This window comes from Cervus canadensis, chromosome 6 (genome assembly GCF_019320065.1).
Source record: "Cervus canadensis isolate Bull #8, Minnesota chromosome 6, ASM1932006v1, whole genome shotgun sequence".
NCBI classification, from domain to species: domain Eukaryota; kingdom Metazoa; phylum Chordata; class Mammalia; order Artiodactyla; family Cervidae; genus Cervus; species Cervus canadensis.
Window position 1 is genome coordinate 62,291,051 of NC_057391.1, and position 126,989 is coordinate 62,418,039.

The window sequence follows — 126,989 nt, forward strand, 5'->3', positions numbered from 1 at the left end:
ATATCACCTTAAAATCCTGCCAAGAGGAAGCCCCACTTTCAAACATCCCCACTGCTCCCGGGCTGCCTTTAAACGATATCGCTCCGCCCCTTTCCCAGCCCCTTCTACGCTTCCAACCGGCGGGAGGAGAGCGCCCTCCCAGCCAATCAACATTCAGCAGGGCCCTCCTCCCGCGCGTCTTTCAAAGGCCTCCTACGAACCAATGAGCGGTTAGAGGCCGAGCCGGGGCGCCCGGGGGCGGGGTAAGAAACAGGAAGTGGGGGTCCGATTGGTTTCAAGAAGACGCCTCGCCCCACCTCACAGAAGGATGTATCAATGAGCTGAGCAGAGGGGCTGGCTCGGCTCGGGGCGGAGGCTGAGATACCGGTGCTGCCTAAGGGAGGTGGTGGCCGATCAGGACGTGGGGTGGCCCGCAATGAAGCCGGTGAGTGGGGCCGGGGATTGGAGGAACGGAGCCGCAGGAATGGGAGCGGTCCTGAGGCCAGTTCTTGAGCCCGGGGACAGCCCGGGCCTGGCCGCCGCACAGCTCGCGCAGTAACTGTCCAGGCTAGGGGAGGCGGCGCTATCCCGGGACCTGCGAGGATGGCAGCAAAGGAACAGGGTAGGTGGCTAGCCAGGGGAAAACGGACATTCGCTACACGCCTGTTGAGGGCTGTGAGCTGTCGCATACAGGGTCTCCTGAGCCTCGCGACAGCCCTGCCAGAAAGGGCTGAGTCCCATTTTAAGAAGGAAACTGAGGCGTAGAGGGCCTGTGTCTACGTGCATCATTCAGCCTGATATCCCAGCTCCAAAGCACACCCCGGGCTGCCTGGGCCCCCTGAGAAGCAGTCCTCACCAATGACGGGGAAAACTTTTTGAAAGATGATTAACAAACCGCGCTTGTGGGTGTGTCACGACTGTCATCATGCCACTGGGCCACCAGGCACTGCTTCCCTTTCCCTGGAGTTCAGAATCTCTGGGCCCAAGGAAGCAGAAACGTCCAGCTCTGTTAGGATTTGTAAACCTGGCTGGAAAAGCCTGAGTGAAAGGGCCACACAAATTGAAACTCAAATCACCAAAACTGCCTTAAAGAGAAAGAAAGAAAAAGCAGGTTTAAGGACCAGAAACCTCACCTGACTCATATCACCTACCACCAGGGTTGACAACCCCCTGAAGGGTCTCCATTTGCGTTGACTTGACAGTAACAATACAGATAGATCCAAAGCAACTCAAATCCACAGCCTAAATTGGCTCTGTAATGTGATCTTGTAGTAACAAACAAGACCATTATAGAATATAGTGGCAGAGCTAGAAAAGACATTAGGCAGTTATACTTGCTAATCCCTGTGTTTCCACGTGGAGGGACATCAGCTGTCACTCGTCCCCAGGAGGGGGAGAGTGAGTGATCTGATTCCTGTGTTTGGGAGGAGCTGAACTCAAGGAACTCATTCTTTCCTTCCCTTCTCTTCACAGATAGTACTCTCTAGGGTGCTGTCTGCCACAGGGTGGGGGAGGGGAGCTGAATTGTCCATCACTGCCTGTGCCTGAGTGGATAAGTCCAATTCTGAAGTGAAGAATTGACAAGCCCACTTGACCTGTTTTAAAGCCGCATCCTCCATCTGACCCTCTGTAATAAAACTGACATATTGATCTCCATGCCTCTTCAGTGTCTCATCTCTCAGTTGGCTCCAACTAGGAAGAAGAAAGGTGTGCTTTTTATTGGTCTTATAACACAACACATCTTCCATATGGAAATTCTTCCCACATGATTGAGTTTTGGCTTCTTAGATTAGCACACAAAGTCCATCTCAATCTCTCTAGTTCAGTCATTCACAAAGTTTGGGGCAGGTTATTGCATCTATACTTCCCACCCTGCTCCCCAATCAAACTACTAGGCTGTATGGGGGTTATCCTTAGAGAAATGAGAATGCTACTTCTTTAGCTTCCTCTCCTCTGCTCTGATGTCACAATTCCTGAATACAGCTGGTCCTTGGTATCCTCAGATGCAGAGGACCAACTGCACCGTTTTGGTTTTTGTAAGGGACTTTACCATCAGGGGATTTTGGTACCCATGGTGTGTGTATGGGTGGGGGGCATTGCTCCTGGAACCAACCAGTCCCCACTCGGATGCTGAGGAACTATACTGTACACAAGCATGTGTGGTTTTAGTTTTTTGTCTTAATTGCCTTAACTTCTCTATCTGCCTGAAAACCTCTTGCTCTTCCATCAAAATCCAACTAATGGATCTCTCCCATGTGAGGCTTTCTCCAGCTCCCTAAACAGTCACTACCTTCTCTGCTCTGAAGGTCATAGTTTATGCTTCCATTTTAGCACTTCTAACTTTCTTGAATCTATTTGCACATTGTCTCTCCAACTATACTGAAGGCAGGCCATTTAGTTTATGGATCTTTGCATCTCCAGAGCTTGGCATATGAAAGTGTCCAAGAAGTGTTTGTGAAGGAATGAATAAATATCCTCACTTTATAGTTTTGGAAAACTGAGATCCAGTAGAAACTGACATCACTTGTCTGAGCTTATACAGTAAGTGGCAGAGTCAAGACCAGAAGACAGGCTTCTTGGTTCCCACTGCAACACTCTTTCCACTGCATAGTCCTGTAATTATTAATAGGATGGTAAACAGCAATAGTTTATTATTGATATTACTGATCTCTGATATTCCAGGTTGAATAAATTGCAAATAAGCCTCAGTGTGTGTTTAAGCAAGGATCAGTTTTGCTAAAACTATATGCAAATATTCTTTAGTTATTTAACATAATTGATTTCTTTTGAAGCCTAGTTCAATGCAAACAAGTGAGTTTGACTCATCAGATGAAGAGCCTATTGAAGATGAACAGACTCCAATTCAGATATCATGGTATGTTAACATTTCTGAGAGTTAATGAGCTAAAATATTTGAGATGTACATCAAAATCTTTGTATAATTTAGTCTATATATTGTAAATGATTCTCTTCTGATGATTATATAATTCTTATCTTTTTATATTTATGACAGCATAAGATTTTTTGGAAGGGGGGGAGGTGGGAGTGGTGGGAGTTCCTTCCTTATTCATTGAGAAAACCATAATAGAAGTGAGTTAAGATTGAAATGACCTCCCATTTAGTACCAAAACCTTCTTATTCTTTCATGACAAAGGAATAGTATATGAAATATAGGATGAGATAGTCTATGTTATCCTTTATTCAAGTCCTAGAACTACTTGCCACAGTAGTGCATCTACCAGCAGACCCTGTTTAAGATAAAAGTCATATTACCATAGATACAATAACAAAGCTAAAGTTTTTATAGAAAATCAGCTTCTAAATCTTGGCAGTAACTTACACCAGATTCTCTACAACCAGCAATCAAATGCTTCCTCTTATTCCTGTAAATGTAATAATCTCTCTCTTTAATCATTTGCCTTGCTGTAGGAAGAGGGGAAAAGTGTTGGCCCTATAGTTATTTTATTCTGCCATCAAATAGCAATTATTTTTCATTTCCCTTTCTAAACCCCCTTTAGACTCAAAAACTTATCAAATTTTCAAAGTCAGGTAGTATTTATATGATGCCCCCTCTTTTCCTCTAAACTCATCTCTTTTGCAGACAAAGTGAGCCTCTGCCTCCTTTGTCCCTGAGTACTACAAACTGGGAATAGGATTCCTTGAAATTATTTCATTTTAACCAAAACCCATTAGAACAAAGAATAGGTGGCCTGTGGTTTTTATTCCATGAAATTGTATCTGTTTAAGGAAGTCCTATACAGAAATCTGGAGATGAAATTGTCAAAATGCTCATTTTCAGCTTATTACCTAAGGTTACTAAATACAAAATATCTCAGTAACATGCTGCAGGGTAACTTAAGTACACTTTATACTAGCTGTAGGTAATCTTGGCATTACTATCTTTAAGTTAGTTTAAATAAGTTTGCCATTTTTAAGACTTAAATTCAACAAAGCAAATGATAAGTCCCTATTTTAAAACTCCTAGTCTTTCCAAGCCTTTTTATGGCAAACACATTGATACTTAACTGTGAATTTTTGTTTTGTGACTGCTATAGAACTTTAAAACACCTTTGTTCAGGGCCCAGCACACATGTTTATGTAAATGTCCATCTATGACTTTAAATTGAACTTGATAAAGTTTTCTTCCTTTCAGGCTACCCCTGTCACGAGTGAATTGTTCTCAGTTTCTTGGTTTATGTGCGCTTCCAGGTAGGTGACACTACTGATCTATTAGAATAATTTTTGTGTCAGCTAGCACATCATTCTCTGTACTGAGGAGTAAGAGAATTTCACAGACTATCAGCATAGGAACTCAGTTCTGGAAACCCTGTTGGTGGGCTATTGATAAAGGAACATACATTATTCTTCAGCCCTCCAAATCCACATTCACAGGTCTACATTTCTGATTTACCTATCTTAAACGTAACATGGGAGTACAATGTGAGGCTAAGGACTACAGCCAGGTTCTTGTGACAGAAATCTGAATCCCTGAAATTATAGTCCTAAGAATATAAGAAACTGAAATTCACATTCAAAATGGAATTGGTGCATATAAGTGATCAGATGTAGCTATATACCGTAGCTATATATGTGTTTAAATATACTTGTTATTTATGATCAAAAACTGACTCTTTGACTTGCCTTGTCATTACTCACAGGTTGTAAATTTAAAGATGTTAGAAGAAATATCCAAAAAGATACAGGTAGGTGTAGTATGAGAAAACCATCTTAACAGGTTTTTAAAAAATACTGAAAATCTCTTTGTCATAAAGAACAAACTGTAGTCTCTTCTGAATTTTCACAAAAATGTTCAGTATTTCATTAAGTCTCAAACTATAGACTTATTCTAATATATGAAGAGGTATTTGTGAATAGCAAAGAGAACTCATCTCTATGTACTAAACATAGTGCTGTTTTCACTAATTGTTGTCGTTTTGTACATATAAACTGTTTTTGAGGTTAGAATGTATAAGTTGAAGAAAAGTAATGTAATAGAAAACTGAAATTGCAATGCCCCAAACTTTGAATAGACTGTTCTTTGCAGACTTGACTGTATTGGAAATTAAGCCTGAGTTGGGAACCCAGAGGCAGTATTGAAATTGTCTATCCCAGATAGAAAATTTCTAGACCCAGGGTATAGGTAGAAAAGATAGAATAGGATCTGATCTCAACATGCATTAAATAAACAATCATTTATCTCATGAGCAAAATAATATTTAAATTTTTAAATCATTTGTTCAAGAAACAATCTTGCACACTTTGGAAAGCCCTATGCATTTAGTCTCTTCTGTGAAAGGAGTTTCCAGTTTTTTACCAAAACTTTTTTTCTTCCAATGAAATCCTGAGTGGAATCCAACATACAAAACAGACAACAGTGTTTGAAGGGGGAGACCTGGACTCTCCTAGCAGCCCTTCCTGTGTCCTTCCTCAGAGTTCTTTCTGGGAAAGTTGAAATCTGCTATAATCCAACCTAAATAATAGAAATTATTCAATGTGTACAGGAGGCAAATAGGAAATTACCTACTCTCCTAAAAATGGTTAAGTATATCAACTACATGTTAAACCCTTTTACAAGTACAGAAGCATAATTGTATTATCTAGAACAGCTGTCCTTAGAAACATCCTGGGAGCCACAAATAGAAGCCATATATGTACTTTGACATTTTCTAGGGGCCATGTTAAAAAAGTAAAAACAGGTAAAATTAACTCATTTCAGTGGGTTTTAAGTATAAAACAAATTACTAATGAGATAGTGGGTTTTTTGTACTATACTTGGTCTTTGAAATCATATATGTATTTTACCTTTACAATACATCTCAATTTGGACTAGCCATAATTCAAGTACAGGTTTAGCGTTTCATGATAAAAGTACTTTGTACTTAAATAGCTAAATGTTCTTGGATTTGGTGGGTGGGGAGAGAAAAAAAGGAATCAGATGAGCCAGAATTATTCATTATGAACCAAATGCTCTGTAGTGAATATTGCCATGAGGAAGCTCCAGTAAACAGAATGATGTGTAGTACTGTTGCTTGGTTCATATCATTACCCTGAAACTAACTAGGTCATATAATTTTCATACAGCTAATGCTTTTATTTCCTTGAAATCCTAGTTCATAAAATTAAATGCATAATTGTGTGGTACAATGCAAATATAAGAGACAATACAGGAGCTCAAAAAAAAAAAAATACAGGAGCTCAGGCACCATGGCTATGCTGGAGATTTTATATAGAATGCTTAGGGTGAAACAAAATAGTCTTAAACATAGCAAACAAGGTTGATTTGGTGAGAAGAAAACGGACAATGTGCTATCATTCCTTCTTATTTTGAAATATTAGACGTTTTAATATTTAAAGCAGTATTTATTATAAAAATTATTTTTCAAAGCAGCAATATAACTGACATTTCAAAATCCAGTAAAAGGTATTTTGACTTATAAAGTCAGATCTCATTTTAATCATGTTTTGGTTCAGATGTTTCTAATTCGCATTTGTGCTTACTTTTTACCCTAGTTTGAAGACAGATCAGCATTGTTTTAGGTTATCAATAAGCACTTCAAAGTTAACAGGTTATCATTTGTTATTTATTTAATTTGTTCAGCTTTAGGGACTTAACTCCATATTTTCCCTCCTGACTGTATTTAAATTTGTAATGTTTTGTCCATGTGTGTCCTTGTGTATCTCGGTCTATTGGCAGAAGAACTAAAGAGCTATGGTATACAAGACATATTTGTTTTCTGCACCAGAGGGGAACTGTCAAAATATAGAGTTCCAAACCTTTTGGATCTCTACCATCAGTATGGAATTATCACTCATCACCATCCAATTCCAGATGGAGGGACTCCTGACATCACCAGCTGCTGTGAAATTATGGAGGAGCTTGAAATTTGCCTTAAAAATAACCGAAAAACCTTAATACAGTATGTTCTCCTTTTCTCCATATAATACGTGAGAAATGTCCCAGTCAAAAATGATTTCTCAAATTATTGAATCTGTATGCACTTATTACCTACCTTATATTTCATTGCAAAGATTTAAAGGAGGTAACACATGAAAAGTCCTGCACAATGCCTGGCACAGAGCAAGCACTCAGATATTTGCCATGATGATTTTTGAAGAGTAAGGACAATGAATGAGTAGATTGGGAAATTTTTAGAATAGGGTAACAGGCTTTTTTTTTTTTTTTTTCCTTTTCCTTTTGTCTTAGACCTTTACTCATAATTTGGGGATACTATCCTTCCCAAAAAGGTCAGGGTGTCATTCTTGTTATATAACACCACCTTAACTATCAGTCGACCTTTCAGTTACTTTCTTCCAACAGCAAGAAAGTCCATTTTTTAAAACATTAGCAGCAAAGGAATCATTCCTAACCCATGAGCAATCCTAAAAACAGGACTTGAAAATTTTATTTGATGATATGAATTTGCTACCTGAAAGAAAGAGAAAAGAGACTCACATTTTTTGTCAGTGGTTGTACATAAGCTACTGGTATCAAAGTTTAAAATAAAACAAAATGATAAGGGAGAAAAAAGGGGAGAGAAGAAAAAAGCTTGGAGAAAGGAAGAGAGTGACAAACAGCAGTAGACAGTAGCACTGCAAAGACTTGAAGTGGTGTCATAAAGTAACGTAGTTATGCAGAGGTGAGCCCCACAAAGCAGAGGGGAACCAGCTACAGAGAGAAAACTAGTCCTTCTTTGCAACTGCTTTTTTGGGGGCAGGAGGGGCGGTATCTTAGTCTGTGTAATCCTTTCTGGAACAACATAGAACGTTAAGTAGTGTGATACCTCAAAAGCTCTAAGATCACTACCATGGACTAGAAAGTATACAAACTATACCAAATAACATAGTCTCAGGGCGCCTATTAAAAGAGCAAGCCCAGCCAGCTTCTCTCACCTTAGATCAAGAGTTCTGGGGCTTCACACCAATAGATTATGTTTTTAAAAACAAACCAGCCTAGTACAGAGGTCTTTGGGAACACACATCTGTTTATGACCAAACTAAACCCTGACGTAGAGAACTGTGAAGCAGGGTAGAAAGAACTAGAAGTCATTTTATATCCTACAGTTTCCAAACTTACTCTGTAGAAAAGCATCATCTCTCATCTAGTTCTAATTGTAGAAACAAAATTTTAGAATAAATACAGTTATCTATGATAAATTTGCTGATACATCTAAGTAAAATAGCATTAGATACATGGAGCTAGTGAAAAAATAATTTACAATTTGGGGACCCATTTTTCAAACAAATTCTGAGATTTTTTTTTTTCCCAAATCTTTGAAAGCTTCTGCCGAAAGATTACTAGAACTCAAACTAGCTCAGTTTAGAGAAGCTTAACAAATTCTACTCTAGCAGGTTCCAGCAAACCAAACGCTGTGATGTTTGAACACAAACAGGATGGAAAGGTGAATGGGCAGTCTTGCTTATGTCGAATGCTTCGGGCTCCCATAAAATAAAGCATCTGATGACTGGAAATTTTCATTATCCTAGACTTTTCAAAGGTGTCCCTACAGTGACTAATGTTTGTTCGGACAAAGATTTTCTATTCATTCTCCCATCCTTGAGTGCCGACATTGCTAGACAGCTCTAGAGTTTATTCCTCAGAAACAGCATCTGGTAAATTTTTTTTTCCTGTTCTATCTGTGCTGCCTGACTGGCTTTCCTGGGACTTTTTTGTTCCTTTTTAAAATCAGTGCCTATTGTAGTATACCATTTCCTGGGGCTGTTATAACAGAGTACCACACACTGGGTAGCTTAAAAAACAGAAATTTATTCCCACCCAGGTCTAGAGGCTTGAAGTCCAAATTCAAGGTGCCAGCAGGGCTATGCTCCCTCTGAGACCCTGGGTAGATTCCTTCCTCTCCTGTTCCTATCTTCTGGTGGTGGCCGGCAATCCTTGGCATACTTTGGCTTGTAACTGCATCACTCCACTCCCTGCCTCTGTCATCACATGATTCTCCCTGGGTGTCTGTTTTCATATGGAGTTTCCTCTTAGAAGGACATCACTCATACTGGACTGGGCTTCCTTGGTGACTCAGACAGTAAAGAATCCGCCTGCAATACAGGACACCCAGGTTCAGTCATTGGGTCAGGAAGATCCCCTGAAGAAGGGAACAGCAACCCACTCCAGTATTCTTGCCTGGAGAATTCCATAGACAGAGGAGCCTGCCAGGCTACAGACCATGGGGTCACAAAGAGTCAGACACAACTGAGCAACTAACAAAATTTTCAAATAAGGTCACATTCATCGTACCAGGGATTAGGTACATATCTTTTCAGGGACACAGTTCAACCCAGTGTATGAAGCATTGTATATGAAATATTATGAATACAAAGCACACACACTGAGATGCAGTTCCCACCCTCAAAGAAACCACAGCTAACGACTCTATCACACAAGTGTAATACTCCTCAAGCAGATGTATGCGGCGGTACACAGGATGGCAGTGGTTTCTGTCGGGGAACAGAGGCACTTCAGGAGGTGAAATTTGAGCTAGATTTTGAAGGATAAGTAGGAATCAACCAAACAGAGGAAGAAAGATAAAGGCAGCAAGAGATATAAGTGGTACGTTTTAATCTTACAGAAAGCCACTGAAATATTCTCTGTCTGTCTTTATACAGTAGAGCCTCATCTCTGAAACAGGCCTATAGCCAGGACACTGTCCAGTCACCCAGGGGTCAGTGCCTGTTTGATCCTGTCTCACATCCTATCACAAGACACATATCTACAGCTCTGTCTACGCATATACACCACTGTAACTGATGCACTTGATGAGTTGTCAGCACCTAAATGGAATCAGTACACTCACTCTCTTAGAAAAGTCAGGAAGTGTCTAATACACTTTTTTAGGATCTTTGAAACCGATTAAAGTGAATGTTTTCATTGCTTTAAGAATTGATCCTCCTTTTCCTAGAAAATCCAGTTATATAGAACTGCTCCTTTCTTCACAATGCTACGTAATAGCAGCTAATGTTCACTTATTTCTTACTCTGTGCCAAGCTCTGTTGTAAGTTTTACAAATGTTACCCCATTCAATCCTCACTATGACATAGATACTGTTGCTGTCCCCATCTTATAGGTGAAAAGCCTGAAGCCCAGAGAGGTTAAATAACTTAGGCTGACACATCTAATAAGTGTCATGGTTCTCAACCCCAGGCGGTGCGGCTCCAGAGCCCAAGCTCTAAACCTGCAGGGTACACTACCTCTGTGCTCTTATTACATGACTGAAGAGTTATTTATGTGAACCTGTCTCACAACTACTAAGGTTTTGTTTAGAGAAAAATAAAGAGGCAGTTGGTAAAACTAGTCTGATTTCTATCAACTTAGTAACATGTTACACTCCTCAGATGTTGAAAGTGAAGGTGGCTCACACTCTGCGACCCCAGGGACTGTAGCCCATGGAATTCTCCAGGCCAGAACACTGGACTGGATAGCCGTTCCCTTCTCCAGGTGATCTTCCCAACCCAGGGATCGAACCAAGGTCTTCCACATTGCAGGCAGATTCTTTACCAGCTGAACTACCGGATGTTGAAAGAGGTCAATAAAAAGGTTTTGCTTTCCTTGGCCTTTTGAGGTATACAGAATACCTCCCAGCAAATAAATAAGCATACTTTGCTCTTGAATGATTCATTCAAAGATACTTATTAATCTCCGTGGGTGCAAGGCACTGTGCTAGGCATTAGACTAGAAATAGAAGGCAGAAAGAACAAGTCTCTGGTTATAATTGTTGGGATGGAATAAAAATGTACAAACTTCAAAACTGTATTTCCCTTTCAGCTGTTATGGAGGACTTGGGAGATCTTGTCTTGGTAAGAAATGTATTTCCATTATTCAGTTTTTGTTTTTTACCTCAAAGTAGGAAAACTCATTTTTCCGGGCCATATGCTCACTTTGTATGAAAATCAGACAAAACATAATATATGTCTACTAAGACCCAAAGGATTATTTAAGGCCCTACATTTAGTGTTCCTTAGAAATCTTGGGTGAGGGTGGAGTGGGAGGTGTTTTCAGCATTGTTTTAGAGGATTCGGTAAAACAAGTTTTATGTCTTAGCACCTGCCTTCTTGTGTTTTATTTTCTAATGTCTTCCCTATGCGGGTATTATGATACAGTAACTTCTAAATATCCATGGGTAACATAAGCATAAAAACCTTAGTTACATATGTTAACTTTAAACTTTTCAAAAATATGTTGGAAAAATAGCTAATGAAATAACACAGTGGGAGTAACAATTATTCCTTTTAGTGTTGGACAGTATCAAAATTACACACTTTTGTGTAAAGATACTATCAGGATGAAAAGACAACCCACAGAATGGGAAAAAATAATTGCAAACCATGTATCTGATAAGGGACTTACCTAGACTACATGAAGAACTCTTACAACTCAATAGAAAGACAGACAACCCAGTTAAAAACTGGGCAAAGGATATGAGCAGACACTTAGCCAAACAAAATACACAAATCACTAATAAGCACACGGAAAAATGCTCAACATCTTAGTCATCGGAGAAATGCAAATCAAAACCACAATGAGATACCACCTAACACCCATTAGGATGGCTATTACCCAAAAAATGGAAAGCAAGAGTTGGCAAGGGTGTGGAGAAACTGGAAACCTAACACTCTATGCCTGGAATGGAAAATGGTGCAGCTGCTTTGGAAAATAGCCAGGCAGTACTTCCTCCTACTTACCCATTGAGTTACCATACGACCCAGCAATTTCACTCCTAGGTATATATCCAAAAGAAATGAAAACATGTTCATACAAAACTTATGAACATTTATAGCCATATTATTTATAACAGCCAAAAAATGGAAAAGCCTAAATGTCCACATCAACTGACAAATGGATAAACAAAATGTATAGCCATACAGTAGAATATTATTCAGCTATAAAAAGGAATGAAGTACATGCCACCATATGTAAATATCTTGAACACATAATGCTAACTGAAAGAAGTCAGTCACAAAAGACAACATATGATTCCATTTATTTGAAATGTCTAGGCAAATCCATAGAGACAGAAAGTAGATTAAATGTTGCTTGGGGGGGGGGGTGACAGGATGATGAGTGATGGGGGATGATAACAAAAGAGTACAGGGTTTCTTCCTGAGATAATGAAAATATTCTAAAAGTGGCGATGGCTGCACTAAAATCCACTAAATTGTACACTTTCGATGAATGAATTGTGGGATATGAATTTTAATCACTCAATAAAGCAGTTTTAATAAAAAAGAATGAAACCAGTGTTAAATTTTAATTCAACTGCAGTCATTTAAAGTCATAATTTAACTGTCAAAAACACACACTAAAAAGTCTTAGTCTTTTAATTCATTTCAAACAATTATAGCAAACTCAGTCTTCTGCACAACAGAAGTCTAAACTAAATATGAATTGTTGTACCCCATCATCAATTTATAATATACATAACATATGCTTTTTCTCTCATGTTCTATTAGTAGCTGCTTGTCTCCTCCTATACCTGTCTGACACAGTGTCACCGCAGCAAGCCATCGACAGCCTGAGGGACCTGAGAGGATCTGGAGCAATACAGACCATAAAGGTAAGAAGGGCGACTGTTCTCATGAGGCTGCGGTTAGGCACGGACTGTCACAGAGCAACACGTCCTCAAAGGGGCCGTGAAAATCCAAAGCATCCTGTTATCCATGTCTCACCTGTTTATATTTTGACTTTTTAAATTTACATTTAAGTAAGTTCCGCTTTTCCAAACAAAATAATGAAAAATTATGAACTTTCCAGTTTATTCTTCTAGGATCCATTCCTTTTCAGTTTTTGCCCATTCAGTTCTGGGAATGAATTCTGTCACCTGGAAAAATGAGGCAATTTTTACTCTAAAATTGGTAGTTTCCTGGGTAGACTTTTGACTGAAAAGTAGCTCATGAAGATCCTCTTATGGTATCATTAAACATTTAACAAACACAGATGAATGACTCTAATAGAAAAAAAAAAAATGTAAAGTCATTCTAGTTATCCTTTGCTGTGACTAACCAAAGTGACATCTTTCCATTTACTTTCTCTTTAAAACCAAAAACACTGGGTAGCAGTGCCCCAAGGATATTACTGATTTGTAGATCTGTACTGCCAACAGAAAAATACCCCCAGCTACAGAGTTCCAGAAAATAGCAAGGAGAGATAAGAAAGCCTTCTTAAGTGACCAATGAAAAGAAATGGCAGAAAACAGTAAGATGGGAAGACTAGAGATCTCTCTTAAGAAAAATTGGAGTTACCAAGGGAACATTTCATTCAAAGATGGGCACAATAAAGGACAGAAATGGTATGGACCTAACAGAAACAAAAGATATTAAGAAGAAGTGGCAAGAATACACAGAAGAACTATACAAAAAAGATATTAATGACCCAGATAACCACGATGGTGTGCTCACCTAGAACCAGACATCCTGGAGTATGAAGTCAAGTGGATCTTTGGAAGCATTACTACAAACAAAACTAGTGGAGGTAATGGAATCCCAGCTGAGCTTTAAAAGATGATGCTGTTAAACTGCTGCACTCATTATGCCAGTAAATTTGGAAAACTCAGCAGTGGCCACAGGACTGGAAAAGGTCAGTTTTCATTTCAATCCCAAAGAAAATCAATGCCAAACAATGTTCAAATTACCATACAATTGCACTCATCTCACATGCCAGCAAGATTTTGCTCAAAACCCTTCAAGCTAGGTTTCAGCAGTATGTGAACCGAGAACCTCCAGATGTACAAGCTGGATTTAGAAAAGGCAGAGGAACCAGAGATCAAATCTCCAACATACACTGGATCATAGAAAAAGCAAGGGAATTCCAAAAAAACATCTACTTCTGCTTCACTGACTATGCTAAAGCCTTTGACTGTGGATCACAAGTAGCTGTGGAAAATTCTTAAAGAGATGGGAGTATCAGGCCACCGTACCTTCCTCCTGAGAAACCTGTATGCTGGAAAGAAGCAAGTTAGAACTGGACATGGAAAAACAGATTGGTTCAAAATTGGGAAAGGAGTACATCAAGGCTGTATGTTGTCACCCTGCTTATTTAACTTATATGCAGAGTACATCATGCAAAATGCTGGGCTAGATGAATCACAAACTGGAACCAAGATTGCCGGGAGAAATATCAGCAACCTCAGATACGCAGGTTATACCACTTTAATGGCAGAAAGTGAAGAGAAACTAAAGAGCCTCTTGATGACGGTGTAAGAGAGCCTATCACTTCCTGGCAAATAGATGGGGAAAATGTGGAGACAGTGTCAGATTTCATTTTCTTGGGCTCCAAAATCAATGCAGATGGTGACTGCAGTCACGAAATTAAAAGATGCTTCCTCTTTGGAAGAATAGCTATGTCAAACCTAGACACAGCTTTTTAAAACTTGGAAAACTCAGCAGTGACAGAGTTTTAAAAAGCAGAGACATCACTTTGCAACAAAGGTCTGTATAGTCAAAGCTATGGTTTTTCCAATAGTCAGGAATGGATGTGAGAGTTGGACCATAAAGAAGACTGAGTGCCAAAGAATTAACACTTTCAAACTGTGGTGCTGGAGAAGACTCTTGAGAGTCCCTTGGACCAGTCAATCCTAAATCAACCCTGAATATTCACTGGAAGGGGTGATGCTGAAGCCGAAGCTCCAATACTTGAGCCACCTGATATGAAAAGCTGGCTCACTGGAAAAGACTCTGATGCTGGGAAAAACTGAGGGCAAGAGAAGGGGGTTACAGAGGATTAGATGGTTGGATGGCATCACTGATTCATGGACATCAGTTTGAGGAAACTCAGGGAGATAGTTATGGACAGAGAAGCACGGCATGCAGCAGTTCACGGGGTTGCAGAGCTGGACACGACTTAGCGACAGAACAACAATGCTAACATGCCTTCCCTTCCCAGTTCCCTGGTCTCAGCTTTAGGACTAAGTCAGAGGAGCAGGTTCTGAAAACAGAAGCTCCCTCTTGTTACCTGTTAAAATCAAATGATGCTTCAAATTTAAGATGTTCCCAAGTGTCTCTTTGACAAGAACAAATTACATGGACAAACATGTATATGTGTGTGTGTATGCGTGTTTTGCATCTTTAACCTTAAGCCCACATTAATATGAGCTGTCCATTTATCACCTCAGCATTCTGGGGCAAACATGTTTTTTCCATCTCTATGCTGATATAAGTTAAGTTAGCAGTATGCAAGCCCAACTTCTCAATAGTAATACAAAATGAGATTTTGGGCAGGGTAAGAATATCCTCTAGGCAGCTGTTAAAACTCCAAATGAATTAATTAAAGAATCTATTTTGCTTATCTGTTGAGATTAGTGATTTTATTTCAGTATTTTCTATTATGGAAATTGTTCCAAAATGATTTTATCATCACAAAAAGCAGACAACGAAGGCTTCTGTAAACCAAGAAATAGATTTTTCTTGAATATACTGTTAGTTGCTGCAGACAGTGCCGTTCCCTGTGGACTTACTCCCCAGGAGAAAATGCATTAGAAATAGAATACCAGGCCTGCTTTCCATGCCTGGGTTGGGACACTCCCCTGGAGAAGGGAACAGCTACCCACTCCAGTATTCTGGCCTAAAGAATTCCACAGGGTAGCAGAGTCAGACACGACTGATTGACTTTCACTTTCACTTCATGTGTTATTTTTAATCTTATTTGCTCCTGCCAGTAAAGGGAGAAATGATTTTACAGACATAAAATGTTCATCTGTATTTCATAATACCTGCTAACTTTTAGAGATTTTTAAAGCAAGTTTTTCACACTATATATAGCTTTTGTTGTTTAGTCACTAAGTCGTGCCCGACTCTTTGCGACCCCATGGACTGTACAGGCTGCTCTGGCCGTGGGATATCCCAGGCAAGAATACTGGAGTGGGCTGCCATGCCCTCCTCCAGGGGATCTTCCTGACCTAGAGATCGACCTCAGGTCTCCTGCATTGTAGGTGGATTCTTAACCACTGAGCCACTAGGGAAGCCTTGTATGTAGCTTCACTGAAAGATAAAACTAACCCAAGATGTAAATACCTCCTTACCCAAAAGGATGTAGAATCATTTTTACCAAGTATTATTTTGATTCCTGATTCCAACTAGTATCATTACTACTCTGGCAATTAGCTTTCTACAATGTATTTCAGTGTATCTTTACTTTTTTCAGCAATATAATTATCTTCATGAGTTCCGGGACAAGCTAGCTGCACACCTTTCATCAAGAGATTCACTATCAAGATCTGTATCTAGATAAAAGAATTTCAAATAGCATATATATATGACCATGTCTGAAATTTGAGTTCTCTAATAGTATTTGTATTGAAACTACTAGTGTTATCAAACTGAATGTAATGAATGTAAATGTACATGTGCAGATATTCCTAAAGCTTTTACTGACAAATTTCATTGTGTCTCTTTCATATCTTATAGGAGATAGAAAAACTGCTAATACTCTTTTCCTTTTAAAAATACACCAGCTGTTCTGCTGTATTTTACCTAGAGGTAATGCTGAAAAAGAGCATATGGGAAAATATGTTTTTATCTTTTTACCACATTCTTACCTCATAGTATTATTGGTAACTGCTGGGTGGCATATGATATAGTAACACGTATGAAAATTGCTACAAGCACCCAGGCTAAAATTATTTAAATAACTCTTACCCTCTATTCCTCTGAAAATTTCTCCCATTGTTTTCTCTACTTCATAGATACAATGAATTGTGAATTTGTCACCTCCCTCCCAATGCCAGATCATCCCCAACATGTGTATTCAGCATTTGCTGGAATTTTCCAAGATGAGGAATTCATTGGTTCAGACAGCTATTTTTTACAGCATTTTTTTTAAACTCTAGGAACTACAATGGAATGAATTTAATACCTCTTTCACATTTATTTTATAAAGCACTTACCTAAAGTTTAAGTCTCCAGTTTTCTCACTCCTTCACTTCACTGTTACCTGTGTCTTTGTCTTTAAATTTCACGCTGAGCTACCAAAAGCAAGCATTTGCAGACAAGGATCATACTGTGAGTCAAAGTTACCTGCTTTAAGAGACGTCAGCAGTTTCAGTGCTGCAGAATCCCACGGCTCACTTGGCTACTGGTAGTCACGAAGGTGACCAACGGAGGAGGAACTTCCACACAAGCAAAGCAGATTTCACCACATCAACCCTTAATTTGTAAATAGTCGTGTAATTACCAAAAGTCTTATTGTCTCTCACCCTTCTTGCCCTGATGAGCTACTTTAATTTCATTAAAGAATACTTTAAAACATTTACTAGCACTGTTTGGGAACTTCAGACCAGAGACTCAGAATGTACCATAATATAAAAATCAGTGTTCTAATACTTTAGAACTTAATGTTTTCACTCTAAGACTCTTAAGGAAGACAGGAGAATCACATATCCTTAAGGATTTCTGACCGAAGATAATAAATGCCAAAAGTTATAACAAGGAAGTTAATTTTTTTAAGTACAGGCCGCAGTAATAGATTGACTTTTCTCATGATTTTGTTGTTATAACCAAGTACACTTTAAAATCACTCCATTAAGCTTTAAACAGTCACTGAAACTGACATTACCAAATCTTATTATCAGCTTTCTCCCAATACATAGCTTACTCATGAATATCTAAGAAGAGCAGAAAAAATATTAACATGGACTAATCAAATCCTTTAATGAACTGAATTTTCAAAGTACATGCATCTCAATTTCCACTGCCAAGTGCTAGTTAAGCCTTCCACAATGAAATGCTTGACTATTTTACTAAGTATAAGGAAAAACATCAATTATTCCATAACAAACATGGGATGTCACTACTCAAATATAATTATCCAATAAAGTTTAACAACATGTAATTCCAACATTCTTGGAAAAGAATTTTCTCTGGTTAATCTACAGGACAGCCCTCAAAACAATGAGGGAAGGGAGGCAGAGAGACCTGCTGGAATCCTGGTCATACACAAGCCAGTTAGTTGCTAAAATAGAATCAACACACAAAACTCAACCATTATCCACAAACTACACAAGGAAACATTTGAGACAGTTTTTATTAAATATACAAAAGCAAAATAAAGCAAGCAAGCTCAAAGAAGGCAGGACAACATAAGGACATTGTCTTTGGATGGTGTACAGCACCATTAAGGTTAACTTAGATTTTAACAAACCATGAACACAGACAGCTAACTACATTCTGTGTTTCCCTTAGTAGTTTTATGATCTACCTAGTCATCAATTTATTATTTAAGAAATTTTTCTTCTCCATAATACAAGAACATTGTAAACAAACAAATGTAAATGTTTAGGAAAAGCACTGTACGATAAGTTAACTTATTCATTCTTTTCTATGTCAAGATGTTCTCTACATCTTCCACAATATACATTAATAAAACTAATGTAGGGTAAAACCTTCACTCCGATCCCACAGATCACCTTAATGGTTAATACTGTTTTTCCAAAACCAAGCAGAACAAGCAGCAGAGTTGTTTACTCTTTTTAAGACATTTAGCTTTAAAACCATTAATTTTAATCAAAGCAAAATTGTTCCAAGAAAGCTGTTCAACATATCCCAAAAGAGAACCCCATTTTCTCTCTTGGCATCATCCTGCAGTATTAGTTCAGAACTATCTGCTGAGCTGTAATACTAGTGCCAGAGACTAATTAGCTAACACAGATCAATGCCTGGTTTGAGCAAAAGAGCTTAAATTATGAGATTAACATTATTAATAGTTTCCTAAAACAATGACTATGAAGTTTCATAGTTTCATGAACAATGCTAGACAAGGTATCAGTATTTCTATCTGTCCCCTTTGAGAAGTGTTGTTTCAAATATTTTGGCTGTCAAAACTTCTGATTTACAATTATACAAGTGATTATCAACAAATGCACATTTGTGAGTGGTGAAAGTGAAAGTCAGTTGCACAGTTGTGTCAGACTGTGTGTGATCCCATGGACTGTAGCCCACCAGGCTCCTCTGTCCTTAAGAGTACTGGAGTGGGTTGCCATTTCCTTCTCCAGGGGATCTTCCTGACCCCGGGATCAAACCCGGGTCTCCTGCATTGCAGGCAGATTCTTTACCAACTGAACTTTAAGTAAATTAGATATGTACTTTTATATAGAGATCATTTTAATGGACTTGATATTATCACACTGCTATGTGACATAGCCACACCCAAAATGAAAGCTGGCCCTCCTGCAGAGTGTAAGAAAAAATCCACAAAGGTCATTCTTTGTACTATGGCAATACTATTCCATAACCTCTGTCTGTAAATATATATTGGAGGAAAAGAGAAGTGTTGTAGCAAGGAAAATAATTTGCTAGTTTCAAACTATATCTACATCTCTATTTCCTTTCTATGCAATTATCTTACATATTTTCAAAATATGTTATCTGCAGAGAGCTCTATGAACACTATAAGCATAAGTGGTCCTCGAGCCAAAAATACTGAAGAGGCTTGAAAAGACACATACTGCAAACTGTTATGCATTCTGTTGCTCTGTGTGAGACTATTACCTGGGTATCTGAACTTGACTATCGGTCTGACCATTCATGGTATGAGGCTTCTCAAATGCTTTAGTACTATCTGATACACATCAAAAGTGGATTATCTGGTCATTTCCTCTCACTACCCTCTTCCCATGAAAAGTAATTCAAACTTCAAACAAATTAGTAGTTTATGTGCAGCCTGTTACCCAACTCTCCTCTACTCTGGGATGGGGAGTGGGGAGTACCAGTTAAATATTGTGAAAATTATCAAATAATAAAATTCAGATTCAGGCATTAGAGAATCTACCCCTATACCTCCTTAGCACTAACAGGACATATTGCCATGATACAGCATTATTACTCAATAGAATAACTGCTAAATAGACTACATTTGTTACATAATATTTTTAATGCAGGGCAATCTGTAGTATCAATAATAGCAAGCTGCTGATATAGATAAAAACCACAGTAAGTTACAGGCATGATTTCAGAGAGTTAGAAAGCTCTTAAAACACAACAGCAAAAGTAATTGTTAACAAAGGAAAAAAGAATTCCTAAATAAACAACTGTGGCTGCACAGGGTACAGTCTTGACTAAAGCTGGAAAGGATTATGAACCCAGACTATGTTTCAGCTGGACATGCAGGAATAACAGAAATATGACCAGGACCACCCAAACCAGATTAACAGGGGAACAAATTAAATTTAGAGCAAAGAAAAGAACCACTGGCATACTGTCAACTGCAAATAGTTTCTGCTTTTTCTTGGTAAGTGACTTAATTTCTTAAAACACTGGTGAAGGTAAAGAGCAGATATTATGAGAGCATCCAGTTACCCAATATTCTAATTATCTACATGCCTAGGACCTAACAACCTACCACAGACTGTCAATCATCCTTGAGGTATCAGCTAAGGACTACATATCTAACTTCTGAAACATGTGAAGGTGGCTTCCACAAATTGCAACCAATAAACCTGGCATTAATCCTGGAGAATACTGTGAAATAATTATTAAAAGGATGTTTGTTAAAATGCATAAAGGAATGTGGTGTTTGCTAAGAGATAGGAAGGGCTCATGAAAATACTTTGATGGGAATACAAAAGTAACTACCCCAGAAAACTTATCTGAAGTACAGAAGACTTGGCTAAGTCTCTCATGATAAAAAGTTCTTGTGAACAAGAAAGAAAAATGAGTGCATGCTGGTACAACTGGGTGGATTAGAAGCTGAATGGTTGCTTATACTCAGATCACAAGTCTACAGTGCCTAACTAGGGCTCAATAAACAATTTACTGCATGAACTAATGAACAGTCAGATCCCCTGAGGTGTGCGCCAGACTACAAAATGCAAGGTCTTTAAGCGTCTCTCGTTATGAAATGGTTTGACTCTCCTCACTCTCTGGTTCTATATCCTTTTCTTCAATGTATTTACCCCTATTACCCAATCTCAAAATAGTAACCTTCTCCCGAAGGTGGGGAAGCATTTCTTCACTAGCAGAGCGTAAAACAGCATCTAATTCAAGCGCTACTTAGAATAAGACTTGCACAAACACATCCATAAATCCCCTTGGTCATTACGTGGAATTTCTACATATGATTTTCTCCCTTGATCCTTTAAGAAACTTTGAACCACTTACACTATTTTCAATTGCCTTAACTTACTCCTCTCAAATAAACCACAAGAATACTTATGAAAATATGCAAGCCATAAATCACCTGCCTTTCAAGCAGCAGCAAAAAAACCCAAACACAAATGTATAACTCATTTCACCTTAAAACCCTGCTGTTTCAAAAAGGAAAAAAATACTTTAAACCTTTTAAGTTTCACAATAATTTTAATTAGTAAGAAAAATGATGATGCTATGCCATCAGTGTTTATGAATCTTGTCAAGTGACAACAGATGGTAATGTACTTAACCATTTAAAAATTGTCCTTTTTAGATCCAAGCATGGTATTAAAAAACAAAAAAGTAATACTCTACTATCTTCTTAAAAAACTGACAGTGATATGTCTTTTATTTGGAATAAGCAAGTTTAAGAAATAGCTATTTATAATCTTTAAAACAATGCACTGAAAATAAGTCTTAATTTCAGAGTTTTATTGTATTGCACTAAAGGAACAGCAGGATGGTTATACAATGTTCTCTCTCATTCGGTTTTGAAAATCTAAAGTACTTGCAAATTCTTAAGAATACCTTTACCACCAGATTAGAACATTTAGTAACCAATTTCTTAATAAGTAAAGTCTCACAAATTAAAACACATTTAAAATAGCTTTAAATGCATTCTTCACAAGTAAGTCAGCGTATATTTTTGTATCATGTTCACTTATGCTTAAGAATCAGAGCAAGTATATTATTCTGGTGGAAATATGGGGAAATCTCTCATTCATGCAATATACAGGGGTAGTATTTCAAGTCCAAGGGGAAAAAATCCCACTCTTATTTTTTTAATGCATCCATATATAATCACCTACATGATAGATAAGGAAACCCATGAAGTTTCCCACAGGTCAGATACATATTTTCAGTTCATCAGAAGCACCTGATATCTACAGCTAATTTATAATTAAATGGCATTTCAATAAAACCAAAATGAGCCCTATAAGTTCCTATAAACGAAAGCTTCCAATGGACTAAGGACAGTCAATAATTAATGCAATCATTCAAGGGATTATGGCTGTTCCTTAAGGAGTGCAAGTTCAAACCTGTCAACACCAGAGGTATCATTTTATATTAATTTATACATAATTCCATTTAAATTCTTTATCCAAGTATAACATATGAAAACAGTCTTTCCACAAGCAAAAAATGTGGAAACATTTAAAAAATAAGGAGTCATTTTTAAAGTAACTGATCAGATTCCATAGGCTACTCTTGGAAACAGGATCTTGCTGGATAGAATCCCTTCGTTGGTGGCTTTTTGCATGCACTTAACTGGACCAATTCTTCTAAGCGTTGTCCTAAGAGCTCACCAAAACATAGATCATGCTGAAAAGAAGAAAAAGGCTACTGTTAATTCAAACATTTCTAACTATAAAAACTAACAGTACCAAAAAGTTGAGTCTGCTTTATATAGTAAACTAGTTTGTGGTATCACAACATCACAGAAAATGTTAAGACCAATGACAAGTTCACGATACGATTTTAATCTGCGTTTATGGACTTTTGCCTAAGGTACGACTGGTTCAGTACATGGGTTGAGTTGTCCCCTATTTCCTTTCCAATTTTAGCAAGTAGAACAGCACAGCTGAAAGTTTAATGGGGGATCAGAGCTTAGAAAAGCAATCCAAAACAGCACACTGCTCCAGAGCTGTATCTAAGAATAGGAGTGAGCACCTCCAAGGGCTCACTTCATGCCAGGCCTTCTGCCAGGTCCTAGGAGGTAGGGTACATACCATTATTATCCCCATTTTACAGACAGGAATGATCAAGGAACTTTCCCATTAGAGAAAGGCTCTAGGCAACAGCAGCAAGTTTAAAAAAGAAAAGGAGACCAAAAAGCAAACTAAAAAGCAATAACCATTTGATCCTGCATGCGGGGCAAAGTGAGAGAGCACGGTTCAAGAGCATGTGTGTCTAAATGGGAACACAGAGCAAGGGGGCGAGCAAGGCTTGACAGACAATTTAAAATAAGTGAGTGGGGCTTGCCTGGTGGCGCAGTGGATGGGAATCCGCCTGCCAGTGCAGAGGACAAGGCTGTGATCCCTAGTCCGGAATCTTAGTTGCCACAGAGCAACTAAGCCCATATGCCACCAACTACTGAACCCATGCTCTAGAGCCCATGAGCCACAACTACTGAAGCCTGCATGCCTCAACAAAGAGTAGGCCCTGCTTGCCAGAACCAGAGAAAGCCCTCACAGAGCAACTAAAACCGAGCGCAGCCAAAGAAAATAGAATTTATAAAAACAAGTAAAACGAACAACATAGTGCCACCATCTCCCGGTGAACATTTTCCCACAACTCTATCATTTATTCATTCATTTGCCTTCTTTCAACAAGTATGTTTTAAGTGTCTACTAAATGCCAGCGCTGTTTCAGACACTTATTATAGAAACTAAAATATGAAAATTAACAGAAATTAAAAGGACACATGGAATTTCACTTTTCAGAACCTCTTCACTCTGTTTCATGTATGAACATCTGCAGACAATCATTTTTCACAAATATAACCTCTAAAGGCATAAAAATTCATTTTCCATAAATTTTAGTCTAGCACTTCACCCTCTTCCATAATGGAAAGTAATATGAACAAGAAATATGACTACATGCCTACCATTTTAATACTAAGCAATTCTTCAAGTAACAAAAAGGAGAGGGAAGAGATAATTTCATCTAATACAATTTGCCTCATATTTTGAAAATCGGGTGGAAATTTCTCTCCAAGTTGAATACATATCAATAAAATATGAGAAAGATGTATTTATATAAAGAAAAATTATAACTGTATTCTAGCCCTAGTTTTATTCTAGTTTTAATAAGCAGCTGTTTTCCTCCACCTACAGGACACCTAGAATGGTGGCTCTCAACCAGGGTGATTTTGCCCCACAGGGAGCATCTGGGAGCATCTAGAGACATTACTGGTTATTATCACTGGGGCAGGGGGTGCTACAGGCATCTACGGTAGAGGCCAGGAATGCTGCCGAACATTCTACAATGCACAGGACAGCTTCTCACAGCAAATTCTGTCTTGCCCAGAATATCAACAGTGCCAAGGTCAAGAAACCCTGATCGAGAGGAATGATATGAGTCCATCTCAGTATAAAAGGATGAAAATCATACTGCACCATCCTGTATGACAGAACTTTTCTTTCCTTCATGCCATACAGAGCATGCAAACCAGAAAATAAAGGGTAGAACATATAGTTAAACGAGAATGATTTTTAAAAAAATTAAACATAATCTTGAGACAGACACTGAGGCAAGCAAAAACTTTTGCAAATGCACACAACCACATGCTCTTGCTCTGCCATGGAAAATGAGGACTATCCTTCACTGGCTGTCTGAGACTCTGGAAGCAGCATCCCCACCCCAGTTTTCTGCCTCTGACTGCACACCAGCTGGCTGCCTTGACAAGCACCAGTTTAGTCAAAGTGCGTGAATTTGTCAGTGTGCACTGCGCCATTACCAGTACCACCATTCAGGACATGAGTTACTCTTCAAGTGGGTTTTAAGGTGTTCAGACCTAACGCCTGCAAATGTTTCAGGCAGCAAAGTAAAATGGTATTTTCATTTTTTAAACTTACCCATATAGGTAGTAAAAAAATGCTAGAAGATAAAAAGCTAACTTGCACCATCCTTCTTTCTGACAATATGCTAGAATATCTGCATTCATGATGGTTGTAGGATCATAGAGTCCTGGTCCACTCATCACTGGTCTACTCATATACCTGTAATAAGCACAATTGATTAGCCACTCAGAATGGAAGCTAACCTTCAAGATGGACAGCAGCATTCTTCTCAAAATAATATTGGTTACAATGAGAGGTGGCCCACATAGAGAAGCATATTTTTAGTTCTAGGTGGAGTTCTTTCCTTTTATCATCTTAATTTTAAAACTAGAGCCCCTAAAGGGGAAAACAGAGCAGTTAAAACAAGGCCTATCTGGTCTCCTCTACACTTTCAGAAATCCCAGAGAATTACAAATAACTGTAAAAAGGAAAGACAATTTTTTTTCCTTTCAACTTTCTACTTTAACATAAAGAAGCCTTCACCAAGATGTTCCAAATGTTCACATTAACCACACGGTTTTGTCCTTCTCTTTCCTTTCTCTAAATACATGAACACTTTTTCCTGAGCCATATCAGAGCCCATTACAGATGTGAAACCATTTTACTTCTAAGTATTTCTTACACATGTACTTCCTAAAGTCAAGGGCAATGACACTTTGCCTATCTGAAACAAAATATGTAGAAGTTATGAAATATGAATCTTTTATAAATAACCAGATTTAGAGTCATAAAGTAAACGAGAAAGAAAGACACACACTGTACAATCTGATTTACGTGAAGTTCAGAAATGGACAAAACTAATCTAAGTGACAAAAGATCACTGGTTCTCCTGAGGAAGTTAGAGCGTAGCTGGGATGGGTCACGAGGGACTCTTCTGGGGGCTGGAGCTAACGTATATCTTGATCTGGGTGGTGGTTTCACAAGTGTACACAGACATAAAAATCCACTGAGTTGAACACTTCAGATTGTGCACACATTACTGTATGTAAGCTATAGCTTAATATTTAAAAACCTTTTAACAAATAGTAACATAAGCTCTGTAAGAGGTATTAAAGCAGTTATTTGTTCATCCATGTGGTTTAAAAAATAAATGCCAACTACTTTCATTTAAGGGGCTTCCCTGGTAGCTCAGTCGGTAAAGAAACTGCCTGCAGTGCAGGAGACCCAGGTTTGATCCCTGGGTCAGAAAGATCCCCTGAAGAAGGAAATGGCAACCCACTCCAGTATTCTTGCCTGGAGAATCCCATGGACAGAGGAGCCTGGTGGGCTACAGTCCATGGGGTCGCAAGAGTCGGACACGACTGAGCGACTAAACCACCACCACTTTCATTTAGGTGACTAGTATGTTAAGATAATCGTATCAACCATAGTATAATTAAAATTTAATTAGGAGAAGTATTAGAAGTGTATCTCAGTATTACCTCCAAATGTGATATGCCAAGAGGGGCATATTGAGACCCAGCGTGAGCCACTCTGCCGCACAAAGAAACATGACGCAGAAGAAGGCGTGGATGAGGTACTCCGGGAGGACGAGCTGCGGGGAGAACACACCCATCACCGGTGATCAAGCACCTTGGCATTTAGTCAACTGCTAATCTGCAGGGCAGGTGGCAACTAAGTTTCCACAGTGAAAAATCACTTGTTTTCTTAGAATCAGAAATGAAAAATGCTACTGAGTTTTATTTTCATATTTAACTTCTGACCAAAAGCAGGATTATATGCAAACTGACCAGAGGTTATAGCTTGCACTAAAACAATAATATGTGACTCAAAATTTAAAACCCAAATTCTTACAACAACAGGTTTAATTATACAAAGTTACCACCCAGATTGTTCAGACACAGCTATTTGCTAATCACTTAGAATAACTTAGAATATTTTTTCTTTCCACTATTTAAAAATGATAAAAATATAAAAATGAAGTATCTGATCACATGCAACATGATATAAAAAAATTCACAACAACAAAGCTCCCTTTAGAAGTTGACACATTAGTGTTTTTGAGCCTTTAACAGAAACCAGGGTGCTACAAATACAATATTTAGCAAAACACACATTACCACAAAAGTAATTTTTCAATGGAAAGCCAACAGCCAATAATCTCAGCACAGTCGGAGTGGAAGAACACTAAAATGCACAGATGCAAACAATGTGCTTTCTGCAATGTAGGAGGGAAAAGACTGGGATCTAAACCATAAAACTGGAATTCTCCCGTTCCTGAGCTCCCATCCCTACACAGCTTTTCTGCTTCTTTCGGCCTGCTTTCTCCAGGGAAGGGCTACAAACACAGCAGACCAGTAGCGGCTCAGAACTCAAAAACAAAATACACCTTTTGATAGCAAGCAGTATTAAGTGAAGAAAAATTAGTCCAAGGAAAATGCTTCTTCTAAACGACCAAGAATTCATGCTTTAAATTATCTTTCTCATCCTAAAGATTTCAGTCTAATGACTCTGTTAAACATGAATACCAAAACCTTTCATTGCAAGTTTCAGCCAGTTTCCCACAATAAGTCACAGCTGCAAAGCCAGTTTCTCAAATATGCCTGTACTCTACCATCAGATCTTTCCTGAGGGAAAACTACAGCTGTAGAAATAATATAATTATATTACTTATTCAAGCCTTATACATTTCAAGTACTTATACATTTCCTAGTACTCCCAAATTATCCTTCCCATTCAAAGCTGTAAAGCAAAGTTTTTAATTAATACTATTTTAAATAAAATTCCAGCAAAACCAATTAATCGTATTTTCCACAAACTTAAGCAATATAATAATAAGATTAAACTCTGCACATATATATAAACATATAAATAACATGAACTGTTAAATCAGCATTGAGTTAAGATCAAAGTTAAACATCTGTAAGAAAACAAGAAAACGTCTACAGGGAAGTCTTTGAAACACAAAGACTACAACCAGGACAAACCAAGAAAAATATACATTTTATTAGGAGTTCCACTAGAGCTGCTGTTTATAATACTAGTTTAAATTACAAGATTTTTCTTTACAATATAATAAGCCTATTTCAGTTCTCTAAAAACCAACTGATCTAACAATACAAATCATCATTCAAGTTTTCATTCTACACTTCCAGACTAATGTATCGGGAGAAAATGACTTTAAAAGCATGCTGCCTACTGCTTTTAAACAGTCTTCTTTAATAAGACTGATAATAAAGGTCATCTGCAATTCTACCAGTTCTAGTATGAAACAAATGCTATACTCCCTCCCTTCTCCTCAAAGCAATCCAGAAACTTGTATTATACATCTCTCATAAAGACTAGCACTCTTCATTCCTCAATAATGAAATTTCCCCATAAGTGGCACAAAATTATTCCATTTAGGAACCAACATTTACACAAAAACTAGTATTCATAAAAAACACCTCATGCAAATATGGCTGAAATGATAGTACTTAAACATGCAAATCATAATATTCTCTAGATAAGATTCACATTCTAAAAAATAATTGTATTTGTCTTCCCCCATACTTTGGCAGAATTGTCAAAACAAATTTTCAATAGGGAAAACTGTCAGATGCACTGCTATTGAGCCAATTATCGGCACCCTATCCAAAACACAACTTAGGCTGATGTAGAAACTTCACTCTGACCCACCTGCAACATTTGGAGGTCCCAAGCACAAAGTGGAAATTTCTTTCCATTAAAAAAAGCTAGAAATCACAAACTATATGTTAAAATGAAATGAGTCCATCTTAGATTTACAGTAAATTAGGAAAACACAAGAATCTGAGGCTAAAAATCAGGCTGTCTGAGTTCCAATTCTGACTCTATGTTAGCATTGTGACCCTGAGCAAAGTGCTAGAACCTCATTAAGCCCCAGTTTATTCTCCTTTAGAGTATGATATACCCACCTCAGGACTGTCATGAAAACTGAATGAAAAAACCCAGGTAAAGATGTTTAGCACAGAGCCTGGCACCCAGGACAGCCCTCATCTGATTTCAGCTATTATTATCTTCATCATCATTTGGTTATTTGAAGTAATGAAAAGCCAATGAAAATAGGAAACTACTAATAAACAACCATCGAAGGAGAAATTTCAGTTCAACTTCTTGGTAACAATTAAAGGTTAAGTTAAGACGTTTTACAATGAACACTACTACTTTCCAATGAGAAAGCAGATTTATCTTATATTTTGTTTCATAAAAGTAGAGAAATGGTTAATACTTTTAACTGTACCTACATCAAGTCTTATTGTATCAGTTCTTTAAAGACAAACTAGGAATGTATTCCATCATGCCTATTTATCTAGGAAACAATGATAAAGAAGCAAATTAACTTCACAGACCCTTTCCAAATAAAATCCCTCTGGCATGCCAGTGTTTCAGTTTTACACAGCTCAAATCTATATATGTTCTCATCTTCATTAAGTAATTTTTAAAGATGAATTAATAGTCTATTTCTTGAAGACATACACACTGCTTTCTTACAAACAACCTTTCGGTTTCTGGCCAGTTCAACAAAAATCAAACCTACAGTCTAAAGGAGAATCTCCCTGAATGAGCAAACTAAATGAAGTAAAAATAAACATATGGCCCCAAGCACAATGGGGCCACATTATAACTAAATCCAGAAGAGCTCAGAACTTAGTGTAAGACAGTTCTGTTTTAGAAATTTAGACTGGAAATACTAGAAATAACTCTGTAGACATTTGTATATAAATTGTTAACCACAAAATTCTGATAGCATGAGTTGGAGGGTAAGCATTACTCCAAGATCTCAGAACCTAAGAACAGGGCTACCCACGTAAAAGGTTCTGAATAAACAGCAGCTGAAAGAGTAAGTAAATTCCAGAACCAAAGACAAAAGTAGATATGGTACTAAAGGCTCCACTTACAGACTATCTCAGAGTAAGTCACAAAAGAATCATCATCTCACCTATTAAAAAGTCATTTCAGGTTAACCAACTTTCAAACACTGCACCTAATAATCTAATATTGAAGTGCCTATAGCTATAACATTTTTTAAAATGCATGAGCATTTAACAGCTTTCCCTACTTGACTGGGCCAGCAAGCAAACATTTGCATAAAATATGAAATTTCATGAAATCAGAAACCTCAACAGGCATATGAACAAGCACACTGAACAGAACAGTTTACAAATACAAATGCCTAGCCCTCCCCATGAAATGAATGCAGCATTAAAACATTAAACTAAAAAGCAGTACACACCTTTAATGCAATTTTGACTCTTTTAATCTTTTTGACCTTTTCAACTGTCTTTGGCCGACAATGTAAAAAGCAGATTGGAAGAATGTTAGTATGACAGCTGACAAGATCACCAGCAGATTAATAATAGTCAGAATAGTCAAGCAGGACAGGAAAAAGAATATTTTTTAAAATTCTGCCTACTTAAAAAAAGTACAAATTTATCATGCTACTGAGAATACTGGCCATTTTCAAATTATATCAAGTTAAAAGCAAAAACAGTTTAAAAATCTAGAGAAATATCCTATATTATAACTTACAGGATTCAGGGTATTACACTGGTCTATAGGATTCTTGTAATCAGTCTTCAGCTCATCAAATGCTATAATCTAAAATAAAAATAAAATAGTTAGGATCTCTCACTTTAACAAAAAGTGGCAACAAACCTGCCCCACCAAGCAATAATTGAATAAAGTTAATGAGGAAGTGTACTAACTTTACATGTACCAGTTTACAGTAAACACAGTATGTGCTCATTAACAAATAACTAGAATCACATTTAAAGAACTGAAAACATGTACATCATTATCACTAAAATGATAAATATCTTCAATTTTCAATTTTTTCAATGCCTCCACTCAAGTTATTTTCTCTGCTTTGAAATGGTCTTTCCTTCAGCCATAATTATTTACGGAAACCCCTCTTTATCATCCTAAAAAACACTCTTCCTGTGTCAACCCCTCCCAGTAGATTTCCCTGACTTCCTCGGGCAGAAATAACTGCATGCCTGTCTATAATCTCCACAGAGCACAGGGCTTTATAAGGCTACCGGGCTGGCATTTCTCATACTAGACGAGAGGATTTAAGTTCAGGTTTATGCCCTCCTCCAGACTCTGTGCCCCTCAGGGTGAAGTGTTTTTACTCATCTGTGCATGTCCACCTCCGTCACAGTGTTCAGTAGGACACCAGAAATGGACTCGCATGCTTCAATTTGTTCCCATTTGTGTCCAAACACATATATTTCAAGGGCCTGCTTTGATTTGGAAATTTCAAGAAATGGCCCCAGAATCACAGCATCTGCACAGGACCAAAGTCCAGGTGGGACACAATGCCATCGCAGGCTCCTGCTGCCAAACACCCTGGCATGGGCTTTGCACCAGGGGTTGTTCAGGAGGGGGGACTTTTCCAGTCCTTCTGCCTCAAGGGGCATCTGATTCTAGTTCACCTTAAGGCACCACACAGGAAAGAGTAGGCCTGTTTAAGGCCACTACAAAAGTGATCAGTCTGACCTTGTTTCATGTCCTCAGTATATTCCTACCACGTGCAGGTCCTTTCATCTGGTCACCAAACGAAAGACTAAAGAAGGGTAAAGCCCAGGTTAAGGCCAGCTTCTCAGGGTGTGATAAGTGAAACCGTTACATACGGGGTAAGGGGGGAAAGAGCTCACTCACTTAAAATACATGGCAAGAGTAAATCAACTAAAATCAACTTTAATATAAATAAATAAATGAACAAATACATTTTTTTAATCATACCATAAAAAAAAAAAAAAACATGGAAAGAATCACAAATTATTCTGTCCAAGAAATAGACTCACAGACTCAAGAGAATGATCTTAAGGTTGCCAGGGGGAAAGGATGGAGGGGAAAAGATAGGGAGTCTGGGATGGACAGGTACACACGGCTATATTTAAAATGGATAACCAACAAAGACCTACTGTATAGCTCAGGGAACACTGCTCAATGTTATGCATCAGCCTGGATGGGAGGAGAGTTTGAGGGAGAATGGATACGTGTATATGTATGACTGAGTCCCTCTGCTGTCCACCTGAAACGACCGTAACATTGTTAACCTGCTATACTCCAATGCAAAATTAAAAGTTTAATTTAAAAAAATACATCAACGGGGGCTAAAAATGTTTCTGTCCAAACTCTGAAAAGAAATGTGGCATTAACATTTAGGGTCAATGAACACAGAATTTCAAAACCAAAATGCACGAAAAATCAAATTGGGGCGACACAACCCTCTGTGGTGTTCCATGTCACAAGAAGAAGCCGAAGGCCCCGAGTTTATGGGGGAGCTATTTTACCTGCTGCCACTAATCACCCAAGGGACAAAGAATTCAATCCGCCCTTCCTCTGGTGCGCTCGAACCAGTATCTTTATATGTGAGACAGTGCTACTCAATATTACCAAAAATCACTTAAGTCATATATTTCTACCTTTTAATATGCTGGTTTAAATCCTTAAACCTTAATCCTTGAATTCTGTTAAAATCCTTAGCTTCATAAAAAGATGAATTTGATTTCTGGAATTTTTATAAAATTCACCAACCTGGCCTAATAAAAATTCTAATGCAAACAGAAATGGAAGGAAATTAATTAAACATTAAAATGTAAGCTCCACGAAAGCAAAGATTTTTGCTGGGTTCACTACTCTGTTCCAGGGCCTAAAATAGCGCCTGGCACATACTTAAGTGTTCAATCAATATTTACTGAATAAAAGCGGGGGAAAGGGGAAAAAATAACCCTATGCTTAAAATACAGAACTCACCAAAAGGCATTTTCCCTTGGGATTCCCTGATAGCCCAAAGAATCCGCCTGTAATGCAGGAGACCCTGGTTCAATTCCTGGGTCGGGAAGATGGGCTGGAGAAGGGATAGGCAACCCACTCCAGTATTCTTGGGCTTCCCTTGTGGCTCAGCTGGTAAAGAATCTCCTGCATGCCTGAGACCTGGGTTTGATCCCTGGGTTGGGAAGATGCCCAGGAGAAGGGAAAGGCTACCCCCTCCAGTATTCTGGCCTAGAGAATTCCATGGACTATACAGTCCATGGCATCACAAAGAGTCCGACACGACTGAGTGACTCACTTTCAATGATCCATAACACACATACATGTTAAAAACACAAGTGTACAATTAAAGATATAAATTTATGATGTTTTATAGATATTATTGATGTTGAAGCCGAAACTCCAATACTTTGGCCACCTGATGCGAAGAGCTGACTCATTGGAAAAGACCCTGATGCTGGGAAAGATGGAGGGCAGGAGGAGAAGGGGACGACAGAGGATGAGATGGTTGGATGGCATCACTGACTCAATGGACATGGGTTTGGGTGGACTCAGGGAGCTGGTGATGGACAGGGAGGCCTGGCGTGCTGCAGCTCATGGGTCGCAAAGTGTCAGACACGACTGAGCAACTGAACTGAACTGATAGATATTATTAGTCAATTATCTGATATCAGCTGTGATATACTCTCAAGAGAAATGGCAACCCATTCCAGAATTCTTGCCTGGAAAATTCCATGGACAGAGGAGCTTGGTGGGCTACAGTCCATGGAGCTGAAAAGACTCGGACCCGACTTACTGACTAAACCACCACCACCATAAGCTTTAAGACAAGGACCATGATCACATTTACAATTACTTCCCTTTAACAAGATCCAATTTAAAGCAAAGTACGACACTTGTGCTTAAACTTTTTTCCCACTGGACATCATCTTCAGGTGATTTCAAAGGATCTTTTAATGAGTTTGCTGCTGAATGGGTTTCTGTTTGAGTGCTATAAGCTAGAGTTGTCAAAACTCTTCTGAAGAGACTCTTAAACTAGTGGTTTTCAAATCTTTTGTGACTGTGGGTCTGGACAAGGATATTCACAAAATTTTCCACAGAAGCTCAAAAACAAAAATAAATAATTTGATGCACATCTTTGGGGAATGACTTCTGTATTTTTAGCTTTCAAACAAGCCTGTGCTCCCCAGCTCTGTTCTCCAAAAAGCATCAAGCACATGAATTGGGACTACACTGACAAATGTAACCATCAGCATTAAAAAAAAATCCTCCATAGAACAGTTAACATAAAGGAGATTTTTTAAATTTATACTTGAAATTTCCAGATGAGTCTTCTCACAGATACTTAAACTACCTAAGAAAACAAACTGAAGGTTACATAGATAACAGAAAAATTAAAACTATGTCTTTATTTAGAATTTTCAATTTGTTCCCAAAGGATGCATAATCCTCTGAACTACTAAGAAATCCCTAAGGACGTAAGCTCTCCACTAATCTGAGTACAAACAAATTTTTAATTCTATAACAAGGCTTAGAACTATCTGTGCGAGCTGCATGCTAAATCACTTCAGTCATATCAGACTCTCTGCGACCCTATGGACCAAAGCTCACCGGCCTCCTCTGTCCTTGGGATTCTCCAGGCAAGAATACTGCAGTGGGTTGCTGTGCCCTCCTCCAGGGGATCTTCCCAACCCAGGGATCAAGCCTGTGTCTCTTATGTCTCCTCTGGTGGGTTCTTTACCATTAGCACCACCTGGGAAATCCACCCCCCCTCCCCAAATACCTATTTCACCCAAACACATATTCATTTAAATTGCCCATTTTTTAAAAGTGCAGTTCCAGGTTTTCTTTAAGTCAAACACAATCTAGTTCAAAATGTAAGCATCCACAGCTCTAAGAATCCTCATCAGCTCATCAGAAAACAAGTGCCCATGAAGCAGGAAGTGATTAAATCCTCATCTACAGATGACAGGGAACCACACATTTCAGTTTCATCAGAGGCTTACTAAGGCAGAGCTAGTTTGCATTCTGAAATATCTTTATTTATTAAGGAAGAGTCAAAGAAGAGTCCAAAATGCTCTTCAAGTTATGGGTTCCTACTGAAAAGCATTTCCAGGGAACAGTTACTTAACAGCCTGCATAAGCATTCCCCACTATACAAGCAGTTGGGTTTCAAATATTTATAAACATAATCACACTCTTTAGCAAAAGGGAATGGATTTAGATTTTTTTTTTTTTTTGGCACACAACACTGCTGCCACTTAAATCACTCTGCTCCTCTGTTCCATAACAAATCCTTTCTATGGACATGATGAAACCTGACTTAAGATTTACATAAGAGTGAACCGGCCCCATCATCCAAATTAAGACCAATATTCCAGAAGGTATGGAGGGCAGAGCAAACATAAGATAAATTTTAAATGAATGCTGATTTCCAAAAGGCTGCTTCTAATCTTATGTTAGAGAAACAGGAATCCTTAAAAAATCTCTTGAAGAGGGCTTCCCTGGTGGTCCAGTTGTTAATAACCTGCCTTGCAATGCAGGAGACACCAGTTGGATCCCTGGTCCAGAGACCCCACATGCGGCAGGGCAACTAAGCCTGCATGCGGCAACTACTGGAACCTGTAAGCCCGAGAGCCCAGGCTCCAAAACAAGAGAAGACACTGCAATGAGAAGCCCACGACCACAACAAAGGGCAGCCAAAAATAAATTAAAATATATATATAACTTGCAGAACTATTTCACAGAAACAAGAATCCGTAAAGATCTCTTGCAGAACTATTTCACAGAAAACTTAACTTGTTCCTTACAGGAACCAGTAAGGATGTGCTTCTGTACTGCAACATGATATGAGTAAAAGAAGGGGGGAAAATTGTCCTAGAGAAGCGTTAAGTTTTCTGAACATTTTCAAAATCAAATTGAAACTATCTCTACTACGTCAAGCTACTCCGAATACAGAAGTGGCTAAGAAGACTTGTCTCTGGAGAAACTCTGTAGGTCAAAGTATGATTTAGAGGAAAAGTTCGGATTTAAGGTCAACAAAGTAATCAATTCAGCCTGCATCAAAGTTCACCGGGCAACAAGAATCCGGGGAGGAAAAAGTGATTTTACTTGAAGTGCTGAAAAGCAGAGTTGGAAATTTATCTAAAGTAGATTACAATTATCTCATTTGGGCCACACTCCTGTGAATACCCGAAAACAAAAGCAATCAGTATTAGATATTAACAATAATTAGACAAACTTCATTACGGCTAAGCACGTAGCACGCCTCTCTGCGCCCTTGACATCCTGCTGGTGATGCGAGCCCTCGGGGATGCGGAGCGGCTTAGCTAAGCGCTATCCCGCAGGGCCCGTCGGCATCGCGGCCGCCCCACCCGGCGCGGGAAGAGCAGCGGCGCGCGCGGCCTGCGCCGGGACACCGCGGGCGCAGCCAGCCAACCGCCCGACGCCTTGACTCCTCCTGGACCTGCAGCTCCCGACCCGGGGACGGAGGGGCGCGTAGAACCCTGGCCGCGCGGCCTGCACCGCCCCGGCCTGGCCCCATCCCCGGCGTGCCGACCTCCGAAGACCGTGGCCGCCCAGACCACGGGCCCGGGGCAAGAAGAGGCTGCGCCGCCACCTCGCCCTCCTTGCCCCGGCCCCGGTTACTCACGTGCCAAATGGCGAAGAAGATGAGTGCGGCGGTGAGCAGCAGCGCCAGCATATAGCAGAAGGCCGCGAACGTGAACGCCATGGCCGGAGAGAAGGCAGCAGCGCCAGTGCCAGCGGAGAAAGGCCGCGCAGGGCCCTCTGGGTAAAACCATTCACTTCCCGCGGCCACAGCCCACACAGCCGCTTGCCACCGCCTCCGCCGCCGCGGCCCCTGCCTTCCCAATGCGCCTGCGCACCGGTCCCGGTGCAAGGCGCCCTCCGGTGGCCGGAGTTCGCCATGCACTTATATTGTTGGCATAGCGGATTGATTTATTTTGTTTACTTCGCTTATTTATTCTTTGAACAAAAATGTTCATTGAATGAGTACCCAGTATCTTCCAAATACTGTGTTTCTCCTTTGAGATACAAAGAAGAGTAAAATAATACTTGCACGGAAAGAAGTTAGTATAATGCCGGAAATGAATATGTAAATAAATCATTACTGTGGCACGTTGTGAAAGGTCAGACCACAGCAACCAGCCCGCCCTGGAGCGTCCAGGAAAGCATTCCTGGAGTAGGCGTTTCTTAAGCTAAAGCTAACATGTTGGGTAGAAGTTGTCCAGGCATATTTGTCCAGGCTATAGAATCAGCCTTCCAAGGAGACGGTTCAACGAAAGCAAAGGCAGAGATGAAAGTAAGAAAAAAAGCTCAATGTCTTAGGTGAAACCACCTTAGCAGTTCTAAATTAGTGGTTAAGACAGTGTTGAGAGTTTGAAAGGGGTCCCCTAGGGTTTAGATCATATCGTACAAGGATATGCCAGTTAAGGAGCTCAGACTTCATATCCCGTAAGCCCATGTTTTTCAATCAGCTCACCATACACAATTTGACTTTTTCACTGCAACACAACAGAACATCACACACGTTGAATTATAGACAGATGGACATCTGGATATAGAGACAAAGAAATTCATATATAACAAAAATTTCACAAAACAAGACTACATATCCACAAGTACCTGTCCTGTTATTCTTTTTTGCTGTTTTGTTTTTAATATTGGTTGAGATCCACAAAATTGGCTCACCCCCCTGCTAAATGATTGCTGCTGATGAAGTGGAAATCACTGAAAGCTTTTAAACAAGAGAGGGACATATCTAGCTTTGCATTAAAAGATCGCTCACACCAGCAAAATGTATAGAGAATGGTTTAGAAGCAGTCTGTCCAGTGCTGTCCACAGAACTTTCTGCAATGGTGGAAGTTTTCTTTATCAGCGCTGTTCAATATAGTGGCTCTTGAGCAGCTGCAATGTAGCTAGTATAACTGAAGAAGTGAACTTTACATTTTACTTATTTTAATTAATTAAAATTTAAAGAACCACATATGGCTAGTGGTTGCTGTCTTGGATAGCCGTCAGGATTATGTGGCACCTTGGTGCAAATTATAAAGGTATTCTCTCCAGATAAACAGAGCTTCATACCTGGGCACAAGAATGCAGGTTATTCTTCAGTCCCACTAACCTCCTTGGCCAGTCACTTCTGGCAGTATACAAATTGCCAACTGACACAATGACCCTAATTAGAGAAGCAAGAGGTTGGAAGCAAGGAGCCCATAAGAATGATCCAGGCAAAAGTTGCTGTGACTCTGACTAAAGTTGTGAAAACTGGGAGAAAAAGGAGTGGATAGATTTAATAATATTTAGGAGAAATGCTCAGTAGGACTTGACTGGATACAGTGGTGAGCGAGAGGAAGGTGTCAAAAAAGATGTATATGGTACTACAGGCCACGGAAGCATGGCAGAATGCAGCACTAGGCAATACTTGTGCCAGGAGAACTCATGATCTAATGAGATCAGACAGTTTCCTGTTGTCAGGGGAAACAAGAGTTGGTGAGGAAAATTGTCCACGCCAAACCATGAGAGCCAGCCATCTTCTTATAAATGAGTTCAATCTACATTTTGGAAAATGATGTTTCATCACCATTTACCTTGAGGATCTACCCTTTGGCAACAAGCTCCCCTGCCCCCTTGGTGAAAAATTAATAAATGGAAACCTGAATTAAACAGGGTCTGGAGACCAGAAGGGGGAGTTCTCCTGCCCTGTGATGACAGCAAAGCCCTACAGGAAGAAGATATCTTCCTCTTCTTTCCTGGCAAGGACTCAGCCAACAAAAAGTCATGGGATCTATGCTTGCCACAGTGCTCCCAAATTCCATTTCCCCCTTTATAAAAGTGTTCTCCCCTTGCCAATTGGACGACTTGCACATGGATACAGATCCTGAATTGTAATTCTTTACTCATCCAGAATAAATCCACCTTTGCTAAAGAAATAGCTGGCAGTCTATTTCAGGTCATGAAGTGAAATGTATCTTTCCCTTGCCTGGTAACTATGTCGAGCACCTTATCACACAAAGTGGGACAGCCTTTCAAGGACCCACCCTCAGTTCTAGAAGGGACGAATCACCCAAGAAGGTAGAAGTCAGATAAAATGCTGACTGATTCACTCAGAGGCTGGGGCAGTGTGAGGATCCCTTCACATTTTAGCAGAGCACACAAGTAAACTTTAGGCCTGTGTTGGCTAATACAGGAGCCATTAGTCATATGTGGCTGTTTAAATTGATTAAAATTGAATAAAACTAAAAACTCAGTTCCTCAGCTCCACTAGCCATATTTCAAGTGATCAATAGCCTGCTGTGGCTTCTGGATACCCTATTGGACAACGTAGATACAGACTATTTCCATCATCACATCAAGTCCTATTGGAGAGCATTGCTTCAGACAATAGTACACAACTGTAATTGCTTAGAAAATATTGAGTTGGCCAAAAAGTTTGTTTGGTTTTCCATAAGCAATTGTGGCAAAACCTGAATAAACTTTTTGACCAACCCAATACACCCATTTTAATGAGGGCAAATGGTTAATTCGATCATCCAACCATAGACAAGGCAGTGTGTGAGGAAAAGATTGGATTTATTTGACATTTTGGAGGACCATTATCAGCAGTAAGTGCAAACAAATCTCAGTATTTTTTTAGACGTTGCATTAACCCTTTTTAGCCCATGGGAATAATTTTGTAGTACGTGGTGAATTAAGTTCTCGCTTCTCCTTACATACATGCATGGGACTGGATGATACTGCAGATTAATCTTCTGCTTGCTCACTCTCTCTCCCCTCCTCCTCTCTCTTTCCCTAACTCACCTTTGTTCAAGTCATCTTTCTATGAGTTTGTGTCCACTCCACCCACTACTGCCTAGGCCCTCAGCCCAGACAGGTAGGTGCAGGTCAGCCACCAGAGAGCTAGAAAATAAAGCCCACAAACACAAAGCATGCAGTCTAAGAAAGTGAAAGTGAAAGTCGCTCAGTCGTGTCCAACTCTTTGCGACCCCATGGATTACACAGTCCATGGAATTCTCCAGGCCAGAATACTGGAGTGGGTAGCCTTTCCCTTCTCCAGGGGATCTGCCCAGCCCAGGGATCAAAATGGATCTCAAAAGTTCAGATACAACCTGAGAGAACTTGCCAGCCCCTTAGACTAAATAAAGCAAGCCAGTGCTGAGGAAGAGGGAAGAGGGGCTGCTGAGCAGTCAGGGGAACGTGAGCTCCTGGAAGCTGCAAGTGTCCATGGGAACCAGCACTACCTTGCCAAACTCTGAAGAGCACTTGGCGGCGGAGCTCAGTTTTCCTTTCCGCTGGTGTCTGTAGAGAACTCTGCCATTCGACAGCAGGCCGTCTCCACACATCCACCAGAGTGGGAGTGATGCCGCTCCGCTCAGCACCACATTCAGTCCTTCCAAGGAGACATTCCTCTTGCCTCAGCCCAGTAGGCTCGCAGACCACACACCTGCTCCGTAAAAAGCAGGCGGGTAGACTCTGCCAAGACATGGCAGTAACGTAAAGAGAAAGCCCCAGCACTATGGTAAGTTGGTCCTCAACCAACTCAAGGTCTCCCACAGGTGGGGAACAAGCCATCCAGGCGACGTACACCATAAGGAACCCACGATGCTGTGGGAGGACCTGGGCCCTTACGTTGAGTAATGAGCATAGGAAATTGTGGGCCCGTAGTTCCAAGTCTTCCAGAAAAGGTTTGTGTATTTGGGGGAAAGCAACTTCACCTGGTGATTGTGGGTAGCACCTGGACCAGGACATGTGACTGAGACATAAGCCTTGGAAAGAATAGCTCCAGAGCTGGGGAGAACAGGAGGTGGAGCAGAAAGTATTGGTTGTCCCTCAAGCCACTCCCACTTCCTTCTTGTTGGCAGAGCTCAGGGTTTGTTCATGGATTCTTCATTTGCTTCAAGGAAGATCCCTTCCCCCAGCTCCAGTTTTGGGGAAATGCAGCTGCTGCCCCTCCAGAATGATGTCTGACTCCCAACTGCTATGTATGAGGCAGAGCTGATGACTGTTCTGTTCTTTTCTGTTTACCACATACATTTCTAAATCATTGGATTAAGGCTACAGACAAATAGACTGCTGGTGGCTCAGCGGTAAAGAATCCGCCTGCAATGTAGGGGATGTGGGTTCAATCCCTGGGTTGGCAATATATCCTGGAGGAGGAAATGGCAACCCACTCCAGTATTCTTGCCTGGTAAATCCCATGGACAGAGGAGCCTGGTGGGCTACAGTCCATGGGGTCGAAGAGTTGGACACAGCTGAGCGACTAAACCACCACACACAAACGGACTGCATTAGACTATCCAGCAAAATGTGGTTTCTCATCCACTTTGCCCTTTGCCCTAGGAGTGCCTATTATACAACCACTATGAGAAGAATCAACGTGCAAAAATGACTCAATCTCATGTATGCAAAATATGTCTATTGTTATTCTTTATTATGTGTGCCTTTTTTAATAAAACCACATGAAGGTAAAATATTAAAACAGTGAAAAACACATGTTTTAAGAGTATAAGGAGTTTTAATACATGTACACGTGCTTGTAATGACCACTCCCAAACAAGATAGAGAACTTGACCATCACCCCACAGAGTTCCCACATGGCCCATCCCAACCCCTTTCCTACTTTCTATGCCTGTAGATTACCTTCATCTGCCCTTGAATTTCATTAAATGGAGTCGTATTATATATATTCTTTGCATCTGGCTGCTTGGACTCAGCATAATATTGGGGGGTTTTCTTTGAGATTCTTCTACAGGAGTTCATTCATTTTTAAAATCAACTTTATTAAAGTTTGCTTTGCATAAAATGAAATATCCCCATTTCAAGTGCACAATCAATGAATTTAGGCAAAATTATTTAACTTATATGCAGAGTACATCATGAGAAACGCTAGGCTGGAGGAAGCACAAGCTGGAATCAAGATTGCCAGGAGAAATATCAATGACCTCAGATATGCAGATGACACCAAACTTATGGCAGAAAGTGAAGAAGAACTAAAGAGCCTCTTGATGAAAGTGAAAGAGGAGAGTGAAAAAGTTGGCTTAAACCTCAACATTCAGAAAACTAAGATCATGGCATCCTGTCCCATCACTTCATGGCAAATAGATGGGGAAACAGTGGCTGACTTTATTTTTGGGGGCTCCAAAATCACTGCAGATGATGATTGCAGTCATGAAATTAAAAGACGCTTACTCCTTGGAAGGAAAGTTATGACCAACCTAGATGGCATATTAAAAAGCAGACATTACTTTACCAACAAAGGTCTGTCTAGTCAAGGCTATGGTTCTTCCAGTGGTCATGTATGGATGTGAGAGTTGGCCTGTGAAGAAATCTGGGCGCCGAAGAATTGATGCTTTTGAACTGTGGTGTTGGAGAAGACTCTTGAGAGTCCCTTGGACTGCAAGGAGATCCAACCAGTCCATCCTAAATGAGATCAGTCCTGGGTGTTCATTGAAAGGACTGATGTTGAAGCTGAAACTCCAGTATTTTGGCCACCTGATGCAAAGAGCTGACTCATTTGAAAAGACCCTGATGGTGGGAAAGATTGAGGGCAGGAGGAGAAGGGGACGACAGAGGATAAGATGGTTGGATGGCATCACCGATTCAATGGACATGGGTTTGGGTGGACTCTGGGAGTTGGTGATAGACAGGGAGGCCTGGCATGCTGCGGTTCATGGGGTCACAAAGAGTCGGACACGACTGAGCGACTGAACTGAACTGAACTGATACACTCAGGTAACCACCCATAATCTGTGTGCTCAACATTTGCAACATCCCCAAAGTTTTCCACTGTGCTTCCTCCCAATGCCTAGCACAAGGCTACTGATGATCTGTCATTACAGATTAGATTTGTCTTTTTTAGAGTACCTTACCATTAAAATTATACAGTATGAAAAAAAAATAAAATTATACAGTATGTATTCTTATGTCTGGATTCTTTCAACATGTTTCTGAGATTCATCAATGTTATTGCTGTGCTACTAGTTCATTCCTTTTTGTTGCTCTGTGTTTATTCCATTATACAAATATATCACAAAGACATCTAGATTATTTCCAGGCTGGGGTTACTATGGATAAATATGCTATATACATTCTTGTACAAGTCTTTCTTTGCAGACATATATTTTCATTTCTCTTAGGTAGATACTTAAGAGTGAAATTGCCAAGTCATAGAGAAGGTGCTGTGTTCTTTATTGCTTTTAAATCACTTAATTCCAACTCCAATTCTGCTTCCACTAAATTAGTGGAAGTTTCTGTACCAGGTGTTACTGGGGATCTTCCTTCCCATTGTCACCCCAGTGTCCTGGAAATGTATGTGGTCACAGCAGCAAAACTGGCAGGTATCAGAATCTTTGCCAATGTTAGAAACTCTGGTCCCTCCGGCATCCTGGGGTCCCCCTTTCTATTACATCACCACCTCCCCAAGGTCCACAGAGCAGGGCGCAGGTCTCCACTCCAACGTTCTATTGACTACGTTCTCTCTAGTGCCTCTCCATTTGCGGACTTGGTGACTCAGATGGTAAAGAATCTGCCTGCAATGAGGGAGACCTGGGTTCGATCCCTGAGTCAGAAAGATCCCATAGGGAAGGGAATGGCAACCCACTCCAGTATTCTTGGAGAATTCCATGGACAGAAGAGCCTGGCAGGCTGCAGTCCATGGGGTCGCAAAGAGTCAGACACAACTGAGCGACGAACCCTTTCACCTCTGTTGCTGAGCGTCCTTATATATCTCACATTCAAACTCCTGAGAGACAGGGCCTGCTTGGGGATGTTGCCCTAGTTGGGCAGAGCAGTGCCTAGGTGCTAGGTACCCACAACTGTGCAAAACCACAGACCTCTGATCGCTTTCCAGTTTAGGAGACTGTCTAGCTATTCTCTCTTCTTTCTCTTCTCGACCCCCAAAATCGTCACGTCACCCTCTCCACCAGGAACACGCAGCAGTTTCTTCAGTGTGATTAGAGCTTTCACAAGGGGTGAGGAGAGGTTGTAATAAGAACACCCTCTGTATTTCCTTCTCCCTATGCGACACATTGCTCTCAAATTTCCTTTACTAGATGTTCTACCAATTGGATCTGTGAATGGTTTTTCAGGCCCATTGGAGTTGCAAGGAACAAGGTCGTGCCCAGGTTGTGTGGGTTTAGGGAGGTTTATTATAGTTAGACTGGCAAGTAGAGGAACCTGGAACTGCTCCACCCAACCAACACCACATCTCCAAGTGTATTACACACACACCCTGTGTCTCTGGGAGTGTGACTGTGAAATATACAAGGGCATTAGGCAACAGAGAGCCAGGCCACAAGTGGAGAGATGCTAAAGAGAAAGCAGTCGACAGAACCCAGAAGTAAGTGGAATCCCAGGGTAAGTTGAAACCATAAATAACACAAGTATGAGTAGACCAAAACCATATCTAAGCAGAAGTAAAGTAGCCACTTTCCCCACTGGAGTCTGTTTCTCTTCCTAAACAAGAATGGCAAGGTTTTCCAACTCAGTAACAGTCAAAAGCTCAGCATGTTCACTGCTTGGCTGCTTGGGTATACATTGTCCATGGCATCCTAAGCCGACCTCATTGGACCCTAAAACATCCCAGCACCTTATGTGGGGAGTCTAGTAACTCCACTGGCTCAGGAGAAAAAAAAAAGAGGAAAAAATAAAGAGAGCAAATCTGCAGATATAACACAGCAAGGCGTGGTGCACAGAGGTACTTTTCAGCTAGTGTGTAGCGCCATTCTCAGGGCTTCTACATGTGGTAATTAGGCTGGCTAATGAGTGCATTGTGTTGTTTAGTTGCTAAGTTGTGTCTGACTCTTTTGCATCCTCATGGACCATAGCCCGCCAGGCTCCTGTGTTGATGGAATTTTCCAGGCAAGAATACTGGAGTAGGTTGCCATTCCCTCCTCCAGGGGACCTCCCTGACCCAGGGATCAAACCCTGGGTTTCCTGCATTGGCAGGCAGATTGTTTACCATTGAGCCACCAGGGAAGCCCGATGAGTGCATTGGTACCTGCTTTATCTGTTAACCTTTGGATTTTACACTCGTGTGGTTAATCTTTAAACTGTACCCTCTCATGATCTTTATACACTTTTGTTAATAGAAATCTTTTGTAATTTTTTAAAAGTAACAAGTTTACAACTTTAAAAGAATTCATTTTCCTCCAGTTCTGTTGGACCAACTCCATTTGTTTCTCAAAGAGAGCCCCAAGCTGAAAGTGAAAGTGCAAGTCACTTAGTTGTGTCTGACTCTTTGCGACCCCATGGATAATCCATGGAATTCTCCAGGCCAGAATCCTGGAGTGGGTAGCCTTTCCCTTCTCCAGGGGATCTTCCCAACCCAGAGACTGAACCCAGCCCAAAGCTGGTAAAACAATAATGAGATTCCACCTCTCACCTCCAGGGTTATAACGACTCTCACCTTTGAAAGTTGGGCTGCAACCTGGTCAGGCCAGGGCAGGTGCCAACCTAGACAGTCACCATGTCGCAATGCACTGGACTGTTTGCAGTGGTGTGGGCAGGGCTGAAGGAGACAAACAGGGGATGTGTCGTACACTGAGGCCAGAAATAGCCAGGAGCCACTACCACTCCCAGGCTGAAAAGGTTGTAATGGGAACTGAATCTGAATTTATCATGAGAGTGGCTCTGAGGCAGGAAGGGCCAAGATGATCCAAGAGAAAGGGGAAGTCTAGTTGGTTTTGAGAACACCAAAGTGGTGAGATTGAGAAAAGACAAACAAAGTCAATGGCTAGGCAGTTCAACTGCGGTAACAGTGCAATAGACAGAGAGGTGTTTTATTACAGTCATGGCAGATGATCAACAAACTTCTGCATTTGATGTGAAAACCAGAAAATTCATCTTGCAGGTCAAACTAGGTGCTTCCAGTTCCTGGGCCATATTCCAGCCCAGTGATACTCACTTGTTCAGCCATCCCTTGGTCAGGCCCTTCTGACAGTGAGCAGTTGGGAGAGATCTCACAATTAATCCTATGACTAGAGATGGATTAAAACAAATACCCAGGACCTTCAACAAGGAATGTGTGCCACCAATATGGAAAACAAAAAAGAAAAAAAACCAAAACGATACCACTTCAGTAAGAAAAGTGGAAGACCTAACTAAAAGATTTTCCTTAATTGAAGTTTAAAGAGATGTCATTTTCTCTCAGATGAATTTATGTTACCACAGTTGTAATGAAATGAGATTTTGAACATTATTTTAAAATTAACCTTAAAGAATACATGAAAATATCAAACTAATATTTGAAGACAAAAGAAGATGAAAAAAAAATTAGCCTTATGAGATTTGAAAACATTTGACAAAGCGGTAATAATCAGAAGTATGATTGAGGCACAAAAATCAACAAACATATCAATATCTTAGAACTCCAGAAAAATATCCAGTCCCACATTATAGTTGAATACTTTTTAAAGGAGGCATCCCAACTTATTGGAAAAAAATATTTTTAGTGATGTTAAAATCATTGTTGAGGTACATTAACAATTTAAATTCTCTCTTGATACCATATGATTAGATAAATTCAAGGCTAACCATTTAAAATAATGAGAGAACAAATAGGCTGTCAAATCTCTGGGCGTTGGTGTATCTTTTAAACCAAAACCAGTCAGTTATATCTCATACACACACACAAATAACTGCACCCAATCAACAAAGTCAATTATAAAATAAAAATGCCAAAATACAAAAAACACCAAAATAAGGAAACTGAAACACTCCCAGCTTAAAAAAAAAAAAAAGACAAAGGATAAATCAGTACATTAAAAACTCTCTAAAATCAGTAATAAACCCCAAACTGATAAATGGAAAAAGGGTAGTATCACACAGTTTACAGCTGCAGTTGATTAACAAACATGAGAAAATAGTCAGCTTTCTCTAGTAATCAAAGAAAAAGCCAGTTTGAAAATAAAGATATCCATTTCATTAAATCAAATTAGGTAGTACTTTAAAGGAAAACATTCTCTATTGGCAAGGGTCCCTTGTCCATAGCCACTGGGATCCCAGCTCAGGATAATAACCCTCTTGAAAATCACCCAAAACATGGGTGCACAAAAAATATCCCTAGCAATGGTATTGGAAACCACCAAAATATCCCAACAATAAAAGAATTGTTAACTAAACCATGACATATGCACTCAGAAAAATATTATAAATGTATCTAATTATATTTATAAATAGTACCTTTTTTAATGGAAAATGTATATATTATATTACTCATAAAATTGGATACATACTATACACAATTATCTTTCTAAAATACATGGGAAATGATTGAAAGGAAACTAATGTATATTAAAATGCTTTTTTCCAGCTTTATTGTGATATTATTGACTTATACATAAGTTTAAGATATACAACATGAATATTTGATGCAAATATATTGCAATACTAACACAATAAGGTTAGTTAACACCTTCGTCACCTCCACATAATTACCATTGTCTCTTAACAGTACATCAATACATTCAAGTACGTAACACAGTACTATTAATTACAGCCACCATGCTGTGCATTAAATCTTAATCATCTTATAGCTGGAAGTTTATATCCTCTGATCAAAATCTGCCCATTTCCCACCACCACCCCACCCCCAGCCCCTGGCAACTTCCATTCTACTCTCTCTGAGTTCAGCTGTTTTAGATTCTACACACAAGTGAAGTCATACACTCTTTGTCTTCCTCTGTCTGATTTCACTTAGCATAATGCCCTCAAGGTCCCTTACTATTGTTGCAAAAGATCAAATTTTCTTCTTTTTTATGGATGAATAATACTCTGCTGGGTGGTGTGATATTTTTTTACCCGTTCATCCAACAGTGGATACTTCGGTGGTTTCCATGCCTTGGCTATTATAAATAATGCTGCAATCAACATGGGCGTGCACATATCTTTTTAGGAAAAAGTAATTTCTTTACCTTTAGATAACTGAAGTGGAATTGCTAAATCATACAGTAATTCTATTTTTAATTTTTTGAAGAATATCCACACTGTTTCCTACAGTAGCTATATCAGTATACATTTCCACCGACAACACACAAGTGTTCCCTTTTCTCCACATCCTTGCTAATGGTTTTTACCTCTGTCTTTTTGATGATAGCTATTCTAACAGGCACCTTCCCAAGTGGCACAGTGGTAAAGAATCTGCCTGCCAATGCAGGAGACCCTGATTCAATCCCTGGGTCAGCAAAATCCCCTGGAGAAATAGCAACCCGCTTCAGTATTCTTACCTGGAAAATCCCATGGACAGAGGAGCCTGACAGGCTAGGCTGGACATGACTGAGCACACACATATTCCGACTGGCACAAGGTGATATCTCATCGTGATTTCTATTTACACTTCCCAGATGACTAGTAATATTGAGCATCTTTTCTTGTACATGTTGGCCATTTGTGTGTCATCTTTGGAGAAATGTCTTTCAAGTCCTTTGCCCATTTTTTAATAGAATTGTTTGAGGATTTTTGTTACTGGGTTGTATAAGTTCCTTATGCATTGGTTGTTGTTCAGTTGCTCAGTTGTGCCCAACTCTTTGCAACCCCATGGACTGCAGCATGCCAGGCTTCCCTGTCCTTCATCATCTCCCAGAGCTTGCCCAAACTCATGTCCATAGAGTCGGTGATGCCATTCAACCATCTCATCTTCTGTTGTCCCCTTCTGCTGCCTTCAATCTTCCCCAGCATCAGGGTCTTTTCTAATGAGTCAGCTCTTTACATCATGTGGCCAAACTATTGGAGCTTCAGCTTCAGCATCAGCCCTTCCAGTGAATACTTGGGATTGATTTCTTTTAGGATTCACTGGTTTGATCTCCTTGCAGTCCAAGGGACTCTCAAGAGTCTTCTCCAACACCACAGTTCAAAAGCATCAATTCTTTGGTGTTCAGCCTTCCTTATGCATACTAGCTACTAATCCCATGTCAGATAGTTGGTTTGCAAATATTTTTTCCCATTCTGTAGGCTGCCATTCCATTTTGCTAATTGTTTCTTTTGCTGTGCAGAAGCTTTTAGCCTGATGTTGACCCTCTTATTTATTTTTTATTTTGTTGCTTGCACTTTTTGGTGTCATATCCAAAAACTGTTGCCAAGACCAAAGTCAAGGAGCTTTTTCTCTGTGTTTTCTTCTAGGAGTTTTATAGTTTCAGGTCTTACATTTAAGTCTTTAACTCACATCAAGTTAATTTTTGTAAGTGGTGTTAGATAGGGGTCCAATGTCATTCCTTTACATGTGAATATCTTGTTTTTCCAACATTATTTATTGAAGAGATTATCCTTTCCTTGTTAATTAATATTTTTGTCAAATATTATACTTCAACAGGCAACAGACTCTTAACAGCACATTGAAGGTAGAAGGTGGAGGAGCAATGACTTTAAAATTCTGAGGGAAAGTGATTTCTACCCTACAATTTAATACCCAGAAAACAGATGGCACTCTAAATTCAAATGACTTGAGGAAGATTTGAAGAAGGACTATTAATTACTAAAGAGTGGGAAGCGATGCTGCAGTCCTAAAAGCTTTGCTGTTCCCACCACCAGGCCCAAGGATGGAGAGGAGGTGGTGGTTATCAGGATTCAGAAAAAAAGCACATCATGTGGCAAGAACTACCATGGAGTACAGGAATGATTTTCTTTCTCTCTTAACTTCTTATTTTATTTTTTGGCCACACAGCGTGTGGAATCTTAGTTCCCTGATCAGGGACAAACCTATGCACCCTGCCTTGGAAGCATGGAGTCATAACCACTGGACAGCCAGGGAAGTCCTAGAAATGATTTTCAATGGAGGTCCATACCCTGGAGAAGAAACCCTAATGGAGTGACTGAGGGAATAAATACCCTTCCTTCACTCTCTATCCTCCTTAAAGACTGCGTGAACTCAAGAATAAACCAGAAGGCAAGGGAACCAGTTGATGTAGTTCCTAAAGATCAGCCTCCTGAGGGCAGAGACCAGGGTGGGGAAAGGAAGAAAGTGGTTCTGGAGAAACAAACAAAAAACATCTGGCACACCAGCCAAACCACAAATCAACTATGAGTATGGAGGAAAAACACTTTCAGAAACATGAAAGCTGTCCTCCCAGGTGCCATGAGCCTCAGCGTAAAGAGTTAATAAGATAAGGAATATGTGGGTTCTAACCAAGGGGCTTAAACTAATGAACAAGAGCAGGAAACTTCCGGACAACAACTGGCCTCATGCCTCCAGAGCATCCAGTGTGTGTGCATATTTAGAGAGAGAATGGGAGGTGGGGAAGTAGGGCTCCAAGGAGAAAAAGGAGAACTGACAGATTTTCTTACGTGCTGAAGCATTTGGAAGCATTGCTCTAGGCATTTTATTAATCCGTTGGGGTATTTGGGGGAGGGGATAGCAATGGATACATTAAAAAAAAAAAAAAAACAAGAAAAATGGGGGAAATGATCATTAATCCAGTAAAAGCAAAAGTTGTAGAAAAAGTTACCATGAAGAAATCCCCAAAAGTCATCTTAAAATCCAAAGGATGACCCCTAGGAAAGAATCATCATCTGAATACTTACCCCGCTCTTGGACCCACAACTAGTTGATGTTAAATAAAGAAGCAATGACATCCAGAAGCAACCTAGCCACCAGCATCACGAGATGCTCAAAGAAAGAAACCCAACCAGGAGGAGAGAGTCAGCTTGATCTGGGCAGGCATGTAAGCTAACATCTTGCCTGTCTCCTCCCTCGGCCATCCGCACACAAGGGGGATAATTGAAAGCAGCAATGCAAAAGGACTGAGGCCAGGTGCTTCCCCCCACCCCCCCCCCACCCCGCCCCCGCCAAGCCCCAGTCACAAGTTTAGCCTGTGCTGGTGCAGAGGTTTAAATTAAATCTGAGATGGAATTTTTAAAAGGAACAGACCTGCATCTTAATATCAGAACAGGCACTTTTAATGACTAAGGGACTGACATATTATGGAAACATTATATCATTAAGGAAGCTTTCTAACCAGGGGGGGGAAAGAGAGGCTTGACAGGGAACAGAGATAACAGTTTTTTAAAAACAACCAAAAATTTGCTATACCATTCCATTTGAGATGCCTTCATCAGACCAGTTACATAAATTAGAAAAATATCAGATGGTGGTTAAGTGCTGGGCGGAGAATGGGAACAGATGGAATGTGAGTGTGAATGTGTTGTCACCTTAGGAAGGGTGATAGGAAAGCCTCGGTGAGGGGCACCATTTAAACTCTGTTCAGAAAAAAAGGGTTCAGCCACAGGAATGTTGCAGGGAATGTGGTGAGGAGTAGACACAGGGAGTAGGCAATCTTCCCAAGAAGAAGCTACAGCAAGTGAGAAAGGCTGAGCTTGCTATTATAGGAGGACAAAAATAAAGCAGCTTGGCTCAGATGGAGCAGGCTAGAACAGGAGAGAATGAGATCAGAGAGGTATGCAGAGCTAGATCTGAGAGCTAACCCTGAGGTCAGAAGCAGCAAATTCTAACCCCCTTCCCGCTTCACCAACGGCAGCAAAGCAAATACACATGTTTTTTATAGGCCAGATATGGGTCTTGAGGAAGGGAACCAAACCAGGGACCCTGCTCAAGATGCCAGACTGGAAAAACAATGGGAGGGTAACATGTTGACTCCTAGAAGCCAAGAGCTGGGAAGGACAGTTGTAAAGTCACCAGCTCTAGGAAGATGACCTGAGTCAAGTATCGTGTAGCCAAAGCCCCCACTGGGGGAATTGGTAAGGAACCCACAAAATCATTTCATGAGGGAAAAGAGTTAGTATTTGACACTGACCACCCCAGAGGGCACCAACTCCAGATTACATCTCTACCAGAAATAAGAAGTCATTTTCTGCTCCCTTATGTTGCCCCTTTCCTCTAATCCCCAAGGGCCCAGAGAGACTAGTCAATGGCGGAGAAAAGCAAGGCAGTAATGAGGGACAGGCCACACCCCAAGCCCCATGGCTGCAGGTTTCCCAGCCTAAAGGAGGTGGAGTGGAGGAAAAGGACAGGGAAGACAGGGAGTTTAAAGAAAGTAAGATGCTGAAGTTTTGACATTAGATTGGAATTTTTATTACCTGAAAAACTGAGCATAATTCTATAATTCTTTTTTTAAAATACTTATTTGGCTGCTCTGTGTCTTAGTTGCCACATGCGGGATTTTTAGTTGCAGCAAGTGGGATCTATTCCCCTGACCAGGGATTGAACCTGAGCCTCCTGCATACATTGGGAAGGGGAAATTTTAGCCTCTGGACTACCAGGGAAGTCCCATTTCCATAATTCTTAAGAGTGACCCGAAATGCTATGGAGTCAGAGAATTCCTCCAGAGACAAGGGAAGAGATATACAAAAATGTCACTGGGTTTCTCCAAGTGGTAGACCTTTTCTACCTTTTGCTTATTTATACTTTCTGATGTTCAGTTCAGTCGCTTAGTCATGTCTGACTCTTTGAGACCCCATGGACTGCACATACCAGGCTTCCCTGTCCATCACCAACTCCTGGAGTTTGCTCAAACTCATGTCCATCAAGTTGGTGATGCCTTCCAACCATCTCATCCTCTGTCATCCCCTTCTCCTCCTGCCCTCAGGACCATCAGGGTCTTTTCCAATGAATCAGTTCTTCTAATCAGGTGGCCAAAGTATTGGACTTTCAGCTTCAGCATCAGTCCTTCCAATGAATATTCAGGACCATTTCCTTTAGGATTGACTGGTTGGATCTCCTTGCAGTCCAAGTGATTCCCAAGAGTCTTCTCCAACACCGCAATTCAAAAGCATCAATTCTTCAGCGCTCAGCTTTCTTTATAGTTCAACTCTCACATCCATACATGACTACTGGAAAAACCATAGCTTTGACTAGACAGGCCTTTGTCGGCAAAGTAACGTCTCTGCCTTTTTTTAAATATGCTGTCTAGGTTGGTCATAGCTTTTCTTCCAAGGAGCAAGCATCTTTTAATTTCATGGCTGCTGTCACCATCTGCAGTGATTTTGGAGCCCCCAAAATAAAGTAACTGTTTTTTTTTTACTGTTACTGTTTCCATTGTTTCCCCATCTATTTGCCATGAAGTGATGGGATCGGATGCCATGGTCTTAAGTTTTCTGAATGTTGAGCTTTAAGCCAGTTTTTTCACTCTCCTCTTTCACGTCCAGCAAAAGGCTCTTTACTTCTTCTTTTTCTGCCACAAGGGTGGTATCATCTGCGTATTTATACTTTCTAATTTTTCTCTAATGATATTAGTTGTTCAAGTTTTTTTGTGTGTGCTTAAGAGGATGCTATATGTTTGGTCCCATGAACAGCAGACGTCATGGTTTACATGGCACTTCGGATGCAGCAGGGTGGGCAAGTGTTTCTGTCGGTGGGTGATGAGGCCAGGGCATGTTTGTACACAAGTTGGGCTAGAGATAGCATAACTATAGGAAGAGGGGCAGATGAAAACAAAGGTCGTGCTGGAGGTAGGTACTTTATGCAAGTGAACAGACATATCCGTATTAAAAGTAATGGAGGCTTTCTAGTAAGGATAGACACGCAGAGGAACCCAGAAAAAGATGACCAACCAACCAGGATTCAGAAAGGTGGGGAGCTCTGAAGAGTGGCCCTGGATCAAAGGGGGCTCCAGGAATCTAGAAGTCAGGAGGTAGCCTTTCAGTTCAGGGCTCCATCTTTAACACAATTCAGCTGCTGGCTGTACACCTGCTTCATTCTATTCTTCCCAGCTGGCATCTTCTTTCCCTCTGCTCTTAGGTTGCATTTGGCTTCTTCTCCATCTAATAGCATTCTTTGAAGCTCAGTTCCCACTGCTAACAACCTCATTCAAGAGAATGAGAACATGGTCCTGTTATCAGGAATCAAACTATTCAATATAAAGTACCTCTTTATATTCTAACAAGTAACAAGACCAACAGTGGGAAAGCAATTGGCCCAGCTCAGTGTTTGGTAACAGGTAGGCAACATCCCGGCAACCCACTCTAGTATTCTTGCCCACGAAATCCCATGGACAGGGGAGCCTGGGGGGCTACAGTCCATGGGGTCACAAAGAGTTAGATACAACTGAGCACACACACACACAAACACACACACACACAGGCAACAACAGCCACTGAGGCTGGTGGCTCTTGGGACAAATCTTGTGTGGACTGAGGATCGGAAGGGAGCTAAGGACAGGAAAGCACCACCATGAGGGACAAATCATGGCTGCCTACAGACTTGCCCCTTCTGCAGGGATCATTCTACCTAACAAAGGTCTGTGGCTTATTGGGATGTGCTGTCCATTACTGGGATGTGCTGTTCATAGCTGCGAAAAGAAGAGAAACGAAAGGCAAAGGGGAAAAGGAAAGATATTCCCATTTGAATGCAGAGTTCCAAAGAATAGCCAGGAGAGATAAGAAAGCCTTCCTCAGTGATCAATGCAAAGAAATAGAGGAAAACAATAGAATGGGAAAGACTAGAGATCTCTTCAAGAAAATTAGAGATACCAAGGGAACATTTCATGCAAAGATGGGCTCAATAAAGGACAAAAATGGTATGGACCTAACAGAAGCAGAAGATATTAAGAACGGTGGTGAGAAGATACAGAAGAACTGTGCAAAAAAGATCTTCATGACCCAGATAATCACAGTGGTGTGATCATTCACCTAGAGCCAGACATCCTGGAATGCGAAGTCAGGTGAGCCTTAGGAAGCATCACTACGAACAAAGCTAGTGGAGGTGATGGAATTCTAGTTGAGCTATTTCAAATCCTAAAAGATGATGCTGTGGAAGTGCTGCACTCAATATGCCAGCAAATTTGGAAAACTCAGCAGTGGCCACAGGACTGGAAGTCAGTTTTCATTCCAATCCCAAAGAAAGGCAATCCCAGAGAATGCTCAAACTACTGCACAATTGCACTCATCTCACACGCTAGCAAAGTAGTGCTCAAAATTTTGCAAGGCAGGCTTCAACAGTACGTGAACCGTGAACTTCCAGATGTTCAAACTGGTTTTAGAAAAGGCAGAGGAACCAGAGATCAAATTGCCAACATCCATTGGATCATTGAAACAGCAAGAGTTCCAGAAAAACATCTATTTCTGCTTTATTGACTATGCCAGTCTTTGACTGTGTGGATCACAACAAACCATGGAAAATTCTTAAGGAGATGGGAATACCAGACCACCTGACATGCCTCCTGAGAAATCTGTATGCAAGTCAAGAAGCAACAATTAGAACCAGACATGGAACAACAGACTGGTTCCAAATCAGGAAAGGAGTATGTCAAGGCTGTATATTGTCACCCTGCTTATTTAACTTATATGCAGAGTACATTATGAGAAATGCTGGGCTGGATGAAGCACAAGCTGGACTCAAGATTGCTGGGACAAATATCAATAACCTCAGATACGCAGATGACACCACACTTACGGCAGAAAGTGAAGAACTAAAGAGCCTCTTGAAGACAGTGAAAGAGGAGAGTGAAAAAGTTGGCTTAAAACTCAACATTCAAAAAACTAAGATCATGGCATCTGGTCCCATCGTTTTATGGCAAACAGATGGGGAAACAGTGGAAACATTGACAGACTTTATTGTTTTGGGCTCCAAAATCACTGCAGATGGTGACTGCAGTGACACTTGCTCTTTGTAAGAAAAGCTATGACCAACTTAGACAGCATATTAAAAAGCAGAGACATTACTTTATCAACAAATGTCTGTCTAGTCAAAGCTATGGTTTCTCCAGTAGTCATGTATGGATGTGAGAGCTGGACTATAAAAAAAGATGAGCACTGAAGAATTGATGCTTTTGAATTATGGTGTTGAAGAAGACTCTTGAGAGTCCCTTGGACTGCAAGGAGATCCAACCAGTCCAACCTAAAGGAAATCAGTCCTGAATATTCATAGGAAGGACTGATGCTGAAGTTGAAACTCCAATACTTTGGCCACCTGATGCAAAGAACTGACTCATTTGAAAAGACGCTGATGCTGGGAAAGATTGAGGGCGGGAGAAGGGGATGACAGAGGATGAGATGGTTGGATGGCATCACCAATTCAATGGACATGAGTCTGAGTAAACTCCAGGGGTTGGAGATGGACAGGGAGGCCTAGCATGCTGCAGCCTATGGGGTCTCAAAGAGTCAGATATGACTGAGCGAGTGAACTGAACTGTCCATTACCCGCTGCAGGAATGGGTCAAAATACTGCAGGACTTAATTCCATAGTAACAGAATCTATAGTAAATCCGACAGGTAATAGTGACTAAAAGCCACACACACACAGCCTTCTTCCTGTTTTTCTGGGCACTACAAGGTGACTTTTGGATGCAACCAAGACATTCTTTTTCTTTCTTGTAATTGGGGAAAAAAGGTTACCTCAGCAGAGAACTTTCAGGATAAGAGAACTGTGAAAACCCCCTGAAGCTCCATGATAAGATCTTTAACTGGCTTTTCCATCTAGTTAAAAATGTACTGCACAAGGAGAGACTATCCACTCAGGGTGTGCCCTCATGCAAATGAGAGTGGGCTCTCATTGTGAGGGTAAGCGACTAGAAATGCTTTTTGCTGCTGAAAACTGAAAAGGACAAAAAGACAATGAAGGTGAAAAAATGTAGGAGCTGGCTGGCTGAGCAGCTGAATGACAAATTTGAGAAACAAGGAAGACACTTCCTCACTCTGGCCAATTGTCCTTGTGAGATTCTTGAGTATAGGAAGGCCTAAACAACTCCTTTCACAACTGTGAACAAATGTGACTCCACTATAATACATAGTCATCACAAGAGGTATATGGTCAAGTCTAAACACCATGTAAGTAGTGTTGATTTGTATTCATTCACTAGATACCCATGAAACACAAACTACGGACATTAGTCTATAATATAGGCAGGATGGCTCTTTAATGGATGTGTAATAAATAGTGATACACTATATTCAATAAAATTTCTATTTAATTTTATTTCTTACAAAATATACAGCCCCTCTAACTTAGTTTTCCCTTTGAAAGCAAGGGGTCATCATTTGAAACAATGCCCTCTGCCCCTACAAACTAACCATTTTAGTATGAGACCAAGTTTTAGAAATGCTTATAATCTCATTATATTTTCCCTCCCCGCATCCTACTTTTGCCTAGTGATCTGCTTATTCTGCCTCTCAGTTTTTTCAGATAAAGTAAACAACTGAATTTGTGTGGTTCACACGGATGCCACAATTGAGCCAGTTAGGCAACAGCAACTCTAAAAGAGAAAAAAGGAGAGTAAAAAAATGAAAAGCTAGTAGTCCTTTCATGTTAACATTTTATTTAAACCAGTACAAGCACCATGCTTAACAGAAGACTGTCCAAAATAAACATGCAATATGAACTCGCACAGACTGAAACCACAGTTTCAGAAGTTGTGCCAGCTGTTGATTTTGTTAAATGATGACAGGAAAACTGTTAAAATTCACAAGACTAAACCATTCATGTTTCAAGCCTCCTGAATGAGATTACATTGGACCATCTAAATCAGTGGGCACTACCCTGGCATGTTAGTGATCTCAAACAATATTCAAGTAATTACACATGTATGAACTATACTCCAAAAAGATAACACAGTTTCTATCACAACCTTAATGTAGTTGTTTTAAAATATCATAGGAAGATGATCACTGATTTGAAATGTCGAGCGGCCTAAGAGGAAACAAATTTTTCAAGAATATTCAACTTGGGACCACTGGTGTTAAGTGGCCTGAGAGATTTTTACATTCTTCCAGAAATACAAAATAAGATTTGTCCAGAAATGTTTGAGACACTTCTTCACATAAGTTGTAAAGGCTCAAATTCTGTAGATTCCAGTATTATCAGTCTATTGAACAAACAGGGAAAGCAACCGTATTAAGAATATTTGAATTGATAGATTACAAGTCACTCTCTATTTCCACCAAATATCAGCATTTAAACTCTTATGAAAGTATCTTTTCATCACCAGTCCACATTATGGATTAATGACACTGCTCATGTTTTAAAGTAGTCCAAACATATTTTAAGTACACCTTCCTTACTATCTATATGGATGGGGAACAAGGACAGCCAAATTTAATTTGGCAATACACTCCTTTAACTGGAAAAAATTTTAAGTGTCAGACCAGGATACAGTTTATGGCTACATTTGACTCCTTAAAATAGGAGACAAAAAGGGAGAGAAAAGTGCTGACAGACATTTTGTTACAAAGATCATTTAGTAATGACAATACAAAATTTAGCAACACCCTCTCAAACAAGAGTATGTTTAACCACACTAGGTATTTAGTAAACTTTTTAGAAATAGACAATTTGAACATTTATTTTAGAAGTCAATTAAACAAAAACAGTCAAATAACTTCTTCCCTAATATAACTGCTTCAATACCAGAACAAAGTGAACACTATTCAAAACTCTTGACATTTTGGAATTTCAGCATAGAGTAACCTGAGAACAGTTTTCTTCATATGTCATTTATGTTGCCACAAAACCATACTAAAAACATGCTGTGATTACTAGTCGGTTCTACTCTGACAACATCAGATGCTATGCAGAACTTATGCAAGTCCAACAATTTCAAAACTAATTCTGACTTAGAAGATCATGAAGGAGGTTCCCAGGAAAAAAGCTGCTGCCAAAAAGGAAAGATTAAGACTTAAGGCTGAATGGGAATGGTTGTACCAGAAGTGGAATGTGAAAACTGGAATTATGAAATCTGGAGTTACTAACTGAGAGAAGGCAGAAAAAGAGATTATATAGGAAATATACTTTAAAAAAAAGAACAATGCAAAAATTTGGTTAGATGAAAGGAAAATTTATATAAAAGTCAGAGAATACGCTAGGGTAAAGGATCTATAACTGTCCCTATAGGACCAAGGAGGTAAAAAAATGTTCTACTGATCCCCTAACCTCGTCTATTGTCTTGCAAAAATACATATTGATATCAATAAGGAGTCAGACAAGCTCAAAAAAGCATAGTTTATCACAGTTCCCCTGTTAGAGAACAGGGGAACCAAGAGTTCTATGTATGGAGGTCAATATTATCTGACATTATAGAGGACTTTCCAATTAAATTAAAAAAAAAAACACTTAAAACATGCAAGACAAAAGGAGGAACCTCACTACAAAAACACATTCTTGCAGCCCTAGATTCTCTTATTGCTCTGAACCAGATGAAACAAAATCTCATTTCCTTCATTCAAAAACATTAGAAAAAGTCTCCATTCACTTGGATTACATTTGCATTTATGCAGAATTATAAGCATTTTTCTCCAGTATCAAAATAGCTGTTTAAAGAATTCTTAAACTTCCTGGGTGAAGCTCTCTCTCTCTCTGGAAATTGGAATTAAGAACCCTTCCCATTCAGTAACCAAAGCAAATACCTTTCCAGCACTTCCTCATCTCCAACTAACTTCCTATTACTTCCTGTTTTTAGATTAGTGAAGCCAAACAGTGTTGCAAATAGAAGATTCCATATTATGAAAATTCAAACTATCTTTACCTCTTTATTAAAGTTGGCACAGAAACCTCAAAAAAATGCAAAGCACATACGATGGGAGATACATCAAAATTTAAAAAAAAAAAATGCCTTTGCTAGCTTTGAAATGATTAAGATATTCTTAATATAAGAATTAATTCACCAAATTTGGGTGGTCTTTAGATCCTCAAGACTTTTTGTCAAATTAATGTCAAAAGAATTTTAGTTACTTCTATGTTTTTAAAGTACACTATATATCAGAATCCTTGCTTTAAAAATGCCAAGGATACCATCATCTAACAAGACAGGTGTCCAGTTTAGAATAGCTTCTGACATTTAGGATATAAGATGAGATTTCTATCAATGCATTAATGTTATTAACTATGGCCAAGGTTTAAGATAAGCAATTTTTTCCTATGGCACAAAACTAATCACAAATATGTCCCAAACTATAACTTTCAACTGCCATATATTCACCAATGCAAGTAGACAGTTGGAATTTCTAAAATATCAAGTTGGTTTTACTACAAATTTCAGATACACATATTAGAAAATTGTTTTACTTGGACCCTTTACAAAAGTATTAATTTCACCAAATCTGGAATACTGGCAGTGTGAAGTCTTCAACTAACTTTAAAGCTAAGAAATCAAAGGCACAGTATTAACACATGTAAAATAACTAGTATTCACAGGACAACATTAAGAGGTTCTTTATAAATAAAGTGTTACTAACCTAGATTTAAGATTATCTATAAATGACATAACTAAAAATGAAGCCCTTGATTAGTTACAATCCATCAATTTCTAAGACTAAAATGCTATTTTCCATTGAGAAAGCCTATTAGTCATAACTTCATTATAAAATCTAACTTCCAGACCTTAAAAATGAGCAACTGATGAAAAGTTTCTGGACTTGATTAAAAAGATATAGAAAACTAAAGAAGGCATGGAATTGATGGAAAAACTATTTGTAGTGCAGATTATACTACAGTAAATTCATGGCTCAAAATTCGGTCACTTAAGTCTTTTATCCCAAATTGATTTCAAAGATTTGACAAGTGATAATATGCTATTTTCATATATAAACTGCTAATATCCAGTATTTGTCAAAAGGAGGCAACTGTTGTCTATCACAATCTAATAACCACTTTCCAATGGTGTCTGTAAATAGTAACAAATTCTGAACTGTAAGTTATAGAAATTAGTCACAAGAGTGCAAAAAGTCCCTGGAGAGAAGTAGTCTACCTAACAATTACAAATATAAGGAAACACTTTACAAAGTTTCATTACTATGAAGATGATTTCCTCTTTGTTCAAACTTTGAACAAATGAGAATTTTTCTTTACTGCAGATAACAAACTGTAAGTAACAGTGCATTTTTAGGCATAAATAAGTATTTATGTCTGGTTCCAGTATGGTCAGGTTAATACATAAATACTTTAGAAACACAGAAGTTCACGTTAGTGGAAAAATCCAAGTTTCTCACGTAACCATTCTTCAGTTAGGTCTTCGGTATTTCTTATTTCAAATACCTTAAGAAAAAAAATCAAATAGGTTGCATATTTGAGTATTAAACACCAAATTCTCCTTCCTTTCAGTCAACATGGCTTAATCTGTGTAAATTAGATATACCTTTACTTTTTCTTAAATGCTAGGGACTCAGTTACCAAAGTTTAGCAGTCAAGATGGCATAATATCAAAACTCTCTTAAAAGCACAAATCTATAAATGTTCTAAAAGAGTAGTTTTGTAAATAGTACCCACTAAAAGAGAGACCCAAGGGTACACAACTAAAATCAATCCAGTTAGGAACTGGAACGGTAAAAATTCTCAAAAGATTGAACAGTTTTCTAAAGTGGCCTACATTTTGAATGTGAGTTCTTGTAATCAATGTGTAATTTTCATTCAAAAAACACGTGCTCAGTCATGTCCAACTCTTTGCGACCCTCTGAAATATAGTCCGCCAGACACTTGTCCATGGAATTTTCCAGGCAAGAATGCTGGAGTGGGTTGTCATTTCCTCCTCCAGGGGATCCTCCTGACCCAGGGATCAAACCCATGTCTCCTGCAATTCCTGCATTGATAGGTGGATTCTCTACCACTGAGCCACCTGGGAAGCCCTCAAAAGTCACACTTTTGGTTAAATACTCATATCATTCTATTTCCAACTAGTAAAAAAACTCTAGTTTACTGCTCTGTTCTAAATAACTTTCACCAACATAAAGAAATACTGAAGTCTTCAGATTACTTAGGTATTGTTCCATTTACAAAAATACTGTCTCAACAAGTTAGTCAAATATAACTACTACCTTGGTAAGTTCAGCTGTTTGGACTAGCTTATTCTTACTCCCAGCATACATCATCTGTTGTTCAGGCTTACATCCTGGAAGAGAGAGATCAGAGTAGAAATCAGACTTAAATTTTTAAACAGTGATGAGTTTTCATTATTTATTTGATAAAAAAGACACATTTAGGATTATCTATGCTATCGAGTTTACAAAAGCTCCTGTCTAAACATGTAAGGGCTTGAGGGTGTTATACTGCATACCATCTGCACAAAGAGAAATAGCTGTATTACTTATGAACAAGGCTTCAGGTCAGCAAAAATAAATGAGGCTAGATCTATACAGATCTTGACTTTCAGAGCCTTGTGAATACTTCAAAATTTTTCACCACTACCTTAATTTTGACTGATCAGTTTTACAGATACCTAAGATATGTAAGTTTTGGGATGTTGAGGGGTCAGTGGGGTGAAGAGATTGGCTCTGAAAAAAATTTACAGTCTGCTTACATATTAAAAGACCCTTCGGTATATTTTAAGTGCTACATATATGATACAAATAATAAAGATCAAGGAGTTCAGAGAGCAGAAAGTTTATCGTGGGCTTGAATGGTAGTGGCAGAGGGAGTTCTGGTGATAATGGATACTTTAAACACCAAGAAACCATATTAATATCCAATGGAAGTTACTCTGAGACTCTTCTCAAGATTACGGACATATCACTGACAACTACTATTTTAAGGATAAATACCAACTATACATCATAATCATACACAAAGTTTACACACTTAAAAATAAAATTAAAATACAGAAGAAAATGTACTTTTGATATTTTAAAATATCATTTCAAATTCATTAAACATACATATACGATTTGACCTAACAACTACACTTCTAGGAATTTATCCTAAAAAAAGCAAGTTTTTATAGTAACTTCTTTTTAGGGATGCATTCCCATGTGCATGTGTGTGCACACACACAATTAATTCAACATTTTCCATCCTTAAAACAAGCATAAAATTCATCTAGGGTAAAAATGGTTTAATTTGATCAGAACCAGATATGCACTATTTAAAGAAATTCACTTACCGACAGGACTGGAGAAAATAAAGCACAGAGGGTATGAAACTCTTCCATCATCATGTTGATACTTATAACTATACACAATGAAGGTTTTTCTCAAGTTAAAGAAACTGAAATTGTTGCTCTATTTTAGACAAGTACTTATCAACAGAGTTCCGAAGGACAACACACACCAGCCAAGCTAGTAGTGGCAAATTTCTATCCTATTCATTTAGGTCACACTTTCATAATTCATTATCGTGCCACAAAATTATAAATGGGCCCCAAAGACAAATCATACCATTATACACTCTCACAAATAAATTTATTAAAAGTATAGACTTAATGTGGACTTTTTCTCAATTTTTATTATATGTAACAATAAAAGGAATTTAAATAAACAATATCCATCAACTTTTTCGCCCTTTTCCAGTATGTACATACATTTTAATTTGTTCGTGACCATGGTGTAGGGCTTCCCAAGTAGCACCAGTGGTAACAAACCCACCTGCCAATGCAGGAGACATGAGATATGGGTTCAATCCCTGGGTTGGGAAGATCCCCTGGAGGAGGGCATGGCAACCCACTCCAGTATTCTTGCCTGGAGAATCCCATGGACAAAGGAGCCTGGTGGGGCATGGTCTATGGGGTTGCAAAGAGTCAAACATGACAGAAGCAACTTAGCATGTATGGTGTAGAAGAAAATTTTGTAAAAAATGTACCTTAAAAGCTGAACAAATGAACTTCATAAATAAAACTGTGACCAGTAAAAATAAACATCTTTTTAAAGCACTAAGAAAAGGATATCGAGGTTGTCGCTCAGGTAGTTCATCTTTAAGTTCATCTGGTGAAATGCCCTAGCACCAAAAAGAAAACAACTTTTAACCATTTTCTTATCCATAGATTCTTAAGAGATATACGGGGACCCATTCTACCAATAGGTGTAAATTCATAACTTGATACCACATCATAACATTTTATCTTACTAAATTGTACATAAGCTGAGGTTATTAAAACCTCAATCCAATGAAAGCCCACCCCAACCCACTCAGCTTAGCTCTGTTAATTAACAAAACATGGGGCTGAGAGGCAGCATAGTCTATGCTCATGTTCCAACTGTCAGGAAATACTGAGTGAGATAAGCCAACCCCTCAGAGCAACAACCATATCTGATTCAGGGGGAAAAAGTTAATTTCTTTTCACTCTAAATTGGTTACTTAACTTGACAATCTAAATACTTGGGCTATAGGGTTTTAGTTTGTAATTACTGGCCAACCAACTTAGAAGCTAGTTTTTACCAGACATATAGCCCTAACTTCTACTGCTTATTACCTGGATTTCATTAATGCTTTATTGAAGGTGATTATATTAGCAAGACAATCCACTACATAATAATTAACATGTGCTTTTCATAAATAATGAACATGTACAATGGTTTAGAACTAACTTTAGAAGTACATGTAACTAATGTTACATCTTTTGGGTGATAATAATTACTTAACTATAAATCTATATTTAGCTGTTCAAACAAACCTCAAGCTCTTCATCCAGCACCACCAGGCGTTTATCTTTATCAATTTTCACTAAAATAAAAATACAGTATGAGTAAACTGTGATTCTAACATGACCTTGATCTACCCAACCCACAGATTCCAAGCTCTTTTATTGGTATTCAAAATTAAAACATGAAGAAACACAAGCATACAACTCATTTGCAGTTTTAGTTTATGGTCTGTTAGTTAGCTTTGCTTTTCAAGCAGTCAGCATTTAAAAGCTTTTACCCATAATTCCCAGCACCTAATTTGCTTATTTAGAACTTTATGTCAACTCCTTACATTTACTGTGTATATGAAGAATTTTTGCAACTCAGACGCAACCTCTTGGATGATTAGAAAAGGTGTGAAAAGGTCACTGTGACGGAGACTGGTTTATTGAACCTGGTTAGAACTACAAGCGAAAAAAGGACAAGGGTCAGGACAGAACAATCACCAGGTTCCCAGCTTCTCAAGAGTCAGGATTTCATGGTGCAGGATGAGTATTCCGAGAAAGGGAATTACCAAAGAGCAGTGATATCTCTATTCAAATACATGTAACATAATCTGAAGCCAAACTGAAATATATTTAGATAACCTATGCCTCTATTCTTTTCTATTACCCTGAAAGTTACCCATTTTTGATTCTGCACTAATTTCATAGTAAATCCTGTGAAACACGATATGATCTCAAATAGCTTTACTCTTTGTGGTAAAATGGCACTGATACACTCTGTCACTTCTAAGAACTGTATGCCTGCGTTGTAGTATTTGTTTGTAAAAGAATCATAATTCAACAAGCTGTCACCGCCTCACTAATTCACATCTTCAGATGTATCTCTGTTAGTATATACAGTTTTACATTCTCACCCCCTCATTCTTCCTTTATCTTGCTAAATCACTACCCACATATTAAATATTACCTAAGAATACAAAAGAAATCTACATAACATCACATACAGTTCACACTGGAAGAGGCAATATGCAAATCACTCTTTCCATTATCAAAAGTCAGTGACACTTAAAAGTATTCTCCGTGAAACTAGAATTCAAGTCTAGAAATGAAGTAAGACCTCAGATCACTTTGAACACAATGCTGAATTTTATCACTTTAGGTGTGGGCAAAGGTTTCTGCTTCAGGATGAATGGCCAGGCTGTTTTCATCCCCAGGTAAGTTAAAGGATGGAATTGGATGGGACACTACAAATGACCAAGTGCCCAAGAAGACGATCATCTTCTCCAGAGCTGTGCAGGAGGTGAGGGGGAGGTGAGACACTGCCTCTGTTCTCTGACACTAACTCTTACTTACTTTTTAAAGTGACCTCACAGGTTTGGGGGTGAGGGGCTGGGAGGTGGGGGACAGGGTTGGGAATTAAAACAGAAGGAGACAAATTACTTTCTAAAGTAATTTCAGGTTATTGGATGCAGCTATAGGATAAAAGGATAAAACCAAACTAAGACCATGGAATGGAGACAATCGTGTTTAGCTTACTTATAATAGCAGCATTGTTCGTTTCTTTGCGAAAACGAAACTTTCTCAGCTTTTCAACTAAATCTTCAGCAACATCACAAACCACCAAAGACTCACTCTAGAAAAGAAAAAAAATCATGTTATCAAATGCCATGACTCCAATATGTATGTATACCTTAAAGCTACAAAACCTAATACCTTTAAGAAGGCATATGGACATCTATAAATGTCATAATTATGTATTAACATGAAACACATGAACACTTAAAGAACTTTTAAATCTACCAAGCCTTGCATTCGCATTATTAAATTATTCACATTTGTTCATCTTATATGTAGAGTATACTTTAACTTTCTCTTTGGCTACTAAATATCTCAAAGAACTAGATATACACTAATGTGCAATTTCATCAGAACTGGAGAGGAAGGGAAGAATATAGGAAGTCAAGGATCATGGCTGTTAGGAAGTATAATATTTTTCACTATTCAGGAAGAACAGGAAAATCATCTTATTGCACTTAAGATTTAATAAGGCTTTAGTTCATTTTTGAGTCCAGCACAACTATGAAAAACTAAAAATAAGCAAAAGAATGGAAAATAAACTATAAGCGTAAAGACCAACTACTATTTTATGTCTTAAATGACTATGTGAATCAAAAAAACAGGAGCTATTAAGAAATATGAAAGCAAAAGCAGATGAAACAAATATAAAAACTCAAAGAACATTTTATAAATTATGAAAAAATATTAAGAGACTCTTCTCCAAAAATCTGACAAGGAAATTATCAAAAGCACTCTTCAGTTGGCATTAGGGTCAGGTGGTACAAGTGAATTATTGATTGCAAGCAGGAAGATGGAAATCTGTTTCTTTAATGTATAAAAGTTCAAATATATAGAAAATTAGAGAAATTCTGTGAAATCTTATGCACTTAACACTCAGTTTCAACATTATCAACACATAGCTAATCTTATCTCATCCAAAAGCCTCAATACTGCTCCCATGGACCATCACACAGCCAAGGTCAATAATCATTTTAACTACAGATATTTTAATACACAGTAATAAAATGATAGTATGTGCCATTGAAAACACAGACAATAATAATCAGTTCAGTTCAGTCACTCTGTCGTGTCCAACTCTTTGCGATCCCATGGACTGCAGCACGCCAGGCTTCAATGTCCATCACCAACTCCCGGAGTTTACTTAAACTCATGTCCATTGAGTCGGTGATGCCATCCAACCATCTCATCCTCTGTCGTCCCCTTCTCCTCCCACCTTCAACCTTTCCCTGCATCAGGGTCTTTTCAAATGAGTCAGTTCTTCGCATCAGGTGGCCAAAATATTGGAGTTTCATCTGTGAGAGTGCTGCACTCAATATGCCAGCAAATTTGGAAAACTCAGCAGTGGCCACAGGACTGGAAAAGGTCAGTTTTCATTTTAATCCCTAAGAAAGGCAATCCCAAAGAATGCTCAAACTACCGCACAATTGCATTCATCTTACACAGTAGCAAAGTAATGCTCAAAATTCTCCAACCCAGGCTTCAACAGGACATGAACCGTGAAGTTACAGATGTTCAAGCTGTATTTAGAAAAGGCAGAGGAACCAGAGATCAAATTGCCAACATCCGCTGGATCATCGAAAAAGCAAGAGAGTTCCAGAAAAACATCTATTTCTGCTTTATTGACTATGCCAAAGCCTTTGACTGTGTGGATCACAACAAACTGTGGGAAATTCTTTTTTTTTTTTTTTTGTGGGAAATTCTTAGAGACAATAATAATATGTCACCTAAAAATAATAATTCTGGTCTCAATTATTCACATAGAGTTCAAAGTTCAAATTTTCCTCATTTTTTTTCTTCTGTTTTTTTAACAGTGAGTTTGATTGAGTCAGGTTCCAAACAAGGTCCACATTCTTTGGTTTCTTCACATATGGGGTTTCCCCCCCAATTCTTCAGAAAATTAAAAGTTTTGAGACCAATGCCATATACAAGTGTCTCATTACAGTCCAAAAGAATTAAGGATTCAAATTTTAAGTTAAAATTAAATAAAAGTCTGCTTTTTCACCCTGTGTTGGGTAAGAGCGAGCATATGTTACAACATTAAATGGCTATCAATTTTAAGTTGTCCTTTAAATTCATAACACTGGTAATATATAAGCTGTGATATACCACAGAATGTGCTATTTATAGTTAGAAAACACACCCCACCAATACATATTTTCCAATAAATTAGGCTCTTGCAGTAGTCACTTATGTCCATCCTTTTACTTCTCTTTAGAGAAAGAAATGCTAAGTCATACGAGGTTCCTATAGTATTCAAGCCTAGTCTATTTTTTCCTGTCTTTCAAGAAAGACACACAAATCAGAAAACTAGAACTTTCAATCTCTTGTCAGCCAAAACCAAACGCAGAGCCCATTAGTAGAAACTAATAAATACTTTAGATTTTTGTAGGCAAAGAACAATTCGTTACGACTCTTATCTTAAGGTTCTGATACCCAGAGCTGCTTGTGCAATTCTGACACCTTAGGGATAGCAAACCAAGTGAAAAATATGCTGTGGTTGAATCTATAAAGCTTTTTTCCCATTTTCACTCCTCCCAATACCACAAGGCCAAAAATTCCTTCCTACAAGAAAAAGAACTGCAACTCAGCCAACTCTAACAGTTTCCAGTTAATAGATGCATTTAAAAATACCCTGAAAGCAACACTATACGGTAAATATTAACACACAAAGTGGGAAGCTTGAACTCAAGTAGTCATTTACTGGATAATCCACACAATGAACATTTAATGAATGTCAGGATGTGCTAATTGTTAGAGACATAATGATATAAAATAAATAGATTAAAACTATGGACCTGACCTAAAAGAGCTTATAAAGTCTATTAGAGAACAAGTCTACATCAAAATCATCAGGCAAAAAAACACACACTTGTTTGTATAACAACTAGGAAAAGAGGAAAGAGAGAAACTCGATGCTATGAGAACTTAATGACTAGTCGAAACAGCATGGTTCCAGGAAGCCTGCCTGAAAAAGGCATCTAAAGGACCAAAATTGCCTATACAAAGATCCTTTGATTCAAGTGAGCACAGCACATGTAAGATAACCAAAGGCCAGCGTGATTCATGCACAGAGAATGAGCTCTAACACATACAAGAGGAGGTTGGCAGGTGTTGGACTACACAGGGTGCAGTGGGTCATGTTAAGTATTTTGGTTTCTATACGAGCAAAGGGAAGCCACCAAAGTGTTTTAAGCAGGGAAAAGAATCAGAATTGCATGCAGGAAATAGGTAGAGAGGTTGAAGAGAGCAACACTAGTTATCTGGCAAGGCTAATCCAGGGGAGAAGTGAAACACAGCTTAGACATGTTGATGAAAATAAAGAGAAGTAGGTGAATTTCTGCTAATACTTGTTAACATGTATTAAACACTGTAAGAAAACACTGTGCTATGTCCTTTACATAGATCCTCAAAACAATCCCATTAGATGGGTATTATATATCCCCAATGTGCAAGAAACTAGGACTTGGAGAGGTTAAATATCTTCCTCAGAGTTATGCAACTAGGGGAGCCAGGATTCTAGCCAGACAGCCTGACTCTTATCTAGCCCACTCTCTGAACCACCACAAAGGACCTGGTGACAGACTGAATACTAGGCGAGATAGATTAGTAAAAAAGGTGACTCCTATGCTTCTTGCTTGTGTGAAACACTTAAATGGTGCTATCTTTCACTGAGTTAAGGAACACTAGGTTTGAGCGCAAGAGATGCGTTCTATTTTGGATAAATCGAGGGGGCTTTGAGACACTCAAGTGAGTAAAAGCTTCCTAGGAGATGCTAACTAGTACGATAAACAAATCTGGGCTGGATCTCAGGAGCAAGGTCTGCAGTACAAATTCCAAAGTCATCTACATACAGGTAGGTGGTAACTGAAGCTATGAGTGTAGGTAAGAAAGGAAGGACAAAAAGTACAGAATAGAAAATGAAGCATTAGGATGGAGCCCAGGACTCCTACTTGTGATGTACAGGGAAGGAGGACTGCATGGGATACAGATAGACCCACAACAGGAGAAGTACTCCAGTTCTGTATCCAAGACATCCAAGGGAAGAGAATGCTTCAAAGAGAGCGTGTCAACACCCAGAATGCAGCTGAAAGATCAGAAAAGATGAGAACTGAAGAGAAAAGTCTCTTAGCTTTAGTGACCATGACAATATCTATTCGACGGAAGTGGGTTGAGCAATAAGTGGGAGGTCAGAGAGGACGACAGTGGGATTTTTGTGTTTTGCTTCTAATGAAAGAAAAGCATATTTTAGAACCCGATGGGAAAGATCCAGGAGATCCTCGTTGGGCAATTGATTTAATTATCCACTATTTTTGAGCGTGGAGTCAAACCAAAGCCCCCAGACCACGCAAGACCAAGCTTTTGACAGTCACTGAAAGGTCAAGCGCCAAAGAACTGGGTCAAAAGATTTCCAAGCAAGGATAAGCAGAAATCCACAGAGCCAGGCCGGGAGAAAGAGGAGACAGAGACTAAGGCGAGGCTGAGAGAATGGAATCAGAATTCGAACCCTCCCCACAAAGGCGGCCAGGCGGAAGGGCTCGGCGCCCACCGACCCCTGAGGCCTGGCCCGGGCCCGGGCCCTGACAGAGAAGCCAGCGTTTGGGGGAGCCCTCTGTTGGGCCGGACCCCTGGCCCCTCCGATTTTTCATCGTAGAGGCTGTGACTCTCCATCCAGAAGGACTCTGTGAGCATGACCCATCCCTCCTGGCCGCACCCTAGTCACCGAGCCCGGTGGGCGGATAAACCGCGGGCCCGGCAGGATGCTGCTGCTCTTGGGCGAGGCGGCAGCGGCGGCGGGCAGAAGACAAGGCTCCGACTGTGGGTACCCGCCAGCAGCCCGGCCGGAAGCGGCCGCCGACCCACCCCGGGCGATGCCCGCCGATGCCGGCTCTGGCAAACAGGAAAGTCCGGCGGGGCTGACCCGGCCCTTCGGCCAGCCCCCGCCCTCCCCAGGGGCAACTCACCATTTTCCTTCCGGCCGGCAGTAGCCTTTCGCCGTCCCTCGGGCCCCTTTAAGAATGGCACTGCAGCCGCCTCCCTTCCTGCCCGGCACTTGGCAGAACCGCCCCCACTGAACGACGCAGCAACGGCAGGCCGTCACGTGACGGGGGACGGCGGGCGGCGCGGCTCAAAATTAATTCAGAACGCGAGCGCCCGCCTCCTCCCAACCCTTTAGAGAGGAGGATGTCCTGTCGGATCCGGAGTGAACGGCGATGCCAAAATGCACTCTTAAGATTTAAGCCAGTTTTTGCTTCCTTTTAACATTCCTCAAGTTCTGAGTGCAGTTTCCTGGTGACATGATTAAGTCCACGATCTCAGTGATAAATATGAGTGTTATCCCAGCCTACCTTACAAATTACACACCTAGGTACACCTGCCTTCCCTCCCACCCTCTTTGGAATCTTGTTTTCCCCCCGCCCCAACCACTTTCCGGCACTTGGTTAACACATTTGTTTCCTCAGTGGAGTTTATTTATTGAAGTATGATTGAATGATGATTTATGTCTGGATGAGTGCTCTCGTAGTCGTTGCCTAATCGCTCACTAAGAGTTAGTTTCTGTAGGAAGTACTGACTTACTCAGTTCAGTTCAGTCGCTCAGTCGTGTCCAACTCTTTGCGACCTCATGGTCTGCAGCACGCCAGGCTTTCCTGTCCATCAACTCCCGGAGCTTGCTCAAACTTATGCCCAGACAGCCGGTGATGCCATCCAACCATCTCATTCTCTGTCGTCCCCTTCTCCTCCTGCCTGCAATCTTTCCCGGCATCAGAGTCTTTTCCAGTGAGTGGCCCTTTGCATCAGGTGGCCAAAGTATTGGAGATTCAGCTTCAGCATCAGTCCTTCCAATGAATATTCAGGACTGATTTCCTTTAGGATGGACTGGCTGGATCTCCTTGCAGTCCAAGGGACTCTCAAGAGTCTTCCCCAACACCACAGTTCAAAAGCATCAATTTTTTGGTGCTCAGCTTTCTTTATAGTCCAACTCTCATATCCAAACATGACTACTGGAAAAACCATAGCTTTGTGTATACTGACTTTTGTTGGTAGATTAATGTCTCTGCTTTTTAATATGCTGTCTAGATTGATCATAACTTTTCTTCCAAGGAGCAAGCATCTTTTAATTTCATAGCTTCAGTCACCGTCTGCAGTGATTTTGGAGCCCAAAAAAATAAATTCTGTCACTGTTCCATTGTTTCCCCATCTATTTGCCATGAAGTGATGGGACAGGATGCCATGATCTTAGTTTTCTGAATGTTGAGTTTTAAGCCAACTTTTTCACCCTCCTCTTTCACTTTCATCAAGAGGCTCTTTAGTTCTTCTTCGCTTTCTGCCATAAGGGTGGTGTCTTCTGCATATCTGAGGTTATTGATATTTCTCTCTGCCATCTTGATTGACTGACTTATTGGAGCTAATTTATTTTTGAATGTGGTGGGAAAGTAGTTTGGAAGAAGTAAGGATTGAACTCAGAATTCATACAGGTATCTTCAATGAAAGAAGCTGCCTGAGGCAAATCTCATGGTATTTACAGCTTATTCCCCAACTGCTAGCATGGTGCCCTGTCCATAATAGATGCTCAATTCACATTTGTCGAATGAGAGAAGCAAAGAGAAAGAAAATTCCAGAACATACCCCCACTGCCATCCTTCTTCATTAGTGTTAGACTGAATTAATATAATTTTTAAAATTTGTTTTTAATGTTAAGTTTAATGACTTGTTAGCATGTTAATAAATAACATTAAATTAGAGTTCAAAATATGTAAACTAATACAATACCTATGTTTTCTCATAAATTAGAAAGCTAGAAGGATTTGTGATTGTTATTGTTGTTCAGTCGCTAAATCATGTCCAACTCTTTGCAGTCCATGGACTGCAGCACACCAGGCTCCTCTGTCCTTCACTATCTCCCAGAGATTGCTCAAATTCATCTTCACTGAGTCAGTGATACTGTCTAACCATCTCATCTTCTGCCGCCCCCTTCTTTTGCCTTCAATCTTTCCCAGCATCAGGATATTTTCCATTGAGTCAGCTCTTCTCATCAGGTGGACAAAATACTGGAGCTTTAGCATCAGTCCTTCCAATGAATATTCAGGGTTGATTTCCTTTAAGATTGACTGGTTTGGTTTCCTTGTAGTCCAAAGGGCTCTTGAGCGTCTTCTCCAGCACCACAATTCACAAGCGTCTATTCTTCGGTGTTCAGCCTTACTTTATGGTCCAAATCTCACATTCCTACATGATTACTGGAAAAACCATAGCTTTGAATATACAGACCTTTCTCAGCAAAGTGATGTCTCTGGTTTTGGATATGCTGTCTAGGTTTGTCACAGCTTTTCTTCCAAGGAGCAAGCATCTTTTAATTTCATAGCTGTAGTCACTGTCCGCAGTGATTTTGGAGCCCTAAGAAATAAAATCTATCACTGCTTCCACTTTTTCCCCTTCTATTTGCCATGGTTTCCCTGGTGGCTCAGACAGTAACGACTGCCTGTAATGCAGGAGACCCAGGTTCAATCCCTGGATTGGGAAGGAAGTCCTCTGGAGAAGGGAATGGCAACCCACCACAGGATTCTTGCCTGGAGAAGTCCATGGACAGAAGAGCCTGGTGGGCTTCAGTCCATGGGGTCCCACAGAGTCAGACACGACCGAGGGACTACCACTTTCATTTGCCATGAAGTGATGGGACCAGATGCCACAATCTTAGTTTTTTGAATGTTGACTTTCAAGCCAGCTTTTTCACTCTCCTCTTTCACCCTCATCAGGAGGCTCTTTAGTTCCTCTTCGCAAGGGTGGTGTCATCTGCATATCTAAGGTTGTTGATATTTCTCCCAACAATCATGATTCCAGCTTGTGATTCATTCAGCCTGACATTTCACATGATGTACTCTGCATAGAAGTTAAATAAGCAGGGTAACAATATACAGAAAGATTATCTATAAGAAATTCCACAGTTCAACTATATTCTCTTAGTGATCTGCCCCTCTCCCTATACTTTTTACTATGACTAGGGAACTTTTAGGGCTCCCCAGGTGGTGCTAGTGGTGAAGAATCCGCCTGCCGATGCAGGAGACATAACAGATGCGGGTTCGATTCCTGGGTCAGAAAGATCCCCTGCAGAAGGAAATGGCAACCCGCTCCAGTATTCTTGCCTGGAGAATCTCATGGACAGAGGAGCCTGGCAGGCTGCAGTCTATAGGGTCACACAGAGTCAGACACGACGTGATTTAGAACACATATTAAACTCAAAGAGAAGTTGGACAGATTGTATACTGACAAGAAAAGAACATGATATATTTTGTGGGAGGTGTAAAATGAACATAGACTATGTACAGAAATTTTACTTGAACTCAGTTTGTAAAATATTTTTTCAACCAGAAAAATAAAATACAGCTAGTTTAAATGAGGTTTGGGGAATGCCGCTGTGGCTTGGGTAATTCTGGTGGTGGTATGTGTGGGGAAGTTCAAAATGTTTTCCAGCACTTTTCTGCCTGGGTAGCCCCTATTAAAAACCCAAGGTCACCAAAATGTCTTTTATCTCTGGGATGCATTTGACATTAAGACATGATCAAGGTCAAAAGGAAAGGAGTATTCTAATTAAAAATCAAGGGAAGATCAGAATTAAAATAATCTTTTCTGAAAAAAAATAAAAATAAAAAAAATAATAATAATCTTTTCTGATCTGAATTTTTCTAAGTTCATTCTCTGTACTGCAGCCACGCTAAATAAAGTGTTTGTATTTTTACATATTCTTATTCATGCATGCAACAAATAGTTATTGAGGACCCATAATGTATTGGTTGTGTCCTGGTGCCAAGATCCAAAACAGATTAAAATCCCTATTGTCCTAGATGGTGCTCAGTTACGTTCAACTCTGTGTGACCCCGTGGAGTGTAGACAACCAGGCTCCTCTCTCCATGGGATTCTCCAGGCAAGAACACTGGAGCAGGTTGTCATTTCCTTCTCCAGGGGATCTTCTCAACCCATGGATCAAACCCGCGTCTCTTACATCTCCTGCATTAACAGGCAGGTTCTTCACCACTAATGCCACTTTAGAAGCCTAGAACTAACATTCTAATGGGGAGGAGGAGGTAACAGACAATAGCATAGTAAATTAGTAAATATTGTTAAGTTAGAAGGTGATCAGGGTTGGGGAAAAGAATTGAAAAAGGGAGATGAGGAGTGCAGGTGATGAGGGATATTTTCTTTTAAATAGGGAAGCTGTCCTAATCCTCACTCAGTTCAGTTCAGTTCAGTTCAGTAGCTCAGTCGTGTTCAATTCTTTGTGACCCCATGAGTCGCAGCATGCCAGGCCTCCCTATCCATCACCAACCCCTGGTGTTTACTCAAACCCATGTCCATCGAGTCAGAGATGCCATCCAGCCATCTCATCCTCTGTTGTCCCCTTTTCCTCCTGCCCCCAATCCCTCCCAGCATCAGGGTCTTTTCCAATGAGTCAACTCTTCACATGAGGTGGTCAAAGTATTGGAGTTTCAGCTTCAGCATCAGTCCTTCCAATGAACACCCAGGACTGATCTCCTTTAGGATAGACTGGTTGGATCTCCTTGCAGTCCAAGGGACTCTCAAGAGTCTTCTCCAACACCATAGCTCAAAAGCATCAATTTTTCGGTGCTCAGCTTTCTTCACAGTCCAACTCTCACATCCATACATGACCCCTGGAAAAACCAGGAAGGTCATATCTGAACAAAGATTTGAAGCTGTAGAGATTAACCATGGTATCCAGAGAAACATCCCAGGCAGAGGGAACGGCACTGCAAAAGCCCTGAGGCGAAACACGCCTATTGTTATTGCATGCTCTATTCTGTACAGCCTTGTAAACACTCACAAGGGTGTGCTATCAGGGAGACTGACAGGACAGTGGCATGACCTGTTACACGTGTCCTTCTAAAAGGATCCTTTAGTTTTATTAGACTGTAGGGATTACGTGACTCCCAGAGCCAACCACAGTGAAGTAAGCAAGCTGCAGTCTCTCTCTCCCGCTGATTACAACTAAAAACTCTGGCAGAATATGAAAAGCACTACCTGAGGACTCTGAAGAGTAAATAATAGCAAAATAGCTAGAGGATTGGGAAAGGAAGTGTTTTCTGTGGTTTTTCTTGGCCACACACATCTTTGTTCCCCAACCAGGAATCAAACTCAAGCCCCTTGCAGTGAAAGCACAGAGTCTTCACAGGTGGACCACCAGGGACATCCCAAGAAAGGAAGTGTTTTGATTGTCTCTTCTTCCTCCTGTTTGTAAGAGAGGGATTCTCGCCCTAGGATTATGGGGATGGCCGAGCACACAACATCCAAAACTGGACAGGTGAAGTGGACAACAGTTTTTTTAGTCACATACATTCACAATCTGGGGGAGGGGAACACCAAATACCACGTACTTAGAGGCAAGCTTTGCAGTATCAAGAAGGTGAGGTGCCCTCTGGTTTCTGCAGGAGGGTATGGCTGGCTTACTGGAATAATTTCATAATTGGCAGGAAACAGAAACCCAGTACTCAAGGATAGGCACTGTGCCTGTCCCCACGATAAGGAGAGTTATTTGGCCAGGGGACCTTAGCTGTGGGAACAGAGTGGGGATAGAAACTTGCAGTCAGGTTATTCCCGATTCCACCGGGTATCAAGGCAGCATCTAATTATTATACCTTAATTTTAGGCCTTACACTGCAGGAAGTCAGAACTTGACAAATGACTAGGATGGTGCTGGTGAGTTTTCTAGCTTTTTTCCTCCTCTACTGCCTGACTTGAGAGCAGTCTAAATCAGTGAAGCAGGGACTGCAAGACCTCCCAAAGGAACCCTTTCTTCTAGCCTGGGGATGGGGAAAAGGAGCCCCTGGGAACAGGAGAGTATGGATGGAAACTCCTTTTTTCTCTCCTAGCCCTCCCCTGAGGACAAAAATAATCAAGTTGGCATTATCATGGCAGGGCAGGGCTAAAGCCCCTAAAACCCTGAGAGAAAATCCATTTTGCAGCAAAAAGGAATTTGGAAAGGGTCCCTGTCATACAAAAACTGAGGGAGGTATCCTGGGTTTTCTTTTGCACTTTGGCTGTGCGGGGTTTTCACTGTGGCATGCGGGCTTTCTCTAGTTCTGGCTCCGGCTTAGTTGCCCTGCAACGTGTGGGGTTGTAGTTCCCAGACCAGGGATCGAACCCCAGTCCCCTGCATTGGAAAGCAGATTCTCCACCACTGGGCCACCAGGGAAGTCCTTTCCAATTATTTTTTCCTCCCTTTTCTCTTGTTACTTTACCTAAAGGACAGGCTCATTCACTCAGACCAGCACAGTAAGTATAGAGGGAAAATATTCTGGGAGCTCCCCATCTTTCAGTCCAGAAGAACAGAGAAAAGGGCCTCTGGGAGTCAGAGGGTGTAAGGAAATCCTGAAGAGGAGAGACTGGAATCGACACTGGGCACATACCCAAGTTCCACATGTGCAGGACACACCCACAGAAGCACAGCAAAGACTTGGAGAGCCCAACTACGATGGAAATCACTGCCAAGATTGGGGTTAACCCCAAAGTGGCTCATGTGAGGATGGACCTAAACAGCATAGTAAAGACCTTGAAAATTGAGCTGCCACTCTGTATCTTGATTGTAGTGAAAGGAACATAACCAGACACGATGAATTTTTCTGTATGTAAATTAAAAATTAAAATTTTAAACACGGGGAAAAAAATAAAAGAACTAAGTGTGGGAAACAGAGGAGCAAGGAAACCATTAAGGAGACTGTTTTAGTAATCCAGGGAGTACATGGCCTCGACCAAGGTGGAAACAGTGATTTGGAGAAAAATGCCTAAAACTGATAGAATTTTCTGTATCCATGGTTCTCAACTTTAGCAATATTGACATTTGGAATTGGATAATTCCTTGTTGTGGGCAGGCTGTGCTGGGCATTGGAGAGTGCTTAGCAGCATCTCTGATCTCTATCCATTAATCAAAGTATGTCCAAATGCATCCAGACATTGTTAGACGGTGCCAGGGCACACCATTGAAGATGGTTGTTCTAGTTGAATGCCATAAGCTTTGGGCCACAGGCTAAGCACTGCATTAGACATCAGTGTCAACTCAGTTGGAACAGACTTCAGGTGGTCTCCTGACACTTAGTACATACAGATTATAGAAGCCCAACATAAAAGACCATGAGAGTTGTTTTTTTTTTTTTTACTAGAGGAACTTAGAAGTTCAGTGGGCTACAAAAGGTTAGGTTCTGCCAAAGGACTGTAAGATTTTTCACAGGTCTTGTCATCTATGAGATCATACCCAAATTGCACATTCATTCAATTGTGTTGTGCAGTGATTGTCTCAAAGCTTGAAACTCAAGAGTCATGATGCTTATCATCTTCCTTGGTGTCGCTAAGACAGATGAATTCAACCTTCCAAGAAATAATATAGGCAATAGAAACAGCCCTATAAAATGAATGAAGGGATTGCAGTTCCAAGAAAAGTTTACAATGGAAAATATTTTTTAAAACATGGAAGTATTTTTGGCATTTCTAATGAGACCTTCTCCTTGGTCACCTAGAAGTATCCATCAACCTTGGAGGATAAGCAGAACTGTGATGTCAGAAATGCCAAAGAAAGTAAGCAGCTTTTAACTACCAAAATAAGGTTTTTGAATCTGAAGAAACACAGTAGTCTTGAAAAAACCAGACACTACCAAGAGAGAAGGATTTTATAAAATTGTAAAGCTCCATTAACATTTCAAAATCCAGACCTTGGCAAAAGTAAAAGTGGCATTTAATACATACCATATGGTAGAGAAAACTGGGGCTATGACATAAAGAAAGTACCTGCTGAGTGGGAAGGAGAGAAAGTCACCCTTGGGATCGGGAGCAGCGTGGGAAGGGGCTCAGGGAAGGGCAGTGGGCAGTCCCAGCCAGCCTATTCTGGCAGCCCAGCCCCCAGGCTGATGTCTTAGAATGTGGGGCAAGGAAGGGTCATAGGAAAGCAGGAAGAGATGGGAATGGGCAGACCACTTTCCCTCTAAGAAAGGAGGGGAGGCCTTGCATTTAGCTTTGCCCCTCCTTGAATATGGGCTTCCCTGGTGACTCATAGGTAAAGAATCTGCCTGCAATGCAGGAGACCTGGGTTCAATCCCAGAATCCAGAAGCTCCTTTGGAGAAGGGAATGGCAACCCCCTCCAGTATTCTTGCCTGGATGGACAGAGGAGCCTGTCAGACACGACAGAGCAACTTACACTTTCACTTCCTTTCTCCTTGAATATGACTCAGGAGCAACAGGGTTCAGTGGCAGTGGGGGCCTAATTTGGTATCCTGCAGTTCTTAGTGACCTGCAGGGTACAAGTGGGAGAAGCTACATATTCCTAGTTCCCTCAGGAAGTACCACTAGAGATGATGAACAGTCTGGGGAACCAGCAAAACTCATGCCTGAGGGGTTTACAACCAGAGGTAGGTGGCTAGAACCCTGAGTCTCAGGAGTGGTTGCCAACCCACAGCCACAAAAGGCTGGATGAAATCTACATCATCTTACTGAGGTCCCACAGGTGTGCAGAATGAGACCTCATTTTCCCATCCCTACCATGAGATCACACGAATACCCTTTACCATTGGGCATCATCTTAGGGAAAAGCAAGAAAAGGAGAGACTAAGAACTTTCCTGAAAGAGATCAGCTACCCAAAAGGTGCAGTTAAACTTACAGAGACTAAGTTAACTTTTAAAAATTTATTTATTTATTTACTTTTTGCTGCACTGGGTCTTTGCTGCTGCAAGCAGACTTTCTCTAGTTGCAGCTCTCTAGTTTCTCTAGTGGGGGCTACCCTTCACTACAGGGCTTGGGCTTCTCATTGCAGTGGCTTCTCTTGTTGTGGAGCACCGGCTCAGGAGTTGTGGCTTAGCTACTCTGCAGCATGTGGAATCTTCCCAGACCAGGGAATGAACCCTAGTCTGATTCTTATCCGAATACTGCACCATCAAGGAAGTCCAAGGCTAAGATAACTTTAATTGATAAGTTTAAGCTCCCATTGTCCTTTATCTTTCACCCTTCTACTCTTCAGTGGGGTGGGAATTCTTGAGCAAAATTGTATCAGTTAGAGATAATAAAGAAGAAGCATTCTTTCCTTTCACCAAAGAGTAATTCATTTTTTGGCCTAATATAGGTACTTTATGCTGCCAAGTTATCTTATGGAGAAGAATCCCCTCCTCTCATCCCTCCCTTCTGTAAACGGGTGTTGAGTGGCTACAAGACACATGCTAGGTGCTGGTGGCACACACATCGACTAGCTGTCCTTCCTGCCGCAGAGAGCTGGGAACCTCTAGGCCAGACGGACTCGTGAGCAGATCTTCACCGGGGTCAGGGGGACCCCACATAGATCAACATGGGGTGCTCTGGGAGAGGCATCTCCTCAAGGGTTGGGAAGTGTTCAGGAAGACTTCCCAGAGAAGGGAAGTTCAGAAATGAGGCTTAAGAATAGCTAAAAGTTCTCTAGGAGAAGGAGAAGGAAAGAAGAAGGATTTTTCAGGCAAAGGGAACAGCATATGTACAGAGCTGTGATGATTAATTTTATGTGTTGTCTTCTCCACGTATTGCTCAGATTAAACAGTACTTCTGTGTTAGTGAGCGTGTCTCTGGATGAGATGAGCACACTGCATCAGTGCACTTGGCAAAGCAGATATCCTTCCCCAGTGTGGGTGGGTGTCATCCAATCCCTTGAGGGCCTGAAAAGAACAAAAGGCAGAGGATGGAGGAATTTGTCACCCCATTTTTCTTTCTGCTTTCCAGCTTGAGTTATAATAGTGGTCTTCTGCCCTTGCACTGGGATTTATACCATTGACTCCCTGGGTTCTCAGGCCTTTAGACTTGGACTGGAATTACCCCACCAACTTCCCTGGCTCTCCAACTTATAGATGGCTGAGCTGACTGTGGGACTGGACTTCTCAGCCTTCTTAATCCTGTGAGCCAATTCCTCATAAGTCCCTCTCTCCCTCTCCCTCACTCTATGGAGAAACCTGACTAATACAATAGCTAATTCTGAGGTCTGCAAATAGTTTCTTTCACTGATTTTAAAATTTATCCACCCCCCTCCCCCGGCCAACATTTTGTTGTGGTTCAATCACTCAGTTGTATCCAACTCTTTTTGACCCCATGAACTGTAGCATGTCAGGCTTCCCTGTCCTTCACTATCTCCCAGAGTTTGCTCAAACTCATGTCCACTGAGTTGGTGATGCCATCCAACCATCTCATTCTCTGTCACCCTCTTTTCCTGCCCTCTATCTTTCCCAGCATCATGGCCTTTTCCAACGAGTTGGCTCTTCCCATCAGGTGACCAAAGTATTAGAGCTTCAGCTTCAGCATCAGTCTTTCCAATAAATATTTCAGGTTGATTTCATTTAGGATTGTCTGGTTCGATCTCCTTGCTGTCCAAGGGACTCACAAGAGTCTTCTCAAGCACCACAGTTCGAAAGCGTCAATTCTTTGGGGCTAGTCTTCTTTATGGTCCGACTTTCACATCCGTACATGACTACTGGAAAAACCATAGCTTTGACTATACGGCCCTTTGTTGGCAAACTGATGTCTCTGCTTTTTAATATGCTGTCTAGGTTTGTCATAGCTTTTCTTCCAAGGATCAAGTGTCTTTTAATCTTATGGCTGCAAGAACTGTCCACAGAGATTTTGGAGCCCAAGAAAATAAAGTCTGTCACTGTTTCCATTGTTTTCCCATCTGTTTGCCATGAAGTGATGGATCCAGATGCCATGATTTTAATTTTTTTTAATTTTAATTTTTTGAATGCTGAGTTTTAAGCCAGCTTTTCCGAAGTGCCCAAAGTAAATGAAGTTTAATTTTTGGGCCACTTGCTTGCATAGGCCCCTCCCAAGGCCTTATACTTAATTTTGTATTTGTAACTTTGTGTTCACCCTCCTAGAATTGAGTCCCCAAATGCTTCAAGCCTCACAAACTTGCATCTCTGATGTGTGTTAGAAAACCAGTAATTCAGTAGATCTAAGAGTTGTATTTGGAGGGGATGAGGGAAGGGGAACAGGGATGAGTGATGAGAGATTGGAGATTAAGGATCTAATTTCAGTGAATGACAGCGACATCCACTCATCTGGTAGAAGAACCAGAACTTCAACTCCTGCTACTCTCATGCCCCATGTCCAATCCATCATTAGGTCCTGTGACAGAGTGCTGGTTCTCCCTCAAACTATTTCCTCCTTCCATAAGGAATAGATCCTTCCAGTTTTAGATGGACTGTATTTTCCAGCCTCTTCGAGTTAGATTTTGACCAACAGTATGTGCAGTATATCCTGAGATTTTCCTTAAATTGAAATGGTGTCTCATTCTTCCTCATTGTCCTCCCTCTTGCTAGAAGGAATATGGACATGGTAGCTAGAGCTACAGCAGGTGTCTTGGTCCATGAGGTGATTTTTAGGGATATGGGGGCTACACATAGTGGAGCAAAGCAGAAGCCTGAGTCCCATGCCCTGTGAAGCACTATAACAGTCATGCATTACCTAGTTCTGGACTTTCACCTGAAAGAGAAATAAACTTCTCTCTCAAGTAATACTGTTATTTATTTATTTAGTCACTCAGAGTTGAAATCACTTCTAACTGATAATCCACTTCCCTGCAAGTCCTCATCACTTTCCTTATCAGAGTTACCAACATTTCTTGTCTAGACCTTTGAAGGAATCTATTAATTGGTACCTCCATATTCAGTTATATCCATCCCAGCTTCCTTCCAATGAATTTTCTACACAATAGCTAAACTGATTGATTCAAAATGCATATAGAATATTGCTCCCTGTATTAGTCTGCCTGGGCTGCCATAATAGAATACCACAGACTGACTAAAACAAAAGAAATTAATTTTCTCACGGTTCTAGAGTCTAGAAGTCCAAGATCAAGGTGCCAGCAGCCGTTCTGGAGAGAATTCTCTCACTTGGTTTTTAGAAAGGGGCTTTCTCCCCGTGTCCTTATATAGCCTCTTCTCTGTACACAAGCGCACATAGCAATCTCTGGTGTCTAGTCATTTATCTTTTTATAATAAATACACCAGTCCTATTAGATTAGGGTTGCACCTTTATGACTTCACTTAACCTTCATTACTTTGTTAAACGCCCTATCTCCAAATATAGTCACATTGTGGGGTTAAGCCTTCAATATAAAAGTCTTTTTTTTTTTTGAAGGGACATATTTCAGTCTGTAAAACTCTATTCCTCAATCATATCAGGGCTTCTCATTACTCTTAGTTTAGCCGAGTAGCTAAAATGGCAAAACTCCTGTATGATCTGAGCCCTACCTTTCTCTCCATTTTCATCTCATAGCAAGTTCCTTCCCCTTTCCAAGCTTTAATCATACTGGCCTTTCGTTTTCTTAGGTATGCTATGCTTTTCCCACCCCAGGGCCTTTGCACATGCTGTAGCCTCTGTCCTAAATACTCTATCTCCTTTCCTGTCCCTTGGCCTGGTAAACCTCTCCCCATCAGCTCTCACATCAGTCATCCATTCTTGAAGGAATCCTTCCCTGATCATTCTTTTATTTCCCCACTTCCAAGTTACATGCTCTCCTAGTTACATGCTCTCAATGTACTTATTTTTAATAGCACTTATAATTTTCTGATCTTCCCAGGTGGTGCTGGTGGTAAAGAATCTGCCTGCCAACGCAGGAGACACAAAAGATGTAGGTTCCATCCTTGAGTTTGGAAGAAACCCTGGAGAAGGAAATGGCAACCCATTCCAGTATTCTTGCCTGGGGAATCGTTTGGACAGAGGAGCCTGGCGGCTACAGTCCATGGGATAGCAAAGAGTTGGACATGACTGAGCACTCTTATTATATCATAATTTTTGCTTTATATGTTGTTCAAGATTCTTCAGTTAATATTTGTCTTTTCCATTAGATGATACACTCCATGAGAACAGAGATATGTCACTTTTTGCTTATTACTGTGTCACTAAGATGTTCAAGCTGGTTTTAGAAAAGGCAGAGGAACCAGAGATCAAATTGCCAACATCTGTTGGATCATCGAAAAAGCAAGAGAATTCCAGAAAAACATCTACTTCTGCTTTATTGACTATGCCAAAGCCTTTGACTTGTGGACCACAACAAACTCTGGAAAATTCTGAAAGACATGCGAATACCAGACCACCTGACTTGCCTCTTGAGAAATCTGTATACAGGTCAGGAAGCAACAGTCAGAACTGGACATGGAACAACTGACTGGTTCCAAATAGGGAAAGGAATACGTCAAGGCTGTATATTGTCACCCTGCTTATTTAACTTATATGCAGAGTACATCATGAGAAACGCTGGGCTGGAGGAAGCACAAGCTGGAATCAAGATTTCCAGGAGAATTATCAATAACCTCAGATATGCAGATGACACCACCCTTACCACAGAAAGTGAAGAAGAACTAAAGAGCCTCTTGATGAAAGTGAAAGAGGAGAGTGAAAAAGTTGGCTTAAAACTCAACATTCAGAAAACTAAGATCATGGCATCTGGTCCCATCACTTCATGGCAAATAGATGGGGAACAGTGGAAACAGTGACAGACTTTATTTTTGGGCTCCAAAATCACTGCAGATGGTGACTGCAGCCATGAAATTGAAAGACTGTTACTCCTTGGAAGAAAAGTTATGACCAACCAAGACGGCATATTAAAAAGCAGAGACATTACTTTGCTAACAAAGGTCTGTCTAGTCAAAGCTATGGTTTTTCCAGTAGTCATGTGTGGATGTGAGAGTTGGACTATAAAGAAAGCTGAGCGCCAAAGAATTGATGCTTTTGAACTGCAATTTTGGAGAAGACTCTTGAGAGTTCCTTGGACTGCAAGGAGATCCAACCAGTCCAACCTAAAGGAAATCAGTCCTGAATGTTCATTGGAAGGACTGATGCTGAAGCTGAAACTCCAATACTTTGGCCACCTGATGTGAAGAACTGACCATTGGAAAAGACCCTGATGCTGGGAAAGATTGAAGGCAGGAGAAGGGGACGACAGAGGATGAGATGGTTGGATGGCATCACTGACTCAATGGACATGAGTTTGAGCAAGCTCTGGGAGATGGTGATGGACAGGGAGGCCTGGTGTGCTGCAGTCCACGGGGTCGCAAGGAGTCGGATATGACTGAGCGACTGAACTGACTGATACATATATACGTATATACCTTGAACAGCACAGGTTTGGATAGTGCACATTTGGACTGCACAAAGTCCACCTACAGGTGGATATTTTTCAATAGTAAATACTATAGTACTACATGGAGAAGGAAATGGCAACCCACTCCAGTATTCTTGCCTGGGAAATCCTATGGATAGAGAAGCCTGGTGGACTACAGTCCATGGGGTGGTAAAGAGCAGAACAGGGCTGAGTGACTGAGCACACACACATAGTACTACATGGCCTGTGCCTGGTTGTGTCAATGGTTGCGGAAGTACCACAGATTCCAACTAAAGTTATATAGGTTGCTTCTCACAACTCATTCACTGATATCTCATTGGTTTGCTCGTAAGGCCAGCTACCTACCATAGGTCAGAGAAAGGCAGGCAGTCTTTTATTCTGAGCAGCAGTATTCACTGCTACAGATCAGGGTTTTGCTATCATGGAAGAAAGGGACAAAGGACCTAGAGATAGATAACTTGTCATGCCTCCACACTCCCATATCACCAATAAAATTACTGCAGGAGGAAGATGAGCTAAATTTGACCTGTGGCTTCACCTATCCCTTGGTGAAGGACCATGTGTTGTGTGTGCTCTGCAGTAGTGTTGTGTGAGAAGCTTGGTTTAACAACATAATTTTTAATGACTGCATATATGACTTGTGAAAATTTCTAGTTTATTGAATCAACCCTAAATTGTTAGACTTTTTATTATTACAAACAACACAGAAATAACATTCTTAAAGCTAAATCATTTCCTTGGGATAAATTTTTAGAGGTGGAACTTTTGGTTCAAAAACATATGTATCTTAAACCTTTGAAGAAACACCATTCTCCAGAAATGTACCAATTTATGCTCCCTCTCTTTCATCCTCAGTTTTGTCACCATTTCATATTGTCACTTAACAAGATCTTGGCTAATGTGAAAGGCAATTTTATTGAAATAAACAGTAAAGGATTTTCATAATGAAAACAAAAATGTAAGTAATTTCAAGTTAAACTGATATATTAAACATATGCCTCTAAGGCTCCCAAAACTCCACTAAAATTACATCAAAGGGATTTTAAAAATAAAACAACAAAAACAAGAAGAACAGGAAATAAAGTAACAGCAGCAACATACTGAAAGATGGAAAACAGATGAACAAGGATAACTCACTACCCAGGCTATTAAAGCCAAATCCCAAACCAGCAGTGGAGAAAACAGACCCAACCTGACTCACACCGAAGAAGTCCCAGAAAAAAAAAGACAACAGGAACTAACACAAATTTAACTCAAGTCTTTATTTCCCAGTTGGATAATTACTAAAACTGTTGAAACTTATAACTTTATTTCCAAAATAAATTCTTTCTAGTACATTCTATAGAGTGCTAGAAAAAAATGATTTTTAAAAACAAACTATATATTTTTAAACACAACTCTTATTTCATTCCACTGGTGAAAATTCTTGGTTGCCAAGCTATACGTCCTTGAGAACAAAGTCCCAAGTTCCTTATTTGGCAGACTCACTTCGCCATGACCCAACTCCCACTTACCTCTTACTATTCATTTAGAAAAAGTTAAAGGTCAGATATGTGTCAGACACTGTAGAAAGCATTCAGTTCAGCTCAGTCGCTCAGTCGTGTCCAACTCTTTGGGACCCCACGGACTCAGCTTTCTTTATAGTCCAACTCTCACATCCACACATGACTACTGGAAAAACCATAGCTTTGACTAGACAGACCTTTGTTAGCAAAGTAATGTCTCTGCTTTTTAATATGCCGTCTTGGTTGGTCATAACTTTTCTTCCAAGGAGTGAGAGTCTTTCAATATCATGGCTGCTGTCACCACCTGCAGTTATTTTGGAGCCCAAAAATAAAGTCTGTCACTATTTCCACTGTTCCCCATCTATTTGCCATGAAGTGATGGGACCAGATGCCATGATCTTAGTTTTCTGAATGTTGAGTTTTAAGCCAACTTTTTCACTCTCCTCTTTCACTTTCATCAAGAGGCTCTTTAGTTCTTCTTCACTTTCTGTGGTAAGGGTGGTGTCATCTGCATATCTGAGGTTATTGATAATTCTCCTGGAAATCTTGATTCCAGCTTGTGCTTCCTCCAGCCCAACATTTCTCATGATGTACTCTGCATATAAGTTAAATAAGCAGGGTGACAATTCCTTTGAAAGGTGACGTATTCCTTTCCCTATTTGGAACCAGTCAGTTGTTCCATGTCCAGTTCTGACTGTTGCTCCCTGACCTGTATACAGATTTCTCAAGAGGCAAGTCAGGTGGTCTGGTATTCCCACGTCTTTCAGAATTTTCCAGAGTTTGTTGTGGTCCACAAGTCAAAGGCTTTGGCATAGTCAATAAAGCAGAAGTAGATGTTTTTCTGGAATTCTCTTGCTTTTTCGATGATCCAACAGATGTTGGCAATTTGATCTCTGGTTCCTCTGCCTTTTCTAAAACCAGCTTGAACATCTGGAAGTTCACGGTTCATGTACTGTTGAAGACTGGCTTGCAGAATTTTGAGCATTACTTTACTAGCATGTGAGATGAATGCAATTGTGTGGTAGTCTGAGCATTCTTTGGCATTGCCTTTCTTTGGGATTGGAATGAAAACTGACTTCCAGTCCTGTGGCCACTGCTGAGTTTTCCAAATTTGCTAGCATATTGAGTGCAGCACTTTCACAGCATCATCTTTCAGGATTTGAAATAGCTCAACTGGAATTCCATCACCTCCACTAGCTTTTTTCATAGTGATGCTTCCTAAGGCCCACTTGACTTCGCATTCCAGGATGTCTGGCTCTAGGTGAGAGATCACACCATTGTGATTATCTGGGTCATGAAGATCTTTTTTGTATAGTTCTTCTGTGTATTCTTGCCATCTCTTCTTAATATCTTCTGCTTCCACTAGGTCCATACCATTTCTGTCCTTTATTTAGCCCATCTTTGCATTAAATGTTCCTTTGGTATCTCTAATTTTCTTTACAAGATCTCTAGTATATATGTGTGTGTGTATCATATATGCAAACATAATATATATTTAAAATTGCTATTAAAGTGAAAATTAATACAAAAGAATTCAAATATTTAATTCTTTTTTTTTTTCAAGTATCTAATTCTAATTTGAGGGGTAAAGGGGGAGGAAAAAGAGAAAGGCATACGGGAAAACTGTTGATTTATTTCTCAGAATCTTGACATCCAATGCTAATTTGCCCCTACCATTTAATCCAACTTGAAAAGACTGACAAGGCGCCTAAAAAGTGCTTGTGAGCCTCTTTTGGTGTTTTGTACAGAGCCTATTTGTAAGTTTTGAGGACAGAAAACAAGAGTTGGTGTGGGGTTATTTTACTTTGGAGAACTTAAGATGCCGGTTCTCTTCCTGCCACATCTCTCAGATTTAATAGGCAGGATCTCAGGATTTAGGCTCTGTGACGTGGATTTCGGGCTCAGTCTCCTCTCTCTGGCATCAGAACACCCTACCTGAGTCTTGGACGGAGTCGGCACCAATATCTATTCCGACTTTGCCGCAGAAAAGCGTGGACCGCTAGGACAAAAAGCCAAAGAATACGCTCGCTGGATATCAAACCCGGGAGCCGGGGGCGGAGCGAGCCTGGGCCCCGCCCCTCGGCAAAGCCAGTAACACGGCACTGGAGCGGGAGGGGCGGGGCGAGCCCTGCCGGCGACCTCGTGATTGGCACGCAGGCTCCCGCTCCCGGCGAGGCTACCCCTAGCTATAGCCTGCCGGAGCGCTAGGCTAGTGCGGATCTACAAAGTTTGTCCGCTCCGGGGCACCGTAGTGCCTTTTACGCTGGCGGAGAGGGCCCGGCTGGACTCGGCTGGGCTGGCCGGCTGGAGCCCGGCTCAGCTTAGGAGATCCTGATGGCTGCGGTGTTTCTCGTAACGCTCTATGAGTACTCGCCGCTTTTCTACATTGCGGTGGTCTTTACCTGCTTCATCGTGACCACCGGCTTGGTGTTGGGATGGTAAGTGTCCCCAGGGCAAAGGGCAAGGGGCGTCTGGGTGGACAGCCAGGGAGATGGGTAGCGGCCGGCTGCAGGGTGACTGCTGGACTGTGGCTGTCGGAGAGCCGGTGCTCAAGGCTCCCACTGGCTCAGGAGGAAAACAAGGTGGACACCGCATCCGCATCACTGCCCTGCATCATCGTCCGATCGCCGTCGCTGCGGGTATCTGGGGATGGTGCAGGATTGAGGTATTTTCCCCAGCTTTGTTTCTAGGTGATAAAGCAGCCAGTAAGGGCTTGGTCTTGGTGTGAGGATAGAGAGGCTGTCCAACAGGTTTCTGTCCGGATTTGGGGCCTACTGTGTGCCCGGAGTGAGCCCGTCATCTGCGGTACAGTGCTCAGACGTGACAGTAAACCCAGTTGTTCGTTTCACTTCTGACCTGAACTGAGCACTTGCCGTGAGATCTCCCAGGGTAACTTATAACTGAACTCTGCAGCGTTTGAGAATGTAATGGTTTCTACACACATTCCACACCTTTTGAACGGTGAAACTATAAAGACATAATTTTAGAGCTGGGAGAGACCTCAGAGATAAGTTACACTAAAGTATAAGGGCACTTCATCTATTGGAGACTAGGAGAGGAGACTGTTAGCTCATCCGTGAGCTAGAATTAGCTCAGAGATTCTAAAATTTCTCTCTCGAAGAGATGCCATTGTATCATGTTTAGAGTCGTCTTATAATACAGCTAGCTGAAACCATCTTACAGGTCCATCCTTTGAGGAGAGAGACATGAGCTGAATTTTGAAGAGTATTTTGAAAAAGAAACGGAGCTAAACGTGTATAGTAGAGAACAGAAGGCATTTCAGAGATTACATGAGCAGAGGGTCAGAGGAGACATGCTAGTGAATAGAGCAGGCTGTGTAATATGGGTTTTAAAATACCCTTTGAGCATGTATATGTGATTACTTTGGGCTTCCCAGGTGGCTCAGTGGTAAAGAATCCACCTGCCAGTGCAGGAAACGCAGGAGATGTGGGAGATTTGGGAGGAAGATCCCCTGGGATGGGAGATCCCCTGGAGGAAGAAATAGCAACCCACACCAGTGTTCTTGCCTGAAAACTCCCATGGACAGAGGAGCCTGGGGGGCTACAGACTGTGGGGTTACAAAGAGTCGGATACCACTGAGCAACCGAGCCCACACGTGTGATTACTTTAAAGAAGGAACACAAGCTGTTGTCAATTTCTGAAAATATGCCATCTTTAGGAACTAAGTAAAGTTTTTAACGTTTTCACACTGCTTTCCACGCTGTCAGCAGTAGATTATAAAATTCCTTCTTGGTTGGTGCGGGAAGAATAGAACCAATTTTACACAATCTGTTATTCTTGACACATCAGAATTTCTTGCTTTTGTTCATTTCAAGAAAGTTTGTAGTTGGAGTTAGGAAGATGTTGTCTAAGTGAGAAGAGATGTCTAAACACAAGATTTTTATTGGCTATACTGTTACTGTCTTCAAGAGTATAATTTTCCTCCATTAAGAAAAATAAATAACCAGTTGATAATTGCATAATATCCTTAAATTTTAATTGTCAATCAGCCTAGTTATTTTAAAATTAATTTTCAGTTGGCCTGATTCAACTAATTAGAGATTATAGATGTCTATCTTTAGTAATGGGAGGAGGAAAATGAGTAAAGACCTATTGATAGTGATGGTGGCGTCTGTGAGTGAAGGGTAGTTCAGAACCTCGTGCTGGGGTGGTGAAGAGACAGACTTTGGAGTCAGACAGACAGGTTCAAATCCTGGCTCTGCCAAATTTCAGACTTGGTTTGAAAAGTTAATGATTATCTAAACACTCCATTTAATATGACTTTTACAAGGATGGAGGCCCAGGTAGTTGTAGAACTTCGAGGAGTCTGAATTAAGCATGCCTGAGGCCACAAAACCATATAAGTGCCAGTCACTTCCATCCTGATTTGGGCCTAACCAGTCATCTTAAGCCTAATCCCGCCATTCTCTCCATATGGGTTAGCTTTGCCCATGTAGATAACCTTATTATTGTTGTTTTTTTAAACTAGTGTTTACAGTGAAGGCCATCTAGAGCTCCTCAAAGTAATTTTCTAATAGTACACCGGGCAGAAGGCAAATGCATTAACCCGCTATGCTTTTTCACTGTGCTTGTCGTTTTCTTTAACCTCCCCCAGTATAACTTCTATTGGTCGTCTGTCTTCTCTGTCACGGTTCTGACCTCAGTACTGCTTTGCATTTCTGTCCCATTGCTTAGTTCCTTTCCCTGTCTTTCATACTGTGTGGGAGTAGAGAAAGAACAGGCGCACCTGACTGTTGGAATCCCAGTACCAGTACCAAGAATAACACAACGGAAAGTATTGAATTTCTGTTTAACTACGTGATGGTTTCTGTGAGCTCTGATACTCAGATTTATCAAGCTCTAGCTATTTTGCCAGGCAGTGTGCAGAAAGGAGGCCAGAGTGCCACATACATCCTTAAATAGTTTCAGGTAATTCGTGATCCTGACTCTGCAGCTGCTCTCTGCTTCCTCTTGACTGCAGATTATTAAGCTATTATCCTTCTGTACTTTGCTTGGTGACTGTGGCACAGAACCTCTAAAGACCTTTCTTCTTTGCTAGCTCACTGCTTCCATGAGGCTTTGCCAGTAGGGGAAGGGAGTAGAAGGCTAGAGGAGGACAGAAGGACTTTTTGCTTCCTGTTTGATTCTTTTCCTCCTCTGTCTCACCACAGCCATGGTGCCTCTCTCTGGCCTTAACAGTGGGTCACAGTTTATTGTTTTGTATGCTCTTAGAACTAGCCTTATTATACTCCTCCAAAGATTCAGTACACCTTCCTCAGATCTAAGTCCCAGCTGCACGGAGGTCTTTCCTTCAAATCTCTAAGCAGTAGGAATCCTCTTTGCTCTGTTTTGACAGTGGGTCACAGTTTATTGTTTTGTATGCTCTTAGAACTAGCCTTATTATACTCCTCCAAAGATTGAGTACACCTTCCTCAGATCTAAGTCCCAGCTGCACGGAGGTCTTTCCTTCAAATCTCTAAGCAGTAGGAATCCTCTTTGCTCTGTTTTGTGTCCTGGGAGTGATAGTTGCTTCCCACTGTAACTAATTTTGTGATACTCAGCGTCTCCTTTTTGCCTTTTCAGTTCTTCGACATCTGGCTCACAAATTTTTATATTAAATTATCTGTTAAAGTGCTGGTGTGGCTTTGGTCTCTTGACTGGACTGATAAATATTAATATATTGATTAAGAATTTGTTACTCAGAATGGGATCCAGGGGGGGGGAATCCTTTACGGATAGGATTTGGGTTTGGTCATCTCTTCAGCTCCTTGCCAATGGGAAATAAGAATCTAGTAATCCGTGGTATGGATTGGCATCATGAATAATCAGCTTTGCCTTTATTTTCTTGTGATTAATGATTTCTGGAGCTAAGTGCCTTGGGGGACCAAGTGGCTGAAGTGCATTACCATTATGGCAGCAGTGATACTGCAGAGACTGGGGGAAGGGTGGGATGGTTGCTCGTGGGGCCACTGGAGCACTTACAGAAAGAAAATGACATGTTCATGTCTTTAAACTCTCAGATCAAGTCTTAGTCAGAGAATCAGAGTTTTTATGATGCTAAAGCTCTTTACTTCATGTAGCCACAAAGCTGCACAGTTGTAATTGTGCTGGTATTAGAATTACATAGCCTTGTCAATGTCCTGTTTAGGACACTGACTAGGGAAGAGTCAGAGCCCTGAAACTTGCAATGGCAACATTGCACTTAGAGCTGAGAATCCTGAAACCCCAGTCACTCTGAGTGTGCCTCCCTTGTTGATGGAAGCAGCTTGCTTTCCATGTCTGAGAAAACTAGCCTTCTCTTGCTTGAAGATCCTGTAATACTTCTCTTAGGGCAGCTGCTTTGCAAACAGTGTCTATACTCAAAACCTACCTCTGTAATCTTTTGTTGTTAGGCCCAGATCTCTTCATGTTCCACAGAACAGGGACAAAACCTGACCTAGTTAGAAAGAACCAAGCCTCTAAAAGAATAACAAAAGTTGGCTAATTTGTATTCATGCGAATTTGGGAAGTATGTATGGGAATGAAGTGTAAATAGATTAGGCCAAGGAGGATAGAATGTTAACAATGGATCAAGTTACATTTATTGATCTGGATGTATTCTTAAAAAATTCTGACTTTAAAGTGTTAACTTGTATATGGTTGACTGAAACTTGGACCAAGAGCTGCCCTATATTTAATAAAGCTGAGATGCTAGGACGTTCCTGGCATAATGAAGAGGAAATCTGAAGGCTTAGGAAGATAGGAATATTGGACTGGATTTATTATGTGCCACCTGCACACCTATCCTCTTATGCATCCTTCAGCATGACCTGGAAGACACATTTCACAAAGGCACTAAGGAGAGACTGGTAGCCTTAAAAATCTCCGGTGCCTGTCCACTGCGGGTCTTTTATGATGTGGGAGATGCTGCCGTTCGGGTGGACCTCCTGATCTGAAGTGCAGTGACAACACATAACCACAGGAGTCACCATGGACAGATCCCCTAATGGGCAGTGGAGGACAATGCAGAGAACAATTTGCCCCACAAGGATCTTTAACAGTGGCTAATGGATTAGAGCGTCCTTAGGAATAAAATAGATAGGTGGCCTCCTAAGTCCTACATCAAGTACACAGAATGAGAAACTCCAGGCTGGAACTAGAAACCTGACTTGTCACAGTGGGGAGTTACAACATTTATGGGGAGTTATGACCTTTGGCCTACTTTTCAAATCTAAGTCAATCCGTAGACCTGGAGCCCCTGCTTGATGGGGAGGTCAGGTCCTCTCCAGGAAGGTCTCTGTCTCCTGAGTACTGCCCCGAGGGCACTGTGAATCTTCCATCAAGTCTCAGAGTCTGTTGTCTCTCAGCTGCAGACATGCTGTCTGTACTCTGCTTTTGATTCTGGAGCTGGGACTTTGCAAAGCTGTTTCCCTTATGCTAGTTTGCTCCCTGTTAGGCTCTGCCAGTTCAGTTCAGTCGCTCAGTTGTAGCCAACTCTTTGTGACCCTGTGGACTGCCGCATGCCAGGCTTCTCTGTCCATCACCAACTCTCAGAGCTTGCTCAAACTCATGTCCATCGAGTCGGTGATGCCATCCTACCATCTCATCCTGGAAAGAGTCTGGAAGGCTGGTAAAGGAGGAAGGAACTTCCTGTTAACCATTTGCTTCCTTTTCCTGGTCTACATTCCTGCAGTACTGGCATCACCCTGGCCTGTGAAGCAGCAGTTTATTTTAGTTTTCAACTTTTCCTCACACCAAGAATCAGGCTTATTGCACTCCTTCAGAAATATCAGTACCAGCTGGCCAGCACTCCTACTACAGAGGTCTGGATCCAGCTCTGGGGGATTCCTTCTCCCAGCTTCTAGTTGTAGTAATCCCCATGCTTCCTTTTGTTTCCTTAGCCTTAGGAAAGATAACTGCTTCTTGCTGGGATACCTCAGTGTGCCCTTCTTGCCTTGTCTGTCCTCCAGTACTTGGTTAATAGTTCTTTATATTAAATTCTTTTCTAAAGTGTTGATGTGGTTTTCTGTCTCCTGCCAACCCTGCCTGATATACTGATCTTGACTATTTCTCATCTCACTTGTCGAATGCAGCAGGTTGTGTGTGTGTGATGAGGTTGGTGATGAGGTACATGCTCAGTCACTTCAATCATACCACCCCACGGACTGTAGTCTGCCAGACTCCTCTGTCCATGGGATTCTTCAGGCAAGAATACTGGAGTGGGTTGCCATGCCCTCCTCCAAGGGATCTTCCCAACCCAGGGATCAAACCTGTGTCTCCTGCATTGCAGGTGGATTCTTTACCCACTGAGCCATGGTGGAATCCCTCTTAGGAAAAGAATATAACATTATTTTGTATTTGCTTAGGGTACAAGGTATGTGACACTGCTGCTGGGAAGAAATTTCTTGGAACAATTTAGAAGAAAAAATTTTAGAAATGGCATTTTAGACCTTAATAGGGCCTTAAGATAACTTATTCTAACCCTTCTTTTTACAGATAAAAGCACAGAATTTTAGAGATTGAATACCTTGACTCAAATTTGCTCAGAAACAATCCTCTTCCTCTCCAAGGATTTCCCCATGAAAGTTTTTTATTGCTATATCCTGACCCAGTGTCAGAATCCAGCTAGCCAAGTGAGGCCAACTGTTTGAGATGGCAGAGAAGAGAAGCGCCCTCGCCCCCAGTTTAACAGTTGCCTGCGTGTTTTCTCATTGGCTTTGGTACTCAAGTCTGAAGGGATGATAAATTTGTTTACTTTCGGAACTTGAAACTTTCACTTCAAAGTAACTTTTATTCTTGAGGGACTCTGTGAGACTCCAACAAGAAAAGGAGGTCAGTTCTACTGATTCAGCAGCTGACAGGAAGCTTAGGAAGTGTGTACAGGGTAAGACAGTGAATGAGCAATATGAAAAAGCATGGACCAAATTGGAAGTCCCCAGGTTACCACTGTGCTGGAAGTATGAAAGTGCAGCACGCACTTTAGACATGGGAAAAAACGGAATTATTGAAAATTCAAGGAGGGTTAAGTATGAAATTATAACAGTAAAAAGAATGGAAAATTCTCTCCCTCTCTGTCTTTAGAAAGTTCTCTTAATGGAAAAAGGTGGGGGGGCTGGATTTATATAAAAGAGAAAGCAGTAAATGTTAAGAAACATATATTTAGTTATTTAGTTGGCATTCCATTATTAAGAGTTGTCAAAATGACTTTGAGTGGAAAAAGATAAAAATACAATTTAATTGAAGAGAAAATTTGTCAGTTTTATATTTTACTCTTTCTTCTAAAATCATATCAGCCGTGATCTGATAGCAGGCATCAATGTCTTTATTCAGATTTTTGACTAAAAATGTGGAAAAGACCAGATGTAAGGATGGTGGCCAGAGGCACATACATTACTGGGTCTAAATACTAGTGTTTTACAGAACAAATTGTCAGTGCCAATTATGAATTGTTCTATAGCCAGTCTCCAGTGTTTAACCTTATTCTAAATCATTTCTGCATGTTACCTTTGAGTAACTTTGAGTAACAAGATAGAAATATTGGCCCACATCAAATAAGTTTAAACTGTGGAAGTTGTGGAATTTTTGTGCAAAAAGAGCAAATTCATCATGGGTCTTGTATATGAAAAGGTTGAGGATTATTCTAGGCTGAAAGCTTGACATGTGTCATCAATGTGTCAGCTGATGTGACTACATTAAGCATGACGTTTAGGACAAGAGATGTGGTCAGGCTATGATGTCACTCTGACACACAGTGAATTCTACTCACCTTACCCCCTGTTTTCCCCTCAAAGCGTGAGGATATCAGGGGAACTCGGCTGGCAAAGTCAAATAAGGACCCAGAGTCTTGACTAAGCCCTGGCCACTTTAGCTATGCTTAACTGATTCCTCTAAGGGGGTAGGAATATGAAAATGTCTGAGATTGTAATTTAGGAGCAGTGTTAAGACATAATTCATATAAAGCAGTAATGAAAAGTCAAAGAGCAAAAACATCGACCTTAAAGGAAAAGATTAATAGCTTTTATGTTAAAATTAAGAACCCTGTTCATCTAAAGATACCATTATGTATGTGAAGAGGCAAGGTATAGAGGGGCTAAGATATATACAAGTAAAGGACTAATATTCATACCATATAAAGAATTTTCTGTAAACAAGACAAATAAAGACAAACCAATAGAAAAGTAGAGAAAGGATTTGAAAGGGCTTTCCCAAAAGAGGATATCCAAGTAGCAATAGACATAAAAAGTGCTCCATCTCATTAGTCTTCAGGAAAATATAAATTAAAACCATAATTCAGTGCCACCATACACCTACCAGGATGGCCAATAATGTTTTGGCAAGGATATGGAGCATGGGGGGACCTCATTCATTGGTGGTGGTGTGTAAATCTATATGGTTCTATAACCATATAGAACAGTTGTTAACATTATCCACCAAAGTTGAAGCACAGACCTTTTGGCCAAGAAACTCCATTCCTAATAGAAATGCATTTACATATATACATTGAGAACCTGTTATGAAAATATTCATATAAGCATTATTCCTAATGGCCAAGACATGAGAACAACTTAAATGTCCATTAAGAGTAGAATGTGTAAGCCGATCATGGCATATTTTTGCAATAGAATACTATATAGCCACAATAGTGCACTAAGTATAGATACAAAAATGAATCTTCAATGTAATGTGATAAAATAGGAAATAAAAGTATACACAGCATGCTTCCACCTATATAAAAGTTCAAAAACAGATAAACTAAATTATAGTACTTGAAGTCAAGATAGAGAAGGAAGAGGTAGTACATGGGAAGTGACACAGGAGACTTTCTGAGGATATTGTTTGGTTCTTAACTTGAATAACAATTATTTTGTTATTCAAAAAAGTACTTTGTGTACCTTTTTATAGGTATGTTATCCTTTGCAGTAAAAAGATTATGTCAGGTAAAAAGGCTGAATATTGAGCTACATTCATAACAGCAATTTTAAAAGACGTTAAATCTGGGACTGAAAATGTAGACCCAAGATTAAGCATGAAGGAAAGAAATTAAAAATCTAGAGAAAGGAATTTCTTTTAATAATAGATGTACTTTGCCAACTGTTGATGTGATGCTGTGCCACGCAGCCTTGGGGTAGGCATGCTTAAAGAGAAGCAGCATTTACATGTCCAATTATTTGTTTCATTCTGATGTGTATAGGCACAGAGCAGATATGGTATAACCTCCTACAGTATTGATTTATGTAAAGATTTGGAGAAATATTTTTATATTAAAAGCAGATACATTATGAAATATAAAAAGCTTTTCACAAAGGAATATCATGCTCACAATGGGCTGCTTCCAGATATTTCCCTAAAGCTTTGCCTTTTGGGGTTTCTGGCTGTTATACCTTAAAGGATTCTTTCATTGAAATTTTTAGGCACAAGGTTATAAAATACCTGAAATACAGTATTTGAACCTACAGTAGAAATGAACAGGATGAGATCTAAATTCTCGCTTTTACTGCTGGCAATGTATAGTCAGGCAGTGTGGGTAAAGAAAAAAAATGGTGGGACGAGTTAGGGAGAATTAAATAATGAGGAAGGGGCCAGAACTATTGCAAAATTCAGACTTAAATTGAAGAAAGTAGGGAAAACCACTAGACCATTTAGGTATGACCTAAGTCAAATCCCTTATAATTATACAGTGAAAGTGACAAATAGATTCAAGGAATTAGATCTGATAGACAGAGTACCTGAAGAACTATGGATGGAATGGGAGGTGGTGATCAAAACCATCCCCCAAGAAAAAGAAATACAAAAAGGCAAAATGGTTCTCTGAGGAGGGCTTACGAATAGCTGAGAAAAGCAGAGAAGCTAAAGGCAAAGGAGAAAAGGAAAGATATACCCATTTGAATGCAGAGTTCCAAAGAATAGCAAGGAGAGATAAGAAAGTCTTCCTCAGTGATCAATGCAAAGAAATAGAGGAAAATAGAATGGGAAAGACTAGAGATCTCTTCAAGAAAATTAGAGATACCAAGAGAACATTTCATGCAAAATGGGCAAAATAAAGGATAGAAATGGTATGGACCTAACAGAAGCAGAAGATATTAAGAACAGGTGGTGAGAATATACAGAAGAACTATGCAAAAGAGATCTTAATGACCCAGATAACCACAATGGTGTGATCACTCACCTAGAGGCAGACATCCTAGAGTGTGAAGTCAGGTGGGCCTTAGGAACTGGACATGGAACAACGGACAGATTCCAAATTGGGAAGGGAGTACCTTAAGACTGTGTATTGTCCCCCTGCTTATTTAACTTATATGCAGAGTACACCATGCAAAATGCCAGGCTGGGTGAAGCACAAGCTGGAATCAAGCTTGCTGGGAGAAATATCAATAACCTCAGATATGCAGATGACACCACCCTTATGGCGGAAAGTGAAGAGGAACTTGATGAAAGTAAAGAAGAGAGTGAAAAAGCTGGGTAAAACTCAACATTCAAAAAACTAAGATCACATTAAAATAACGGTTCCATGTTGCTTGGTGAAAAAAAAAAAACTAAGATCATGGCATCTGGTTTCATCACTTCATGGCAAATAAATGGGGAAACAATGGAAACAGTGACAGACTTTATTGTTTTGGGCTCCACAATCACTGCAGATGGTGATTGCAGCCATGAAATTAAAAGACGCTTACTCCTTGGAAGAAAAGCTATGACCAACCTAGACAGCATATTAAAAAGCAGAGACATTACTTTGCTGACAAAGGTTCGCCTAGTTAAGCCTCTGGTTTTTCCAGTAGTCATTTATGGATGTGAGAGTTGGACCATGAAGAAAACTGAGCACCAAAGAATTGGTGCTTTTGAACTGTGGTGTTGGAGAAGACTCTTGAGAGTCCCTTGGACTGCAAGGAGATCCAGCCAGCCCATCCTAAAGAATCAGTCCTGAATATTCATTGGAAGGACTGATGCTGAAGGTGAAACTCCAATACTTTGGGTACCTGATGCGAAGAACTGACTCATTGGAAAAGACCCTGATGCTAGCAAAGATTGAAGGCAGGAGAAGGGGATGACAGAGGATGAGAGATGGTTGGATGGCATCACTGACTCGATGGACATAACTTTGGGTAAACTCCAGGAGTTGGTGATGGACAGGGAGGCCTGGCATGCTGCAGTCCATGGGGTCACGACTGAGTGACTGAACTGAACTGATGTGTAGAGTGTTTCTTTTTTCTTTGCCTTTTTTCGGTCTATAGGATATAGGTAAGAAAGGGAAGGTGTTTTGACTGTCACAGGAAGATTATATCTTGTGTCCTACCACTTCACATGCCTGACTTGACCTCTAAAGGGCACTGGGGCAACAATGAGCAGTGAAGTCAAAAGCTGATTCTGAGGATCAAAGAGAAGTTACTGGATTTGTGTTTTCTCTCTGCCAACCCATAAGTCGACTCCATTATCAAGATTACTGTTGCAAGCACTTCCATAATGCCAAGCCCTGTTATAAACGTTTACAGGTGATGAAACAGTTACATAGAGTTGGAATGATTGCTTAAGGACACGTGGCTGTTAAATATCTTGTTCCTGACTTTAGAAGGAAAGCAGTTTTTAATTAAGTACGTCGTTGTTAGCTATACTTCTTTTTATTGCCACCCTTTATCAGGTTAAGTTCTTTTTCCACATTTCTAGTTTCCTGATGGTGTTTATTGGACTAGACATTGGATTTTAGCAAGCACTTTTTCTGCATGTATTGAGTGTATTTTCTGTATTGAGAAGATTGTATGGTTTTCATTTTTTAGCTTGTTAATATAGTGTATTATATTATATTTCTAATGTAATGTTAAGCCAGTCTTGCATTCTTGAGATAAACCTTGCATTCTTGAATATTAACCTTCTTATATACTGTTGGATTTAATTTGCTAAAATTTTGTTAAGAATTTTTGTATTTATGTTCCCGAGAGATGTTTGTTTGCAGTTTTCTTGTGTTGTGTCTTCCCTCCCTCTGCAGACTTCAGTTATGTGATATTAGATATCTTGAACTTGTCCCTCAGCTCGCTGACATTTTGGTTTTTTGTTCAGCCTTTTTTCCTTTGTGTTTTATGTTGGATACCTTCTGTTGCTATATCTTCAAATTTACTAATCTTTTGTCCTGTGATATCTGTGGTTGTTGTTTAGTCGCTAAGCTGTGTCTGACTCTTTGTGACCCCAGGGACTGTAGCCTGCCAGGCTCCTCTGTCCATGGGATTTCCCAGGCAAGAATACTGGAGTGGGTTGCCATTTCCTTCTCTCGGTATCTTCCTGAACCAGGGATCGAACCCGTGTCTTTTGCATTGGCAGGTGGATTCTTTACCACTAGCCCCCTGGGATGTCTGCTGCTAATCCCATGCAGTGTATTTTTCATTTTCAGAGATGGACTGGAGTCTTTTCTGTATCATCCTTGTCTCTATACTGTAGCATAATCTTTACTTATTTTCTTGACACATGGAGTATGGTGATAACAATTATTTTGATATCCTTGTCTACTCATCCTAGTATCTATCCCACCCCTGGGATCTATTAATACTAATCCCAGTATCTATACCACCCCTGGGATCTATTAATACTAATCCCAATATCTGTTCCATCCCTGGGATTTATTAATACTAATCCCAGTATCTATACCACCCCTGGGATCTATTCATTAGTTTCTCTGCTCATTCTGGGTCATATTTTCCTGCTTCTTTGCATGCCTGTGAAGTTTTATTAGATGCTAAGCATAGTAAATTTTAGCTTAGTGGGTGTTGGATATTTTGTATTCATATAAATATTCTTGAACTTTGTTTTGGGATTTAGTTAACTTACCTGGAATGCTTTGATCTGTTAGAGACTTGCTTTTTAGTTCTTTAAGACAGGAATAGAACAGCCTTATCCAACGTTCTATAAAATTAAAATCATCTGAATGAAATTTGTTAATTTCATTTTGTTCCATTTGTTAATTTTACTGGCTTTCTCTTAGCATTAGAGTTATGATTTTGAAATTTTAGTTTGCAGCCTGGATTTTAGTGGAAGTCCTCTGTCCCCTTCCTTTGTCCTCATCCTTGCTGTTTAACCAGATTCCAAGAGCCCCTCAGAAAGGACTAGGTCTTACAATGACAATTCCTTTCCATATTGATATTGCCCTAACCCAGTTCCTGGATTCAAGGTGTGAACCTGGCTCTCGCCTTTGTCTTGAGTGGACAACCTGTAAGGCCCTCTATCTGTGAGAAGGCTTAGTTGCCACTGCCTGCTGCCAGACTCAGAACATGTCAAACCATGGTATCAGTCCTACTCATTGTTTTTTTTTTCTTTTCAGATCCATTAGGGTTAGGGTTAGGGTTTAGGGTTAGGGTTAGGGTTAAATAAAGATCCATCTTTTAACTCAGCTATGACTCTTTTTTTTATTAAAACTTATTAATTAACATTTTCAAACATACCGAAAACTTAAAAGAATACAGAGTGAACACACATATGCCCATCACTTAGGTTCTACAATCAACATTTTATTATGTCTTTATTACATGTGTATCTATCCATCCATTCCTCTATCTACCCATCGGTTCATGTTAATTTCTTGAAACTTCAAAGTAAGTTTGTACTCTTCATCTGTAAGTGTTAAAGCATTGCATATTGCTATCTAGAGTTGAATATTTGTTTTCATTTGTAGTTCTTTTATTTTCTTTTGGAGTAATATTTATATACAGTGAAATGTACAAATCTTAAGTGTTATCAAACATATGTATGCAACTCAAACCTCAACCAAGATATATGACATTACCATCACCAGATAAAGTTTCCTCACGCCCTTTCCCAGTCAGTTCATACTCCTACCCCATAGAAGCAGCCACTGTTCTGTTTTTTATTTCTACCATAAATTAGTTTTTCCTACTGTAGGGTTTCTTATTATGAAGTCATAGAGCATGTCCTTTTTTTATGTAAGGCTTCTTTAGCACAGTATGTTGTTTTTGAGAATTATCCACATGGTTGTTTCCTTTTCCTTGTTGAGTGTAGTATTGCTTTGTTTAAACAGTGAGGAAACCACTATTTGTTTACTCATTTCGGTGGGCTCCTTTTGATTTTTCTTTTTCTTAATCTGTCACTGCTAAGTGTTTGGAGAGAAAACAGTGTATTAAAGTAACTATGCTATCTTAAACTAAAGTCCCCTGGTTTAACTAATGTGTTTTCATTTTTAGTTGTTTTATTTAAACTGAGTAAACTTATCTTCTTTCTACCATTATATGGAATTGAATTTATGCATTCCATTTTCCCTCTAAGTTTGTTCTTTATCACATTTTTACATGAAATTTAAAAATAGAGAATATGTTGTATTAATGAAGGGCTATATTTAGTGTTTAAAATTCTTTTGTCCCTAAAATAATATCAAATAGTCTACATATTAAACATATATTTACTTTTTATATCATTTAGAAATACAGTAATTCTATCGTGTTTTTGCTATTGTATTAGGTACATTTTGGTTATAATCATGGAACTCCTTTGTAATGAACAATAATTAACAATAGAAATCTTTGGTTTCAAGAGTATGTTGATTCAGCCAGGTGAACAATATATTCCAATTCTATGGGATATCTAATCTCTCTTAATTTTGGATTACTTCTTCAATATAATGTAAATTTTCTGATACTTAGGTTAAAAGGAGTAACTAACAAAATACTTTACATATCACAGAAAGTTTCAGTATTTGTTAAAATTATGCTTTATTTTATTTTTACCTTTCTTCAGGTTTGGTTGGGATGTTCCAGTAATTCTGAGAAATTCAGAAGAGACCCAGTTCAACACAAGAGTTTTCAAAAAGCAAATGAGACAAGTCAAGAATCCTTTTGGCTTAGAGATCACCAACCCATCTTCAGCTTCAATTACAAGTTGGTGGCTATTTTCCAAAGATTTTTCTCTCTTTCTGTGGCCCTTTCCTAGCCCTTTAATTTTCTTTCTCTATTGCTTTCTCTTGCTCAGACCTGACAAACCTGAGAATTTGTTGAGCACCTGTTCTGTTCTAGGAGCTATGCTGCATACCTGAGACACGACGACCAGTAATTCACAAGTCTTGCTCCTAAGGAGCTTATAAACTAGTAAATAAAGGCACTTATGTGAGAAGAATAAAGTGTCACAGGAGTTAATAAGAGAAGTCTTATTAGGACGCTGTGCCATTTTCATTGGTCTTTGGTGTAGAGAGAAAAGCAAAGCAATGTAGTAGAAGTAGAGCTAATTAAGGTTGCTACCCCTTGAAGAACAACCATCTTTTCATCTGAAATTCTGGTATTTTGATATTAAATGGTAACAATACATGGTAGTTGTTTGTTTCTATACTTATATATATATATATAAGTTGTCTGCAAGATTATCTAGGAAACACTGGAGTAAAAGAAGGAAAGGGTTAAGTTTCAGGAGGTGTAGGCAGGAAAAGCTTCATAAAGAGGAATGTTCTGTCTGTCTCTTTTTTTTTTCTTCCCCCACCCACCCTCTTTTTTTTTTTTTCTTAATAGAGTAGAGTCTTGAGATGAGTAGGTGTTTATTTTGGGAGGTTGGGAAAACTTCTAGGCAGAAGGAGAAGCATGGGCACAGCACTGAGATATAAGTAGAAAAATACATCAGAGAATTAGTAAGTAGTTTGTTGGGCTTTCCTGATGGCTCAGACCACAAAGAATCTGCCTGCAGTGAGGGAGACCTGGGTTCAATCCTTGGGTTGGGAAGATCCCCTGGAGACGAGAATGGCAACCCACTCCAGTATTCTTGCCTGGAGAATTCCATGGACAGAGGAGCCTGGCCGGCTACAGTCCATGGGGTCATAAAGAGTCAGTAGTATATACAGATATTATGATATGACTCAATTCTTTTTTAAGAGTCATAGTACTTCATTATAAAGTGTTCCATATTTTATTCATTTAATCTCTTTTGATATTTGTGTGGCTTTCAGCATTTTTATATGACCAGAACTCTAAACATACATCTTTTCACATTTTTGCTAATAATACATTAAGAAATTCTTTTCTAGGTTCCATTTTTTTCCTTTTTCTACTTTTTTTTTATATGCCTTTTCTGTTTTTTCCTCTCCTATCTACTTCCAGATTTTTTTTCTTGCTTCATGTAGTGTGGTTCTTAGGTGAAACAGGGGAAAGTATGTGTGATTTTAATATATGTATATAATTTGTATTAATGGAATGTTTTTCTTCAGCTACTTAATAGCTAGTTGAAAAACATAGCTAATTAAATTTTCTATTCTTGAATTAATACCTGATGTTTGGAATTATATAAAAATTTGAAATCAAATTCTGTTCCAGTTACCTATGTGAAATTCCTTCCAGTCAAGATTTTTGCTTAACTCTGATTAGAAATTGCTCTGCATTTCTGCTAGTGTACACATTCAGAGTCCAAGCCTCTGTGTACATACTACTAACCTGAGAAGAAAAGTGAAAAACTCGGTCAGTTTTTGATGTCCTCTCGAGCATCTGCTTGTGTCTATGTAGCTCCTTCTCCAAGGAGATTGCCCTTTAAGAAATAGATAGTGCATCAATAAAAATTCCTATTTGTAAACAGCAGAAGTGATTCCAATAAAAGGACATTGAATAGTTTACAGAATTGCTGGTAGGTTTGGAGAGCCAGAATCAGATACCAAGGCTGTTCAGCCAGGAACAATGACCAAAACCATGCCCTTTTGCTCTGGTGAGTACGCCGTGGCCACTGAGCACTAGCCGTTGCAGCTTGCACTGTCAACAGTATGAAAAGTGAATGTCGCTGCCCTTGAACTTGATATTGCTACAGCTGCCATGGGCAAGGGGAAAAAAACCATACAGCTGGCCTACAGTCCTATGTAAGTGTTAATAGGTAAAACTACATAAGATAATTGTATGTGCATAAAGCAATTACCCTCCAATTAAAAAAATTTAAATTTAGAAAAGATAATTGTATGTTCACTTATAACTTGTATATCTACATAATCAGATTTACTTAAATTATAATACCTTTTATTATGCTGAAAGCAAATAAGTGAGGGCAATAAGCAAATGGCTGAGGGCATCACTGTCAGACCCTCCATGTTTTGGAATCTCCACTCTTTCCTCAGGATATTTTGCATATTACATGGGACATTAACTGGATGACAAGAGTATATTAGTGTTGTCACTGAATATGTTCATATTAATACGGCTGCATTTCATTTTAATGTTTTTTCTTTTCCACTGATCATCTTGTGGCTCCCATGGGTTGTATACCTGCACTTTGGGAGGCAGCTCTATTAGTTCTTGTAGTGAGGATTATATATGTTGTTAGAGCGGTAGGTTATCAATAGTGAACTGTATCTCAGTTTTTTAAATCTGTGGGCAGAGTCTTGAAGTCACCAAAAAAAAATTATAACTTCCAAGGCTAAGTATGAAATAATGTAACAGAGTTTACTGAGAGCGCTTCAAAACCGTGTAGACATTGAAGTTTTTATATCTTTTGTTTCAGAGACCATTTCCTTCATTTATAGACAGATACCCTTTAATGAGCTCCTTTAACTGCCATCAGCCTGGCCAGCATCCAAAAGGAAGCTTTTGTTACTCGCTGTGTATAATTGTAATAGAAATTACATTAGGTAATTTTCTTCTCTTTGTCTCGTTTGTTTTCTACAGCTGGCATAACTTTGACAACAGATTGCCTTGAAGATAGCCTCCTTACATGCTACTGGGGGTGCAGTGTTCAAAAATTATATGAAGCTCTGCAGAAGCATTTTTATTGCTTCCGAATAAGCACTCCGCGAGCATTAGAAGATGCTCTGTATAGTGAATATCTCTATCAAGAGCAGTATTTGTATCCTTTTATTTGATACATCCATTAGCACATGAAAATTTTAGACTTTCGACTTTCTATGAATAAAATTGTGTTGCTAAGTTATTGTTTACTCCTTTTGGTATATTGTCGTATTTTTTGGTTATAGTGGCAGTTTACCTTTACATCTTCAAAAAGCATTAAAAAGGACAGCAAAGAAGAAATATATTGCCAGTTACCAAGAGACACTAAAATTGAAGACTTTGGTACAGTGCCGAGATCTCGCTATCCTTTGGTAGCGCTGTTGACCCTAGCCGATAAGGATGACCGAGAAATTTATGACATTGTAAGTAATTTTAAAATTCTGGAAGCATTACTTTTAAGTGATTTGATTGATCGGTCTTAATTATTTGGTGAAATAGAAAAAGATTTAATTTCTGCGGCCTGGACACATTTTTCTTGGAAAATGAATGTATGGGAAGTACTCCTGTAAGAGTTTTTTTATGTGTATTGCTTCTTCAGAGTGTGACTTGTGGTTTCCCATATGGGTTGCAAGAATATGATTATATTTAGAAAATAAAAGACAGAGTTGAATTATGTTAATTTCCTTATTCTGTATTCTGTGGTGTTTGCCACATAGAAGTCTGTTAGGGAGCATGTTTATTCCTGGCATTTTTAGCACTGAATAAATAACTATTGTAATGATCAGAAGTGCTCAATTTTAAGACAGTATCCACTCTCTTCTTTGCGTGCTTGCAGTCATCTTGCTTCCATCACAGCCCCTGTTGCACCTACATCTTATATGTCTTTGGTCCCTATATTTTCAGTAATTATTGTAATCTTTTCTCATTATTTGCTGTTTCTTTAGTCCAGTAGTTTATCCCAATTAGGCAGATAAAAGCGCGTTAAGAGATCTAAAAGGCCCTGAGCCTGACATTCCTCTAAGTACAGTAGAAGCTTATGCATGAAATAAACTTTTGGTAAAATCCTCTCATGATAAGAATGCCTTTATAACCAATTTGCTACTTTACTGAAGTGCTTGAAAGAGATATAATGATTAGTAAAGATATGTTACCATGTCTTTATTATGACACTTTGTAATATACAAAGTACATTCGCCACCAGTAACTTATTTATTCCTTATACAACTCCCTTGTATGTTAGGGCAAATATCCTTCTTATAAACACTGAAAGAGTTTTAAGAAAAATCCCAGCCATTCACAAAACAAGAGATAGAACCAGGGCTTGATTTTGAGCCTTTGTAGTACTGTGCCAGCATTGTTTTTAACAGGATTATCTCCACGAAACAAGCATGCATTGAGCTTTGGAAGGTGCAGACCCTAACTCAGAGATCTAGACCCTGCTCAGTGCAGTAATGCCTCTGTAGTTTTCCTTTGTCTTTTTTTTTTTGAAGGGGGATGTTAATTTGAAGTTCCACTGAGCTGAAGTCAGTTTGTTTTTTCCAAATAAAAGTCGTACTAACCAGTTTATTTCCAGGAGCTAACAGTACCTAGAAGTCAATAGGTACTCAGTAAATTTGTTAAGTGAAAAAAAAAAAGTCATACCAATCAATGTTAGCGAGCCACTTAGAGCCCCATAGCTAAGCTCCTGGATAGTCTACAGGAGAGCTCTTGTCTCTGTCTCCCTTCGCGCTCCTGTGGCCCTCCTCTCTTTTCCACTGAAGGAAATAAGATGTGCTGAGTTGGGCATTTCGTATTTCCAGCCTTTCCGTCCTTTACCCCGCCTACCTGGGCAAGATAGCCCTTCTCTCTCCACCATGTCCCCCCCCAACCCCCGCCATCTCTTCTAAGCTCCCCCATTTCTTTCACCCGAAACAGAAAGGGTCACACCTGTCACCTTTTTCTCAGCTTCCCCTGTGGTTCCTTTCCCCCACACTGCTGCAGCTCTTTGTCAGCTTGAATTCTCAGACTCTTCCTATTTTCTAATTTGCTTCCTCCATCTAAACAGAGGAGTGTGTGTGTGTGTGTGTGGTAAAATACTTATAACATAAAATTGACCATTTTAACCACTTCTCAGTGTAAAGTTCAGTGGCATTGTAGATGGGGAAAGATTTGCTCTCACACCCCTGATCCAACTGGAGTGAAGTCTCCTGGCCCAGTAGTGCTTGGGGGAGGCTTATTCCCACAGGGCAGCCTAGGCACGTGGCTCTACGGGTCAGCCGTCCTGTTCTCTCCTTCTTTGTACCTCCCTGCCTGGGTCCTTCTCTGGGTCTCCTGTTCTTATCAGCAGGCTCCCTCGTTTCCTTCCTGTTAATCCTAGCTTCTCCATCTCTTATCTCTCAGATAGGGCCTAATATTGGAACTGAAGTCTATTAGTATATTTTGTATTCATGTTCTCTGTTCTTAATTTTTTTGTTGTTGTTGTTATTAATTTTAAAAGCAAACTGGGCATTTGGTTTTTCAATATTTTATCTGGAGTCAGAGATTCTAAATCTAAAAAAAAAAAAATTAAACTCTCTCATTCCTATTGTAACTCCTATTGTAAATTATATTCAGATCCTGTAATTAGGAGCTAGTTTGTTATTTTAGCTAGATAAGGAAAGTGAAGACTGTCATTGCAAGATTTTAACTTAAATTTTTTTTCACTTTAACTAAATTATGCTAGTTTCTTTTTTGTATTACTCAAATAATGTATGTTTGTGGAAGGAAATAGAAAATCTAGAGAGGTCAAAAGGAAAAAAAGGAAAATCATCGGTATTCTGTCACACAAAGACAGTAACTGTATTTGTCTATATCTTTCTAGACCTTTATATATGTAATTTCGAGACAAAAATGGGATCAAATTGTCCATTTTATTTTGGGGTCTGCTTTCATTTAATATGTTTTGTACATTTTTTCCATATCAAATGTATATCTATAACTACATATATATTCATAACTAGCATGATAGTAGCTTCAGAGGCTTTTGATGTTAAATTAAATGGCAGGATTGTTAGTAATAGGTGATAGCATTACTGTCTTCTACCAAAATACAATCCTGTTATTTTGATGTAATATTAAAAGTCTCTGAAGTCATTGCCAAATCAATACATCCTTATGAGGCTGTAAAGAATATTGTGTGTTTACAGCCATTGTTTTTTAAACTTTCTATATGCATATAATTTCAGAAACTTGCCAAAATAAAAATGTAAAAGAACACCCATATACCCTTTACCCAGATCTAATTGTTAACATTTGCCCTATTTTCATTATTTGCCCATATGTATGTGTATATATGGGCTTCCATGGTGGCTCAGTGGTAAAACGTCCACCTACCAATGCAGGAGATGCAGGTTTGATCCCTGGGTTGGGAAGATCTGCTGGAGAAGGAAATGGCAACCCACTCCAGTATTCTTGCCTGGGAAGTCCCATGATCAGAGGAGCCTGGCGGGCTAGAGGCCATAAGGTTGCAGAATAGTCAGACATGACTTGGTGGCGAAGAACAACAAAAAACAACATGTATGTGTATGTATATATATATTTTAATGAATTGAGAATAAGTTGTATACAGGATGATTTTTTACATCCAAGTACTTCAGTGTATATTTCCTAATAATAGGTATCTTCTCTTAAGTAACTATGATGTAGTTATCTACTTTATAAATCTAACATTTATACAATATTTTATCCAACCTATTACCTGCATTCCAGTTTGTCAGCCTATCTAACAGTATTGTTTACAACATGTCTTTTCCCTACAGTACATATTGTAGTTTAGAGTCAGAAATTATATTTGTCATGTATTTTTAACCTCCTTTAATCTGAAACATTTCCATAACCTTTTTTTGGTCTTTTATGACATTAGTATTTTTGAGGCATACAGTCACATGTACACACTGTTTTCATAAAACAGGACATTCCTCATTTTGTCTGATGTTTCATCATGATTAGATTGAAGTTAAGCATTTTCAGCCAGTGCACCAGGCAGGTGATAATGTTTAGTTTTCAGAACATCGCCTATAGAAGAATGGGACGTTCTTTTCCCTCATTGGCGATGTTAATTTCGATCTCTCAGTCAAGGTATTATCTAATTTCCCATTGTTTCCTTTTTTTTCCTCCCTCCCTTGCAAATAATAGTCAGTGTGTGAAAAGGCACTTTAAGACCATACAAATATCTTGTTCTTTATCAAAATCTCCCCTTGTATTTAATATCCATTAATGATTCTTGTCAGAGTTCATCTTTACCATGATGGTTGCAAAATAATTATTTTCTAACTTCAGCCCTGCATTCAGCCCTCTGCCTTCTATTACAAGCAAGAGACCTCTGATTTATCTCTTTAATTATCTATTTGTTATCTCACAGCTTCATAAATTCCTTTTCCTCCCAGTGGTTTATAATTCATTACTGAATTTGATTATTTAAGTCCTCAAACTTACCTTATTTCCTTTCCTTATTTCCTGCCCCAAACTGAGGATTTATTGTCAAAAACAGTGTCCATAAATTCCTCGGATTAGTTCTCTCAAAAGTAAAAAAACTATGTAAAGAGGTATACTCAGATGATGCTTTCATCCCCAAGTTCATTGTTTTCTGGCTTGTCCTTCCTATGTTTCTTATTCTAATGGTAAGAAAATACAAATATCTCTCTATTCTCATTTCCCCTTCTTTCTTATACAAAAAGTAGGAAACACTTTACACTACGCATGTTCTCACTTTTTTTATTTTATATCTCCTGGAAATCACTCCAGATCAGTTCATAGAGATCTTCCTCTTTTTTTTTTTTTAAACAGCTGCCTAGCACTCTATTGTATGTAGGGTATACATGTATTAATGCCATAGCTATTCAACCAATCTCCTGTGGTTGGACATTCAGGTGGTTTCCAGTATTCTGTAATAACAAATAATCTTGCACTGGATAACTTGTGTGTCTGTAGTTTAATATTGGTGAGGTTATGTGGTTGAAGGCTAAGTAAATATGGGTCATTTTGTTACCTACTGCCAAATTCCCCTCCATTGGAGTTGTTCCTTTGGAATTGTATCTTTTTTTTTTTTTAACACATTTCGTCCAGCAGTATATGAGAGTGATGGTTTCTCCATAGAGTGTACTGATAAGCTACTCAATTTTTGTTAATCTGATGAGCAAGAAATGATATCTCAGTGAAGTTTCAATTTGCATTTATCATATTGTAAGTGAACATCTTTTAATATGGCTAAGGACCATGTTTTATCTTTCTGTAAATTATCTGTTCATATCTTTGCCCTATTTCTGTATAGAATTTTTATTCACTTTTTCTTCAATTTTTAAAAAGTTCTTTATAAGTTAAGGATAGTAACTTATGTCTGTGATATACATTGTGAATATGTATTTCAGCTTGTCATATGTCCTTTGACTTTACTTATAGTGTTTTTTGTCATGCAAATTTTATATTTTTATGTAGTTAGATTTGTCATATTTATCTGCCTCTAGGTTGGAGTCATAGAAAGTCTTTTTCTACACTGAAACTAAAAAGAAATTCATGTTTTTCCCTAGTACTTGTATAGTTTCATTTTTTACAATTATGAGTCTAATTTTGTTTTCCCAAACAGCTATCCAGTTGCCCCAGTACTTTTTATTATTACAAAGACTCTCTTTGTTTAGTTATTTGAAATGTAACCTTTATATTTGCATATATGGTTAAGTCAGTTTGTGTACTGTTTATTCTGTTCCATCCAGCTATCTGTTCATGTGCCAGTACCACACTGTTTTAATTTTAGAGGCTTTGTAGTGTGCTTTAAAATTTTAGTAGCTTTGTAGTATGTTTTAACATCTGACTGAACTTAGTCCCTCTCATAGCTTTCTTTCCAGTATTTTCCCAGCTCTTATGTTTTATTTTAATTATAGAGTCAACTCATGTAGCTATATGAAAAACTAATTGCTATTTTTGTTGGGATGACATTAAATTTGTGAATTTGAGGATAAGTAAAATAACTCTGGCAAAATATATATAACTGGGTTCTTTTTAGTGACTGTGATTTAAGGAAATTATAATAGGTTTTCTAATTTATCAACCTCTTATTTTTATTTGAGAAATATTTTTCACATATCTGTGAAAAAAATATAAGGAAATCACATACTGACTGGTGTTCAATTTCTGTTTTAGATTTCCATGGTGTCAGTAATTCATATTCCTGATAAGACTTATAAACTCTCCTGTAGGATATTATATCAATATTTACTCCTAGCTCAAGGTCAATTTCATGATCTTAAGGTAAGTTGTACCCTCTATCTTATTTTTGTCTTTTCTGTTTACAGAGTTTCAGAGAATGACTATTTATAAACAGATAATAATATTTTCAGTTACTTATCATAGAAGTTAACTTTTATTTACTATTGGATTTGCTAGTTCATACGTTTTTAGCAGCTCTTATAACCCCTGTATTTGAAGCATAATTGTCATTTGTAATTATCTTTACATTTGTTTCTTTGATTTTCAGCAACTTTTCATGTCTGCAAATAATAATTCCACTCCCTCCAGCAATTCTTCTCCAGAAGAAAAAAACACAGACCGAAGTTTGCTAGAAAAGGCAGGACTATCTGAAAGTGAAGTGGAGCCTCCAGAAGAGAATAGCAAGGACTGTGTGGTTTGCCAGAATGGGCCTGTGAACTGGGTGCTCTTGCCTTGTAGACACACGTGCTTATGTGATGGCTGTGTTAAGTATTTTCAACAGTGCCCAATGTGTAGGCAATTCGTTCAGGAATCTTTTGCACTTTGCAGTCAAAAAGAGCAAGACAAAGACAAACTGAAAAGTCTCTGAGGATGTTGTAACAACTGAAAAGTACTTCCCACTGAAGATGCAAGCTTTGTCTTCTTGGAATTAACCATAACATGAAATCTACAGTGTTAACCGTCAGTGAAAATTCTATTTTAACTTCATATTTGTACAATACATGGATTTTGAAAATTAATTATTCCTTGCTGTTCAGCATGGCAAATACTGAAATTCCACTCTGTGTCAATGCATAAAGACCCATTCAACCTCTTGTGAAGAACACAAACATTTGGCCTTTTATCAGCTAGAGGATTTCATATAATATCAATTAGAAAAATTCTGAAAAGCAATCCACCTAAAATTTGAGCAAGTAAAAGTCTTAAGATTTCAGAATGTTTTTTCTTTGACTTAATCTGGAGTGCAATTGGGTAAAAGCTGAATTCTTAAAATAATTGTATGTTTCTTAGTTTACAAAGGAGTTGGAAAGGGCTTCTAACTCTAAATCCTTTCCTGAAATATCAGTTTTTATAAATACCAATCTGTTTTGGTTTCTCATTTTCCTTCTAATCATAGTCACACAAACATATCTTAATTTTTAAATATAGCTTCTTAAATTATAAATGCAAGAAATAATTCTTGACTGTTCTCAGTGTATCATAGATTTAAATGATACGCATTTATAGGAAGCGGATATATAAAACATGGATAATAAAATTTCTTGGATAATTAAATTTATTGTCAAATATGATTAGATTAGCAGGATGTGACCTACTAGGGAAGATCTGTGAGACTCTCAATACCTTACCTTAGATTTCCTCCTGCATAAAGAATCCATCCAAAACTGGAGAGGTTTCAGAGCCAGAAAAATCACTAAAAGAAACAAACCATTTTTTTCTAGTGTATGTGTGTTTTTTTTTTTAATGCCAAATTAACCCCATGTCCTTCTGAATATTAAATCGCTTTGTTTATCCCATGTTACATCCTCTTAGGAGTTGAGGAACCTGGTAGTCAAAAAAAGCCCCATTCCCCACTTTTCCCAAGATGATTAAGAAGAATAAAGTAAATCAGAGCTTCCTGTTTCTTCAATGGAAATTACCTTTAATTCACTAAGAAATTATATCATGGCAAATAAACTGTGACATGCAGGGAGATTTCCAAGCCTTATTTTGTCCTGTTTGTATTAAAAATTATGCCTTATCTTTCTATCATTGTGTTTATATAATATTATTTTATTCCCATCAAATATAGCACTCTCAAAAAGACATTACTTTTTCTTCATTTTATAAACCAAATCAAATTTCATCTCTATTCAATAACTAGGTAACAAATATCTTCTAGGGGCCAGGTACCTTTTGGGAGTCTGGGCTACAAAGAATCAGACAAGGCTCCTGACCTCAAAATATCTGTCTCTAACAGAAGCATTGATGGGTTATTAGAATCACATCCCTGACTTAGATGTTCCTAAAGCCCTGTTCTAAGCCTGGAACCCGGTGGTCAAAAGCTACAGTCCCCACTGCAGTTGGCTAGCTGCATAGCAGTTCATCTGGGAACTTCACTTTGTGTATCAATTGCAGGGGACTACTCAGGGGTCATTTTGACATCCTTATCCATCCTGCTTCCCTTTACAGGTCTGTTTGTACCTAAACTGTCCTAGACACATGGTTACTTTTTCATCTTAGGTAGATTCCACCTGCAATCTTAGGCTATTTTTCATAACTTTTTTTTTTTTATTGTAGTAAAATAGATATAACATAAAAGTTACCATTTTAACCATTCTTAAGTATATAGTTCAGTGGCATTAAGTACTTTCACCTTGTTGTGTGACCACCACCCGTTTCTATCTTCAGACATTTTCCGTTATCCTAGACTGAAGCTCTATACCCATCAAACAGTAACTCCTCATTCATTACCTGTCCCTTCAGCTCCTAGGCAACCACCATTCTGTTTTCTCTCTCTGTGAATTTGACTCTTCTAGGTACTTCATTGGCATGGAATCATACAATATTTATCCTTTGGTGTCCAGCTTATTTCACTAAGCATAATGTTTTCAAGGTGCATCAGGTATCAGAATTTCTTTTTTAAGGCTGAAAAATATTCTGGTACATGTATATACCATAGTTTGTTTATCCATTCACCCATCATTTTTCATAGCTCTTAAAGATGATTGCCCTTCATTCCCCTTTGCTGCAACTAAAACTGTTTTTCCTAACCTCAATAGTAATAAATATGAGAAATTTGGTAAATAATCAATTAAAAACAAGTACACTGACTCTTACAGCCTTATGCCATAATTTGCCAATGGCAATGAATAAGAGACATCTTGTGAGAGCATCTATAAAAGCATTTTATTTGACTGGATCACTAGATGAAACGTGGTTTAGGGCTTGCCTAGTGGCTCAGATGGTAAAGAATCTGCCTGCCAATGCAGGAGACCTGGGTTCAATCCCTGAACTGGGAAAATCCCCTAGAGCAGGAAATGGCAACCCACTCTTTCCTGAAGAATCCCATGGACAGAGGAACCTGGTAGGCTACAGTCTATGGGGGTGCAAAGAATCGGACATGACTGAGCAACTAACACTAAAGTGCACTAAGTGGTTTATATAGAGTAGTTTGTACTTTCCAAAAATCTGAACCAGGGATACATTAAGCAGATCTAATAGGTGACTAGCCACCTCCTTTTTCAGTGACCCATTTTTCCCAGCTTGGCACCTATGAGAGTTCTTAATGTCTTAACAGTGTCTAAACCACCTGTAGGGGAGGAACTTAAAAACTGTTGCATAACGGCTCAACACAAATCACTGAATTATTTCCCATTGGAACTATTGTATTTTTTTTTTTTATTCATTTATTTTGTTGGCCACCTGCCCCACTATTGTATTTTTTAAGCCTTCCCACTAATTGTGGAATGAAGAGTTTTGTCTTGACTTGCGGGAATTTGAAGCATCAATATAGATAATCTGGGGTTTAGGAGGAGTGGGTTGACGTGATTCATTGCAGCCTCCTCTATTGAATCCTGTTCCACTGGATAATTCCTGAACTCCATTACCTAGATTTTGAACTCTGAATTCCCCTCTATTTCTGTATTTCCTTATATTTCTCCTGAATCTTCTTTCTTGTCATCACAACCTCTAGTTTCTGGGTCCCCGAGTCTATTCTAATTATTCATTAACTTGCTCCTGGGTTGCTTGCTTAACTGTTTCAAATATACTATACTTGCTTAGCTTGCTTTCGTAACCTCTCCACTCTACCTGCCCCAGGAATTCACATACTTGGCTTACCTCAATTATGCTTCTTTACCGCTGTTACCACAGAAGTTCAAGTGGTCTAACAAGTTAACGGAGTCCACTAAGAAACTTCTTTGCTTAGTCGCTCCCAGGAGTCCACTGCTGCTCAGCAATCCTTTTATTGTTTTCCTAATGGACCCTCTACTGAACTCACAATAGCTATTTCTCTTCCACTCTTCTAAAGTTCTGTACCCCACCACTGCTATATCACTTTCAGAAAAGAACCTTCAAAAGATTGGTTAAAATGACAGACACTAAAGTCATTATAGCTTGAGTTTTTATCCCAGCTCTTCCACTTCTCCCTTGACAACCTCAGTCACTCTGATCAGCTTCCTCATCTATAAAAATAGTGATCATAGTACCTACCTATAGGCTGTTGAGAGTTTTATACATGTGAGTTGAGAGTTAATATATGTGTGAAGAGTTAATATATGTGTTGAGAGTTAATATGTGTGTGAAGTGCTTGGACCTGGGCATAGCATATAGTATTCTATGTATGACAGGTATTACTGTTACAACCTTGTTTAGATATTCAAAGCCAGTAGACACTCTTTTCTCTCTTCCCCCAAAGAGGAAGTGTATTATATCTCCTTTTGGGGCCAACACTGCTTATATTCTTGATCTCATCTCTTTTGCTCCCTGAACTCTAAGTAACTGAATGATTACTGAGTGCCAAAGACATTACACATTGTGTGAGCATGAGAATACAACAGTGAAAAAAAAAACACAAAATCCCTCACCTTCATGGACCTTACATTCTAGTAAAGAGAGGACAAATTAGTAAACGATACCATATATCAAGTGGAGGTTAAGTGCTATGGAGAAAACCAAAGCTGAGATGGTGAGTCGGTAATGAGAAGGATGGAAGTGAGGATTCTACTTCAAATGCAACGGTCAGGAAAGGCCTCACCAGGAGTTTATTAATAGAGAACTGTCCAGAAGACCAGGAAGTGAGCTGTGTATAGCTAGACAAAGACACCTGAACCCACTGCAAGGCTGAGAGGTGCACTTTACTGAGACGGAAACAATTAGGAAAAGGTGGTTTTGGAGAAAAAGAGCTATTGTGTTTTTGTTCCATTTTGGATGCTAGTCGGAAATCCAAGTAGGGATCTCAAATAAACAGGTGAATGTAGTTCTCTGAGGTTCAGAGCAGAGGTCTGACTGGTAAATTTCATCTTACCTTGATGCCACGTCATCAGCATGGCATTTAAAGCCATGAGTCCACGTGAGATCACTGATGAAGTGAGCGTGGGAATAGAATGGACTGAGGGGATACTCCAGCATTCGGGCAGACTGCAGGTGGCAGGGGACCAGTACAATGAGAAGTAAACAGTGAGGTAGAAAGAGAATCAGAAGAGTGGGCTTTACAAACCATCCCAAAGTGGAGTTGTATAAAACAACCACCATTTTATTATGCTCTCAGATGGTGTGGTCAGGTATTGGGACAGGATATAGCAGGGATGGGAATGTCTAAAAGCTTAGTTGGGAAGACCCAAATGACTGAAGTGACTCAAGGCCAGAGGACTAAAATCATCTAGAGGCTCTTCACTTAAGTATGTGGTGCTCAGGCTGTGATGACTTGAAAGCTGGGATGAGCTGGGACAACTTGTGGCCTCTTCAGGTGGCTTGGACTTTGTCACAGCCAGGTGGTCTTAGGATAAATTCCTTAAATGGGGGCTCAGGATTCCAAGGATGAGTGTTCCTACTAAACAAGGCAAAAGCTGCAAGGCCTGTTTTGTTTTTGCCTTTTTTCTTTTTAACAGCTTAATAGAGATAGAGTTTAAATACCATATAATTCCCCCATTCAAAAGTTTATACTCATAGAATTTTCCAACCACCACTACAATTAATTTCACAACATTTTAATTACCCACAAAAGAAACCCTGTGTACATTTAGCCATCACCCCAAATCCCTGCCGTCTTCCCCCAACCCTGTGGAACCACCAATTTACCTTCTTTATAGTAAAAAGTGTAGATTTGCCTGTGCATGCGTGCTCAGTTGCTCAGTCGTGTCTGACGCTCTGTGATCCCATGGATGGTAGCCCACCAGACTCCTATGTCTATGGGATTCTTCAGTAATACTGGAGTGGGTTGCCATTTCTTCCTCCACCAGATCGTCCTCGCATCTGTCACATCTCCTGCATTGTCAGATGCATTCTTTACCACTGCACCAGCCTGTTCTGGACATTAAATAGAATGTAATTACATGTAGAATCACAAATGAAATCACACACAACTTGTGGCCTTTTGTAACTGGCCACAAAACAATACTTAGCATAATGTTGTAAGGTTCATCCATGTTAAAGAATAAATCAGCATTTTATTTTTTTTTATTGCAAATAATATCCCATTGTATAGCTGTAACACATTGCATTTATCCAGTCATCAGTTGATGGACATTTAGATTTTTTCACTTTTCGGCTATTATGAAAAATGCTGCTACGAACATTGGCTACAAGTTTTTATGTGAACATATGTTTTCATTTCTCTTGGGTATATGCCTACAAGTGGAAGTGTGGCTCATATCACAACTCTATGTTCAACAATTTGAGGAACTTCCCAACTGTTTTCAGAGCATCTCTACCCTTTTACATCCTCAACAGCAATGAATAGGGTTCCAGTTTTCTCACATCCTTGTCAACACTTGTTATTACATTTTTATTATTGCCATCCTAGTGGGTGTGAAGTGGCATCAAAATTTTTAATTGGGTAAAAAATATATATATAAAACATAAAATTTACCATCCTAACCCTTTAAAAATGTATAGTTTAGCAGTGTTAATACATCACACTGTTGCACAACAGATCTCCAGAACTTCCATTTTGCAAAACTGAAACTCTGCACCCTTTAAATAACAACTCCCTATTTCCCTCTCATGCCAGTCTCTGGCAACTACCATTCTACAGCATAACTCTGGTTTTAATTTGCACTTGCCTAATGGCTGATGTTAAGCATCTTTTCATGTGCTTATTAGCCATTTGTGCATTTATTCAGACTTATGACCCATTTTAAAATTGAATTGACTTTTTGTTCTTGACTTGTAAGGGTCTATACTCTAAATACAAGTCCTTTATCAGATATATGATTTACAAATATGTGTTCCCGTTCTTTGAGGAGGGTCTCTTTTCATTTTCTTTGTGGTGCTCTTTGAAGCATGAAAGTTCTTAATATTAATGAGGTTCAACTTAGCTGTTTTTTCTTTTGCTACTGTTTTGTTGTCACATCTAAGAAAGTTTTGCCTAACTCAAGGTCACAAAGGTTTAATCCTATTTCTTTTTAAGTTTTATCATCTAGGTCAATAATCAATTTTGAGTTAAATTTTGTATATGATATGATTCAACTTCATTTGCACATGGAAATCCTCAACAAAATATTAGCAAACCAAATTCAACAATAATGAAGAGAATCATACATTGTGATCAAGTGGAATATTTCCAGGGGGGTGAAAGATGCTTCAACATATGCAAATTTATCAGTGTGATACACCACATTAACCAAAGGATAAAATTCAGATGATAAAATCTTCAAAGTACTGAAGAATCACTGCAGTAATTTTAAACAGAGCAATACGGTCAGATACGCATTTAAGAAATGTCAGTATTAGAAGTGCTTTGAATGTAGCGATCTACAAAGTGGAACGTGGGGAAAAGATTGGAATTCATGTTTATTTTTATCTGCATAAGAAATTAAATTTTACTAAACTTGGATTAGCTGCAGAACATGTCAATTACTTATGAATAAATATATAAACTTGTAGGATACTTTAGAGTTTGAAATGGGAGAAGACTAACAATGGGAAAATCAGGATTGAGATACTATTACAGTAATCCAGTTGAGAAACAGCAAGATCCTAAGGACTTGATCAATTTGGATCATGGAGATGGGAGGTCTAGTTCAGTTCAGTTCAATTCTGTTTCTCAGTCATGTCCAACTCTTGGCAGTCCCATGGACTGCAGCATACCAGGCTTCCCTGTCCATCACCAACTCCCAGAGCTTGCTCAAACTCATGTCCATTGAGTCAGTGATGCCATCCAAGCATCTCATCCTCTGTTGTCCCCTTCTCCTCCTGACTTCAATCTTTCCTAGCATCAGGGTCTTTTCCAATGAGTCAGTTCTTCACATCAGGTGGCCAAAGTATTGGAGCTTCAGCTTCAGCATCAGTCCTTCCAATGAATATTCAGGATTGACTTCCTTTAGGATTGATTGGGTTTGATCTTCTTTTTTTTTTCCTTTCATTTGTTTTTTTTGGGGGGTGTTTGATCTTCTTGAAGTCCAAGGGGTCTAGGATAGCTGTTAGTTGTGGGCTGGGTGAAGTTGATAACAGTTGGTAAAACTGGTAAGACTCTTATTCATGTTTGTGCACTCAGAACACCATCTATTCATCTAATGAATATTTGGGTCTTATTTGGATTAGCTGCTGTGCTTAGTGCTAGAGCCAGAGGATGAACAAGATACGTGAGGTCTTTGCCCTTGTGGAATTCACTTGGATGAGTGGAGGAGACTAACAATAAATAGTAAATTTAACAAATAAGATGATACTGCTTATGCTGCATACTCCAAAGAAAAAAAGCAAGTTACCAGGTAACTAGGTAGGATGGTGTTGGTGGAGGTCTCTCTGAAGAGCCTACAATTGAGCTGAGCCCTAAGGGTTAGGAAACCAGCCTTGTCAGAAGCCTGGGCACAGGATATCGGATGGAAGAAGCAAAAAGCACAATATGAAAAAGAGCTTGCATGGTAGAGGAAGAGAGAAAAGTCCTATGGGCCTGGAAGTGGGTAAAGGAGGAGGAGGTATGTGGATGTGGTTGGAGAGAGGGCAAAGCCTTGTCGTGAGAAGGCGTCAGGATGGTCTTCCTGCAGTGGGAAGACATTGGAGAGTCAAAGCAGGGAGGCAAGCTTGTTGCACTTTTAAAAGACTGAGGGGAAATGCATTTGGGGAGGGTGGAAGGGGCAGAATCAGGAGTTCAGTTTTAGGCATTTAAAGTTTGAGCTGTGATGTTAAGCCTACGTTTAGGCTTGTTTCACTTATTTAGTTGAATTTGCAGGCATTTAGCTTTGTCTCTACTGTATAGGTCGTATGGAAGTTCTGCAAATCCACACCAGGCATTGGACTGTCAGTCAGGTTCAGGGAGAAGGAATAGCTGTCATATGCTTTTGACGCTCTGAGCACTTTGTATCTGTGCCAGCAATTGCTATTGCCTCTCAGCTGCAAACCCACCCTTCTATATTTGGCTTTGTGATGCTGGGGTGTGTGTAGGTGCTCAGTCGATAAGTCGTATCTGACTCTTGTGACCCCATGGACTGTAGTCTGCCAGGCTCCTCTGTGCATAGGGTTTCCTAGGTAGGAATACTGGAATGGGTAGCCACTTCCTTCTCGAGGGGATCCTCCTGACCCAGGGATTGAACCCACCTCTCCAGCTTGGCAGGCGGATCCTTTACCACCACACTACCCGGGAAGCCCGAAGCTGGGGTAGGACTCTGCACACCACACTTCTGCTTTGTCAGTGGGCTTCCTAGGAGGCTTTGTAAACTAGAACAATAGAGGGAAACTGGAAGACAGGAGGAAGAAGGGATTTGTTCCTTTCTGTTGGTTTCCTGTGAGCTTCATGCTGACTTCCTATTTCTGTGAGCATCACTCAAGCCTCGCCTCTTTACCTTGACAGTGCTGGTTGATTCCAGGAGTGGCAGTTGAAACCAGATTGCAGTCCTCTCAACATTTGCCAAACCTGCCTCCTCAACCCATTGAGGACACCGTCCCCAGCCTAGCAGTGCCCCCTCCTCAGAGACCTGAGTTCTAGCTCTGAGGAGCCCCTCCTCCAAACCTCTAAGTTTTTATAATTCCAGCTTCTTCACTTTGTTTCCCCAGCCCTCTGGGTGATAGCTGCTTCCTGCAATTGCTTCCTGTGAGACACCTTCATGTACTTTGGACTTTTCAGCAACCAACTTTTTATATTCATGGTCTATGATAAAAAATAACTAGTGGTTTCTGTTTCCTGGCTACACTAATTGATACAATTAGATATTACCTCCTAGATACCTGGCTCAATTTACACAGCAGACAGAAAACTGAGACCAACTTAGGTTGAATAGCGCATATCACACATCCACTAAGTGGTAGAGTTAGGATTTGAATCCAGTTCTGCTTTGTTTTATTTTGCCTGAAACTTGTGCTCATAATCACTAATCACCTTCCTACATTGGCTGAAAAGCACCTGGCTTTTCAGTATTGAACTGTGGGTACAATTTTTAATTCTTTCTTCATTTTTATTGTTTTCCTTGTTCTTTTTTTTAATGTATTTATTTTTTAATTGTAGGATAATTGCTTTACAGAATTTTGTTGTTTTCTGTGAAACATCAACATGAATCAGCCATACGTGTACATATGTCCCCTCCTTCTTGAACCTCCCTCCTATCTCCCTCCCCATCCCACCCCTGTAGGTTGATACAGAGCCCCTGTTTGAGTTCCCTGAGACATACAGCAAATTCCCATTGGCTATCTGTTTTACGTATGGTAATGCAAATTTCCATGTTACTCTCTCCATATATCTCACTCTCTCTTCCCCTCTCCCCATGTCCATAAGTCTGTTCTCTATGTCTGTTTCTCCACTGCTGCCTTACAAATAAATTCATCAACCCATTATCAGACCCAGCATTTCCCAACCATATCCCAAGCGACACTATACTACAAGAGCTATGAAGAATGTGTTCTGGGCTCCAGTAACTTTAGGACCTGCCATATACTGTATTCTCCAGAAGAGCACAATAAACGTTAGCATAACAAAGGCTCTGAGAAATTTTGCAATAAAATTTAAAAGTGCAACCAGGCAGTTTCTCATAAATTTTCTAACTAGGGACATTCCAAGGATGTGGAAAGTGTGGGATTAATCCATATTTAACATATCCTATGCAACTGAAGCAACTTAGCAGCAGCAGCATGCAACAGTAGTATCTGGTTAAGAGAAAGTTGGTGCCAGCAGTCTTGGAATGTTCTCATCACAGAGAGGTTGCTTTAAAGAATATTGGAGAAGGGGAGTCTGATCTTTGTTTAGATTATAGAAATATGACTTTAGATGTGTACATTACAAAATTTCAGCTATTTAGGGATTGTTAGGGAGTTTGGGATGGACATGTACACACTGCTCTGTTTAAAATGGATAACCAACAAGGACCTACTGCATAGCACAGAGAACACTGCTCAATGTTATGTGGCAGAGTGGATGGGAGGGGAGTTTGGGTGAGAATGGATACATGTATATGTATGGCTGAGTCCCTTTGCTATCTACCTGAAATTATCACAACATTGTTAATCAGTTATGTGCATGCTAAGTCACTTCAGTCGTGTCTGACCCTTTGCAACCCTATAGACTGTAGCCCACCAGGCTCCTCTGTCCATGGGTATTTCTCCAGGCAAGAAAACTGGAGTGGGTTACCATGCCCTCCTCCAGGGGATCGTCCCAATCCAGGGATCAAACCCGTCTCTTATGTCTCCTGCATTGGCAGGTGGGTTCTTTACTACTAGCGCCCCTGGGAAGCCCGTTAATCAGCTATGTTGTTGTTCAGTCACCCAGTCGTGTCTGACTCTTCGAGACGCCACGGACTGACTGCAGCACACAGGCCTCTGGTTCCTCACCATCTTCCAGAGTTTGCCCAAATTCATATCCATTGCATCGGTGATACCATTCAGCCATCTCATCATCTGATGCCCTCTTCTTCTGCCCTCAGTCTTTCCCAGCATCTAGTGAGTCAGCTGTTTGCATCAGATGAATGAAGTACTGGAGTTTCAGCTTCAGCATCAGTCCTTCTAATGAGTATTCAGGGTTGATATCCCTTAAGATTGACTGGTTTGGTCTCTTGCTGTCCAAGGGACTCTCAGGAGTCTTCTCCAGCACCACAGTTCAAAAGAATCAACTCTTCAGCTCTCTGCCTTCTTTATGGTCCAGCTCTCACAACCTTGTCTGACCACTGGGAAGATCATAACCTTGACTATACAGGCCTTTGTTGGCAAAGTGATGTCCCTGCTTTACAACACACTGTCTAGATTTGTCATAGTTTTCCTACCAAGAAGCAAACGTCTCTGATTTCAAGGCTGCAGTCACCATCCACAGTGACTTTAGAGCCCAAGAAGAGGAAATCTGTCACTACTTCCACCTTTTTCCCTTCTCTTTGCCATGAAGTAATGGAGTCAGATGCCATGATCTTAGTTTTTTAATATTTAGTTTTAAGCCAGCTCTTTCATTCTCCTCCTTCATCGTCATCAATCATCTATACTCCCATACAAACAAAAAATGATCAGCTATACTCCAATACAAAATAAAAAGTTTAAAAAATAAAGAGGAGTTTGTTAACTTAGAAAAAAAATGTCAGTTGTTAGGTTAGTAAAAAAGTAATCGCTGTTTTGCATTGTTCAACTTTGCCATTTGATATTGGAATGCACTCAAACAAATGTGGTTATACATCATATTAATGTGCATTTCTCGCTTTATGTTTTTGTTTTTTGTTTTGCTAATGACATACCTGCTATTTATTTTATATTTATTTTAGACTATAGAAATGATGTTAGACAAAAAGCAGATTTGAGCAATTTTTTTATTGAGTTCAAAATGAGTCATAAAGCAGCAGAGAACACTCAAGACATCTACAATGCATTTGGCCCAGGAACTGCGAAATACATGTACAGTGTAGTGGTGGTTCAAGAAGTTTTGTAAAGGACACAAGAGACCTGAAGACAAGGAGCATAGTGGCTGGCCATTGTAAGTTGACAAGGATCAGTTGAAAGCAATCATCAAATCTGACTTTCTTACAGCTACACGAGAAGTTGCCAAAGAACTTAACGTGGACAATTCTATGGTCATTAGGCATTTAAAGCAAATTGGAAAGGTGAAAAACCTCGATAAGTGGGTGCCTCATATGCTGACCACAAATTTTTAAAAAGTAATAATAATCATTTTGAAGGTGTCAAATAAGTTGTCTTCTCTTATTCTACATGACAACAATGAACCATTTCTTGATCAGATTGTGAGATGCAATGAAAAGTGGATTTTGTACAACAATCTGCAATGACCAGCTCAGTGGCTGGACCAAGAAGAAGCTCCAAAGCTCTTCCCAAAGCCAAACTTGCACCAAAGAAAGGTCATGGTCACTGGTGGTCTGCTGCTGCTCTGATCCACTACAGTTTTCTGAATCCCAGTGAAACCATGACATCTGAGAAGTATGCTCAGCAGATCGATGAGATGCACCAAAAACTTCAATGCCTGCAGCCGTCATTGGTCGACAGAAAGGGCCCAATTCTTCTCCACAACAATGCCTGACTACACATTGCACAATCAATGCTTCAAATCTGGACTATGAAGTTTTTCTTCATCTGCCATATTCACTTGACTTCTCACCAACTTGACTCCCACGTTTTAAAGCAACTTTTTGCAGGGAAAATGCTTCCACAACCAGTAGGAGGCAGAAAATGCTTTCCAAGAGTTCCTTGAATCCTGAAGCACAGAGTTTTACACTGTAGGAGTAAACAAACTTATTTCTTACTGGCAAAATGTATTGATTTAATGGTTCCTATTTTAATTAATAAAAATGTGTTTGAGCCTAGTTATGATGATTTAAAATTTATGGTCGGAAACTGCAATTACTTTTGTGCGAACCTAATATTTAAAACTGTGGACATGTTTCAAGTGCATTTTCACTTCGAAAAGATACTGGCAATTCTTAAATCAACAACAAATATCAGATTTAGGATTTGACTACTAGAATGAATAATTTTGCTTTCTTTCTCTCATGACAATCTAGAGTAATTTATCCCTCTAAAAGATCTAAGCTCCTACTTTCGTAATCCTAACCTACACAAAGCCTGTAAATAGGAGTAGTTTACAACACTTATATTTAACCTTTTGACTATATTTATTTGCAAATTTATCTATGACATAAGATATTTTACTGTAAAAAAAACTATAGTTTAATATTTCACATTGCTTATTTTTAAATATTGCTTTCAAATATTTCAAATATTGCTTATTTTTAAAAAGTGTGAACCCGTCTGCATTTGCATTTGAAATTGTGGTTCAATTGAATTTGTGTTTCATTTAAGTGCCAGGTAGTAAGTTTGGATTATACTCTTTAGAAATCAGTCAAAAAAGCAATTTACCTGAATATATGCCCTACAAAGTAGAGTTCACCTTTCTTATCAAACTCCATTCTAGAGAAAGCTGTCTCAAAAGTTGTCTTCATGCAACATTAATCAGTCTTAAAAAGGAATAACATTCTGATACATGCCATAATATGGATGAAGCTTGAAAACAATATGCTAAGTGAAATAAGCCAAACGCAAAAGGACAATATTGTATGAGTACACTTATATAAGGTACCTAGTATAGACAAATTCATAGAGACAAAAATTAGAAATAGTGGTAAAAAAAAAAATGGTTAGCAGAGACCGAGGGGAGGGAGGAATGAAGATTTATTGTTTAACAGGTACAGAAATTCAGTTTGGTAAGATGAAAAAGATTTGGAAATGGATACTTCAAGATGGTTGTACAAACAATGTGAATGCACTTAATGTGATGGAATTTTATACTTAAGCCTGGTTAAAAGGGTAAACTTTATGTTATACATATGTTACCAAAATTTTTAAAAAGCTTTTCCTCATGGATCCAACAAGTCCATCCAATTCATATTCATGTTTGACTCCTCAAGAGTAACTAATCACATCTGTTATGGCCTTTGGGTGAAGTGACGTGAAATGAAAATTGCTCAGTCATGTCCGACTCTGCAACCCCAGGGACTATAGCCTGCCAGGCTCCTCTGTCCTCTGGTCCGGAATTCTCCAGGCCAGAATACTGGCGTGGGTAGCCTTTTCATTCTCCCGGGGATCTTCCCAACCCAGGGATCAAACCCAGGTCTCCCACATTGCAAGCAGACTCTTTACTGTCTGAGCCACCAGGGAATGGCCTTTGGGCAGTGGCATTCCTTTTTTTGTTTTTTAATTAAAGAAAATTTAATTGAAGGATAATTGCTTTACAACGTTGTGTTGGTTTCTGCTGTACAACAGTGCAAATCAGTCATAATTATACATGTATCTCCTCCCTCTTGAGCCTCCCTCTCCCATCCTATCCCAACTTTATAGGTCATCATGGATAGTTTTCCTACCACTGGGTTTAATAAGTCTTTTTTTTTTTTTTCCTGGAAAAAGCCTCTAAATTGAGGCACTGAAGAAAATTTGAAAACTATACTGAGAGTGGTTAAGAACTTCAGTGAAAAGCAAAAGCAGATTCCTCAAGAGTCCCACTGCTCTACCACTGGCTGGTCCGGCCAGGGTATTTACCCTGGGCCAGTCAACACCCCAGGTTGGATGGCATCACCGACTTGATGGACACGAGTTTGAGCAAGCTTTGGGAGTTGGTGATGGACAAGGAAGACGTGTGCTGCAGTCCATGGGGTCTCAAAGAGTCAGACA

At 39.7% G+C, this 126,989-nt stretch overlaps 4 protein-coding genes across 13 annotated transcripts; 2 read left to right on the forward strand and 2 right to left on the reverse strand.

The window, feature by feature from the left end:
* The first annotated feature begins 299 nt into the window (after positions 1 to 299).
* CDKN3 (cyclin dependent kinase inhibitor 3) lies at positions 300 to 16,354 on the forward strand. 8 transcript variants are annotated; one of them, XM_043472127.1, is made up of 8 exons: positions 300 to 424; positions 2,772 to 2,854; positions 4,133 to 4,188; positions 4,638 to 4,682; positions 6,674 to 6,896; positions 10,751 to 10,782; positions 12,436 to 12,539; positions 16,121 to 16,354. In XM_043472127.1, the coding sequence occupies exons 1-8, from the start codon at positions 416 to 418 to the stop codon at positions 16,205 to 16,207; spliced, it is 639 nt and encodes a 212-aa protein (XP_043328062.1). In that variant the 5' UTR covers positions 300 to 415; the 3' UTR covers positions 16,208 to 16,354. The 8 variants fall into 8 exon arrangements, with proteins under 8 accessions (XP_043328062.1, XP_043328063.1, XP_043328070.1 ...); XM_043472128.1 differs by having other exon boundaries at positions 332 to 424; positions 12,439 to 12,539; XM_043472135.1 differs by having other exon boundaries at positions 332 to 424; positions 6,809 to 6,896.
* Positions 16,355 to 17,980: 1,626 nt separating this feature from the next.
* CNIH1 (cornichon family AMPA receptor auxiliary protein 1) lies at positions 17,981 to 36,236 on the reverse strand. Its single transcript, XM_043472136.1, has 5 exons — positions 36,055 to 36,236; positions 30,153 to 30,221; positions 26,084 to 26,196; positions 24,678 to 24,821; positions 17,981 to 22,422 (listed from the first exon to the last, which is right to left on the reverse strand). Exons 1-5 carry the CDS (start codon positions 36,133 to 36,135, stop codon positions 22,395 to 22,397), a joined length of 435 nt encoding a protein of 144 aa, XP_043328071.1. The 5' UTR covers positions 36,136 to 36,236; the 3' UTR covers positions 17,981 to 22,394.
* A 20,367-nt stretch (positions 36,237 to 56,603) lies between these two features.
* Positions 56,604 to 70,265, reverse strand: GMFB (glia maturation factor beta). 2 transcript variants are annotated; one of them, XM_043472138.1, is made up of 7 exons: positions 70,171 to 70,265; positions 65,168 to 65,264; positions 63,677 to 63,726; positions 62,951 to 63,000; positions 62,171 to 62,253; positions 61,110 to 61,183; positions 56,604 to 60,333 (listed from the first exon to the last, which is right to left on the reverse strand). In XM_043472138.1, the coding sequence occupies exons 1-7, from the start codon at positions 70,171 to 70,173 to the stop codon at positions 60,262 to 60,264; spliced, it is 429 nt and encodes a 142-aa protein (XP_043328073.1). In that variant the 5' UTR covers positions 70,174 to 70,265; the 3' UTR covers positions 56,604 to 60,261. The 2 variants fall into 2 exon arrangements, with proteins under 2 accessions (XP_043328073.1, XP_043328072.1); XM_043472137.1 differs by having other exon boundaries at positions 62,171 to 62,256; positions 70,171 to 70,234.
* Positions 70,266 to 88,055: 17,790 nt separating this feature from the next.
* CGRRF1 (cell growth regulator with ring finger domain 1) lies at positions 88,056 to 113,399 on the forward strand. Of its 2 annotated transcripts, none has more exons than XM_043472139.1 (6): positions 88,056 to 88,277; positions 102,547 to 102,686; positions 105,432 to 105,609; positions 105,766 to 105,913; positions 111,645 to 111,752; positions 111,979 to 113,399. In XM_043472139.1, exons 1-6 carry the CDS (start codon positions 88,174 to 88,176, stop codon positions 112,297 to 112,299), a joined length of 999 nt encoding a protein of 332 aa, XP_043328074.1. In that variant the 5' UTR covers positions 88,056 to 88,173; the 3' UTR covers positions 112,300 to 113,399. The 2 variants fall into 2 exon arrangements, with proteins under 2 accessions (XP_043328074.1, XP_043328075.1); XM_043472140.1 differs by lacking the exon at positions 88,056 to 88,277 and adding an exon at positions 99,068 to 99,305.
* Positions 113,400 to 126,989: the final 13,590 nt, after the last annotated feature.

Bases quoted from the DNA above. Each gene is read 5' to 3' on its own strand.
- CDKN3 (XM_043472127.1), top strand. The intron at 2,855-4,132 runs GTATGTTAACAT...TCTTCCTTTCAG, and splicing joins ACTCCAATTCAGATATCATG to GCTACCCCTGTCACGAGTGA. The intron at 10,783-12,435 runs GTAAGAAATGTA...ATGTTCTATTAG, and splicing joins ACTTGGGAGATCTTGTCTTG to TAGCTGCTTGTCTCCTCCTA.
- CNIH1 (XM_043472136.1), bottom strand. From the start codon at position 36,135: ATGGCGTTCACGTTCGCGGCCTTCTGCTATATGCTGGCGCTGCTGCTC. The intron at 30,222-36,054 runs GTGAGTAACCGG...TTTTTATTTTAG, and splicing joins TCTTCTTCGCCATTTGGCAC to ATTATAGCATTTGATGAGCT. The intron at 24,822-26,083 runs GTAATACTGAGA...TGCTTATTACAG, and splicing joins TTGGCATATCACATTTGGAG to GTATATGAGTAGACCAGTGA.
- GMFB (XM_043472137.1), bottom strand. The intron at 63,727-65,167 runs GTAAGCTAAACA...TTTTTATTTTAG, and splicing joins GAACAATGCTGCTATTATAA to TGAAAATTGATAAAGATAAA. The intron at 60,334-61,109 runs GTAGTAGTTATA...TTTTTTCTTAAG, and splicing joins AAACAGCTGAACTTACCAAG to GTATTTGAAATAAGAAATAC.
- CGRRF1 (XM_043472139.1), top strand. From the start codon at position 88,174: ATGGCTGCGGTGTTTCTCGTAACGCTCTATGAGTACTCGCCGCTTTTC. The intron at 105,610-105,765 runs GTATCCTTTTAT...ATCTTCAAAAAG, and splicing joins CTCTATCAAGAGCAGTATTT to CATTAAAAAGGACAGCAAAG. The intron at 105,914-111,644 runs GTAAGTAATTTT...TTTCTGTTTTAG, and splicing joins ACCGAGAAATTTATGACATT to ATTTCCATGGTGTCAGTAAT.